Source organism: Argiope bruennichi, chromosome 7 (genome assembly GCF_947563725.1).
Source record: "Argiope bruennichi chromosome 7, qqArgBrue1.1, whole genome shotgun sequence".
Lineage (NCBI taxonomy): Eukaryota > Metazoa > Arthropoda > Arachnida > Araneae > Araneidae > Argiope > Argiope bruennichi.
In genome coordinates this window covers 129740842-129851862 of record NC_079157.1, presented here as the reverse complement: position 1 = coordinate 129851862, position 111021 = coordinate 129740842, and the positions used below count along the sequence as shown (strand labels likewise).

Here is a 111021-nt window from a genome sequence, read left to right as displayed (position 1 = left end):
CCAACCAAAAATTTCTTAGCAATTAATGGTTCTATTTTTATTACTTTAAAAAAACTATACTGGGTCTCTGAAAATAAAAATATTTGTGCTCTTGGCTTTCACAGCCTTGCCTAAGTTTCCTAGTTTTTATGCTAGAAGGAGTAGTGATAATATCTTAGGAAACATGCAATAAAGTATTGGAAAGATATTTTCAACTGGTTTCATGTGCAATGCAGAGCTTATTAAGCCATTTTTTCAAATGTATCAGAATTAAGACTTACTTTTGCTATTTATTTCTATATAAGTTTGTAAAACAATAATTGTGTTTTTTGTTTTGAAAGAAAATTTCATTGGTGAAATTATTTTTTCAGTAAATGGCTAATGCCATTTTAATTTTTCTAATGGTGAACAGTTGATAAAAGAGTATAGGTATAAGAGGGAACAAATTATTGCAAGACTTACACTTCAAAAGTAATATCCAATAAAGTTATATGCTTTTCAAGTCTGACTGTTCATAGCTTATTAAAACAAAGTGATGGAATAAATAAATTTCCAATAAATTTTGCATTAGTAAGAAATTATGTTTTGGTAGAAAAAAAGTAGGTGTGAAAAAAAGAAGCATATTCTGCATGGTATTTGCATCAGAAAGAATAAAAAGATATTTTCATGGAGTTTATGGATTTCTAGTCGAATCATCTCCATGGGATTTCAATAATTTTAATGTCGTGAAAATAAGATTGGATTAGCTATTTTTACTTGATTATTTTACTGTGATTTACTTATTTGCTTTAATTGAAGTGCAAAAAATTTTTAAAAACTGTGAAGAGTTTTCAAACACATTTTTCATTCTTTCTCATGAACAAGCATGTATTGGAAAAAAGATTCAGCATTAATAAAAATACTGAAGTGGGAAATTTGAATGAAAAATACCATGTTTCACAATATGTAGTCTGTAACCACATATAGCAGTCTGACAGAATCCACTCAGTAAGCATTATTAAAAGAAACTTTTAAAAATCTCATCCCATTCAAAATATTGCCTATTTTTGTAAAAACAGGTGGCAAAAGAAAGAGTTGTCTGCGGCATAAAGTTAGAATCCAATTTCTTGATCTACTTACGGGGGAAGGGGGGGGATTGTTCTTAGAAAAGGAAATATCTGAAATTGAAATAAGGCTAATACACTTGTTGCCAGAAACTTTTCACTGCTAACAAATAATCTAATGAGTAGGAAAATGTTATTTGTCAGAAAATTGAATGTATTAAAAGAGTTTAGAAAAATTACTAAATTATTTTTTATTTACATATTTAATAAAATTAGCATCATTTATATATTCGAGATTTGTTTACTTACGTTGTTTATTTTTTGTTATTGTTGAATTTTAATAAAGTAGAAATACAATCTTTTTCTTCTTATAATTGTAACTGCCGTGTAATTAAATAATTTCAACTATGCAGTGAGTCTTTTAATAAGATTTTTCAAATAAAACTTACATACACACAAAAAAAAAGTCATTAAAAAAATTTTTTTTCGATGTTGGTGAAAAATATTCAGTAATTCCTGATAGCATTTTATCTATCTATATCTATACTTATAATAAAGCTCAATGTGTGTGTGTGTGTGTTGGCGCTCTACAGGCCAGACCGTTTGACCTACAGCTACCAAATTTGGTACATGTATACCTTGGAGGTTGGGAATGTGCACCTGGGGTTCCTTTTTTCGAATTTTTAATTAGAATTTTAATTATTAATTAAAAACTAACTTTCCCGCCAAAAAAATCTTCCATTTTCCAATGAGAAAGGCTTCAATTTTTTTTTCTCCCAACAGTCATGAGGCTAGGGTTAAAATTTTTCAGCGGATTATTTCAATCGATTCTGTTTATTTTCTTAATGTATGATGCATTTAAAATTAAACATTGTTAATTAATCCGTGTTTCAGATTCATTCTGAAGTACTTTCGAATTAAAATAAAACAGAATAAAGGAAATTAAAAATTTCTAATCCGCATAGCGTTACCCCAACTGACGTAGAAAAAATCACGTATTTGCGTTACGTAACTGGGGAAGAAAATTCCCGCATGCGCATTCTGTTTTGATTGTTGCTATGGCAACCCTTATCAATGGATGATTTAAATTATTTTTGAGTTAGTCGCATGCTTTTGTAAGTAAATTGTATTTATGTTAGTTATATATTTTTTGTATATGCTTATAGTTTTAATTACATCGTTTTTTAAGTAGTTTTTTTTCACCTGTTTTCAACCGTTTATTTTAAACGATTCGTTTTATTTTCTTAGTGTTTGATGCATTTAAATTTAAACATTGTTAATTAATAATAATGAATCTAAGAAAATTTTGTTGACAAACACTTGAGATATTACATAAATTAAAAAAAAAGATATTCTTTAGTGTCCATAAAGTTTAAACGCTGTGTGACTATATTTTCAGTAATCAGATTATAAAAAAAATGCTTTCTTTCAGTAAAAAATAGTATTATATTAATTGAAGATTAATTCTTTCCACTTTAATTTAAAGCATAAATTCTACGGGTGCTAACAGAAAATTAGCGAGATACATATTACGTTATGACTGAAGGCCTTTATAATATTATGAGTGAATTATATGACAATCAAAATTTGAAGTTTTAATATATTTTGATGAAGAAGCTATTAAAGTAGGAATTGCATAAAATATTTAATTATTAAAATTTTAACGAACATTAAGATTGGCGAACCGGCTGGTCGCCAAAGGCGGCTAGTACTTATAATAAAGCTCAATGTGTGTGTGTGTGTGTGTTGGCGCTGTACAGGCCAGGTTATTTGACATACAGCTATCCAATTTGGTACATGTATACCTTAGAGGTCGGGAATGTGCACCTGGGGTCCCTTTTTTTGAAATTTTAATTAGAATTTTAATTATTAATTAAAAACTAACTTTCCCGCCAAAAAAATCTTCCATTTTCCCCACCGCCAAATGAGTAAGGCTTTCGTTGTTTTTTTCTCCCAACAGTAATGAGGCTAGGGTTAGTATTTTTCGGCGGATTATTTCAAACGATTCTGTTTATTTTCTTAATGTTTGATGCATTTAAAATTAAACATTGTTAATGAATCGATCCTTCAGATTCATTCTGAAGTACTTTTGAATTAAAATAAAACAGAATAAAAGAAATTAAAAATTTTTAATCCGCATAGCGTTACCCCAACTGGCGTAGAAAAAAAAATCACGTATTTGCGTTACGTAACTGGCGTTGAAAATTCACGCATGCGCTTTGTGTTCTGAATTCCGCATTGTGTTGACGAATTATTATCAACGGATGCGGACTGGATTAAAATTCTTTTTAGGTTCGTTGCATGCTTTTGTAATTAAAATGTATTCATGTTAGTTATATATTTTTTGTATATGCTTATAGTTTTAAGTGCATCGTTTTTTAAGTAGTTTTTTTAAAACCTGTTTTAAACCGTCTATTTTAAACGACTCGTTTCATTTTCTTAGTGTTTAATGCATTTAAAAGTAAACATTGTTAATGAATCGATCTGCTCATGATGAATCTAAGAAAATTTTGTTGACAAATTCTTGAGATAATACGTAAATTGAAAAAGATATTCTTTAGTGCCCATAAAGTTTAAACGCTGAGTGACTCTATTTTCATTAATCAGATTATAAAAAAATTCTTTGTTTCAGTAAAAAATATTATTATATTAATTGCAGATTAATTCTTTCCACTTTAATTAAAAGCATAAATTCTACGGGTGCTAACAGAAAATGAGAGAGATACATATTACGTTATGACTGAAGGCCTTTATAATATTATGAATGAATTATATGACTATCAAAATTTGAAGTTTTAAAATATTTTGATAAAGAAGCTATTAAAGTAGGAATTGCATGAAATATTTAAATATAAAAATTTTAACGAACATTAAGATTGGCGAACCGGCTGGTCGACAAATTCTTGAGATATTACATAAATTAAGATATTTTTTAGTTCCCATAAGGTTTAAATGCTCAGTGACTCTGTTTTCGTTAATCATGTTATTAAAAAAATTAACATTTATTGACGAACACGAACACACTGATATTCACCGTTACTCTGATTAGATGTTATAAAATCTGAATAGATAAACATAAACGAGTAAACAGCTGTGCGCCGGTTTCTATGGCAACACAGCTGGAAAGGTAAAAGAAGTTTCTAACACAGAACATCTGCTTTACACAATTTTATAGAATAACTTTTCCCCTTTTTCGTTTCATTTTTTTTAAAAATTACTTATTTAATAAGAACACCTGTTTTACCCAATTTTTTAGAATAGTTTTTTCCCCTCTTCGCTTGCTTTAAAAAAACATCTATACTTATATGTAAAGTTCAATGTGTGTGTGTGTTGGCGCTCCACAGAAAAGACCATTTGACCTACAGCTACCAAATTTGGTACATGTATCTTAGAGGTCGGGAATGTGCACCTGGGGTCCCTTTTTTTGAATTTTTAATTAGAATTTTAATTATTAATTAAAAGCTAACTTTCTCGACAAAAAATTATTCATTTTCCCTACCACCAAATGAGTAAGAGTTCAGTTTTTTTTCCCCAACAGTAATGAGGCTAGGCTTAAGATTTTTCGGCTGATTATTTTAAAGGATTCTGTTTATTTTCGTAATGTTTGATGCATTTAAAATTAAACATTGTTAATTAATCGATCTTTCAGATTAATTCTGAAATACTTTTGAATTAAAATAAAACAGAATAAAGGAAATAAAAATTTCTAATCTGCATAGCGTTACCCCAACTGGCTTAGAAAAACTCACGCATTTGCGTTACCGTAACTAGCGTTGTAAATTCACGCATGCGCATTGTGTTCTGATTGTTGACATGGCAACCAATATCAACGGACGATTTAAATTATTTTTAGATTAGTTGCATGCTTTTGTAATTAAAGTTTATTTATGTTAGTTATATATTTTTTGTGTATGCTTATAGTTTTAAGACCATCGTCTTTTAAGTAGTTTTTTTTAACCTGTTTTCAACCGATTATTTTAAACGATTCGTTTTATTATTATTATTTTTTTTTTTAGTGTTTGATGCATTTAAAATTAAACATTGTTAATGAATCAATCTGGTCATGATGAATCTGAGAAAATTTTGTTGACAAATTTTTGAAATATTACAGAAATTAAGAAATATATTCTTTAGTTCCCATAAATTTTAAACACTCAGTGACTGTTTTCAATAATCATATTACAAAAAAAAATATTTTGTTTCAGTAAAAAATATTATTATATTAATTGCAGATTAATCCTTTCCACTTTAATTTAAAGTATGAATTCTATGGGAGCCAACAGAAAATGAGAGAGATACATATTACGTTATGACTGAAGGCGTTTATAATATTATAAGTGAATTATATGCCTATCAAAATTTGAAGTTTTAAAATATTTTGATGAAGAAGCTATTAAAGTAGGAACTGCATAAAATATTTAATTATGAAAATTTTAACGAACATTAAGATTGGCGAACCGGCTGGTCGCCAAAGGCGGCTAGTATTTATATAAAGTTGAATACTGACTTAGTTAATACACTATTTAATTTATTTCTTTGAACTTATTGCTCCATAATATAGAAACTATTTTATAATTGGTTCTTACTTTTTCTCTAAAAATGTTTAAAACGTATTTATGAAGTGCTTTTTTTAATGATAAAATTAATATATGAACTCTGTCATTAATTACATTATTTGAGCAATTTTTTTTTAAATTACAACTACTACAAGTATATTTAACTGATTGATCAAATTGAATTAAGTATGCATAAATCTGAAAAGAAAAATTCTTTTACTCAGTAAAATCATTGATTCAGAAACTGCAGCTAAATGAGATTTATTTTGTATACAGAGCTGCTAATGTGCTAATACTTGCATATTTTTAAACAATTTACTAATTTTTTTTTAATATCAAGAATATTCATTTGAACTGTTAAAATATAGAAATTAATTTTTGAGTGATTAAATAATTATTTTTAGAACACGAATTAATTAAAAATAAAAATTTCACTCTATGCAAACAATTTTAAAACATAATTAGCCATTATATATGGCTTGTGCAATTATTTAATATGCAAAAATGTATGAATGTATAAAAATTCGATGCAATAGAATAAATGATATGGAAAAAAACACAACAAAAACAATTTCCATGAAATATTTTGATTTAAAGAATGATGATAATTGTATGATAAAATATAATATGTTACAAAAGGATGTTATTTTTTTAATTTAATTTATTTATTTTGAGTACTCAAAAAGAAAATGTGGCCACGTGGGGGCTGCCTCTAACTTGGCGGTCTGATTACGCGTAACTGGCGCATTCAAATTTGTGGGCAGTTTTTATTCCGATATCAGATTCGCGGTTTCGTTGCCTAACAGATAATTTCCACTGTCCAGTCTTGAGTCTATGATAGCGGCTTTTATGATGATGTGTCCAAAATCAGAGCTTTGAAGCTCTACTCTTGCAAGAGAAAGACAAGTAAAACATACATCTATATTCCTGTTCCGACAACCGTATGTGTTGGATACCAGGCCTTAACTGTAACCAGTTTTAACTGTGAAGAACTTTCCCTTCTCACCACCAGGGGTTTGTTGACTTCCTCTCGATTTGGCGGCAACCAACGAACGCGTTTTATACTCTTTTAACTTGTAAATATATTCTTAATCATGTAACATATAATCAAGTAACTATTAAAATAATATTCTTAAAGAGAAGTTCCCCATGTTAATGAGTCATACAGTCACTGAACCTGCCACTAATTAGATATTTGAGATTTTCAGCTGCAGATGGAGACAACAACACCAGTATGTAACCAAAAAGAGATTCCAACCAACAAAACAAAGGTAAAAGCGCATTTACTTGCCTTTAATTTAGAGATAGCTCGTGTTGGAATATTATTTGGCATCCCTGCCGGCATGATTGGTGTGGTTTATTCCAATTTAGAGCTGAAAAATATATATTAGAATTTTGAACTGATTTATTATTATTGAATTTATATATGATTGAATCTTACTGAATAGAAATTTCGAACTGTTAAATTCTAAAAATGGATGATAAAAGTGGCAGGTTAAGAAAGAAACGGGGAGTATTGAGAACATCTGTTACCAAAATTTGTAAAACTATTGAAACAGAGCTAACGAAAACAGATGTAAATGTCGATATGTTAGAAGAAATGTTAGAGCAGCTTGCGGTTGAGTCAAGTAAATTAAAGAATCTAGATTCACAAATTGAAGAATTCGTTTCCGAGGACAAATTAGAAAAAGAAGTATCGGAATACACCCAAAAAATTATAACTTGGAAATTTAGAACGACCAAAAAAATTCGCGAACGAACAAAAAATGTTGATTCTTTGAATGTTCCAAGTTCCTGTTATAAAGAATCATCGAACATTAAATTGCCAAAACTTGCGATATCTAAATTCTACGGGCAATCAAGTTTATGGCTTTCATTTTGGAACTCCTTTGAATCAGCCATACATGAAAATGATTCATTAAGTGAAGTCAGTAAATTTAATTACTTAAAAGCACACCTAGGTGGTTCTGCCCTTAGTACCATAGAAGGATTTGCATTAACGCCAGAAAATTACGAAATCGCCATAAAATTACTTAAAGAACGCTTCGGAAGATCAGATGTTCTCATTAATACCCATTTGAATAATTTACTGCGTATCTGCCCATTAAAGAACTCAGATGATATTGTATCATTCAGAAAAATGTTTGATAATATACAGACAGAAATCCGATCTCTTGAATCTCTTAATGTTTTGAAAGAAACCTACGAAAACCTATTTTGCCCAATCCTGTTAAAATGCCTTCCCCCCGATCTCGTTTTAGAATATAATAAAAACATGAAATCGGATAAATATGAAATAGATGAATTGCTAGCCTTCCTGTCTCTTCAGCTGAAAGCAAAAGAACGATCGTTAATGTATGCTTCTCCCGTGAGTTCGAAAAAAGAAAAGTATTCATTTCACCCGTTGCGTTATGACTCATCTAGCGGAAAAATAAATAATCCTAGATGTTCCACTGCAAAGAGATTTAGCAGTTCAGAATTGATTAGTTCTGAAGTAAAAATAAAAACACCGGAATGCTTATTCTGCAATAAATTTCATGATGTTGTTGATTGTGAATACGTACGTACTTTAAGTTTGGAAGAACGGAAACGTATACTGTCTAAAAAAGCTGCGTGTTTTATTTGTGCAAAGCAATTTCATGTTGCTAAATTTTGTAGGTCAAAAATAGTTTGTACTCTCTGTGGTAAAAAACATTTATCCATATTATGCAATCAAGATAATTCTGTTCCGAAAAATAATACCCATTTTAATGAAAGTAAGGATGAGAATAATCTTTTAAATGGAAATTTCGCTTTGGCGAATAATTTATGTTCCAGGGAGGTTTATCTGCAGACTTTAATTGTTAGCGTCGAAAATAATGATTTAAAACACTATGTTAGATCGATCATTGACCTCGGGAGCCAGAGGTCGTATGTCAGCAAATACGTAGCGGATGTAATGAAATTGAAGTGTCTTGGGGAACAAACGGTGACTCATGGACTTTTCGGAGGACTGAAAAGGCGGGAAAACCACAAGATGTATTCCATTAAATTGCGTAATACAGAAAATAATTTCTGTTGTAATGTAGAAGTAATGGATCAGAATAAAATTTGCACTTCTCTTCCCAAATTAGATTCTAAAAACATCGAAGAAGTAAAACAATTGGGTATATTTGTTAGTGATATTTGCTTAGATGAAAATCTTTGTTTGTATGAAAACGATCCCAAGGAGATTCACATATTATTAGGGGCAGATACGGCAGCCAGATTATTTACAGGAGAAATTAAAAAACTTTCGCCTGATCTAATTGAGATGAACACCAAGTTAGGGTGAACAGTTATTGGAAGATCAGGAATTAATAAAAATGATAGTTCCAGCACGCTAATGTCGCTACTTGTCAACGACGTAAATATATCCGATCTTTGGAGGCTTGATACATTGAATATCAATGACCCTGCGGAAACTCAAAGTAGAAAAGAACTAGAAGAAGCGGCTAAGGAACATTTTGAATGCAGTGTAACACGAGATAACGAGGGGCGCTACATTGTCAGTCTACCGTGGATACATGATCATCCACCTCTTCCTGATGGCAGAAAGATAGCTGAACGAAGACTTAACAGTTGTATTAAAGCCTTAGAACGTGCCGAAAAGTTGGCCGATTATGATGATGTTTTTCAGGATTGGCAGAATGAGGGTATTATTGAAGAAGTTGATCCTATGCAAGAAATCAAAGAAGGACAGCATTTCTTACCTCACCATCCTGACTTCAAGGAGAATTCGACGACCAAAGTTCGACCCGTTTTTGATGGTTCAGCCAAAGAAAAGAATACACCTTCTATTAATGACTGCCTCGAAAAGGGACCAAATCTTGTAGAACTCATTCCATCTCTCATAAATCGCTTTCGTGTTAAAAAATATGGAGTGATATCTGACATCAAGAAGGCCTTTCTGCAAATTGGATTACAAGAACGAGATAGACCATATCTCAGATTTTTATGGAAGGATAGAAGAAAAGACGGAAATATCAAGATCCTGCAGCACATAAGAGTTGTGTTCGGAATCTCATCCAGTCCTTTCCTTCTAGGAGCTACATTAGAACTTCATTTAAAAAACGCCCCAGATCATCTCAAGGAAACAGCCCAGCAACTTATGAGGTCCTTCTACGTTGATAATTGTGTTTTCAGCGTCAACAGAAAAGAAGAACTCGCTAGATTTATTTCGGAATCACAAGCACTATTATCTACTGCCAAATTTGAACTTCGAGGGTGGGAGCATTCTCCTACTGAAGACAAAACTGAAGAAAGGCAAGAAGACCGAAAGGTTCCAGTTCTTGGGCTTCTGTGGAATTTACCAAAGGACACTATATCTCTAGATTTGAAAAGTTTGATGAAAGAAGATAAAGGACCTATTACAAAAAGAAAAATCCTGTCAACCGTTCATCGAATCTTTGATCCGATAGGATTTTCTTGTCCAGTGACTCTAGAGCCCAAATCTTTGTTGCAGGAATGCTGGAAATTGGGGCTGTCCTGGGATGCTGAACTCCCTCTGCTGATAACTGAAAGATTCGAACGCTGGAAGATGAAGTTACCGAAATTGAATGATCTTGAAATACCAAGATGTGTACGTGAGGACTTTGCAGAAGATTCCAGATTTTCCATCCATGTTTTTTGTGACGCAAGTCAGAGTGCCTACGCTACATGTATCTTCTTGAGAGCTGAATCTGCTGATAGCACGTCGTGCCAGTTAATACAAGCTAGAAATAGAGTTGCTCCTTTGAAAAAGATCTCTATTCCACGCCTAGAAGTTTTGTCCTGTACTATTGGTGCTAGATTGGCAAAAGCAACCATATCCGAACTTGGACTTGAGAACATACCAATCTTCTACTGGTCTGACTCTATGAATGCTTTGTATTGGATCAAAAGAAATGAGAATTGGGCCACTTTCGTTTACAACAGGGTACTGGAAATCCGTAAACTCACTAATCCTGAAGACTGGAGGCATATAAGTGGAACATTAAACCCAGCTGACCTTCCATCACGAGGTTCCAATGCAGAGGAACTTGTGAAATCTCTTTGGTGGAAGGGTCCAAATTGGCTGAGAATGCCTATAGAAGATTGGCCTGTTTCGGAAACTATGCCAGATTTCGACGTTGTAAACTCCGAAAAAAGAAAATCTATTGTGTCTGTCACTAACACCACGACAGAGCAATTAGAGTACTTTTCTAAGGTATCTTCTTTCCGAAAAATGACCAGAATCACGGCTTGGATTTTTCGTTTTTATAAAAATGCTAAAACCCAGAAAAAAGAAAGAAAATTCGGTACCCTAGATTTTGAAGAAGTAGAGGCTGCAGAAAAGTACATTTTAAAACAAGTTCAAAGTCAATGTTTTTTGGGGAATGAAAAACTGAACTTACAGACATTCCTGGATTCAGATGGTTTATTAAGAGTAAAGACCAAAATTTCTCAAAGAAGTGATCTACCGACATTTAGATTTCCAATTTTGCTGCCTTCAAAGCATGATGTTATTGGAAAACTTATTTTTGAAAAGCATGTTGAACTTAGTGATGCTGGGATACAAATTTTGATGTCGAGTTTAAGAGAGAATTATTGGATCTTAAAAAGCAGAAAGACAATACGTCAAGTAATAAGGACTTGTGTAATATGCCAGCGTTTTTCATCTCGGCCATTAGAAGTAGCAAGTGCTCCACTACCCGAAGATCGCGTCAGAGATGCTTATGTTTTTGAAGTAGTAGGAGTTGACTTGTGCGGACCACTATATTTGAAAAACAAAACCAAATGTTGGGCTGTACTTTTTACATGCGCAGTTTATCGCGCAGTCCACATCGAGCTGGTAACTAGTTTATCAACAGATAGTTTTATTCTAGCTCTACGAAGGTTTATTTCTAGAAGAGGAAGACCAGCTACAATTTATTCAGATAATGGAACCAACTTAGTGGGTACTTCTAATGAGCTGAAATCTGTTGATTGGGTGAAAATACAAGAATATGCCTCAGTAAAGAAAATCCTATGGAAATTCAACCCCCCATCAGCCCCATGGTGGGGCGGATTTTGGGAAAGGCTTATAGGTATGTTGAAATCTATCTTAAGAAAAATTCTTGGAAAGGCCTCCTTACAATTTGAAGAATTGTACACTGTACTATGTGATGCTGAGGGCATTATAAATTCATAATACATACATACCTTTGACATACTTAAGTGAAGACAATGAGGACCTTATAGCATTAACACCTGCTATGTTTTTACAAGATGTAAAAGAAATAGGAGTTCCAGATATAGATCAAATAGATGCTAAGAGAATGAATAAAAGATTCTTCTACAGGCAAAAAGTGTGTCAAGATCTCAGAAAACGTTTCAGAATCGAATATCTTGGACATCTTAGAGAATTTTCAAAGATTCGTAATGAATCTAAAATTAAAGATGGAGACGTTGTTCTCATCGGTGATAGTAACGTCAAGCGAATAAATTGGCCTTTGGGAAGAGTCATCAAATTATATCTTGGAACAGACAAGAAAGTTCGTCTCGTGGAAGTCCAGACCAAATCTGGGTCTTTCCTACGTCCAATCCAGAGACTTTTTCCTCTTGAGGTCAGCCAAAGTGAAAAATCTTCTATCCCATGTCTCCCAAAGAGTGATTCTCCATCCACAATGATGATTCCTGATGGTACACCTACCTCTAGTGACTCTCATGCTGTTTCAGATGTGAGACAACCAAGAAGATCCCGTTATGGACGGCTTTTAAAGCCCAATGCTCTCCTAGACTCATTGGTTTGAGTTTCTAAAGTCTTTACGAAACTCAAAGGTGGGAGAGTGTTGGATACCAGGCCTTAACTGTAACCAGTTTTAACTGTGAAGAACTTTCCCTTCTCACCACCAGGGGTTTGTTGACTTCCTCTCGATTTGGCGGCAACCAACGAACGCGTTTTATACTCTTTTAACTTGTAAATATATTCTTAATCATGTAACATATAATCAAGTAACTATTAAAATAATATTCTTAAAGAGAAGTTCCCCATGTTAATGAGTCATACAGTCACTGAACCTGCCACTAATTAGATATTTGAGATTTTCAGCTGCAGATGGAGACAACAACACCAGTATGTAACCAAAAAGAGATTCCAACCAACAAAACAAAGGTAAGCGCATTTACTTGCCTTTAATTTAGAGATAGTTCGTGTTGGAATAGTATGCATCTTGAGACAAGCACATTTTGGCCTCTTTCCCCTCTCTTGTGGTTTTCCTGGGTTATTTGATGTCTGTTTATTTTACCAATAATGTGTGGGAAGCTCCAGACCGACGCTCACGGGATGGGCTGGTCCAACAATGGATCAGTTGGCACATTTATGATCAAATCCTTAAGGCCACAAGTTGTCAGATCGCGGCTTTACCCAGACGGTCCCTCCTGTAAAATCTTCGGTGCGAACATGGTTCCTACTGACAAGATGAATCTTTGCACCGGTATTCCTCAGAATCAACATCTCTACATTATTTATGAGAGAATGGACAGTGAAAACATTTGAACACAGGGTGACACTGTAATCTGTTGCTGAAAATTAGGCAAAGAAATACATTTTAAGAAAAGTGCTATAACTTTTGAAAAAAATTTGATGAATAATAAATTGATATCGTTGAAAAGATAATTTTTAAAATGTTATTATAATGTAATATTTTTTTTCTTGAAATTTTTTCAGAATATATGGTAGGAAACTTCAAATTCCACTTAGTTTTTAAGTAATTGCAAGGTCTAAAAAGTGTATAATCCAACATTATAAAGTATATGTTTGAGAAGTTAGGTTGATCTAGGTCAAATATTTGGCGCCACACACACACACTTTTTTTATTACTAGAGATGGATTGCAGTACTTATATTTTACACTCATTTACGCAATTTATATTTTTTTGCTTCCACTATTAATTTTGTTTGAAACAATTTGAATAACTGGATTCAAACATATGAGCAGACTATTTTTATAAATGAATACCAAATTATACGGGAGAAAGTCGGATCTGGCATTGCTGCGACTATAAAGAAATTTTACCGAAATTCTAATTTCGGATGTTGCTAAAAATTAGCAAGCTTTATTTGTTAGTACAAATTCAATCAAATCTTACTTGAAATATATATTTGATGATATGAGTTTTCTAGCTTTTAAAACCGATACCCTAAATGATGAAATATTTACATTTTTATTTAAAACAAATTAGTTTATTTTGTTACATAGAACACAGGTTACATGTAAATACATAGGAGGAAAAAAATGGTAAACGCTTTTCATTGAACATTTCAGAAATCATAAGAAGAAAAGAAAAAAAACTGATGGACAGTGCTGTCTTCCATTGCCTTCATTTCGTTCATAAGGATTTCATTCATAGCTATTCTAGCAGAAATGTTATTCAGATGAAATGTTTTCTATCGCCACATATTTTCTCCAATCCAGGAATGAATCGTTCTATAAAACGTGCAAAATTGCTCAAGGAAACAAATAAGTTTTGTACGACACAAAATAATAACAATAATAAAATTAAAAAAACATCATTGCCGAAAGTCCTTTCGTATGAATTAATTTGTGTGATGCATCTGCTTAAAGGCCACGGAATGATAACAAACAGAAATTGAAAATACGAGCAAAATTTTCATCAAAATTAAATCCATTTCTTATTAATCTATTGTATCAATATGAAATAGAATGGTATCCTTAAAAGAGAGTAAAAATATTAAAATTGCACTAAATAGATTTTATATTTGATAAATCTTAAAACAATATTTCCTGTTGTAACATCAATAAGATATGGATTATTTCCTGGCTTTTTTTTTTAATAAACAATCATTTTACTATTAAAATGTTGTTTCACTTGAAGGAAGACAAACATTTTCAGATGATTAAAAGTGATCGAAAATATTGGCTTCAAAACATAGAGCTGTTGAAAATCACTTATAACTTAATACTCGTTATTTTTTTACTCAGTTTCTTTTTCTCTAAATTCCTTAAACCTTAAGCTGAGTTTGATTGTGAAATAAATAATCGCCAAATCTTATGAGCAGCATCAACAGAATTTCAGTTTAAATAGTTTAAACTTTCTCTTCTGCTGTTGCTCCTCTTTCACCCGATTGACGGCATTTTGCACGACAGCAACTGCTTTGTGTTCCTCCTCTCTGGGCAAAGGGACAGAGAATGTGGCTAAATTCTGTTTCCTGGGCGACCACTTCAGAACTTTCCGAAGAGCATTCACAGTTTTGTCCTCGTCTTCCGGAGATAAAGGAATAGCCAGAGTTTCTTTCCTCCGCATTCCAGATCCTGCGCTCACTGGCACTAGCAGTTTGGAAGGCGACCCAGCACTTGGCAATCCAGAAGGCGTCAAGTCACGTGAAAGAGTTTTTGGATCATCAAAGAAATCAATGCTTTCGCTGGTGGCAAGTGGATGCTCACTGTCTGAAATCTTAAACGCCTTTCCTAGCTCGCATTTAGGGGTCTCCAATTGTTGAGAAGAGTTATGCATCTTTTTCCTGCAAGTTCGATTAGCCTCCAAGTCTTCCAGAAGAAAATTTAATCCACTGGAGGTAAAGAGATCTCTGAACGTAATTACAAGGGCAACAGCTTGTCGATGTCGCTCAGAAGTTTTACGTGATCTTCTGGAGGGAGGGGGCTCGTCATCCGCTAAGGCTCTGAGAGCGTAAAGCAGTCTGTGGACCAGCGGCATCGTTCTGAAATAATAATAAAAGGAATCGATGAAAACACAAATTAGCACTCTTGAGGACATTTAACAAATGTCCTTATTATTTATTATTACAAACTTATTTAAGTTTGTAAAAATACAAATAATATTTAACAGCAAATTAAGATTTTAAACAGGTAGCTTGTGGAGTTTTTTAATCAAGTATTTTTGTTGGAAATTTCTCGTTTATTATACTTATTAAATAATTTCTTTCAAAGCTCTATCTAAACTCATATTAAATGCTAATAGGCCAGCGTTCTGGCATAGGGGTAGAGCGTCTTCCCCGTGATCTGGGCGCCCTGGGTTCGACTCCCGGTTCGGGCATGGTTGTTCTTCATCTGTTCTATGTATATGTGAACGGGCCCCCTCCGCTGTAGAAAGGGCTTATGCGAGCGAATGTGAATGTAATGCGTGAGTAGCAAAATCGTACTCCTGGCCCTAGTTGGCGCTACTGAAAAAACAAGAGACGCTCTCTTTCGGCTAAAAATCGCAGACTTTATCAGCGGGCTTGTACGCGGCAAGTGCCATCAGAAACAACAACAAATGCTAATAGTCCAGTTGAATTGTAATTTCTTTTTCTAAAAAAAGACGCGCAACAGCAGTTTTATTGACTTAAGTTTCGAAGTGACCATTTAAAACCGGTCTCTTAAGTTTGCATCGATATATTACCGTGAAAGTGGGGTGAGGCGAAGTGGTCATTTTTTCACAAAAAAACCCTGCTTAACTGAAAGGAAAACTTTCATTAATCATATAATAGGCATTAATAACGCCTGTAAAATGAGCTATAAAATGTAACGTTAGATTAATAAAAACAAGAATAAATTTTTTTAAAGTACAAATTTTAAAATAATAATTTATATATATATTTTTTAATTTTGATTCAAAGTTTTGAAATTCCATTTCATTATGTGTTGTGTATAAGGGAATAACGGGAAATTGCAGGTTAATACCTGCATAATATTTTGAAAAAAAAAACTTTCATCGAAAAATGCCTATAAGCACGTGTATCCGTTGAAATTCACGAGGACAAAAAGAAACAAAATTTAAAGTATTATTTTACGATTTCAAGTTGTAACATGGTTGATTTTTAAAGGGCGGGGTGGTAGAAACAGAAAATAAAAAAATGCATATTTTTTTCGAAAATTAGTAAAATATTGACATTTTAATAAGAGCTGTATTCAGTATTGCTTTGCAGCTTTTATTCAATCCATATTAAATACTAGATGCCTTCGGGAGCTAGCTTATTTGCCCAGATTAGTGATTTGTTTAGGCTGTTAAATATTAATGTGGAAGACATATTTTTTAAAAATTGTGATTCATATAAACCTTTAGTAGTTACAAAAGCCAATTTATGTTTATCTTATTCATTTAAATATGCAATTCAAAATAAAATAAAAACAATACACAATACAAATCGTAAATTTCTGTAAAGAATAATAATATTATTGATGAATTCACTTATTATCTTTCAATTTTCAGGAATTTCCGATGGAGATTTTTTGAACACAATAATCACTTCTTGATCAATCACAGGAATGCAAAATTTTTAGCACTGGAATGTAGAGCAGCACTTTTAAACTTGGAGGAAGGTGATTATTATTATTGTGGTGAGAAAATGACATATCTGCATGGGTCGTTTGATAGTGGCAAGGCTGAATGGAACTTCTGTAAGATGAAAAAGAGCACAAAGGAATGAAGAAAGCCAACGAATGCAATGAGAAATGGGCACTTGTGTTACGGATGGCGAAAGGTACTCCATCGACGGTGTGAACCGGATCCGAAAGCAGTGAAGCCTCGGACACGAGACGGAACGAAGCCACCTGCCGAACCAAGTCTCAGGAACCACTGGCGAGCCGCGGAGCAGCACAACACGTCAAATTGCCTCTCCCGTTTATTTAATTCTTTTAATAATTTGAAATTTTGGCATGGATGACATTTTTTAGCAGATTCGTGACCGAGAAGCGAAGATACTTTTGAAAATTTCAAAACGTCGCTTTATTTCATCCCGGGAGGCATAATTTATATACAAGGAAGAAGTGAGGAGATATGTCTGCCCACGGCACAAGAGAAGAGAAAAAAAGCGGGAGGTCGAAATATTTTTCTCCAGTGATTTTATACTATGAGATTCTGATAGAGATTTCTTTGACACGTGCCGATTTCAGAAAGATGAATATAAGTATATTTAAAAAGAATTTAATAAACATTAAGGATTTTTATCTCTTCATTTGGAGCGTGAGAACCGCTGGTTTAACAGTTTCCTAGAGCTCGTGTAGCATTAATTAAATAAAGAAGAAGGAATTGGATCAGGAAATAAGAGACCATTTTAAATTTAAACCGAAGGGTGATTTTGGGTTCTAGGGACCATGATTAATGAATATCTGTAAAAATTTTCCTAAAGTCGTGTCATGAGAACCATTGCAATAGGTCGTCTTCCTGTAGGAATCTACGAAATATAAAAATTAATATTCAATATAGAATGCAATGATTTAAAAAGTTTAAAAACCTAAAAATTGATAACATATTTAGTACTGACCACTTGTAAGCTAGCTAGCTGAAAAAACAACAACAACAACAGAATTTAGTGCATACCCAGAACAATACAGAAGATAATCAATTTATTGACATTCCAGATTTCAAAATATAATATCATTCAGCAGTAGATGCTAAGGAATCATCTTCGCCGAATCAAAATATGAAATGGCGTTTTTTTTCTCTTTCCTTTTTTTACATATGTACAATGAATTTGGTATAAAGATTGTTAAACATGTTATTTATTTTCAATTTTTAAAACAATGCATAAATGAAATATAAAATTTGTATCAGTTTACAGAAAGTGATAGATTTTCATCTGCCCGTGTGAGTCATTGTTAGGGAGAAATAATGAGCTGTTGTTATGGAATTGCATTAAATGAGTTCAACTTTCCTTTTGATTTATTCATATCACAATCGATAATACAGGAATATTATTTATCTGAACACTAATTACCGATAACTGCTGTGGTTCAAAAGTGTTAAAACGTTACATACAGAAACATGTCTACATTTATCTCATATTACGTATTATTTTGATTTTAAGACAGAATTTGCTTGAAATTATTTGAATTTGAAATAATTTTCACTTATTGGATTGTTTAAAGAATAATAATCTTAATAAGATTTGAAATACTTCCATGCAAAATTTGAATAAATATGAACACTCACTTTATATAATGTAATATAAAATTTACGTTATATAAATAGCATTAATAGATTCTTAGTGCTTTCGAAGGTTATACTTAAGCACTTAGCTTATAATATTTGAATAATAATTTTTTAAAATACAAAACAAAGATTTATTATGCAAATATGATAGTCTGTAAATGAAGTCAGTATCCTCTAAAATTTTCTTATTGATCTATACATTTTAAATGACAACTTAAGATTTTGAATTTTTGATAAAAAAACAAATAAAACAGTATCTTTACTGTTATTTAAATTAGCAGTACAATGACAGAAAGCACTGGATAACCATCGAATTGGAAGAATGTGTCGCATTTATTATCGAATGTATTTGTGAAATTAGTAAATTTTGTATCTAATTTTCAATTTTTTTTATTTATTTATTTTTACTTTAACGGGTAATGCATAAAAATGTTTACAGTTTTGTCTCTTATATTTAGAACTTTGTGAGCTCTTGATTCATTTTAATATCAAATATTGCAGACTACGCTACTGATTCGCCAGTATTTTTGTTATTGCGCCATCTGCTCAGAGAAGGGCGTAACCGAACTGCCCAAATTATTAATTTTTAATTAATTATTTTTTTTATTCATCTTTGTTTATTATAATTATTTCTTATAATTCTATCTAAAAATAAGTTTTTTTTTCCCTTCAAATTCACAACCAGTTGAACGAAAAAACTAAAAACAAGTGCTTCAAATAAAATTGAACAAAATTTAAGAGCTTCAATACATTAGGGAGTGTCTATCATATCTTTGCAAAAGTGAAACAAGTCGAGTTAAATAAAAATGTGTTAACATAGAATGCCGCAAGTGCGTGGCATCAAGCAGATAAACAAGCACATTAATAATAATAATAAAAAAAAATATGCCAAAGCTGGTTTGGCTAGTTAATGGCAATGCGCAGGTCGAAAAAATTTCGTAGAAAAATTAAAATGTGCCTCTTTTTCTTTAACAGACTTCAAAATCCTAACGTTCATCGCATTCACAGAACGCACAAATTCTAAAATTTATGGTTGGTGCTCATTGGCTATTTGCAAGAGACAAAACTCACTTGGAATGGTCTACAGAAAATGATTACAAAACTCTGTGATTCGTAAAAAACTCAAAAGCGTCTAAGAAAGCAGCTAACTAATCAGGTAGCATGAGAACTGCTGTGAATCGGTTGGCTTCATCGAAGGGATACGAAATGGTCGGAAGCAAGGCTATATTTACGAATAATATCCACATATGCATTGTCGAATGAAAAAAAAAAAAAGATTTCTATATCCGATTGAAAATATATAAATTGATTCAAATTCCACTTACCGTTGTTCTATCGAAAAGCCGCTGCGTCCTTGTTTGACTAAAAATGTAACTAAATAACTGATGACTTTTTTTGACTAAAGATTTAAAATGAAACGAAGATTCTGCTTGCGCCCATTCAGAAAAGTAGTTGATCCGAGTGAAACCGCGGCTGCTCTGAAATAACGGTGTTTTGAGACGAGTCAACATCATTATCTCCAATCCCCAAACATTGGGTCGCTTATCATTCTCTTATCACCTATACCTGCGTTTCTCAGAAATAGAACTGTGCGGAAAAAAGTGAATAAAACACAACCCATTTAAGATTAGGAGGGCTTGTTTATAACTGACAATGGTCACGTCTAAATTTGAATGGTTGTTTATATACGGCGTGTAGAGCAACAACCAACAATACATTTCAATTGAAAACTAGTAGTGTCTTCTTATTCCGCGCCTTTTCACATAAAAACGGTGATTGATTTTGAAACTCAGAGGGTCGACGTTCGGAGAAAAAATGTTCTCTCATTTGCTTCCATTTCTGAAAGTCTTTTCCAAAATGAAAAATCCTTCTGTTAAAAGGAGAATAAGTATAATAAAATTTTACAAATGATTTGTCATTTGATGGAAATGTTGGCATGCAAATCGAACCATTTTTTTATTTCAATTATAAAGAAAGGTTTCAAGAAATAAACATCCATCTTTTATTTTTTTAGCTGTTCCAAAATTTTTCCATTTATGCTTGTTTTATCTAATATTAAAAATTAAACTTGTTTATTTCAAGAAGAATACAATTTAACTATTATTTATTAATTTATTTGTCATTAAACATAGAATTGCAAATTGAATGATTATTGAATTCTTATGAAATCAGGTTTCATCCCTATTAACCGAGCATTCATTTTTCTTTGAGAAAATATACAGCATTCACCATTGAAATGAAATCTTGAATAGGGAAAAGTACTGATAAAGTAATCCGTTTGGAATGCCCCCATACATTGAAACAGTTCTTATATTTTGTGTACCTCTTCTATTATTTTGAAGCAATTTGCTTTGCGCTGGCTTTGATGATTGCATATGGAAGAAGATGCAATTGTAAATATATAGATGTTCTCTCACGCGAATGGATGGTACATATTTTTAAAAACCTTACAAATGGAATGACATATTTTCCTTCTATACAATTCATTTTATATGGGCCTATAACATACATGTAGATATGCTATATACATGTAAGCACATGGAAAAATAGCTAAAAATGTGGGGAAATGACATTTTTTGGTTACCCATTTTGTGAAACTTTAATTATTTTGGAGAAACATATTACATTGCAACATGACACTTCATATACACATATTTAATGAACTTTGTAAAAGTTGCAATATTATTAAGGAAATAATAAAGATTTGAACCAAAAATGTTTAGTTCATCGTCTATTAAAAATTCTAAAAAATCTTGAATTTTTATCAGCTATCTTTTTTCTTTTTTTTTATGTCCCAGATAATATGAAATTTTACCAAATATAGGAGAAACAGAGAGTAACAAAAGGTATTTTACAACAAAGGTAATTTTGTAGAATTGGATGCCTAGATGGCGCCACGATCTATACATATTTCATAATTGTACTTTTCTCTACAGATACAATTGCAACATGCGCAGTTTACAATTTATAGGAATGGCAAAATACTATTTAAATATGTGAAAATTTTAACTTTGTATTTTATACAAAAATCTGCAGACATCCATTTGTCAACATTTTTATAGGCTTTTTTACGATTATGTTTTTAGATTAAGTTTTTCTGTCTGTAAATTGCACTATGCAAAAATCAATATGACAAAATGAAATGGTTGACGCAAGCAAGTTTAAACCATCATCATGCTGCCATGTTTCTGATTAGAGGCTAGAATTTAAATGTTCATCTTCACTGGCAGGCATTTTTTTTTTTTAAATATGAAGTAATTATGTAACTTTTACGAAATTCAAACATTTTAAATAACTCTCTATTCTATTTATGATAGTTATGAGTTGTCTTTCCTACGCATTGAAATCTGTTTAATTGCTAAGTGAGGTGCAAAATAGCGAGATTGTACCCTGACAGAAAAGAGCTTTACTTTCAGTCAAATGTGCTTTACGCTTTCTCAGAACACCTTTAATTTATTCTTCTCATGCGCACGAAAAAAAACGTTTAATATTAATACAACACAAGTGCATTAACTTAAACAATCAAAAGTTCGTTGCAAATATGCAAACAATATCTCGACTTACCCAGAAGCCATGCGGGAAACTTGATGGGGCAGCCGATGAGGAATCTAGCACGAAGGAACAAACAACATTTGATGACATCGGACATTTGCCAACAGCAAAGAACCCTCTAGAGAAAACGCATATTGGTACAGTAAAAAAGAATAGAAAAAAAAATAGTACATATTACATTACATATTAAATTTTAATACATTAAAAATGCATAAAATACATTAAATGTACATTAACTTTTTACTTTAGGAGAGAGCTAAAGTCAAGAGCTTTGGCAAAAATGTCCCAAATAGAAGACTTAATGACTGGAATTTTTATGAGCTCTTCGACGTCAAGAGACATCCCATTTCTTGGCCATCTGAGTCTGTGTTTTCGCTGGAGTGCACAGGATTTGCTCACGTGATTTACACATCCTTCTTCGGTGCCACACTGAGAAGTCGAACTTTGGTCAAAGAAACGATTTTGATGCACAGAAACTGCACCATGTCCAGTGTACACTTGTTTAAGATAAAAATCACCCTCCATTCAGTTAACAGAGATGTTTAAAATGTTGATAGGTAGTTCGCTCCTTGATGGAATTGTTTCATCTCTCCAGCCAATCCTTAATGATTAGTTTTTTTAGTCTCATTTCTGATTTGGATTTTGGACTCATGGAAAGATATTTTTTTGGGTTTCTGAGTTTAAATCTTCCTTGGCTAGTGTATTTACCTTTTCATTTCCAGTATACCCTTGATGAGCTCTGATCCAGATCATTTCAGATCTTGTTAGAACTGAGCAAAAATTATGCAGAAATAATATTAGCATAATGAAAGACAATTTTTGGAATTTTAAAGTGGGGCAAAAATGATTTTCCTATAGTCAAAATATATTAAAAGAAAAATGTTCAGATTTCGGTGTATTTTTAATTAAAAATTCTAATTGAACGTGAAAAGCCTTTTCTTAGCGATCTCTTACTCCTCAAGAATCAAATGCGTACCACATTCGGTAGCTCTTAGTTGAATTGCTAGACCTGAGGAGTCTTTCAAATGATTTTTGCATTGAATACGAAACAATCCACTCATTGAGCTTAGTTGTATCATCATGTGATACTCAGCGGATTGAGTGGCATGACCCATTCTGCAGCCGCAATCAATAGCTCTGTTCATAGCATTGAATACGAAACAATCCACTCATTGAGCTTAGTTGTATCATCATGTGATACTCAGCGGATTGAGTGGCATGACCCATTCTGCAGCCGCAATCAATAGCTCTGTTCATAGCATTGAATACGAAACAATCCACTCATTGAGCTTAGTTGTATCATCATGTGATACTCAGCGGATTGAGTGGCATGACCCATTCTGCAGCCGCAATCAATAGCTCTGTTCATAGCATTGAATACGAAACAATCCACTCATTGAGCTTAGTTGTATCATCATGTGATACTCAGCGGATTGAGTGGCATGACCCATTCTGCAGCCGCAATCAATAGCTCTGTTCATAGCATTGAATACGAAACAATCCACTCATTGAGCTTAGTTGTATCATCATGTGATACTCAGCGGATTGAGTGGCATGACCCATTCTGCAGCCGCAATCAATAGCTCTGTTCATAGCATTGAATACGAAACAATCCACTCATTGAGCTTAGTTGTATCATCATGTGATACTCAGCGGATTGAGTGGCATGACCCATTCTGCAGCCGCAATCAATAGCTCTGTTCATAGCATTGAATACGAAACAATCCACTCATTGAGCTTAGTTGTATCATCATGTGATACTCAGCGGATTGAGTGGCATGACCCATTCTGCAGCCGCAATCAATAGCTCTGTTCATAGCATTGAATACGAAACAATCCACTCATTGAGCTTAGTTGTATCATCATGTGATACTCAGCGGATTGAGTGGCATGACCCATTCTGCAGCCGCAATCAATAGCTCTGTTCATAGCATTGAATACGAAACAATCCACTCATTGAGCTTAGTTGTATCATCATGTGATACTCAGCGGATTGAGTGGCATGACCCATTCTGCAGCCGCAATCAATAGCTCTGTTCATAGCATTGAATACGAAACAATCCACTCATTGAGCTTAGTTGTATCATCATGTGATACTCAGCGGATTGAGTGGCATGACATTGTCGTAAACCCATTCTGCAGCCGCAATCAATAGCGAAATTTTCATTCGTATTACTCAAATTGCAATATTCTGCAATATATTAAATTCCAGATGATCTTGTAGATTGGGAGAAGTAGATTTCTATCGAAATTCAGCACTTGAGTATTAGATAATTCTGAATCAAAAATTTTTATTGGATTAATTTTATTTAAAATTACGCATTTTTAATTCTTAGGCAAGAAAGAATAAGACCCGTTCTGGTCTGTATAACATCGGGTATAAGTTTGCGGTGACGCGGTAGAACTGATGTTGATATCGAGCTATTTTTTTTTAATTTTTTTTTTATGTCACGAGCCTTGTTATTTATTATTATTTGTGTTTACCCGCTTAGATGCTGTGCGTGTCCACTCCATCAGCCCTTTGGTGGATCCTTTTAAATGGAAGAGAGGGAAAAAAAGATCTACTGGGTATAAATCAAAGATAAGCCTTGTAATATCTTGGCCATGGCCGAGCAAAAAATAGAGTAGTGTAACAATTTTTTTTTTTTATTTACACCCTTTTATATATATATACAAAACAACTTGTTCTCATCTAGGTTAATATTATTGACAGACATCAAATAACAGTTCAATCACGTAATAAATCCTCGATCAAATCGGAGAATAATTCACCCCCCCCCCAAAAAAAAACACCACTAACAGGCTGTTAGCTCTAAGGTTCTACTCTACTCTATGTTCGCTCCAGAAATTCACTGATCTTTAAGAGTGAATTTTAACACAGAGACCCAAATCACACAAAGCTTTAAAAAAAAAAAAAAAAAAAACAGGAACAACTTTTCCGGACACCGACGTCTCTCCGAATCTCAATTCGAAGCCTTTCTCTCCTATCCTCTAGGGAAAAAATACCGCATTTTACTTCCATCAGATATATACCTCTGGTTTCTCATTGGTGAAGTTGAATTCCCTATCACCCAATAGCTGTTCAGCAACGCTTCCTCAATGTCTCAACTCGATCGTGGGAATGTCTGTTACGGATCCATCTTTGTGGCCGACTCTCTTGAACACATGTCAATTACAATCAATTCGAAACTAATATCGACTGAAGTTCACTTGAGTTTGACACTTAATGACAGCGATTGCTGGTGATTGATCGTTTCTTGATGACTTGCGGAGTCTCTTCATAAGGGGAAAAAAGTTTAGCATCTGGATGTTTTTACATTATTCTCCTTGTAGACATGAGGAGACTACTTGAAACGAAGGGACACACATCTGTGTTCCCATACCTGGATAGCAACAAATGACCAGATACTATGACTCTCCTACTGAAAAGGATGCACATTTGGCGATCCGTATGCACTTAACTATGTGTGGGAACGGGTGGCTTTACATCTGGTCGGAATGCCAATTACCATGTGAGGGAAAACAGGAAGTGTTACAGCCTATATGAATTTCAGTCAATAGGCTCAAACCAGCTTCTGGTTTGATGGAGCCAACTGTCTCCATTTCTGCGAGTAAAGGCACTGCCTCTGTTCCGGCGAGAATTACTTTACCAGATAAAAGATGAGGAGTGCGTTTCCTCTTGCCTATTAAGTATTATTTCTCTGACTTGCGGGGCAGAGGGGGGGGGGGAAGAAACTGTGCCGTGAAGCTAGAACTGATTGTATCAAGCTATTTTCTTTTTTATACCTCCCGTGTTTTTATTTTTATATCTGGATTCATTGGTTTGACGAATCTGGTAATAGTTGAGTATATATTATTTTTAATTCCATATTAAATTCAGTTACTTTGTTTTTCCTTTTACATCAAGCTTCATTTAAATCGACGCTGAAGTCTTATTATTTTATGTGGTGAATAAAATTATATGGAATCAGAAACTCAACATTTTTTCCCCCACAGATATTTTAATAATCCTTTTGAGCTGTTATTTTTAATAGTCACAATGAATATGCATTAATAGTGAATTTTTGTCCATCCCCATAAATAATGGTAATGCTGCAACTGTCATTTATAAATTTCTCTATAACTATTTCTTTAAGAGTCTATTATGTAAATTCCGGTACTTTTCCGTTTCTGATTGCCATAAAAAAATCGCCAATCTGTTGGCAATTTTTTACGTTTTTTTTTTTGTTGTGATTGTGCAAAAAAAAAAAAAAAAAAAAAAATTAACTGTCGCCAATGGCCCCCGGAAACGGAAAAGTACCTAAATTTATCTAAGCAGAGGGTCGACGACACTACAAGATGTGAAACAAACCCTATGAGCACAAAGATACGATAAAGTATTTTCACAAAATTGTTTGATATTTCTGGGTTGAATTCTGATATCGTTTCAATCTTGCGTTATTTAGAAAAAAGCGCGGAAACGGGAATTTTAAATTTCCTATTTTAGGGAGAAGGACGGCCGGGATAGTCCGGTTGGTATAACGTTGTATTCGCTTCCCTTGGGTAGTGAATTCGAACCCCGCTGGCCGGTGCACATATAAATCTGTTGTAACCAGAAACTCCTCCAAGTGGAGACAATACCACTAGGGGTACTGGTTCAGAGATGATCGTTCTCTGATTCAGGTCTAAATTACGATCTGTGAATGAAGTCCGCCTCGTGAAAAGGGATGTGAATAATGATTACTAAGACGTACTATTGGCCCTAGATGGCGCTACTGTAACAAGAGACGTTAAACCTCGGCTTAAAGTCAGCGGGCTTGTCTATAACAAGAGCCGTAAGCAACAACAAGGGAAGGGAAAGAGATCAATGAACACTTGATTGGAGATATTTAAGAATTCCCTATTTGACACTCATTGTTAATTAATTCCTTACAGTACGACCTCATTCTTTCATGATTTTATTTTGATTTCCATATTTTTAATTTTTTTTTTTTTTTTTTTTTTGCACATATTAAAAGGAGAGGGGAAATTGCGTACGCGTGGGCGTTTTTATTTCCAGCATTTTGGATTTTAGAGCGTTTAATATATTTCGTAATTTATTTTAACAAATACTATTGAATATTGGGAGTAAATTCCCTTATTTTCGCTACTCGATAGCTTGTGTGATATTAAATTTCGGTATTCAATTAAATCAAAATTCAATTGAATTAACAAATCCCTGAACTTTGAAAACATAAAAGTAGTATGCGGTAATAAGGAAATAGATGTAAAAAATCTAAAAATTCTAGCAAGTAAAGAGAGTGAAAAATGGATTGTAAAGTTCATGAAACAAAACAAGTTACATAAAAGCTTGTAAAAAATAAGTATCTTAATTGAATAAATTCGTTTTGTCAGAGCTCTTCTCTCTTGCTTTGAATTTTATTTAGTTCAATTAAATTTATCTTCGCGAAATACTTTGGTACTGTTCTTATGGAACTGTAAGTAGAAAATGAAGCCTTTTCTTCGAAATACGATTCTTACTGAATGGCAAAACCTGTTATGCTATCTCATCGGAGAACAATTGTTACCGAGTCATCATTTTCAATAAACAACCGAAAAAAGCCTCTTGTGTGAGATTTCTGCCTGGCTGTTCATCTCTGTCGGAACGGCCGAAATAGGTTACTTTTTAATGATCGCTTGTTTTTTCAAGCTCTTGTGAACGGAGCTTCAATAAAAAAATTCACTAGAGCGATTCTAAGTGTTTAGAATGATGTCATTGTAAGAAGTTTAACCTATTAACACATTGTGTACGGGTCACGAGATTTCTCGTTTTTAGCAGGCCGAACGTTGTGGCCGGGTAACTCGATATCTCGTTTTCATATTTTTTCTGCTAAATCAATGCATAACCAATCAGAAGGACACATTAAGGACCGCAATGAAATCTTTAAGATATACGCCTGAGACAGCACGTTTTTGGGTAAACTTGTACGTTCTAAAATCATCATAACTTTGTTATTTATGAAGCAATAACAAATGGGACGCGAGACAAGAGAAAACTCGTGAGCAGTCCGTAACAGATAGGAAACGAAACAGGAGAAAATTCATGAGCGGTCCGTAACATACGGAACGCGAAACACGAGAAAATTCGCGAACGGTTCTTAATGTCTTAAAACAAGATACTGCTGCAAATCGTGATGAACACCATTGCACAAGGGAATATGCTTTACCAAACATCACACTCTAAAGCGTTATTCAAGTCTATGAAATAAATAATAGTTAAAATATCAGTTAAATCTTAAATAATAAATACACGCATAAAATATATAGTAATACTTAAGAATACTTTATGTAAATACTAGCCGCCTTTGGCGACCAGCCGGTTCGCCAATCTTAATGTTTGTTAAAATTTTAATAATTAAATATTTTATGCAATTCCAACTTTAATAGATTCTTCAGCAAAATATTTTAAAACTTCAAATTTTGATAGTCATATAATTCACTCATAATATTATAAAGGCCTTCTGTCATTACGTGATATGTATCTCTCTAATTTTCTGTTACACCTCGTAGAATTTATGCTTTAAATTAAAGTGTAAATGATTAATCTGCAATTAATATAATAATATTTTTTACTGAAACAAAGCATTTTTTTTTTAATAATATGATTACTGATAATAGAGTCACTGAGCGTTTAAACTTTATGGGCACTAAAGAATATCTTTCTTAATTTATGTAATATCTCAAGAATTTGTCAACAAAATTTCTCAGATTCATCATGAACAGATCGATTAATTAACAATGTTTAATTTTAAATGCATCAAACACTAAGAAAATAAAATGAATCGTTTAAAATAATCGGTCTAAAACAGGTTTAAAAAAACTACTTAAAAAACGATGTACTTAAAACTATAAGCATATACAAAAAATATATATAACTAACATAAATACAATTTAATTACAAAAGCATGCAACTAACCTAAAAATAATTTAAATCATTGAAAACAGGTTAAAAAAACTACTTAAAAAACGGTGTACTTAAAACTATAAGCATATACAAAAAATATATAACTAACATAAATACAATTTACTTACAAAAGCATGCAACTAACTTAAAAATAATTTAAATCATCCGTTGATAGTGGTTGTCATGACAACAATCAGAACAATGCGCATGCGTGAATTTTCTTCGCCAGTTAGGTAACGCAAATGCCTGAATTTTTCTACGCCAGTTGGGGTAACGCTATGCAGATTATACATTTTTAATTTCCTTTATTCTGTGTTATTTTAATTCAAAAGTACTTCAGAATGAATCTGAAACATGGATTAATTAACAATGTTTAATTTTAAATGCATCAAACATTAAGAAAATAAACAGAATCGTTTGAAATAATCCGCCGAAAAATATTAACCCTAGCCTCATTACTGTTGGGAGAAAAAAACAACTGAGCCTTACTCATTTGGCGGTGGGGAAAATGGAAGATTATTTTGGCGGAAAATTTGGCGGTGGGGAAAATGGAAGATTTTTTTAACGGGAAAGTTAGTTTTTAATTAATAATTAAAATTCTAATTAAAATTTCAAAAAAAGGGACCCCAGGTGCACATTCCCGACCTCTAAGGTATACATGTACCAAATTTGATAGCTGTATGCCAAATGACCTGGCCTGTAGAGCGCCAACACACACACACACACATTGAGCTTTATTATAAGTATAGATAATACCAAATGCAAATTAAGAATGTGCATATATGCATCCTATTGCTTGCCAAGCATGGTTCTAGAGCGTTCAAAATGTGCGGGTCCTGGGAGCGCATTGAGCTCGCAGAACGCCGTACGCAATGCGCTAACTGTCGTTTTTTTTTTTTTTTTTAAATTTTGGCCGAATAAGTTATATAAATGCACAAAAAGTTGCGTAACAGTATAATTATATTTAAATTATGTATTGATTTGAAAACATTTGATGTTTTCGAAAAAGAGTAACGTTATAAAATGATAAATAAGTGCAACAAAAAAGTGACGGAGTAAGAAATGAATCGTCACTATAAACTCTAAATTATATATTTATGTACCGTTTTTCATATAATATGGAAATCAAACCTAAAATATAATGCTTCAAATATGACAATTGTGCTCCGTTCAATTTACTGAAGAATTTCAGATTTGTTCGCTTGTTGTAAAGCACATAATACATACTTTCTGCTGCACGCAATATTCATTGAAATATATAGAATGAAAGTATACTGTCTCAAATATATTTTTGGCGCTGAGTGGTGCATGTAAAATTTCAAAATCCCCAAATGGAAATGGTGGCAGCTAATGGGTTAAAGTGCCAGTTTTGTTTTAAGATATTTACATACGTTTCGAGACTATTTTGAGAGAGAAATATCATGCAAATAAATACCTTAATTACATTTTATGATCATTATTGCATAAAAACTTTACTATAAAAGTAGACGTAAAAACTTTTTAAACAATCAAATTATTAAATATATCTATTTAACACTTTTAAAGAATGGCATTTTTTTTTTCGTGCGCAGTTTATTAAATTAAAAAAAAATTCAGTAGTAAATTTCAATTTAAGAAATATATAAAAAAAATTATCAAGTAACAGTTCATAAGGAAATTTCTGAATACTGTTTGAATGGTTCAATGAGAAATTCCCACGCCCTGTCTAAATCACGGACACCTTGTCTAAGAATAGCCACTTTACATTTAGTTGTAAAAGTGAACTCTTTATTTGGATGGCCAGTTTTTTGCTTCAGCTATTTTCTAAGTCTTAAAAATAAATAAATAAAAAAAAATGACATTTAATTTTTAAACACATTTCTTTTATAGAATAAATGTTTTTGGTATCCTAGATACATGATAATAGTTATTTTTTTCAGGTTTGTTAGAATTGAAAAAAGTTTCTAGAGAACTTTAGCTTTTTTCTATAGTACAAATGAAATTCTAAATTATCAAATGATATCTTACGATAATATTCAGTTGGATTCACAGAAAACTACTTACTAAATTCATTTTAGAAACCGTTAGGAATATACTCTCCTAGATTTTCTTATCGAAAAGTTGAGGGGATCGAACTTTCAAACTTTGCCTTTCTCTCTATGTAGGTCTTCCTTGATTTCCAATAAAAAAAATTAAAAAAAAAAAAAAAAAAACGGTCCACATATTGAATAAAATTTTTATAAATTGAAGGAAACTTTTCGTATGAGAAATTAAATATAGCTATAACAATTCAAATACAAACTACGGATTCCGTTCATAAGAAGGAATGTAAATTTTATAAGAAAAAAAATTTATTTCATTGATTTTTATAGCAAAAGAAATTCAGAAGAGATAAGAAGAAATAAAAGCAATAAAACTAATCAATAAATCCTACCTTTTATTCTATGAATCTCTTTCTTAACTTGGAGAAAAATTTCTACTTTAAATTCAGTTTGATGCCGAAATGAGTGTAGCCTCTGAGCATAAATCTTTTATAATAGGTATGGTCTCTAAGCATAAGAAAAAGAAAACAACTTAATAAATTTTAGTAACATTAACATCCCTTTCAAAGCAGCTCTAGGACTATTTGGGGACGGGCCTCGTCATTTTGAGCCACGGTCAGATGACGAGAGACACCTGAGCTGGCGCCCTATCTCTAAACTTCCACACCGCACAGGCGGGAGAGCGATCGGTCCAAACGGATTGAAGGTGCACCAAACTCGCTTACAAGTCCGTTCTTTGGTGGAAACGGGTCTCGAACCTGAAACCTGCTAGTTTCGCAGCCGAGACTTTACCACAAGCCCACCAATTTACTGAAACAGCTTACTAAAAGGCGCAGTAAGCGGAATAAAAAATAAAAGAATATGAAATTTCAATAAAGCAGCAACAACAATTTTGAAAAATTTGTTATTTTTTTCATTTTTTAAAAATATTAAGTAAGTACTTTTAAGTGTATTTTAATCTCACAAAGCAAGTATGCATTTTTAGTCAGAAAATGATTAAAAGGGTGTTCTTCATATTGATATTTCCCCCGTGAATCTTCAAGCTCTTCAATTTTATATTTAGCTTCATTGCAGAGCTGAATGAATCGCATAAGAATTTCGAACACCATCTTTTCCTCTTTTCCCCGGCATTTTTTTTTTTTTTTTTTTTTTTTTTTTGCTGTTGCGTTTATCGAAGAATCGGCAGTCATGAGATTACGCGCAAAAATTCATCTCTCGATCTTCTTTGCATTTTGTTTGTTTGTTTCTTATGGCACTGACAAGCCCGCTGTTACGAGGACAGCGATTTAAGCCTGAGGGGAACGTCTCTTATTTTTTATAGCAGCGCCAACTAGGGCCAAGAGTACGACTTTGCCACTCACGCATCATTCATTCGCTTGCACAACCCCTTTTTACAGGAGGGCACATTCACACATCTCACAGATAGAACAACAGAAGAACAACCATGCCCAAACCGGGACGCCCAGATCACGGGGAAGACGCGCTACCCCTATGCCAGGACGCCGGCTTGCATTTTCTTATTTATAGATAGAGTCCGAGTAAAAAAATTTAAGACCATCATTTTTGAGGATTAAAATATGAATTATTTGAGTAATAATTATTAACTTTTTTTGCTGCATTTGTAAATATTTATTATAAGAAAATATTGCAGATCATCTTAGCAACGATTTTAAGGTTAACATAGAAAATAGCTGATAAGAAAATAAAAATTTAGAAGTTTGCGTGGGAGCCATATCTTCTAATACTTTGTTTTCAAGGACGAAAGTTCGTAGATCTGTCTTTGACAGTAGATTTCAGTTCTACTGAGGGCCGCGGTAGCCTAATGGTAAGGTCTCGGCTTCGGAAGCTTCAGGTTCGAGACCCGATTCCACCGACGAAGCGTCGTGTAAGTGGGTCTGGTTCACGTGAAATCCATCGGGGCCAAATGTTCTCCCGCTGGTGTGGTGTGAAAGTTTAGAGGAAGCCAGCTTAGGTGTCGTCCTCGCCATCTGACTGCGGTTCAAATTTAAAAGGTCTGTCCCAAAATAGCCTTAGTATTGCTTTAAAACGGGACGTTAATATTACTAAACTAAACCAACCAATTCAAATATGTTTATGATGTGAAGTATCTTCCTTTTTGCATAAACTGTCCTTTTAAAGTCTTCTATCGGATAATCACCGGCAGATTTAGGTAGAATTTCAAAGTTTTAATATTCTTAACTTGAAAAATTTTTTTGTGCAATTACTGGAATGAATAGGTGCATTTTTTTTTGCTGATATTTCCAATTTTCTCTTTCATGAAATTCAGCATTCGGTGAAAGTGGGGACATTTTTGTACGATTGTGAGTTCATTTTACCTGAAATGAATGCAATTGAACCTACATCTTGCATGAAATCGAGCCTCGAACACGCAATCATTTGTCTTTGAAGTTGTAATTTTATCACAAAATCAAACTACCGAGGGTGATAACGATATATTGTAAGGTTGAAAGATTAAAAATATATATATATAAATGCTAGTCATTATAATCTGGCAACTAATCATATAATTTAAACAATTTTCAACAACGAAGGTAGTACAGAAAAAAAAATCTTGGCCCTTCTTTTGGCCTGGATGATTTATCTCTGATATCGGAGAGCCTCAGTGGTCTGGTGGCAAGTCTTGACTACGGAACCGGAGGGTTTCAGGTTAGAGACCCTATACTACAGCAGAATTGTCATGTACGCAATCTGCTGCATGTTAAATCCATCCGGTCCAAATGCCCTCCAGTTGGTGTGGTGTGGAAGTTTAGAGAAGGGGGAGTTCCAGCTCAGGTGTAGTATTCGTCATCTGACCGCAATACAAAATTACGAGTTCCGTCACAAAATAGCATTAGTGTTGCTTTAAAACGGGACGTTAACCTGTTAACTGGGTATGACGAAATATTTCAACGCAAAACGAAATGAATATGAGTTAATTATTCGGTTAATAGGTAATATAACTAAATTAAACTATCATCTTAGCCTGCTGATTTTTTTTTCTTCTCTCGACGCAAAGGAAAAGAGCTCTCGATGAGAAGCTGTCCTTGCTTCTCATAGACAGCCGATAAACCCCACGTCCCTATATGACAACAATTTAGACAGGTAGTGTTTTTTGTCGCCGTTGTATGAATCGACCAATGGCTAGTCATATGAGTGGTTAGTCTGAAGGGGGATGGGGTCACTTCTTGAGCTCGGTGTTATAGGTGGTCACCTTATCGCCGAGGGGCGGGGAGCTCTGAGCATATTGGTTTCCTCTAGAAATACGACAAATGCCGTGTTTGGAAACCAACACAGCTGGTGACCGCCTTCCCTTGTTGTACTCCATGGTGGGTGGTACCAATGAGCACGAATGGTCATGGGAAATTTTTTTTCTTCTTATGATAGGGAGTTGTTGACTATTGTGTCAGCCCACTAAAAGAAATCAGACCTCTCAGATCCGCAAACAAATTTGAAAACAAATTCTGGTTTTTAAATAAATTATATGAAAAATATTTTGAAATGTAAACGAAAGTTTATTTTAATTAGAATATATTTTACTACAGTAGTCTGATAAATCAAAATAAATAAGTAGATAAAAATTTTAGTGTTCAAAAAAGAAATAATAACTTCTTGCGGCATCTAGGCAGTTGCCTGTTTAATAAGGAGTGCGTTCCAGAAGAAACGCATTGTTGGATCATCATCTCAGAACGTGTGGATTGACTCCATATCTCTCTCCATTCATTTGAATCATATTACAATTTATTTAGAACAGCTGGTTTTGATATGTTTGGCTTTTTTTTTCAACTTTTCATAATTTTTATATTTTAGAAAGTTTCTGAATATCATCACCTCGGAATTATATGATTTTTTTTCTTTGCGTTTCTATTCAATTTTATTTCAACCTTCGTTTTGGACTCCTCTTTTCATTTTCATTTATTTTTATTCTTTCTTTATGTGTAAGAAAGGGGGGATGAGGGAATGTAAACAAATCTGTAATGTAAAGAGAAAAAAAAAAAAAAATCGCCGCGTTAGCACAGCAACGTTGAGTTTGAGTCGACTCCCCCCCCCCCCTCATTCAAATTTCCAGTCGCGGGACAACGCTTGCACGGAAAAGCGCTTACGTTTCCACCAACTATCCCGAAATCCAATCCACCTGTTTTGCGAAAATCCTCAGACAGCACACGTCCGAAGTCCAAAAGAGGTAAATCCAAAAGTAAAACGGAAATAGTCACCGATACGGATCCCCTCCGTAATGTCGTCATTAATTCGATTCTAATGAATGGCAATAAACCCCATCATAAGTGGAACGAAAAAGAGAAATCGTCTTCGTCAGTTCCGCCAGGTACTTCCCATAATGACGTCACTCACGTGTTATCGGTGCGTGAATGACCCCTCTCTCTCTGCCTTCCCACCTCCTTGTCCGTCGGTTCATCTGTTTCCATTCGAGTGGAGGCGAATGCAGGTGGTTGTTCAATCGGTAAAAGAGATTTCACGTTTCGCTAAAAGAAACATACTTCATTTCGTTTGTGATAGCAGAGGCGATTGAGTTCAATAGAGGCTTTAAAACAATAGAAATTTCCTCTCACCTGCTTTCGAAATTAAACACTTTTTATTGATTATAATTTAATTTTTATGTAGGCAGCTTTTAAATAACAATGATCGCGCCAAACTGAATGAACAAAGTATTTAACTGCAGGTTCTGAGCTGGAGAGTTGGCTTCAGTATGTATTGAATGAAAAGTAATCTAAAAGCAATTATTTGGACAGAAAATTCAAAACTTTCTTAATACAATCTAAGATATCTAAGACAAAGTTCACCTAAGTTATAATTTTAAGAGGCAAAAGAATTTAAAAACATGAAACAAATTTAATGAATATTGCTCTAAAATGAAAGCGATACTTTATTTTAATGAGAAGAACTGAAATACAAAATAAAATAATCTTGAAAATGCCATATAGAAATCTTCCCAAATTTTCACGATACCCGATGCAACTGCCAACATTGCTCATTTGATATTTCAGTCCTGGCAATTGGCATGGTACTGATATGCTGAATAATTTATGGTGCCAAACTTACACCAGAAACAAACCAAGACTTAAATATTTAAGTTTCTTTTTCGTATATCAAGCAGCATGTGCTGAAATCGCCTGAACTCGAGATATTCACGAATCTCCATTATTCAGACCTCAACTAAATTTTAGTTTGGCTTAGTTATGCTAGTTAACGTACCGTTTTCAAAACCACACTAGGGCTATTTTGGGACAGAACTCGTAATTCTGAACCGCGATTAGATGACGAGGACGATACCTGAGCTGTCACCCTTCTCTCCAAACTCTTCCACACCACAGCAGTGGGAAGACGTTTGGGCCCCAGATCCGTTTACGTGCCTCAGAGCCGTTTACACGATAGTTCTTTGGCGGAATCGGCTCTCGAACTTGAAGCCCTCCGGCTCTGAAGCTGAAACCTTACCATTACGAAGCCGAAGCTTAAACCTTTTACAGCGGGTCCAGTAAATCGATTCTATTTAAGATATTAAATCGTAAATGTATCTGGAGCATGACAGAAGGTTTCTAACTCGCATTTTAGGAATTAAAAAAGAAAAAGAAAGGGTGAGAAAGAGAAAAGTGAAAAATAACGTTCTCAGGCTTCTGTTATTTATCCTAAATTGCTAAAAAAAAAAAGAAAAAAAAAAAAAAAAGAAAAGAAAAAAGAATTGCAATTGCATTATTAATTTACTAAGAAAAAAAAATTGTTTTCTCAGGCGATCAAAGCGATCTCCATTAGACTATATTTAATCATTAAAAATCCAAACATATTTTTGCATCCTGCACAAACTTTCACTTGCGAAATCAAGCTCAAATAATGACGTAGGTTCTGTGCACAAAAAGGGGACCGCGGTGGCCTGGTGGTAAGGCCCCGACTTCGGAGCTTGAGGGCTTCAGGTTCGAGACCCGACTCCTACAAAGACCCGTCGTGTGAGACGCGCCTGGTATACCCCAAGCCCGATGGAGCCAAACGCCCACCCACTGGCGCGTTATGGAAGCCTGGAGTGAGGGGCACCAACCCAGGCGTTGTCCTCGTCGAATGACCGCTGTTTAAAATTGCTAGGTCCGTCCCAAAATAGTTCTAGTGTTGCTTTAAAAGGGAAAACTAATGTAACTAATTTAATTTACAGTAAAAAAAAAAAAAAAACCGGAAACTGAAATGTGAGAAGAAACATGAAATTCAGCTGCAGTACAGCACTGGTCAACCTATGATATAGTACGATTCTTGGAATTCATTAGCTTTTTTTCGTGTTTAATGGTTCGACCCATTATGAAGAGCAGTTGAGTGCTTTCTATAATTTGACGGTGTGAGGGCTAGAATTTTCTGGAAAGTTATCCCTGTCTCGAGAAACAAGCTTCAAGACCTCGCATTTTCGGAATAAGCGTTTAGTATCAAATTTGGCCACCAAATTGCCAAAAATTGTCGCCAAGTCAAAATCTTCCCTACACTGTTTTCTCCCCATTGCGAAGGTTGTTTCACTTCAGTCGTTTCAAAATGACGAAGCCCGAAAGTCCTGGGCTGTCAGTTAAGTTGTATAAATTCGAGCTTCACGATGGGTGATTTTTGTGCTTTTTATGACGATGTCACTCGCTTTCTTAATTATGGCATCCCAGTAAGTAACATGCACTTTTTTTTCTATTTATACATAAATTATTATTTCTGCGTAATAAACACGTGAACCATTCTTCTGATCCTTTTTTAAAGCATTATGTTTCGTTGCGTTAAAATTTTAAAATCACCGAGATACATAAAATGTAAATGAAAATGTTTGCGAAGCAAATACCCATTCACTGTAATCACAGTGATATTACACAGGACAATGCAAGTAATCGCCTTGTATTTAAATACTTTATGTTCCAGACAGGAATAATTACAGTATGAAGGAATGAAAGAGATCGGCGCGTATCGTTTCCTTCGAATCGGTTGATTTCTCAAGAACAAATGCTCTAAACTCGTCCTCATGAATTGAACTTAGTGGCGCGGAAAAGAAAATGGGCCGAGTGCTGTCTGGAGGTGACGCGAAAACCGCGGTCTGTAAAGCCTTTCATTTCACTTCACTTGTCTCATCCATTTCTCATATTTCTTGATGCGCTGACATTTGTAAGTTTGAACAACCGTGTGTTTTCTATGACAAAGGATCATTCCAACATTTTCAGAGTGATCAGTTCATCCATTCATCTAAATAAATCACAATTCCAGGCTAAGGGGCCAACGGATGATGAATCTGAGATAAAATTATTTTTGAGATTCCAAAATATTAACAGAAACGACACTATTTTCCCTGTAAAAGGGATGTTTATACGCAGACACACATGGATGCATGTCTATGATACTAATGCTTTATGCAGGCTGTCCTAAAAAAGTAGACACAAGCTTTTATTTCCCTAAACATTGCATCATGGTATATACTTCCAACTCTAAAGTTTCATGCTCATAAAATTAAAATTACATTTTTCGTAAAATTCCCTATCCCCTCAACTTTTTACATTTTTAAAAATGATTGGCATTTACTTTTTGATATGATTCTTAAACAACTTTTAGATTGTATTTTACCCCGCGACTACTTTTAGCAGATTTTACAAGATGACAGTTGGATGGTTTTTGCGCCAATAAACTCCATCAAACCAAACCAAACTGTCACTCAATAAGGTGGACAATGACATGAAAACACTTTGGCTTCTCTGGGGGTTAATAGTAAAAAAGTTTAAAAATTAAATTTTTACATGTCTTTTATAGTGTAAAAGTGTTAATGAGTAAAATGTTCATCTATCCATATACAAAATTTTTCTCTCCTACTTTTAAAATATGTAAAAATGGGCTTCTATTTAAATTGGAAACTAATTACAAATTTAGATTAAACCTTTTTTTTCAGAAATGCAGACTTATTCCACGCAGCTAAACTGTCATATCTACAATCGCCCCACGAAAAAAGAGGTACTCAGCTTTATTTTGGCACACAATCATGAAAAGAGTATTATTCTTTTATATCGTATCATTTAATTTTAAAAATCCGTAATGGGCCGTTTATATATTAAAATTAAAAATATATATATACAAAATTTCAGACGGAAATACCCATTTTCTCATCAAATTTCAAAGTTAAAACGAATTTTCTTCATGAAAATCAAATTTCATTCGTCTAGGTCTATTCTTCTCGAAAATATCAGCTAAGATTTTACCCCTCAAATGTTAAAATAAAATTTTGAAGTTTAATTCGTAACTTAAAAAGCAACAGTTATTGACCTAAACTCCTTTTATTATGTAAATATAAAGTATTTTTCACATTTTACATCTATATTTAGCATTAAAAAGCATTTTTAATATGCGATTTTTTTTCAAAATTAGAGTTTTAAAAATTTTTAAATGGTAAAATTAAGTATAAATCAAAGGACAAGGTCATTTTATGACGGTCTGCGAAATTTCAGCGCATTCTTACGAATAATTTTTCTTCTACCTTAAGTTTTGCCTCTAAAACGATGCATTTATGGGTGCATCCACACATTTCAAAACGTCAAAAGAAATTTCCGTTGCATTCGAATGGTGTAATGTAAAAATTTACAAAAAAGATGTTGTCAGAGGCTAGAATATGAAATCGAAATTTTAAAAAGTGCTCTTTCCATTTGCATAATATTTTATTGGTAGTCGCTGCCGTTAAATGTGGGCGGGCTAAGGTGCCTGATGGTAAGAGGATTTCAGATTCGAGATCCGATTCCACCGAAGAACCGTCGTGTAAGCGGGTCTAGTCCATGTTAAAACCGTCAGAACCAAACATTCTTCCTCTGGTGCGGTATGAAAATTCGGAGAGATGGTGCCAGCTCAGGTTTCGTCCTCGTCACCTGATCGTGGCTCGAAATTTCGACGTTTGTACCGAAATAGTCCTAGCATTGCTTTAAAACAGGACCTTAATGTAACTGAATTAATATAGACCTTTAAATGTGGATGATAGTCTCTGCTCTTTTAGCAAGATACAATTTTCATTCTTCCGCTCATATAATGTCATTTACAGAATATAATAAATTATTGAAAATTGGGATCGTAACTATTTCATTTTATAAACATAGTGACCAAATTATTTTTCTTTCTCATCAATGCAATTTATTGATGCTTATTTCTCTGCGTACAAAAGTCTCAAAGTTCATAAAATTATCAGTTATAATTGTAATTATTATAATATTACATATAATCATAAATGGAATTTAAAAAATTCACATATCAACACATTATTAGATAACATATTTAATATTAATTTTTTGGACTCACAACATCGCAGCTATTTTGGGATGGACTTCGTAATTCCGATTCACGTTCAGAGGATGAGGGCAACACCTCAGCTGGCCCCCCCTCTCCAGAATTCCACACCATACTAGCGGGAGGACGCTTGGTCCCATTTAGTGTGTTCCAGGCCCGCTTACACGACTGTTCTGCAATGAAATCTGAAACCCTCTGGTTATGAAGCCGAGACCTTACCACCGGGCCACCGCGGCCCAACATGCGAGTTAGAAGCGAATAGAATAAAATTTTAAAACAATAAATTTCAGTTTGCTTAAATGTCGAAATAGATAAACATCTTGGAAAATCAATTTTTTTTTCAAAAAATTTCTCTTGATAAATAAAAATAATTTGTAACTCAGAATTTTGAATGAAATTCATTTCTTTTAATGATTTGATAGAAAGAATTCAAGAGATTATAAGTGACTTTTTTATAAAATGTTTGCGGTAATTTTTTTATTTGACCTAAATTATATAAATAAGCAGGATTTGTTAAGTTTTATGAACAAATGCAAAAATTACACAAAAAATTACTAATTTAATTATAAATTTTCGATTCTTAAATTGAATATTTTTTAAAGATATCTTATAGAATAATTTTTCGAAAAAATTATTATAAATATAATGATTATTCTTGTAATTATGTAGATTATAATTACTTATACAATCATTTCTGGTTTTAAATTTCCTACGGCCGTGGTGGCCTGGTAGTAAGGTCAAGGTTGCGAAACCAGAGGGCTTTCGTTTCGAGACGTGCTTCCACCAAAGAACCGTCGTGTAGGGGGGGGGGTGCACACTAAATCCTTCGGGGCCAAACGTCCTCCAGCTGTTGCGATATGGAAGTTTGGAGAGGGAGTGTCAGCGCAGGTGTCGTCATCGTCATCTTACCGCGGCTCAAAATGACGAGGTCAATCCCAAAATAGCCCTAGTGTTGCTTAAAAACAGGAACTTTAATATAACTAAACTTCTCTTTATTGTTTGTGAAGGGAAGCTACTGTTGGAAACCAATTCCAACTTCTGTGCAGCAACAAAATGCATTCTTTCCACTTGTTCGTTCGTGAAGGGAGGAGCTCTTCCGAAATCAGTCCTTTTTTCGACCTCCAGAGATGGCGGAAGCTGGATTTTAATTGCTTCTTCTACTGCAGAAAAGTTTTCCTTGTGCTTGAAATTTGAATACAAATAAATTAATGAAAAAGGATCAACAAAAATTTTTCATACACAAAAATTAATTAAAAATATTGTATCACTGAATTGTTCCTGTATAAAAATACGAAAATAATCCACCCGATCTCCTATTGCATTTATTTTACCCTGATGTTTTGTGATTTTTTTTACTGTTCAGCAGTGGTTGAGAAAAAGCATTTTGTAAAAGTGAGGATTAATCAAAAACGCTTATTTAAAATTTTATTTTTATTTTTATTTATTTAAAAAAAATTCTTTTTTGGAACTTAAAGATATTGTTTTTACTTTTTTTATAGGCCATTAGTTAAAATGATTCAAAATTAAATAGAAGAAGCAAAATTTATGTTATCATGAAATATATTACATTTTTAGATAAGTACACACCACTGTTTATACCCGTAATAATGATCATTAAAATTCAGTCAGATTTTTTTAAAACTCCAAAATCTAAATCAAGCCTTATTTAAAAGCCCGTTTCTTCTAAATCACAAGCAGCAGCATCTTGTGAATTAAAATGATCTTGTCAGAATATTCAAATTCTTCCTTAAATGAATAGTGCGCTTAATCGCTTATTGGCGCCACCATCGCCCTTGAAAATGCGCATTAAATAACTTTTCCCTCCAATCGGGAAGAGAATCGCCCGATTCTCTTCTGCGTAACTGCTTCCAACCACCTTGTTATTCTACCTGTGACCAGATGGCGCGCGCGCTCGTCCACCCACCCTAAGGTAAGTGGGATGTGGGAAAAGGCCTTGGGCTCGGCAAAACTAGTTTCTAACTCTCGGAGTGAGATACGCTTCAACGCTCGCCGCGCATTCGATTGTCAGCCATAATGGCAGATTCATCTGCAACGATTTTCTGTTTCACCCGTTGACACCCAACATCCGAGCAGAATCCTCGAAAGTTGGAAATCCCACAACCGTTTGGAATACATTTTGATAATTTCTCTCCCGGTTTTGTTTTTTGATTTCTATATTTCATGGGTGTGACTACAACCGGAATTTAGAACATCTGTAGTTGTGCTCTGTTTTGCAGATTGCCTGAGTAGAATCAGCTGTGTGCATTTCAGAGCTTCCTCAGTGATTCATTCAGTGACTGAGTGTTCATTTTCCATCGTTCTGACGTGTGGATTCATTGCTTATATTAAAAGGTGCCTTTCTCGAAATATGAATGGTGCTTTTAAGTGAAACGCCAACCGGACAGTACCTGACCATGAATCGATACGAAAACAGCTGCCTGAGATGTGGACAGACTGTCTACCAAGTGGACAAGGTGGGCCCTTTGAAGGACTTTACCTTCTTCCATCAAGGGTGCTTCAAATGCCTCGTTTGCGGGACCAAACTGACTCTCAGAACCTACTATAACAACCAGCAGGACCAGGACGACAAGGAGGTCTATTGTCAGAGCCATATGCCCAAAACGGGACCAGGCCATTTGGATGGAATGTCTGTTGGTATCAAAGCAGCTCTGAGTGTCCCCAAAACAAACCATTTGGTGAACGATCAGATTCGAGGATTCGGGAAAGGCACGTTTGATGCTGATGCCCTGGGGATCAAGAGTGCCCTGTCTTCGCCCCGAACCCATGAGCCGGACATCAGGAACCGGGACCACATGGCCGGAAGATTCGATGCCAGTGCCTTACATATCACTCATGCTCTTAATGCAACGAAGGTCCAGAGAGGTTATCAGTATGAAAGGAGAATTGATGATTATCTGGTGAGTCAATGAAGGATGGATTTATAGCATTTATTGATAGCAAATAGATTTACTTTTCCCTAAAACAACAATTTATTTAGAATCAGATGCTGTAATCGTAGAGAAGGAAAGGAACGTGACTTGCTTGTTTAAATAATCTTGTATACAATTTCTAACGTCTTAAAAATATTTACCTGTTTTTGATTATTTTTTCTTTCAAAAAGGATTTGTAAAAACTATATTATTTTAAAATTTTCTTTTTATATAGAAATTGCACTAAAACTGATCTTTAAATAAACTAGTTTCTCTTATATTTAAAAAAAAATACTTACAGTGTAATGACAGTTTAATTTCTTTTTCTTTTTTTACTTTTAATAATTTTATTGACATAGTTTGCTATGTTTCTGAGAATTTCAATATTCAACCAACATTTTACTTAATTTATGGTCCAGATCAGCAGTTTGTAAATTCAAATATCTTTAACACGAATTCCAGAAATTTTAACCAATTTAAAATATTTATTGATTTGTTATTTTATATTTACATTAAAAATGATAAATCGGGCTTATTTTATTTTTATAGATGTAAAATACAAATTTTTAATCTTAAGAAAATTTTGCTCACTAAATCTGACTATTAAAAATTGTTTGAGGAATTTAACAACACATTTGCCCAATATTAATGGAAACAATTTGAAACATCTGTCTGAAATTTTCGAAAAAAATATTTATTTTATTACATATTTAACAATAATATTTATTTACAAACAAATAAATTATTATATTTTTGGACGAGTTTAATTAATAACATCAAGTTGTGTTTTATGAAATTATTTATGAATTTATTTTTTTTCTTTTGATAAATTTAATTGAATATTTCGGTTAAGTATAATTTAATTTTCGTACGATATCTGTATATGTTTGCGCTTTTGTGTGTAAAGAGTTTTCAATTTAATAGAAGGAAAGGAGGAAATATTTGTGTTTGCGATTCAAATTTCTTAATAGAATTTCATTTCTAAACTGGGCAAAGGCTTATTTCTTTCTATAAATAATTTTTTAAAAACCGATTGTTTCAATCCTAATGTTCTTGATATCCATTTTTTTTTTTAAAAAAATCTTAAGTTGTGTAAATTTTAATAAACCTATGTAAAGAATGGATGAAAAATATTTTAATTCCCCAACTAGTTTTTATATTTAAAATGCATGAATTGAAAATTTCAACCATGTATTTTCAGTTTCTTTAATAAAAATCTTTTCTTCTTACAATCAAATTTATAATCATTAAATAAATTTTTTGATCATTTATTAAGTTATTGAAAATCCGTTAGAAAAAGGAAATCATATACGAAATACTGAACCGTGAGTGTCGGCTTAAAATGCTTAAATTCATGTAATAGCTGTTTACTTATTAAATGTAAGAACAAAAAAATTAAATCATAGCTCAAATTATTATATAAATTGGATAAAAAAACACCCCATATTAATAAAAAAAGAAAGGTTATAGCTAGAGACATTCCGCCATGGAGGTTAATGCGAAATGTGACATCAAGCTTATAAATTATTTAACAGAGATAAAACCTCACCGAATGCATTCCATCGTATCTGTCTGACTTGTGACCGCAATCATCCTGTTTTACAATGGAGTCAAAAAAGAGATAAAGGTAACTGGTGACGTCAGAGTTTCGAAATTAGTTGTCTGTGCATTGTTTACTTGAATGAAAAAAAAGTCTCTTCTGCTGAAAATATATTGACTACAAAGGATGCAGTAAATTCAGGAACGGGTTTACAATTAGGCAAGACCTAGAGCAATCGGACTAAAGAGGGACGCAGCTGTTCGATTAAAAAATTATGATTAAAAGCAATTATATCAATTAAGAAGCTGTTAATTAAATAAATTTTTAAGAAATATATATAATTTTTTTATTACAAAATATCAGGAATACTAGTTGTGTACATACTGAATTATTAAAATCATCGTAGTATAATCTGTTTTTATAATATATTATAAATTTGAGTATTGTTTGTTAACTGGATATGTTATGTTTTATTTGATAGGTCCTATAAAATAATAACTTTTGATATTGTATTTGGTTTATGTATCATTGATTTGGGCAGATTTCACAAACGTATTTTCTTTTCCTTTTTGATTTTCTGAAGTTATTTAAATTTTTTTAGATGCAAGCATCAAGGTTCTGCATCAATTTTAAAATAAGCATTTTTCTTTTTTTATTTGTCTATAAACTGATTTTTAATGCATTCAATGATTTAGACGAATGTTTTTTCGGGGGAAAAGAAACGCTTCACCAGCTGACCGTACTGCATTAAAAAAAAAAAGAAAAGTATTTCATATACGATCAGCCATAAAGAGCAAGCTGAAAACAGAAATCATCTCATTAAATGCGATTTTATGCTAAGAAAATCAATGACTTTTGCAAAAATATCAATTTTAAGACACCATCGGGACTAGTGTATTTAGAGTTCACTTAGTCATTGCCGGACAGACTGCGCATTTGGTACACGTCGGGAAATTGGATGATGAGTCCTTCGCAGTTAGCGCTTTTGACTCATATTTTCCCCATGCGCATGCGTGTGACTCATTTTCCTTCGACGGATTTTGACCAAACTTTGGCAGAAAATAGCTTTATAAAAATGTTTATTAGATGGTAGATCATTCGATAGAAAATCAACAATTTTATTGTAAAGACCGGTTATCAAATTCTATTTTTGGAGCTGATTGTGTTTTTCAGTTATAGTATACTTTAAAAATCTTTTTCAAATTCAAGGAAGTCCAAAACGTGGAGTTTCATCAAAATTGAAATTTTGGATGTATGGAAGAGGATGTTTGCGGAAAACTGAAGGAAAATAGAATATTTGTATAATGAAAAGTTCTAAAATTGGTTTGCTGTTATGTCGCCTGATACGTTTTTTGAAAGTAAATATAGACTGTGTAATTATATCTAATGGCAAGTCATTATGAAATAAATTGATTATTAGGACTCGAATATGAAGTGAAACGCCGACCTATGTCGCACTTCAACTACAATTGCTTATATCTAAATTTAGGGCAAAAATATTATTGAAAAGACTCATTGAATTCTTTGTGGCTTTTATGTAATAAATTTTGACACTACCTGTGATTGTCAGAGTACGCTGAGTTAATAAAATAAATATATTTCTGAAACCTTATATAATATATTCGATGCTCTCTTATGATTCATAATTCACCCACGCAATAAAAGAATGCAATCATGTGACCTTCCAAAAAGCACATTTCTTTCTCACAGTTAGTTTTGTTGTCTGGGTTACATTGCTTTATTTTGATCGATTTCGCCACCGACGGATTGACATCACTCAGTTCCAGGCGACAAACGCTCTTCTCTTCACGTCTGCGTTTCATTTTTCAGAATAACAGGAGCACTTCATGCATGTTGGGGAGCTTGAGACAGCGAATTTTCGAACAAATTTATAGTAACTCTTTTTGTTGATATCTCTTGTTGATATCAAATGCCAGCCACTTTAAAATACAGATCCTTGAACTTGAGACATCATGGTATTATTGCATGCGAATTTTCGAACAAATTTATAGTAACTCTATTTGTTGATGTTGATATCAAATAGCTAGTAACCTGCCGTTACTAGTTGTTGCGGATTAAGTTTAGATGGCGCTTCCGCCTCTTGTTTACATAGTTTGACAACAGCCACCCCCCGAGAACGGGAATTTGCGTGGCAGGCACGGAATCCAACGGATGAACCTTGAACAACAACGTTAAGCTTTGTACAACTTTGAACGTTAAGCTTTATAAATAGTTCAGTTAGTATGTATATTCCCATGTTATCGCTAACAAATATCTGAAAAGGCACCAATTTCGAAATTCATTAAGCACTGCCACTGAACACAGATGCAATACTGACTATTTTATATCCGTGTATTTAAAAACCAAAGACTCAATCCTGTTTTTATAGGATGCATTTCATTAAAATTGGCCAGCGTGACTTATTGATTTATTTATATGGTCGCCTAAGACAGTTAGTACGAAGATTGAATTAATTACGTTAACCAATTTTGGTTGAGCTACATCTGACCGGCAGTAAAAGTATACGTACAATACTGTAAGCAAAAGTATATACAAGTATCATTTTAGATTATATTTGCACAATAACAATAAGCCATTTTAATTACTTTGCAATATTTCGAAGTTGTAAAATTGTTAAGTTGGTGATGAAAATGGCGAGTTGAGACTGAGGGACCTGTCAAAGTTTTCTTTTGCACCCTTATCTGAAATGCAGAGGAAGGGGTTGGATGGCCATTGATGGCCATTCATGTGAAAGGGGGGGTAGAAAAGAAACGGAATTGTAAAAATGGTTGTTGACTCTATTGAGATTTTACCTCCAGAAAGAATGTACAATATAAATAGTATTTTTTTCGGATTACTGACTAAAGTGGAAAACAATAGGTGGAAAGGAAGGTGGTTGTGAAACGTGTCTTGGCTCAATCGGCGTTCAGTTGGAGTAAATGGTTATTATATATAGTGAAATTATATTCTTTCGATTTCTATTGCAAGAAGAACATCCTTTGATAATGCAGAAAAAAATCGGAATTTAGGTGTTTTGAAATTTTATAGGAAATGAAGTTTTCCCAAATTAGAATGAACAGCGAAGTGGAGTTTTCTTTTTTCAATTTCTCTCAAGAATGGAAGATGATGGGAAATAGAGGACCGTTGCCAACATATCCGTAGGTTAAGAGTTTTCATATGAAACAAAAATCGGACCAGTAGTTGGGGTTGAAAGACTGATTCCTCTTATTATTTTAAATACGTATATTTAATCACATTAATAAAGCCGTAGCAATTAGAAAAATAATTTTAATTTTAACATGAAGGTGAATTTAAACGACAGAAATATGGAATACAAGCAACTGATTAATTAAAAAAATTATGTCAATAGGAATTATTATGAACTTATTGAGTCTTTAATTATGAACTTATTGAGTTACGCCCCAATTCCTAAAAATGAGTAGGGCCATTATTTTTACGCATTTCGCCGAATACGCGCCTGCACAAACCATTTTTATCTATTCCAATGGTTCCGTACTGAGAATATTTCTTTCTCAGATATTGGTGCCTTTATGGACATGCCTGTATGGACTATGTATGGCACGCTAAATTTCTCAATGAGGATTAGACCAGGACTGCGGGTTGTCCATTACTTAACTTTGATATACGCCAGCATTCATTTGGTGATTGGACTGCTGTGCTTATTCGAGCTATCATTGGTGAATAAGAGGAAAACTCAGACTCCAACTTTAATTGGCTAAAAATGCTTCTTGCCTTCCATTCAGAAAGAAAAGACCATCAGCCACCTCCACTAAAATTTCGGTTGAATATTTTCGGTTTTTGTCGGTTGATACCGTTGCAGTAAGCTATCTAAATTGTGTTTCCTTTTTCTTCGCTTCCATTTGATTAAACACCCTTTCTGTAGCATGTGTTGCTGTACAAACTCACGAGGTTCCACTTTTATTTTAACTTTCATTTCTTTTTTTAAGTTCATGTTTGGGAATTCTTGGTGACCCCATATTTAATTTTAACGAATTTACAATTTGATTAAAAGTCCCAGTAATGTAAATTTAAAAAGACAAATTTTTTGTTCATTTCGATTCAATATTGAATCGATTCTTTGGAAAATCTGAAATTGTCAAGGAAAACATATGCAAAAATACACTGTTCATGAATCCGTTGGATTCTTTAACTCGGCAAAGGATTGATACTCTGTAAAATGAGCGCATTCAGGAATTTTTTGTTAAGTCTTGAATTCTAGCCAGTTAGATGCATTTTCTTAAATCTCATCCTTATTTTGGCAAAATAAATAAATAATCGTCTCGCGATGCGTACTTCAATTAGCACTGAGAACTGCAAGTAGCCACAATGACTTTTATTTGTATTAAGAACGTCTGACATGACTACTCATGATGGAGATTAAAATGTTTTCACAAATTTTTAATTTTCAATTTTTTTTGCAATGCCTCTAGTATGGCGAATTTAATTTTCATTGACAATAATATGGTCCAATATAAGTATATAAATATCCTAAAAGAAAATTTTTAAATATCTGTCCCGAAATTTAGAATTCAAAACGCATTCAAGTTGTATCAAAATAATGATTTCAAAAATAGAGTCCTAAATGTTCGTTATGGCCACTGTATAACTGCTCCAAAGTGAGCCATATTCTTCAGATCTAAATCCAGTTTTAAATGTATCGTATGAACTGGAGGAAAGAACACGGAAATAAGATATTTCTGCGAAAGAAAAACTTGAAGCAGTATTGATAGAGCAATGAAACAAAATCGAGCATTCTCTCTCTCTCTCTGTCTTACACACACACACACACACAAATTACTTGAAACCATGCCAAAAAGCATTAAAATTATAAAGTATACCCAACAAAGTATTAAAATGTTTGATTATCCATAGATTTTTTGTTGAGATTTGTTGAATGGTCAAAGGGCCCAATTGCTTACGAGAGATTATTTTTAACACTTTCTAGATTGCTGTACGTGAAAGCGGGACAAAATTATTAACTGGAATGTATAAATGCAGGACTGTAATATTGTTTGTTCGAATAAGATTATCTGTTAATCAACAGCTCATGCTGCTTTAGTGACTATTATATTTTTTGATTATCAGAAAAAAATATCAAACGAAGACATACTAAAAATGATAAAGCATAAAATTCTTGAAAATTATGGTTTAAGTAGCACAAATGCACTAACGATTTTAAAAACGCGCCCAATCATTCTTGCCATTATTTATTATGATATGATTATTTGATAGATGATATGCTTTTTTTTTTCAGATATAAAATGAGTTAAAACTTTTTTAAAAAATGAAGTAAACGATCTTTCTCAAGCATTTTAATTTCAAACGATATCTTTTCATCTTTTCTTTTTTCTGGACTTTTTAACCAAAACATTTTATCTTCTTGCATTTAATTTGCATTTTAAATGATTAACATTTTTTTTTGTACATATGCTAATTATTTTATCGAGACACTACACATTCTTTCTTAATTTATTGGCATACCAAAAAAAGTTTAAATTACTTTGAAGTGTGGCCCCCTTAAGAAACTTTTAAATTTAAGAGCTGCTGAAGAAATCCGGTTAGTTATACTAGAGGAATCTTCGAAAGGAGTCTAAAAAATCAACTTGATTATGGGGTGGTGTGGGGGGATGAACATCGTTCGAAAATAACAAAGCGATATAAAAAAAAATATAGAATTCAAGACTTAACAAAAAATTCCTGAATGCGCTCATTTTACAGAGTATCACTCCTTTGCCGAGTTAAAGAATCCAACGGATTCATGAACAGTGTATTTTTGCATATGTTTTCCTTGACAATTTCAGATTTTCCAAAGAATCGATTCAATATTGAATCGAAATGAACAAAAAATTTGTCTTTTTAAATTTTGAACTACTCTACTAATAACTTTTCTGAATTTCATTTTTATTTTAATATATTTTTGGACTATGCTTTTATTAGTTTTAATGACTGAATCGCATAAAAGTAAGCGTAGACCCATTAGTCATGTGTTTGTGTGTGTAAAAAAAATTACAGTACTAATACAGCAAATATTAATCATTTCTAGAGAAAATTAATTATTGGGTTTTTTTTTTTTTTTTTCAAAATCGTATTCTAATTATAATTAAAAAACGTTTGAAATAAATGATAATAAAAGGACTTATAATATTTCATACAAAAGTAGTTTTTATGTTAAAAATAAAATATATGTAAAGAAATGATGCATGAAAGGAATTTAAACCCTATATATCAACTAGTGTTCAATAGACCTGCTTGATTTTATAAAGTTTCGTTTTGTTTACTGGATTTTTTTTTTTTTTTTTGAATTCTTATAACATCTGACCAGCTGATCACAGAAATAGTAAACATTTTTACCGTTTTTAAAATAAAAAGGTAAATTTCATAACTAGAAATTTCGATGTCACTATATGCCATTTCAATCAAATATGACATTTTCAAATCAGAGTCAGTTTTTATTTTTTTTTATTTTTGAAAAATATTTTTTTTTCCTTTTAACGTATTTCCAATGTGTGAAGATTGATTAGAATATATATATATATATATATATATATATATATATATATATATATATATATATATATATATATATATATATATATATATATATATATATTCTAAAGTAAGAAAAAGTTTGAAAACGAAACTAAAATGAAAACGAAACAAAACAGTTTCGAAATCGCAACTAAAATTTATTACCTATTTAAACTAAAACCAAAAAAGAACTTCATAGTATTTTATTGAATCACTCAATAGATGGCGCTGGGAGCCTACCTATGTTTACATAATTTACCGTTGATTTTTTTAAAAACAGGGAATCGCAATCGATAGTTTAAAGTTTCCTTGACTGTTGGATGGTATGTACTGGCCTTTTCGTTTTTAATTTTAATTTTAGTGCTAGTTTTTGTTTTTATTGTTATTTTTGTTATTGTATTTTTACTTTGTTGTGGCTATTTTCTTCTAATTTGTTATTTTGTATTTCCTTTCTGTTAAAATGGTATATCTCTTGAGCCTAATTTCAGGGGATTTTCGGGTCACGAGGAATCATTATTAGACAATGTCTGTATCACAGAAAAAATCCCTTTCTTTGAATCCCTGCCTGAGGGTGACCCTTGAAAAAGTCTTCAGGCCGGATTCTTTTTTTATATTTTTTTAATAATTTTTTTGGTTTAATTTTTATTTGATTTTGGTTTTTCTTATTAACTTGATTCTAATACTTTTGTATATATATATATATATATATATATATATATATATATATATATATATATACAGTCGCTACAAGCCAAACTCGGACACCACAGGAAAAAAACTTGTTTTGCCAAAATATTTTAGCTAAGATGAATTAGAAAAAAAAAAAAAAAAAAAAAAAAATAAAGATTTTTTTGACAGTGAATGTATTGTGCAACTGAAAACAAAGTCAAATAGCGCCAAGTCATAAAATTATAATTTGTGAAAAGAGTTCGTAAGCCAAACTCGGACATCTCACAATTAAGCACAAAATAATTGCAACTTATTGGGTAAAAATTACTTCCACTTTTACGATTAATGTTATAATTCTTCAGAGGAACTTTCCAATTGTGTTATTTTTATTTATTGTGGAATTAAATAATAAATTAATTAAAATATCAGGGCAAAGAGGCCAAACGAGCATTGAGTTAAGAAAATTGGTTATTAAGCATGCTGAAAATGGAAAGTAAGTGCCAGAAATATCAGAGATTGCCCACAGAAGTCATTCAACGTTTAATGACATCATAAAATGCTTTAAAACCAATAATCAGGTAGAAAATATGCCTAAGCCAGCCCACAATAAGATTTTCAAAGAAGCAGATGATCGATATTTAATCAGAAAAGTAAAAGCAAATCCATTACTTAGTGCACCATACCCATCTATTATTGCTAAAAAAAAAATTAGGAAAAAAATTTAGCCCATGAACAATATAAAAATGTGCACCATAAGACAGATCTCAATGGGGGTAAAATTAGATAAAAGCTTTTCATAAGAAAGCGAAATCAGACTAAGATTTAAATTCGCAAGGAACATGAAAACAAGGATTTTTCTTATTGGAAAAATGTCTTATTTACTGGTGAGAGCAAATTCGTCATTTTTGGATCCGATGGCAAGCCTTGCGTTTGGAGAAAATCGAAGGAGAAATTTCGCACAAAAAAATTTGTAAGCAACTGTGAAGCATGGTGGTGGATCAGTATTGGTCAGGGGCTCGAATTCAACTACTGGATGAGGAACCCTATATTTTATTGAAGGGAGAATGGATCAGAATGTATACCTCGACATTTTAAAGAAAATTTTTCGATAATGTGTGCTGAAACTTTCTCTTGCCAACAACTGGCGATTTTATCAGGATAATGATTCGAAACATAATGCTTATCGAGTGCGTTACTGGCTTCTATATAAGTGTTCTCTCGTCATGGACACTCCACCGCAAAGCCCCGATATAAATTCCAACGAAAATTTATTGAAATACCTGAAGAAAAAAGTCTGGAAACACGCCATTTCCTGTAAAGATGAATTGAAAAAAGTATTTTTGCAGGAATAAAAAAAATATTAAAATTAATTTTTGTGAAGAAATTAATTCATGCCTAAGTGTCTTAAAATGGTTATAAAAACAAGGACTTACATATAAAACAATTATTCATTTAAAATATTTACTAGTTTTTAAAATTTTCTTATTCGTCCGAGTTTGGCTTGTGCATTATTTTTTCTTTTATTTTGCTTTTTGCCATAATTTCTGGTTAAAATGAATTAATTTATAATTTTTGTTATTTGCTTTTATAATTGCAATAAATATGCTATTGAAAATTCATTTAATTAAATTTCTTATCATTTTTAGTTTACAAATTTTGATTGTATTAGTATCTTTTCTTTGATGTCCGAGTTTGGCTTGGAGTGACTTTATATATATATGTGTGTGTGTGTGTGTATCTTCTATTTATTTTGCCTATCCAAAAAAAATTAATTTATTCAAAAAAAAAACTTATTTGAATTCGATTTATTTCTTCATTGATGTATGATGCCTTGTAAAATCAGTACGGTAAATATCAGAAAAATCTTGAATTTGAATAACTTATGACAGAAGCAATACTTTAGGTTCAGTCTTATTTAAAAAATATTTTTGATCCTTTGTAAATATAATGGAAATTTTCATTCTTCAAGAAAGACTTGAATTTGCTAATCCAACCAGGAATAAAAAGTACCCCGAATTTTATACCGGCCTTTTTAGTGTGACCCGAAAAACACCTCTATCGATTTTATACACCGAACCTATTTTATAACATCGCTTAGGTCCCTCGTTCTATGAAAATGGATCGTCTGTCGCTCAGTTGCGTGCGCGATTAAAGGCTCAACGCCCTTCTCTTTTCAGTTCTGGTAACTGCCAGGAACTTTTTCCAGCAGCCGTTCGTTATTATCTGACCAAAAAAAATTCTGATGACAGACATTTATCAAAAAATAATGTTCGAAGGAAAAGTGGATTCCCAGGTATAGTTAAAATAGACGAGATTATATTTGGAAAAATGAAAGACCCGTTAAGTTCCTTTTCTAAGCGAATATTGAGTTGCACTATGAAATAAATACCATGCAGCTTTCAAAAGTTATCAGAATTAAGGATATTTTTTTTTTTTTAGTTTTATTTTACTGAAGAAATTTTCTTCGATTAGCTGATGTTCATAATGTAGTATCAAAGGTTTTTTGACTGTAGTAGGACCAAAATATTAGGGTGTCCCAAAAGTTTCTTTCTCATCGCGCTATGAATGGCCTCATCTGGCTCTGCTTGTGCAAACATGCAGACTTATCAATTTGAGATTGCATGTGTACGCACTTGGTGTAAGGACAATAGGCCTTCGACTGCCGCACAGCCGGGACTACATCCCAAAAAAGTTCTTTTGCCCATTTGGTGGGACTGGAAAGGCGTCATTTATTACGAGCTGTCATCAACTGGATCAATTGAAAGCTGCCATAGCAAAAAAAAAAAAAAAAAAAAAAAAACGGAATGAATGAACCGATGAGCACTCTTTTTCATCACGACAACACGAGACCACCTATTGCATGAGTCGTAAGAGAGAAGCTCTTACAGTTGGATTGGGATGTTTTACCACATCCTGCATACTCTCCAGATCTCGCTCCATCTGATCATTAGTTCTTTCTGTTCTTAAAATATTCTCTTCTCGATAAACGCTTTGAATCCATCGGCGAAATAAAAGCGCACCTCGGGGATTATTTCTTGTCCCAAATATAACAGTTTTGGAAAGGAGGTATAATGAGGCTTCCTGAGAGATGGGAGAAGGTAGCACACCCTGATATATAATCATTCATTTCAAATATTGGAATTTTTTCAATTTATAGATAAAATTCTTGTGAGCTTATTTCAAAGTTGAAAGCATTTTTCAAATATAAACAGATGTCCCATCTGTGTAGCCAGGTGATAAATAATATGCGTCTTCTATTCTGTCTACGTATTCACTGTACCGTATTCTGAGAAAATATTCCACAATGCAACATAATTTTAATATTATTAAAAGAATTAAAATGTACGTGAACCGATCTGTTGATTACTGCTAATGAACTGTGTTAACTTTATTTTCTTTTACTATTTAAAAATACAGTCTTGTTTTGATGAACTCGATGGAGTTAATAATATTTTCAACTGTATATATTATCATTCGTCGTTTTTATATTTACTACAAAAGCGATTGAACGATGTTTCTTTTGCAGTTCAGTTGAGCTAATAAAGCTTGTTTATTTTCAAATCATTTCAGCAAGCGCTATAGATAATGGTGAATTTATCTCTAATGTATATCATTAATGGTGTTTGCATTTACTACAATCAACCCATTTTTTTTAGCAGAGTAAAATATCTTCCTTTTTTTTTTTTTTTCTTTTTTTTAATCTTTATAAACAGAGTGACATGCATTGAAATTTTCTGCTCTGATACATTTATTTGGTTAAAATGCATAATAATATATTTTAATCCAAAATATATTTGCCCTTGTTTCCATATCTTTGACATCTGAAACATCCATAATCTGAACAGAGAATGTTTTCACCCAGCAATCACCCAGTCACATCTCAGTTGAACTCCATTGGCTACGACACTGCTTCTGAGCAAAGCTTAAAAGATCGAATGCTTTCGTAACATTAATAATACATAAAAAAATTCTTGCGACGTGTCCATCAGTTATAGTTCTGGAAAGAAATGATAAGAATTTTTTTGTACTGTTCATATTATTTATAATATCCGGACGTATTCCGCAAAAATAAAAAATAATACTAAAAAATGAACGTAAGTTTATATTGAGAACTGAAATACACATTAAAGAATTTCATTTAATATAACGCTGTTTTTTTCCAGTTTCAATAGAAACCACCAAATTATATTTGGAAGCAAAACGATACAGCAATGCATTTGAAATAAAAGTATACTGTTTTCAATCCATTTTAGACTTCCAACTACCACACAGAATCCTTTTGTAATGAAAGGCGGTTCGTATGACTTCATTTCCGTTCCCTGAATAAAAGAGAGGGGTCGCGGTGACCTGCTGGTAAAGTCTCGGCTTCGGAACCGAAGGGTATCCGTTTCGAGACCCTATTCCGCCGAAAAACCGTCGTGTAAGAGGGCCTGGTGCTCCTTAAATCCGCCGGGGCCAAACGTCCACCCGCTGGTGTGGTGTGGAAACATGGAGCGGATGGGATGTCAGTTCAGTTATCGTCCTCGTCGTTTGACCGTGTTTCAAAATGACAAATTCTTTCCCTAGTGTTGCTTTAAAACGGGACGTTAATATAACTAAACTAAACTCGAATTGAAAAGCTTCTTAATCACCTATTTTAAGAGCTCAAATTATGATGTTTCACTGTACGATCCTTCAGCAGATTTGCCCCTTCATAGCATACGTTCCTCGATCCACATCAGAAAAGAGCATACTTTGCATGAGATATACTAGATCTCGATGTAGTCACTAGAAATGTGATATCATTATCAGACATCAGAACGTGGTTAAATTTAATAATAAGTTTATATTCTTTTCATAATACAATCCAGAAAACACGTTGTTTTTTGTTTGTTTAAAACATTGTTAAAGCATGATTTAAAAAATGGTACCCATTTGAATGCTGATTTCAATCTCAAAAAGCTATAAGGAGTTCTTGGTGCTTTATTCCCCATTCGTCGATTGAATATATTTACAATAAACCGAATATCTGGAACCAAAATTTTATATAGATAAAGAAAAAATATCTGCAGTTTGTTCTGTCATTATTGTGCTGATTATTTTTATCAATCATTCTTGTTGATAATTTTAAACTTTTCTTCAGCATAGAATATTATTTTCAAAACTCTTCTGTTTCTGAACTTTCCTCTCTATTTTAATGCATTCACTATCAATGGACATCGAATTTTCAGTCATTGATATCAAGGTAGAATGTTCTTCAAGCCTATCAATGAATTTATTCACTTTTGGTAAACAATATGTTTCCTAATTTTTGTTGTTTGACCGATGTTTCAGTTGCGGAATCACAGTGTTTGAAGAATACGATACAGCTCATTCAATGGTGGCTTCTATTTTAATGCGCTTTGTAATGTGCTCTTCATGCAATCTGTGATAAAGGGTATGGTATAAAATTCCGGTGGCGAGATTTCATAAGCATGCTTGTTATTTCTATTGTTGAATAGGACCCGAAATTTAGACGCTCGAATTTGATAAGTGAGTAAAATATTTTCATAATGCCGCTTCCCACATTTAAGTTTGTCTTTCCCGTCACTTTGTATTTTAAAAAGCCGAAAGTAAATTTCTTCGTAATGAAAATGATGGATTATTTTTGTTTAGAGGATTTCTGTTATTTTTAGTTTAAGAAAAAGACTTTGCAAAATGTTTTCACTGAATCATTATTGTACTTAAATTTTCCTCTTCATTCAAACCAGACATAATTTTCGTTGTGGCTTTTCCATATCTGAAATGTATTAATCAAAAATAATGTGCTTTTTCATTTATTTGGCTTTTCTCAAATAATAACTGAAATCTGAATAAACTCAGTATCTCTTATTTGTTAGCAGCTCATCAATATTCGTTTCTTTTTTAAAACTGCAGAAGAAAAAGGAAGAAAAAATAAATAAATAAAAAATAAAAACCTCGTTAAGTGTGGACTCCCAACTCATGATCGCTTGTACTACCCGGACCGAGTTCGTATCACGTGATCTGAATGGAATGCATTTGTTCTATGCGGCGGAAGGAAAATGTATTCCACCCTTCCTATTCACGAGATGAAGACAAGACACACCTTAAGCAAATTCATTGGCGCCGCGACTTTTATGGGTTCATTTTGAGTTTTGATTCAAACTTTTGTTTTGTTTACAAATTAGGGTCAGGCATCTCAACTGAATATTTTTTAATAATAATCTTTTTATAAATAATTTTTTTTATAATAATCTTGGTAATTACAAAACTTTTTTTTTTTTTTTTTTAAATAGGATATAGATAAAGTAGAAAATATACGTCATTTTATTTTTAGAATACTATTTCTGAAAACTGAGATTTTGTTTTCAGATTTTGTATTTGTAAAATAAAGTATATTATTTTTACTTCTTTATTTTTTTATATTTAGAAGTTCTTTTATTTGCTGCTGTGTACTGACTACCTAAAACTTTTCAGATAGTTATTTTCTCCATTAGTGATCTTCGTTTTCATTGCCTTTACAATTTTTTAATATGTCAGTGAATTCTGATTGTGTACTACAATTGCTATTAGGTTTCTAGGAAAAAAAAAAAATAGAACTAGTGAGGCAAGGTTCCATAATAAATGCATTTTACTTTTGTAATGTAATCCCGTTATTTGTTTTAAATTATTGTAAGTTTAAAATATGTTTTCAACATTAAAAAATTATCGGCAAAGGTTATTTCTTGTATGTATATATATATTTTTTTCATATCTTTATTTAGGATGAGCGTGAACCAAGGGGAAAAAAATCCCTTCTAAAAATTAAGTTCCATATTTAAAGCACAAAAACGAATCACACATTTACTCATTTTTTAAAAAAATTTCTAAGATAAATAAAAATAGAATATTACGATCTTCAAATGGTAAATATAAATTTGTGCTCGTTCATATTATTATGTTTGTAATATTTGAAACCTCTTCATTTTGTACAGAAGATGAGGGAGTGATAACGTTTGACAATGCATGAAATGAACATATCAACATTTCCCAACTTACTTTTAATTTTCTTTCTTTTCATCTTTAACTGTATTGTCTTGTTTGCATTGCAACAAGCCAGAAACCCATTTAAATGTGTCTAAATCAAACGCAGTTCGTATGCTAACACAATGTGAACTAATCAGAGACGCTCCGAAGATTGCAGTAAAAAAAGTAAATTTTGTCCTCTTCTTTTAGAGAAATCATGCCTCTAGAATTTATGCCTAAATATCGTGGAAATTTTGCGGTAATGCATATTGATCTTGTTCGAAATTGATTTTTGTGTGTGTGTGTGTGTTAAATGTGTATTCTCATGTATACATCCACAAAAAGCTTAAGATAGCCCGCTTCTTGACTCAACCCTAGCTGAGCAAAGTCTGCCGTTTACTTATGAATAAAAGTATACTTCACGAGATTTAAAACAGAGGTTTGGCTCTTTTTTATAGTTCCATTCTATAATGAATAGAATCTTTGTTGCAAATCAACAGTTCCGATGCTTCATTCCGCACGAATGGCGGACTTGAGCTCAAATAGGGCGCTCATTCGCACATTCCACTCTTTTAACTCTTTTTACATTGTGATTTTTATTTTGCCATCGCGATATAAGACTGGTAGATTTCTTGTAGATAGATTTGATAGAAATCTAGTATTTGTTTTTGTGTGTGTGCGTGTACATGTGTAAAGTTCTCATGCCAAATTTCATCTCTTAAGTATGCAGATACTTTAACCGTACTTGCAAACAAATCCAAAATGAAGTGGGGTAAATGGTGCCATTTATCAACAGCTTGAGGGGGAAATTTTTGAAGATGACAATATTTTCTTTGGACGGAGACATGAACGGAACTGGTCACACTGCCGTGCACATTTCTGAGAAATCTAAACGTTGGAAGCTGATTCCAACTTTGTGACTACATGGTCACTATTAGGCTTGCAAATAGAAACTTCTCTTTTTTTGGTCAAATTCAACTTTATTGAAAGGATACTTGTTACGAGGATTAATAATAGAAATATTCGCCATTACCATCTATGGCTTTTTATCGTTTATAGAGTAGATTACGAATGCCTTCATGATAGGAATGTGAGGATTTCGAAGTAGATTGTCGTCGATCCATTTTCGAATATCTTCGAATTTCGAGAACTTCTGGTCTTTCAAATGTAACGACATCGATCTGAATAAGTGGTAATCGAAGGAGCCAAGTCTGGAAAAATCGCCGTATGCTGGACAGTTTTCTAGCTTAAAAAGAAGATGAGTTCCTGGGTTCATTTCACTGTATGTGCAAGAATATTGCTTCCCGCCTGGTCTAGTAAATGGTCTTTTTTCCCCCTTCAGAACGTCACTTAAATGAATCATTTGTATCTGTGGCAGTTTGACCAGATTCCAGAAACTTGTAGTAAATGACTTCTTTTCCCTCAGACACTTGATAAGAATATTTGTTTTTGCAATTGATGTTGATGGCTGGGTTGGATTAGCCCGTGCTTTACTGCGTTTAAGATGGTCGTATAAAATCTACTTTTCAAAACCCGTAATAATTTCATACAAAAAAAAAAAAAAAAATTCTTTTCTACCTAGAAAGCAAATTCATGCAAATGTCAACTCTTCAATGTTTGCTTTCTTTCGTCAATTTATCAGGAACCCATTTTCCTTTCTTTTGTATATTTCCCATTGCGTGGAATGGATGATATAGCTTGAAGAATAACATCTAATAGTTCTGCAAGTCCAGTAAAATTTAAAATTCTTAGTCTTTAGAAATGTCCACAAGAATAAAATTTCTACATAGTTTTACAAATAACTTTTTTATTGTTGAATGACTCACAAAATGTTCACTCAAAGTAGAATTAATCAGTTCTATAGCTTGAACTGCATTTTTTTTCCATTTGAAAGCAGAACCGATTATAACGGCATGAATATTACTTATCGACATTCATCTCTTATAAAATTGGTACTCACGAATTGATGGCTTGTAAATGATTGAAACTTATGTAAAAAAATCAAAAACAAAACGAGCAATAACTAAGCTTTATGTATCCGAAATGGTGTACGAAATGAACGCGTTTAAGTATGTTTTTAATATAAGAAATTTAAAGCCAAATTTCTACTTGCACGCCTATTACTATTAAATTTCCAAACCTTGTTCGAGAATTCTTCCCCCCCTCCTCCCGACTCTATATTGATTCTGATTACGATACATATCTAGAAAATACTTTTAATTTTGTGTGTCTTATTTTAAGCGATTTTTCAGGTGATAGCATGTTAAATTTTAATTGACTCTTTTTATGTTTGTAAAACCCCTTCAACTTAACGTAATTTGTCTTATTGATCATAAAAAAGTGAGGTGTTGAATAGCTTCGTTTGCATTATTAAGTGACGGTACAGATGCTCAACAGGTTGTTGAGGCGGGGCAATTTAACTCATCCCGTGGTTAATCTGCGGAATCAACACGAACATGCACCTAAACAATTTTTCTTTACATTCATGAAATTAAATTTTAAGAAAGTAAACTACAATTCAGTTTTTTAGTTTTAATTATATTAATGCTCCGTTTTAAAGTAACACTAAGACTATTTTGGAACGGTCATTTTGAACCACGGTTAGATGACGAGGACGACACCTGAGCTGGCAGTTCATTTCCAAACTTTCAGCCTACAACAGCTGGAGGACGTTTGGCCGTAGCGGATTTAACGTGCACCAGACTCACCTACACGACGGTTCTTCAGTAGAATCGAGTCTCGAACATGAAATCCTTCGGTTCCGAAGCTAAGACCTTGCCACCACGGCCCAAAGTAAATCACAGATTTATTTTTCACCAAACAAATACCCTCCTCCCCTCCCCCCCCTCAAAATTACACTTTTTTTAAATTTTGTAAAGGTAACTAGTAGCTTTTGGTATTGTCTGGTTCTCCGGAGATATTAGCTGTATTTAATTTTAATTAAATCGTTTTTATAACTTCATGCCCATGATTTCATCAAACTGTCAGACATTAAAGCCATATTTTACTCGGCTTATATTTGTCCCTTTCATCGCGTATATGAGTTTTTCTAATGGACTATTCATATTCTCGAGATCCATGATAACATAGCGCTCTTAAAAACATAAATGTGCATTTACTATATTTCTTCTTCATAAAAATTATCATTTCCTTATATAAATCTTTTATATTTCATGTTATTCTAACTTTACTTATTGAATCGTCTTGTACACGGCACAGATATTAAACAGTATCTTTCATCATTAGTTTTCAACACTGACTGAAAATCACGCAATAAAATATTTGATGAGTGTTTGAATTCCAGGACAAATAAAGAAAGATGTTTGAATTAAGAAAAAATATTTTTAAACTATTGTCAAAATTGAGGGAAAATTGCAAGTTTTAAATTGTTATCATTAAAATGACATTTCTTTTGCATTTTGAATTCATTTTTTGTGCAAAAATATTTTTTCAAAAGTTATCATGAGGAAACGCCAAAATTCGGCTTTGTTTTTAATTAATTAAAATTCTAATTAAAATATTAAAAATCGTTTCGAGACGCTCATTTCAACTATCTGCCAAATTTGGCAGCTCCATGTCAAACAATTTGTTTGTACAGCACCAACACATACAGATGCATTCATTTGTATATGGAGTTTGAAGACGGTACTTTTGGCCGCAAATAATCGAGAAATGACTCCCTTTTCTGAGATCGTCACAGCAATGTCAGTTGATTTCAAAACATCTAATAATTTAGAAAAACTAATTGAATAATTCGAAATTTACTTGCGTTTTATTACATGCTGGTTTTTAAAAAAATGTTACAGGTAAATTAATACTTTGCAATGAATTTAAAATTCTTTATTTCGTCTTTAGGTGTTCTCTAAAAATCAGATTCGCTCCATAACACTCAAATTATGCCACTTTTAGACTCTGATGCTTAATCTGTAATATCGCTATTTTATTAAGCTGATTCCCATTTAACAAATATGGATTTGCTCTGCATTTATACTTTAAGTTTTATTATTATTACTGATTATTACTGATATTATTATTTTTTATTATTATTACTGATATTATTTTACTTCAAACTTTTTAGATATACTTGCTTATGATGCAACCTATAAAAAGCGATCTAATGTCTAAATCTTTCACTGATCTCTCCTTCATCAATTGTCTATTCGATCTTTTCTTTTTAAAAAAAAAAAAAAAGAGGAAAGAGAAATGAAAGCCCTGGTTTCGCTCGAATTGTCGTGAAATCAGGTTCGCAGCTCTTCCACCCACTGCAGAGAAAAGCAAAATCGGTCTTTTTGGTGGATGTGACCTAGACAATCTATCATGAACGATTGGAGCGAGGAAGACTTATCTTTCTCTTCCTCTCGAAATCGTTTGTCGATTTTCCGAAAATCGTCTGCGCGACGTTTTCCATCGTGCATCGTGGTAAGTGAAGGGGAGGAATGCCGCAACTTGGTCACGGTTAAAGTGAAAATCGGGTCAAGAACCTGCAGTCCTCTGGCCATCCATGCGGTGTGCGGTGGGAGAGAAGTCGTTCGCCTTTTCCGTCAAGTGTTTCTCCATTTCAGCTCCTTTTGATGACCGCGACACGATCGGACTTTGAATACATTATTTCAGTATTTTCTGAATTCCATCCATTAATTTAATTGAATTTTGATTTCAAACCATTTGTATCATCTGACTGCGCCATCAATGGGAAAAAATGGATATCAGATTTCCTTAATACTTATAATAATGTATTGTAAAGTCAAGAACCAAATGATATTTTTTTCTCTTTTTAATTCTCTATTAAAAGTAATGTTTTCAAAATTGTTATAATTAAAATATAGTTTGATAATTGTAATGTTGGAATGGAAGAATAAAATTTAGTATAATTATTATTTGAATTTTTCCTTCTAGAACAAGTTATTGTTTGCATTTTACGCAATTTTTTGAGTTGGGGGGGGGGGGAACAGCAGCCTCGCTTTCTCATTTGACTTTTGTTATGAAACTTTTTGTGTGTATATTTGGTTCCAGACTTTGCCGCTTTTATACACTTAAAAAATTTCTCTCGGAATTTTAATTCTTAAATCTGTATTAAATATTTGAATATTTCTAGTAGTTATAACTCTTTAACAAATAAATAAGTTTGATTGTTATATGATTTGAACCTACTGAATGTCCCAAAAAGTGGGACAAGATTTTATTTCTTTAAATATTGCTCTAGACAGTTACAAAGTTTTATGTAATAGAGTAAGAGTAGATGATTCTTGTGAAGTTTTTATATGTTCCGCCCTAGCTTAAAAGTGTTAATTACTAAGTCGTTTCACCTAAGCTAATATAAAATTTTACATTTTGCGTAAGTTGATTTTGATTTAATGGCGCAAGAACCTAGGATGACCGAACTACACCAAAATTTTTTCAGATATATCATAATTGCCACACCACAAGGAGAACCTAGAAAACCAAGAAAATACAGTGAATTTAAAAATCAACAGAAAAAAAAAAGGGGGGGATGCTGGGAAATTTGAAATTTTTCATAAAAAATGCGAAAATACAGATAATTTTAAGTTTCTTAGTTCTTTTAACCACATCTAAAAAATGCCTATCTCTAAAGATTGCAAGAATAAAAGATCGCAGTCATAACTTTGAAAAACGAAACAATACCATTCGCGATGGTGTAATGCGGGAGCTCGTCCCTTTTCTACGCTCCTCCCCCCTTTTTTTGCATAGATCAGTCCAGTTTCGATTTGCTAGACTGTTGTTTTTTTTCCATGAGATTACCGAATTGCAGCTAATGAGCAAGCGCGAGATTTCTGTAACTGTGTGAAAAAAATAGAAAACGTTTTTCTGACGGTAATATTCAATACGCGGAAGCAGTGCGATGGTATTTCATCTACCTTACTTGAGTTTATTGATTAGTTTGTTTATTATTTGAGAAACTATCAGCTTGTTCAAAATAAATTTTAAAAAATATTTTTAAAACAATGAGCTGCTCAAAATCCGTATTTAATACGAATTGGACGGATAAAAAATATCAATCCTGCTTTTGCTGAATGAGTTCGACAAGTTCCACAAAATCCATTTGTTGCGTACTGCTCGCTCTGTTAGAAGATAATAAGCTTAAGTAAATGGGAAATGAGTTATGAAAAATGAAAATGAGTTATGGGAAAACAGGCGCTTACTAGTCATGCCAAAAGAGGAAAACATACAAGACTCTGTGCCTCTTCAAATGAGTCGTCATTAATGTTGAACTTAGTATCTAAATATCTAAAAGAATTACAAGAAAAGATGAGGCGTCAAATCCGAAAATCATCAAATTTATTGTCCGAAAATAATATGCTTTTCCTGAAAGTGAGATAGTTAAACAATGTACGTTAGGCTGTAGAAAAATGTCTTATCTTTTTTGTTAAGGATTAGCTTTCAAGGAACTAATGTCTGAAAAATCTGTAAAAGTTGCTGAAATCGATGCCCAAATACATAAATTTATCAAAAATGAATAAATAATGAAGAGTCATCTTACTTTGTAATGCTTTTTTGTTGAGTCACCATTAAGTGATCTGTATCATGATAACAAAAAAGTTTTGTGTTTTATTTCATCCGTGTTCTTTATGTTTATGTAATTAAGAACGCTTGAATTGGCTGCCGATTTCTTATATATGTCCACTTAATTGTAGAAGAATGCAAATCCAAATTCTTCTCAGTATCCTTCTAGGAAGTTTGTTTACAGAACGGCTTAGCGATTACTACAGAAATCTTATTTTCCAGTAGAGAAACATAGAGAACGATGCAAAAATCGACATTTTGGCTTTTTTCTCAAGTTATTTTCATACTAGTGTAAAAACAGTCAGTCCTGGACTCAGCATTCGCATTTTTCCAGAAATGCATTTTTTAAATTCAAATAGCAAAGTAAATTATTTTCTACACTATTCAGCGTATTTTACCAAGAAGTAACTCATTTCTACCATCTCTTAGAAACCGTCTCTTCGAACATTTCTTACCGTCTTATTGGGCCACATTTGGAGAAAACGTATGCTGGTTGAATAATCTAGAATATATTTGAGCTAGTAGTCGCAGACTTCAAAAAAGTATTTTAATATTTACTTTAGATTCTTGAACTGTACCATAAATATCTAATAATTTAAAATTCTGCAATATTAATTATTTTTGCTCTGAAAATTCCCATTTGAATCACTTTCATAGGAAATTCATTTAATTATCAATTAAATTAGTTTCAGAAATTGACACAAAGAAATTTTGGAGTTTTTACCTATATACTATAGTCAATAGAATTGCTCGTCTAATAATCATTATTCATTCTAATGGATCAATGTGATTCACTGATTATTGTAATTAATATGATTATTAATAATAACCATTCAGAATTTAATATTAGTATACATATTAATTGTTTTACAAATGAAAGAAAATGAGAAAAAGTAAATGTTATATAATAATTATTTCTTTCATTTAGCAATTCCAAAAAAATAATAATAATTTCTAATTTCATTTCCTAATTCTGAAACTTTGCTATAAAGTTATTAAAATATGCTTCACCATTTTTAAGTGACACATACTGGGTTCATAACATAGCAAGAATTTTCTTTTCCTCTTGCAAGTCTGTACCACACAATGTTACTATCTGTTCCAGCAAAATGTATGTTTATTATCAAATAGCTTCGGAAGTAACATGACGAAAAAATGAGGAAGTGGAGACGAGAATGTTATAAGAATTTATGTATTTGCGGAGGAAATATTGTATCAGAAATGGTCTGTGATGAATATAACTGACAACTACAAGTGTACTAACTAATAACTACAACCAGACAGTCATGAACGATACTTGAATGAATGCCGGGTTTACACACGGCCAGTTATAAGATGGCCAGTAGACAGCGCATGCGTAGAAAAGGACTGACTTATGTTTGCCACAGTTTGATAAAACAGATTCAGGTATTCCATGCTTGGCCATGAATTGCCATTTTGGCGTCCCAGAATTTTTCTTTTTCACTGTATATCGTATTAAAACGATAGATATTTACACAAAGAAACATGATAAAATAAAAAAAATGTAAACATACTTCAATATGGAAAATTATAGAAAAGAAATGACACATAAAATGAACACACACACACACAAACCCCGCATTAGAAAGAAGAAAGAGCAAAAAATGTCGAAATTGATCTAAAGAAAACCGCCAAATTCTACAAACATGCGCTGTAAGAAAAACAATACAATACAGCGGCATGCTGTTGTCCCGTCGCCACAATTATTTGCCATCTACCGAACAGCCTTCTACGCTTGCGCTGCCTGCTGGCCGTCTTATAACCAGCCTAGTATAAACCCGGCATTAATAAATGAATGAAATGTTAACATTTCCATGAATTCCATTGCCAGATGTAAAGATAATATGACTCTAATCTAAGGCGAAATGTAAAAGGATAAATTTTAGTTATTAATTGCTATTTTCTTGTGCGTATATTAGCCAGTTTCATTTTTAACTACTTTATGCTGGTCAAATATTACGGGACAATTACGTATAAAAGGTTTATTTTATATATAAAGGATCGCCGATTGACTATCGTTCAGTCTAGTGATACGATTAACATAAATAATAATAATATTTTTATTATTAGAGGCGAAAACTTTTACAGTTTTTCAATAATTTAAGTCGAGCTAAATATTTGAAATGAGTCTGAAGGGAAAAAAAAAAAAAAAAAAATCCTCTGAAATTTAATTTCTTGTTTGTCGTTTTTTTTTTTTTTTTCATTCCTTCTTTCTTTTCCTTTACTTTTCTTTCTTTTATTTAATGAAGTTTTACTTCGTCAAGGCTCCGAACACCCACCCAGTTTCATTAGGCCTCGTTTTTCTCGAAGCAGATAGAAATGTAACCGGTTGTTGGTGCCTCGTTATTTTGCATCGGATGAATAATTAGATAATTTTATTGTTTAACGTATCTAAATAGATTGATGAAATACAGTAGAATCCTCTTTCAGTAGGAAAATCGACAAGTGTCTATCCATATATATGTGAGAAATGATGACATACGTTAGTTTATTTCTCAATTTACGCTGTCGATTCATTCCGCCACAAGGCCGAGATGGCCTGGTGGTAAGGTCTCAGCTTCGGAGCTGAAGGGTTCGAGGCCCAATTCCACCTAAGAACCATCGTGTAAGCGGGACTGGTGCACGTTTAAATCCGTCGGGACAAAACGTCCTCCGCTGGTGTGGTGTGAAAGCTTGAAGAGGTCGGTGTTCATGTGTCGTCCTCGTCGTCTGACCGCGGTTCAAAATTACAAGGTCCGTCCCAAAACAGCCCAAGTGTTGCTTTAAAACGGGACCTTAATATAACTGTACATAAACAAACATCATTCCGCCTCAGTGCTGTGACGACTGATATCGTGCCGTTTGAATATATCATATGAAACTGTATTATGACACTTTGAATAGAGAAACTGTTAATTCGAACTAAATGATCATGCATTTCAAGTCTTTCATCTTTCAAAACGGCGAACGATGACATACGTATACGACATCATATTCAAAGTTATGTTTGTTAAATTTTTATAGGCATTATTCGAATGCTATATAAATTGCTACATCGAACATTTAGCTTTCTGATTTGCAAAAGAATCAATTTATAAAATAATCAAGAAATCAGTATGATTCGAATCAGTTCGGCTCAGTTTCTTTTCACATTTTAAAAGTAAAAAATTCGAAATAAGAAACCTATAGAAAGAACTAAAAATAAAAAAAAAATTACTTAAGGGGATTGTGGACTCGGACACTTTTGGGAATTGTTCCGTCAGGGTTATGAAATTTTTTATGTATATGTATTAAAATATAAATAAGTCAGATTTCTTTAAAAAGACATTTTTAAACGAAATATATTATTTTTTTTTAATTTAAAAAATCTATAATTTTCTAAAAATTTCAAAATATTCCAGGCAACTTAATTTTTCTTTTTTTTTTAATTATTTTTTTCTTACTACCCAATGTAAATTTATTTGAAAAAAAAAATACGTTTGATTTTGTAATTCCAATGAAATGCGAATTTTTTTTAGAAATATTTTTATACACTTACTGAATTTTCATAGGAATTTTTTGTTCTCTGAACTAAAACTGACTTCTAAAGAGCTAAAAAAAACTCGAAACATAGAATGCATGCACCGTTTTCTTTAAATGTTTGATAGAATTCTTTTATTATCAGTTTCATTTAATTTTTTCAAACATTAAAACGTCTGGAACGTTTCAAGGATATTTAAATCTAATTACAATATCATTTCAAGAAAAGTCATTGAGATGTACTTTTTTTCCCCTCTTAACTCTTCAAATATTTATTTTATTGAACAATACATTTTATAACACTATTTTAGTTGAATACAAGCATATATTGAGATGATGAAATTATAAAAATAAAATTTCATGTTTTCGTTCATTTTTGCTTATTTTAAAGTCCACTGTCCTCTTAAAAGCTTATTTTAATTAATAATATGAATTAGAGAATTGACCAGGATTATACACTTTGTATTTGAAATAAAAATCAATTATTGCAGAATTATTTATTTTATAAAAAAATAGATACTTTCCAACCTCCAAGTAAATACGATTAAAACATCATGCTTAAAAAGAATTATAATATCATTTTGAAATTTTTCTCCAGAAAAAAATATCATTTTTGTCTATTTTTCTTTAATTGAAATTTTATTTACGTATTATTAATGTGATATTAAACTAAATTTTTTTTCAATAATTTTTTCAGATTTATTAAGGTGCTTTTCTGGATTTATCAATTCATTTTCCAAACAATAAATTTTTTTGTGAAATTAATTTTTGAAAAATTGTTAAGCTTGAAAATTCTTTTTCGTTCACTTTGAAAAATGGTTATCATTTTTATTGGTGATTGTAAAAGTGAAGGCGTTATATGTGTTGCCAATTTTTCCTGTTATAATTAAAAAAATTATGTAAAAAATGTTCTTCTGACTTTTATATTTATCTTTAAAAGTTACTTTTTCAATAAATTACTTTGATACATATTACTTATTGAAAACGCTTCAGACAGCTAAAATAATCGATTGATATTCTTAGGGAAATGCCAGGTTTTATGGTACAGACTTAAGAATCATCCGTTTTTTTAAATTCTTTCTTTGTTAATGTTTATTTACATTAAACTAAATGTATCAACCGGAATATATTTATCTAGTTAATGATCCTTAACTAAATATATTAGATTTTGGAATTAAAATGAGAACAAACAAGGGCATAGAATGGAATAATTTATTACTAAACATTTTGTTAGTTGCTGTTTGTATCCTTTTTTTTTTCCCCTGTTAAAAAGAGAGTGAAAATATTTTTTACATTTTTCGATTTGAATCTAATAAAATCTGGGAGTAGCTTATATCTAAATATAACAGATTGAACTGTATTTGTATTCTCAGTTAATCACAGAAATTCATTTTTTTCGAACGATGGATGCATTGCTCGAAGGACTTTAATTTACGGAAATGTGTTGCGCCTGTCTTCCTACACTGAACTGATTTCGATTCCATTGTAAAAGAGTAAAATGTACAATTATTAAAAATTTTCATTTAAGTTTCTGAAACTCAATGGAATCAATCTTCAATCGAAATGGAGAATTTTTGAATGGTGCCATTTTCTTAAAAAATGAAATACACTGTTTCATAAAATGAAAGAGTAACATCAGACAATATCATTTTTATTTTTGAGCGGGAAAAATTTGAATTCTTGGAATGAAAATGAAACTCTTTATAAGGTGTGACTTCTTTTTTTCTCTTCTCTAATTCGAACAGTTTCATTCTAAATATTTGGATTAGTGTAGGTCGGGTTTCCTACGTTTTTACAAAACAAGGCCTACACAAACTTCTGACGTAAAAAGTAGAGGCGTATATGTGCTACGAATGCGACACTGTTGTTTTTCGTTTCTCCGACGTTGTGTTCCTACGCGCTGTTTTTCCTTTCTGCGTGCATCTGCAGTTGCAGCGGATGATGGATGATGCAGCTGCATATTCTACATAAGGTCATAAGAGAATGCACAATGGAAAAATTAATTCGCACTTTCCCATCTGGATAAGAAAGAATAGTAAAGAGTTATTAATTATAATTTCTGAGATTTCCCTGTTGACACATTAATGTAAAGAGCATCCCAAAACTGTATACACGCACTTTAAATACATCGCACATAAACTATGAATGTTAGAAGAATCTCATAAATAAAATTGGTAAATGCGAAGATGAAGTCTTAATAGATGTCAGAAGTTTCTGAGTCTAATAAGGATGATTTAATGATTACATTAATTATAATGTATTAATTAATCTTGTAATTATAAGAATTACAATGAATTTTCATTTTTTATAAATGCAATTTTTTTTTTTTGCATCAGAATTATTATTATTATTCATGAATACTGATTCTAACACTCGTCATGTTTCCTTGTTGACATCGATGATTCATGATTGGCAGTGGTTTCAATCTGCGTGAACCTTTCCTCTCTTCTTCAGGTCTGAACTTGCACCATGCATATATGAAACACTTTAGAATGAAGAAGATGGGTACTTTCAGCATTTTTGATTTAATATCGCCACGTGAAGAGTTATTTCAAAGGAAGTCAGTGATCACTCAGTCTTAAACCGATGAATCTTTTGTGAAGATTCGTTGAAACTTAATATTTTTTGCTTCAATTCGAGTTGTAAAATGTAAGCTGATATCACCCCCAATGGAGGTGCATAGTATCATTTTGAGTTCCGTCGTTCGGCTTTATTAACATTACCTGGATAATAACGGAGAACAATTCAAACACTTTAGGTGACAGAAAAAATTCTGCATTTTCATAAATTTGTGTTTAATTTTTAAAATAATTTATTGCGTAATAGCTATCCAAAGTGTTTTTTTTTTTTTTTTTTTTTTGGAAGTAAAGTTCTGCATAGGGCTGAGTTAAGAAGAGAAACTCTGTTAAATTTTGTTGAAGAAGTTAATTTTGTTTTCAGTATAGTTTTATGGTATTTGGAAGTACTATTTTCCCCCCAAAATTTACTAATTAGTTGAGTCTTTCATCTCAACAGCATTTTGAAGCAATCTTTATTTCTCATACACTGATTCCAAAATGGAGTTGTGCTAGATAAACGAAATTCGGTAGGCATATTTATACATTTAAAAGACGATGACTTTAAATTTCTCACTAGGCGCTTAAGTGTAGTGCTAGTATCGCCACTACGAACATGCAAATCAGGTTTACTTTAAATACTTGCTGTGAAATTTGTGAGCGTTATTTATCAATGAGGTTTGACATAGTGATGCCTTGAGTCACGAATGCCTTTAAGAAGACGAAGAAGCCATTATCAACAGTTCTCCAAGTTTGAACGAAGTTTCTATAGTAGGGCTACGAGGAAATGAATTTCTTCCCCCGATATTGCAAAAAGACTTGGCAGGAATGTATCCACTGTGCATGATAGTTGGCAACAGTGGTCAAAAGAAGATACTGCCTCAAAAATACCAGGTTCCGGGTGGTTACGTGGCACTACTGAGATCGAATACCGCCATGTCCGATATATGGCTGTAGACCCGTTCCAACGACATGTGCGCGTCTGGAGACAGGCACACTTTCCCCTCTCTTGTGGTTTTATTGGGTTCTTTGATGTCTGCAGTTTACCGACAATTTGCGGGAAATTCTGGACTGACGTCCACAGGCGAGGATGGTCATACAATAGGTCAGTTGGCAGATTTATGGCAGATTCATTATTATGAAATACGTAAGGCCACAAGTAGGAACGAGGCTTGTGAAGCATCATAAGGCGCCTATACTAGAAATGTGAACTGCAATTGGCACCTCAATGACACAGCGAACTGCTACAAATCGGTTACTTCTAAGACAGCTTCGAACAGACACCTTGTAGCGTGTATTCCTCTGAAACCAAACCACTGCCAGTTGCGACGTTAGTGATGTCAAGCTAGACCTCATTGGAGGACGGAATGGAGACCTGTTGTGTTTTCTGATGAAAGTCGAATCGGCCTTAGTACTTTTAATGGGCATGTGTTGGTTAGAAGAAGGCCAGGTGAGAACTTTTCTGTGGCCCAGACACACTAAACCTACACCTGTTATTATGGTATGGGGAGGAATTTCGTATGATAGCAGGAACATTCTCGTGGTTATACCACGTGTCCTGAATGGAAATTTGTACTTCATATCTGGTGATTCAACCTTTTGTTTCGCCATTCAAGAGCAGCATTCGAGAGGGTGTTTTCCAAAAGGATAACGCTCGCCCTCATACCGCTATACTAAGCGAACACGCTCTACAGAGTGTCGACATGTTGCCTTGGCTTGCTAGATTACCAGATCTTTCACCTATCGAGCATGTATGGGTATCATTGGATGACAACTTCAGCGTCATTTACAACCAGCATTAATCGTCCCTGTATAGACCGACCAAGTTCAGCAGGCATGAAACTCCGTCCCACAAGCTGACATCCGGTATCTTTACGACAGAATCCATTCATATTTGCCTGTTTGAATTCAACATTCTAGCTGTTACACCGGTTACTGATGTACCAACATTTCACATTTGAAATGACTCCTCTCGCGCTAGCATTAACTTGTGATCTTGAAATTTTAATCAATTAAATATATTACTTAGACAAATGTACTGCCGAAATTGCAATAATTTTTTCTTCGTGTTGGGATTTTTTTTCCGTCCTTGTATTCATTTGTGTACCGCTTGTTTGAATAATATTTCGTAACTTTTTTATATAAAAATCATAAAGATTGAAAATAATATTAGAAAACCATTTGTTTTGCACATTATACACAGCTGGAAACAGAAATAACATATCCAGTACACTTATATATTAGTATAAGCTGCGACATTGAATCAAAAATAAAAACTTCATGAAAATGAAAGATTATCATCTGTCGTAAAGAAGAGTTTAGCTATTTGAGGTCTGTCTCAATTTTTGCATCTTTTTTAAAAATCTTGCAATCAGAGAAATGAGTAGTTTGAGAGCTGTTTCAATTCTTGCCTTGAAATTAAATGAAAACTACGCTATTGCACAGCTGTCTCAATTTTTGCGCTCTGAGAATTATTGTTTCAAATTTCGATGTGTCATCATTATTTTTGTATCATATTATCAAAATATCCTATTATAGGAGAGTTATTTTTGTACCATTTTTAGCATAGAAATATCGTGTTGAGAAGGTTTAGCCGCAATTTTTTTTTTATTATTATTATTATTATAACGCTGTTTAGTTCTATTTGCTTAATTAGTTTTCTGATAAAAATTTAGGACTGTTCAGTTATATTAACAGCAACATTAGGCAATTTTGGGATGGACATCATAATTTTGAACTCCGATGACCTGACGCGGACGACAGCTGAGTTATGTCTTCCTGTCCAAACTTCAGCACCATACCAACGGGAGGACGTTCGGTTCATGGCATCAGATGTAGTGTTCACCAGGCCAACACACACAACAAATCTTCGTTGGATTCTATTTTTCAAGTCTGAAACCCCCGGTACCAGAGCTAATATTGTACCAGTAGGTCACCGCTGCCCTGGTGAAGGTTCAAATAAAATAGAGCAAATATATGACGTAAAACTATTCGTTTGGATTATATATATATATTTTTTAATTCGCCAAATTCAAGTTCAGGTAGACAATTATTGGCGAAACTGTTGAAATTTATTCCTGTGTTGTTCATTTTTACATACATTACATTTCCTTTTTATATACATTGTAGCATTCCTCCATCAATAAAGGATTTCTGATTTAACAAACAAAACTTGAAAAGCAAATTATTTTAATATAAACGGACTGGCAATTGCTTTGACTATGCTATTGTCTGTGTTAGGACTGGTACCTTGCATTTTTTCGTTCTTTTGAGCCATGAGAAAAATAATTATAACGCTTTTTTTGTGCTCGTCTTTAAATGAATTAATTTTAAGAAAATATATATGCAATTTCATATACTGTGCAAATAATATGAACTGACATATGACATAAATAATATGACAGTTATGTTATAATGTTTGGATCACACAAAATCTGCAAAAATCTTATGCCAAATTTTATCCACTAAATTCGTTGCAGTACACATAAATGTCAACAGACATACATTCACACAATTAAAGGCGGCTCTAAAAGTTAATTTTTCGAAGTCGATTTTTTTAGGGGAAGGTCAAAACCTAAGATAGCGATTATTAAATTATGGGTGTTTAAAACTCAGTAGGGGAAAAAAATGCACTCATTATTGTTTTACCGATATAGTGTCAGATCTTGGATATTTGTAAAATTAAAAATTCCAGCAGCAATAAAATTGGCTTTGCTGCTTGTCTCCATGCGGCCCGTGAAAGGAGGGAGAACGTTTTGACTAACATTTAATTGGCACTTTAAAGTGGACATATTGTTTCAGCAAGTACTTTTCATTTTTTAAAAACATTATTTACTATTTATCTTTTTCAAAAAAAGTTGTGTGAAAGGGGATTATGTCCACTCTTTTTTTGATTTTGTGATAATTTAAAATGGTTTTTGAACTATTTGGCCTATTTGAAGAATCCGTTTGCACTTCTGGGATTTTTTTCTAGATGTAAGGTAAATATATTGAATAAGCTTTCTAACTAAATATGAAACGAAAGGAGAAAGGTTGAAAAATATGCTTCAAATCGAGGGATTACAAAGAGTAAGCGTTGAATTAAATGTACAAACTGAGGGTACTAAAAAATATAGTAAAATGTCAGTTAAATATTAGTCAGATATAAAATAACTGAAATTGTATATAAAAAAAATATTCTAAACAGTGGATCGATGATCTAAAAAGTACATCAAGAAAAAATGGCTGTTTAAACTAAAAATGAAAGTAAAGTTTTATTTGTAGGATTTAGGGATTTTGATAAAGGATGCATCAATAATAGACGGTAAGTGACCTTAATAAATGGGGAATGGGGAAAGCTTTGATGTAATGATGTAAAGGAATGGGGAAAGTTTTTACGAAATTTTAAATTACAGGAAAAAGTTTACATTATTTGAGAACATCAGATGAATATAAAAGAAATATTTTGAACTCTAAAGGAAACTTGAAACAGAATTAGTTCTTAAAGATGTTCAAAATGATCCAAAATATGTTTGTGTACTGAAAATCCGGAATAAAGTAATAGTAATTATAATTAAAAATTAACATGTTAAAAATAAAAATTGAAAAGTACTTAAGCTAATTTAATAAATAAATAATTTATAGCACTAAAAATGCAACAATTTTGTAATAAAATCTCAAAATGATGCAATATGATTTCCATGTCAAAACTGAGATAATACTTTTTATTCAATGCATTATGCAACCTCGAGTAAATTGTAGGTCCTAATCGCGCGGACTTATTTAAGAAAACAATTTTTAATTTTTTAAATTTCGAATGAGTCAAAACAAATTCGAATTATAGCCGATATTTTATCCTTTTATTAAAATAAGCGAAAAGGGATTAGAGATTGAATTTGCCATATTTTTCTATCCAGCACAACTAAAAAATGTCACTCCTCAATATATATATATATATATATATATATATATATATATATATATATATATATATATATATATATATATATATATATATATATATATATATATATATATATATATATATATATATATATATATATATATATATATATATATATATAAAAGTCGGTCATTTCGAATTATAACTTAAGCAAGACTTGGCATGGAATAAAAAGTTCAACTGTTACAAATTTGAGAATAGATCTCTGAAATAAATAATCTTTTGTAAAAATCAATGTTAGAAACAGATTTCATTATGACGAGGCTTTTGACCTTTCCAAATTGGGCGTTGACTGGCTTTGGTCAGTGCTTTGTTTGACCTGGTGACCTACATACCGTTGAAAGTGTTTTCGTTTTTCAAACGTCACAGCTTTTTTTTTTTTTTTACTTTGTTAATCCGTAACTTTTTTTTTTTCATGCTGCTGATTTTTTTGTTGGATGGTTTTAATTATGATTTGGGTTTCACTAACGAAGTTATTATCTCTTGTGGTAAGATGCATTGACCCATAAGATATGGAATATTTCAAGTTTTATAGAGATCAACAAGATATTGAAAGGCTCAAAGATTACATCACTTATTAAACTTACAATGCGGTGTATGTCCACAGGTTGTATTTCATTTTTATAACAATTAAATTCTTGCTTTTGTTTAAGCTGGTACTTTAACCCTATCATTTCCGTTAACTGTTTCGGTGATGTACCTCTCATGACACATTATTGTGAAATAAAATATTTCACAAACTTAACATTTAATTTGTCTTTGATTGTATTTAATCTGATTTAAGTTTAGCAACACATTTTAAGACATCAGTTAAAACTGCATTGCTTTAATGCATTCGTGGTATTAGGCAGAGGTTTCACTTACTTTGATATTCCATTATAATTACTTTTAATATAGCTTTACATGCAGAGTTTATTCAAAATAATGGATAACCCATACAAAAAGAATTGTTTTGCACCTAATATGCTGCGGGGACACTTTTGGCTGTTAAAACCGCTTGAATCTTCCTTGAAATCCATATATACAAGTTCTGCACACTAAATGAGATGTTATAACATGTTTCATGCAGAAACTTCTCTAACTCACGGAGAGACGTAGGAAGAGGATAACGGGATTTCACTCTTTCTTCCAAAACAGATCACGGGGCTCTATGATGTTCAAGTCCTGTGATTGGGCAGATAACGGAAGGTGTGTAACCGAGTCCTATTGTTTCCAAAATCATGGTTGAACTATTCGACTTCGGTGAATCATCATCTTGTAGGTGCTATCTCCAGGGGGAAGCAATGTCGAATGCAGTCGGTTGGCCAGAAGAGTGACTTAGCGATTGCTACCTACCTGCCCATGTAAGGTGACATGGAGACCTATTGCAAGCCATGAGATGAGGCCCCAAACTATTACGGAACCACCCCCATGCTTCACTGTAAGAAAGAGGTAGTCTGGGTTGCAGGCTTCTACGGAGGTTCTCCACACGTAAATACATCCCATGTTGGGGAATAGGGAGAAACTGGATTAATCGGAAAACAAAACACGTTTCCATCGATCTGCAGTTCGGGTTTTATGGTCCTTGCACCACACTGTACTTGCCTTTTCCGATATATATCTGTCACAAGGGGTTTTGCAATCGCAGCTCTGTCCCAAATATTTTGTTTATGCAATTCCCTTCGAACTGTTTGGATGGATCTGTAGATGTTTGTTCAACTCAACAGTCGCCATCCTCCGCCTGCCTCTCGCAGTGAGTTTGGTTTTTCTTCCACAGTTCGTTCTATGCTCTCGTGACCTTCGACGTGGTGCCTATTGATACTCCCAGCAGCTGTGCTACTGTGGTTACCGATGCACCAACCAGACGGGTTCCTACTATCTGTCTTCTTTGGAACTAGGACAAATCTCCCATTTTAGCTTCAAGCGAAAAGAAATTAAGCGGACAATAATGCACAATACACTCGCATACACCCTTGGGACTGACTATAAGCAACAATGTAGTACAAAATATCTTGTAGTGGCGTATTTAATTTAGTCCTATACTATCACGTATGGAAGTCACTGTTTATAGTGAGGCTTTTCCATTATTTTGGACAACCCCTGTATGTGCAGATTATCTGGTTAAAACGTTATATATCTTTTTTTTAAATTAGTCATATATTTTTATATCGTATATAATTGTATCATTGTAACAAAAGACATACATTGTACCTTTCTCATTTCGAAATAGATGTTTTTTTTAGTTCTTTAATTAATCTCAAAGCCGAATAAGTGTTGAAGTGAAATACATTTCTGCGCTTAAATAAGCATATAAATATGTAAAAGAAGCTTTTGAAGGTTTCCTGTATTATGTTCATTACTTGAAAAAAAAGAACAAAATTTTATAATTGTATATAATACAATTATTCAGATTTTATTCTGCACTATTACATCACATCATTTACTCTCTAGTACAAGACATAATTGATTCTAAAATTAAATTGTTATGACTTATTTGACATTTCTTGTGAGCATGAATTAAATCAATTCTTTTCTGAAGGTTATTTTAAAGGTTTTTACGAAATTTTCAAGCTTATCCAACGAATATATCTTTCTCAGTGATTTTTCTGCATTACAAATACGTATACTTTGAAACAAGACTTAATTAACTCTTACTATAAGTTAACTTTTAAATTCATAGTAAGTGTAATATTTTAAATTCTTTCTTTAAACTTTGCGTTTTAGTGCTTTTCGAATTTCGCCAAAAATTTACAATAACCAATATTTTACCAAATTTTTATTTAACCAAAATTTCTGTAGATGTCTCCCATGTGAATATGTACTTGGAAAACCGAGTTGCATTTTTGGTAAGCATCTCCTACCTAAAAGAATCATGGAATGCTGGATGAGTTGTGTAACATCTCGTAAAAAAATAGGAACTAATTAAAAATGCTTTTCGAAATAAATGAAGCAAACGAAAAATGGACTTTCTGTTATGTAATTGTTATCAGCATTCCTGAGAATCCTTTGACCTCAGCGGTATATTTATTCCTGAAATTTTGTACTGAAGTCGATTACTAATTTGACCTCGAAGGAACTCAGCTGAAACTATTCAAAGTGATTCCGCTTTAAAGCATCTGCTCCGAAACGCAGCAGCAGAGAGGCAGCTCGCTTGCTATTCACTAATGTGCGCGCCTCGCTGTGCAGCTGCAGGAGACCTTCCGTTAGCTGCTGCTGAAGAACTGAATTATTTCCATGCTTCATTCTCGACTTGCTTGGGGGAGAAATGAGAAGAATGCAAGAGTCTATTGGAGGAAATCATTGCAATTAAAATTAAGGAATATAACCATTTCAACTATCCAATTTTATGCAACCATTTTGCAGTTCGTGCTTATGTATTTGACAGTCTTAAGACTATTGAAAGTCATTAAATAATAATCATAATTTAAATTTCCATCTTTAAAAAAAAAGAAATTGAAATGACACAAGGCACTGTAGATTTCGCTTTATAGAATCAGACTTGTGAATCAAAACTAATTAAACTGGAAGCAGTTTTGGAACAGTTTCAAGCATTAGTGTTTAGTAATTAGTGTAGTAATAGTAATTAGTGGTTTCCTTGAGGGTTATTGAAAAATTCTGCTGTTCCAACAGAGATTGTTCAGTTATGGTTTTGGGCAGCAAATATGTTTTGGTTGATTTTTTGCAGGAATTCCCAAAATTCAATGAAGATCTTTTTTTTTTTCTTTTTTATCACGAAGTCAAAATTTTTTGGCATCAGATGAATTTGTTTTTGCTGGAGCGATGTGCAGTGCTTCCGTCCTACATTTAGCAGCTCAGCTGTTAGACGGGAACTGGTAAATTTTCACTGTATTAGTCCGTGTTCCTCTTGTCTCAATCGAAACAGTGCTTAGGGCGGCGAGAAGGGCGGCTTCTTCTGAACGGAAAGCAATGCATTGAAAATCAGTTATTCAAACATCGCATCGACGACAATCTAATGACTTAAATTGTAAAATATGACGAATAGTTTTAAAAAATTTCAGTTTTCTTTTAAATGCGTTTTTTTTTTTTTTTTTCCTTTTCTTTTGCTAATTATTGGTTTAATCGTCTTCAAATTTCTCAATCCACAGCTGATTTTCAATATAAACATTATCTTTTTTGTAAATAATGATGTCATTAGAATTTGTGAATGTATTATTTATGCGCAGATCTCAGTTTCATTTTTGTTTATTTCATTTTGAGTAATGCGAATGATTAAGTAATTCGATTTATATATATATATATATAAATCGAATTACTGTGTGTGTATGTATATATATATATATATATATATATATATATATATATATACACACACACATAATATAATGTGTGTGTGTGTATTAAATGCCCATAAGCTCTAATAATCCTCTGTGTACTTTTTTGGTTTTTTTTCATAGCCAACGTTATATAAGAATTGAATTCATTTTTTTAAAGAACAGAAACGAACTTTGATCTCCTTGTGATATTCTAAGTTACCCTCTACTTCTTGTAGGAAAGAGACTCGTCGTGACCTGGCACATTTTTAGAATAGACCAGTTTAAAGGTCGAATAGGCTTCTTGGCCAAAGAGTTCAGATTTTAAATCGATTCCACTGACGTTCCAATGTGTGTAATGTCAATGTAAATCATGAAAACTAGTTAAATTATATAAAGAAAATATGGGATGAAGTAAACAGTAGTTTTTTTAACATTGCAGTGAAGATACTGTGAAATGTCTTTTAAAAGAGAAATTTAATTGCAAGTGAATCGATTGAAAATATTTACAAATCATCTGATTCACTAATGCATTTGCTAAGAGTACAAGAAAATGTTCTCATTTAGAAAGTTCCATTCGTGTGGAATCAAAAATTTAATTAAAATCTATCAATTAATTGATAATTAAGAATTCAAAACTCTAGCATGTTAAGAAATAAGTCAAAAGTCAATTGCGAAGTAAGTCCATTTTCTACAAGCACAAAACCAAGAGATGTTAAATAAAGTTGTTTAAAAGCTTGGAAAAAAATTTAACATAATTTTATTTCATTTCTTTTTTATTTATTAAGAATTTTTAAAATAAAATTACATGAATTTTATTCCGAAATTCATTTTTTATGCATTAATTATAAGTCATTACAAAATATTTTTTAACTTTTGGATTTCTTGTTGGATAAAAAATCAAGCTAAGGGAAAATCCGAATCTAAGAGACCTAGGAAGATGGAGTTGATCAAGCATAACTTACATTAAAACGTGAAATATACTAGCCAACTTAATTAAAATAAATGTGAAATTTATTATTATTGACAACTGTTAAAATTATTAATTACCCGGATAGTTAATTTTAATGATGATAAATTATTAAATAATACACTTAGCAAAGTAGTGTTATAATTGCATTTAATATTATTAATTGCAAAAAATTATAGTAATAATTTTTTTTCATGCACTCATTTAAAAGTATGTTTGTAACTTCATGTGACTTCTATTTTTTTGTACAAAAAAACTATACTTTCTTCAGTCACCTGTGGAAACTTTTAGTTTATACTGTGTGGTGTATTTTTTTCCAAAAAGTTTTAATTTACTTCCAGCTGACTGACAATAAAGCCAAAGCAAGTACTTAAAATTTTCGTTCACAGTAGACGCAAAGAAAAAAATGAATGGGGCAGTTTATTGTATGATATTTATGTTTTATAATAATTGAAGATATTTTTGCTGCTGCCATATAATAAAACAGAAATTTATTATAATTGATGCTCTTTGAAAAGAAAACCCGCTTGGCATTCATGATCATCTTTTACCTGTGCATTTTATTTGTAATTCTTTTAGAGTTATGCGTGAATATAGCTGAGTCAAATAAATGAATATATCATCCAGCCGCTTTTCAATATGAAATTTCTGTTTTATGCGTAACCTCTGCTTTATTTTATGCGTAACTGTGATTCGTAACATTATTTAAGCTGGTATCTCAATGTATCCGACCTCGTTCTCCCCATTCAAACGAAAGAGCTGTCAGCAATGATGCGCTTACATATGCATGGAATTCTTCTTGTTTCATTTAATTCGTTATCAATTAATCGGTTCTTTTTGGCTGTCTATATATTATTGAATCCCATAAAACATTTAAAAATAAGGAAATAAAATGATACATGAAGATTTAAAATTTTAAGGTAATAGTTATTGAGCTTTGTTTTTAACAGGACACGCTTTCGTTCCTATTGCCTTGCTCTCAATGGAACGAGTGCGTTGAATCCGAAACCTGGGCTGTGCATCACATGGCTTTTTTAAATCATCTGACGAATCAGTACACCGAAAAATAAGTTTCTTTCTTGTTGGAAGAAATAAGAATGAACCCGCTTGGCATTCATGATCATCTTTTACCTGTGCATTTTATTTGTAATTCTTTTAGAGTTATGCGTGAATATAGCTGAGTCAAATAAATGAATATATCATCCAGCCGCTTTTCAATATGAAATTTCTGTTTTATGCGTAACCGCTGCTTTATTTTATGCGTAACTGTGATTCGTAACATTATTTAAGCTGGTATCTCAATGTATCCGACCTCGTTCTCCCCATTCAAACGAAAGAGCTGTCAGCAATGATGCGCTTACATATGCATGGAATTCTTCTTGTTTCATTTAATTCGTTATCAATTAATCGGTTCTTTTTGGCTGTCTATATATTATTGAATCCCATAAAACATTTAAAAATAAGGAAATAAAATGATACATGAAGATTTAAAATTTTAAGGTAATAGTTATTGAGCTTTGTTTTTAACAGGACACGCTTTCGTTCCTATTGCCTTGCTCTCAATGGAACGAGTGCGTTGAATCCGAAACCTGGGCTGTGCATCACATGGCTTTTTTAAATCATCTGACGAATCAGTACACCGAAAAATAAGTTTCTTTCTTGTTGGAAGAAATAAGAATGAACCCGCTTGGCATTCATGATCATCTTTTACCTGTGCATTTTATTTGTAATTCTTTTAGAGTTATGCGTGAATATAGCTGAGTCAAATAAATGAATATATCATCCAGCCGCTTTTCAATATGAAATTTCTGTTTTATGCGTAACCGCTGCTTTATTTTATGCGTAACTGTGATTCATAACATTATTTAAGCTGGTATCTTAATGTATCCGACCTCGTTCTCCCCATTCAAACGAAAGAGCTGTCAGCAATGATGCGCTTACATATGCATGGAATTCTTCTTGTTTCATTTAATTCGTTATCAATTAATCGGTTCTTTTTGGCTGTCTATATATTATTGAATCCCATAAAACATTTAAAAATAAGGAAATAAAATGATACATGAAGATTTAAAATTTTAAGGTAATAGTTATTGAGCTTTGTTTTTAACAGGACACGCTTTCGTTCCTATTGCCTTGCTCTCAATGGAACGAGTGCGTTGAATCCGAAACCTGGGCTGTGCATCACATGGCTTTTTTAAATCATCTGACGAATCAGTACACCGAAAAATAAGTTTCTTTCTTGTTGGAAGAAATAAGAATGAACCCGCTTGGCATTCATGATCATCTTTTACCTGTGCATTTTATTTGTAATTCTTTTAGAGTTATGCGTGAATATAGCTGAGTCAAATAAATGAATATATCATCCAGCCGCTTTTCAATATGAAATTTCTGTTTTATGCGTAACCGCTGCTTTATTTTATGCGTAACTGTGATTCATAACATTATTTAAGCTGGTATCTTAATGTATCCGACCTCGTTCTCCCCATTCAAACGAAAGAGCTGTCAGCAATGATGCGCTTACATATGCATGGAATTCTTCTTGTTTCATTTAATTCGTTATCAATTAATCGGTTCTTTTTGGCTGTCTATATATTATTGAATCCCATAAAACATTTAAAAATAAGGAAATAAAATGATACATGAAGATTTAAAATTTTAAGGTAATAGTTATTGAGCTTTGTTTTTAACAGGACACGCTTTCGTTCCTATTGCCTTGCTCTCAATGGAACGAGTGCGTTGAATCCGAAACCTGGGCTGTGCATCACATGGCTTTTTTAAATCATCTGACGAATCAGTACACCGAAAAATAAGTTTCTTTCTTGTTGGAAGAAATAAGAATGAACCCGCTTGGCATTCATGATCATCTTTTACCTGTGCATTTTATTTGTAATTCTTTTAGAGTTATGCGTGAATATAGCTGAGTCAAATAAATGAATATATCATCCAGCCGCTTTTCAATATGAAATTTCTGTTTTATGCGTAACCGCTGCTTTATTTTATGCGTAACTGTGATTCATAACATTATTTAAGCTGGTATCTCAATGTATCCGACCTCGTTCTCCCCATTCAAACGAAAGAGCTGTCAGCAATGATGCGCTTACATATGCATGGAATTCTTCTTGTTTCATTTAATTCGTTATCAATTAATCGGTTCTTTTTGGCTGTCTATATATTATTGAATCCCATAAAACATTTAAAAATAAGGAAATAAAATGATACATGAAGATTTAAAATTTTAAGGTAATAGTTATTGAGCTTTGTTTTTAACAGGACACGCTTTCGTTCCTATTGCCTTGCTCTCAATGGAACGAGTGCGTTGAATCCGAAACCTGGGCTGTGCATCACATGGCTTTTTTAAATCATCTGACGAATCAGTACACCGAAAAATAAGTTTCTTTCTTGTTGGAAGAAATAAGAATGAACCATCATCAAACAGTAAAAATAAAAACTGTCTCATCATAATTTTTTCAGAAGAAATTGTAACTTCAAGCTGTTGAGAACGCTTTTTAGAATTGTTGAACATTACTAAATATAAATGAAATAGCTTTAGAATTCCATTATAGGAAATTATCTCATTAAAATTAGAATTATCCTTAGATTATATTCAAAAGCCAATTATTGTTTGTTTCGAAACTATAAATAGCCGTAAAGCTGAAATAGAAATTTCGTATTAAATTATCATACATCAAATTTTACTTGTTTTACAAAGCAGATGATAATTATCAATAAAAGCTGTTGAATTCTTTGTCAGTTCTAGGAAATGAGTTAAAATAAAATTCATTCTCAATGCAGTGGCTGTTTTATTATCGTATTCAAAATTGAAATTCCAATTCAATATACACTATAGTGTATATTATTATGTCATTGATTGCATTATTATAATACTCTTATATATTATAGTAGATTTTGTTTCTTTATTATTTCAAAAGTCCTTTCAATTCAAAATTCAATTCAATTTCAAAAGAAAGTCCTCATGACCCATTATTTTATTTAAAATGTGTATATGTTTCAGACTTGTTTCAAGTCAATGGAATGTTTCGCTTTTATATCTCTCTGCTTTTCTTTCATAAATGACTTCATTAATGAACATCCTCTTGTTTCTTCAAAATAGGACAAAGAAACGCAGACGAAATTGGAAATGAGACATCGTGCCGAGGAAGACGCCCTCTATCGTCAATTTGCGAAGAAGAGACAAGAAGAGGAAGTTCACATCACAGAGCAAATACAGGTGTGTGGAGAATTGTTGCCTTTTTTTGCTTCTTTGGAAGCAAAGACATATTCGAATCAATATTTACAGTATTTTATAAATATTTTTAAATTCAGGGGACAATACATTCAAGCATCCTTTTTCAATCCGAAAAGGCAACCTGAAAGTGCGTTCATTCATTTGTAATCCAGTTTTTTTTATTTTTACGAAATAATTATTATTCATTATTTCATAAAATAATGAATCAATTCGTCAAAAAGTGAAATAAATGAATCATTCTGTACTCATTTTTCTATGAGTTATCCCATTTTTTTCTATTGATTCATTAAAGTTAGAAACTTGCATTATGATAACATTTTTCTTTTCAGTAGGAGGTGACTGTGGATATCTCTCGCTGTGTCTTCTCTGCTTGTTTATTTTGGCAATGTTTCCCCCCAAAACATTGAAAATTTAATAAATTAATTAGATATCTTATTGCCATGCTATGCTTTCATAGTGCATTGCTAGTTAGTTTACGAAATACCTAATGAAACCGAAGTGCCTATTACGCTGTAATTTCATGGCATATGTTTTTTTAAATCGTTATTTGTAAAAAAATGTGCAGTTACGATTTAAGTGCTCCAACGATTTAAGTTCTAATTCAAATCATTATTCGTGCAATTGTTAAAGTTGTGTCTAACTGTCCAGATTAAACCTATCTGTTCAGGTAATGATTCGAAATGAATGATTTTTTTTTTATTCAGCCGTCGTTTTATGATATTAGAAATATTTTTTAAAAAATAATGTTTAGTCAGATTCCACTGTCTATAGAGGAATGGTGTTTTTTTCCGGCAGACTGAATAGGTAGTGAAATATGATTAGCAAATTTGTTGAAATTTTAAATTAAATTTACCATTCTAAATTAGGAGATTTAATTTTTATAATGGTTTTATGACTGCTTTTGTTTGCGCATTGAAAAACCACAGTATCTCTGATAATGCCTTTTTTTTTTCCTTTTAGCTTGACCACACATGTTCCAGAATTGGAACAATTTTAGCATTTATTACGCTTTCTTCGGTCGTGCAAATGAATAATGTCATTCTATAACGCAAATAGACATTTCATTCATGTACACAAAAAGATTTTCCATTCAAAGACACAAATCGTACTCTATATTGTCCACTTTGGAGAAACGAATCTGAATTTTTCATCAGCGAACAAACTAATATTTATAATTTTTCTAACGGCTATTATATTCTAGTGAAAGGCAAAATAAGCGCTCATTTCATCACTTTTTTTATTATATTTGATTCGGAAAAGAATTTTTGTACTTTGGGCAGGCATCATAACAATGCATTTTCCATAAACACAATTCCTCATCACAGCCGGGAACCGAAAGGGTCTAGTGTAAAGCTTCCACTTTGAAGTCTAAAATTCCAGAACATTAACAGAACACTTTGTCAGGGAATTTTGTGGAATGCCTTCTCTACTGTGATATATGAGCACTTGTGCCGATTTCACTTGCTTTATCTTCATCTGACTGCGACACGAAATGGCGATATTCATTTCTAAGTTGTCCTAGCATTGCTTCTAAACGGTCTAAATGAGCTAGAAGTGGCAAAAGTTAGTTCTTTAAATATAGTATGTAAAGTAATTATATTTCTGTGTTAATGGTGAGTAACCTATACGATTGAAAACCACGATTTGGAATGGAAGATTATTACATGCTAGTATTAGTTAGTTGCTAATATTTCAGAAATATGTTGCTCTTATTCAAATAGATGCTTTTTTTTTGTTCTAATGCTCGTGCATTCGACATTTGTTGCTCATCTGATCGGAATTCCATTTCTCACCCTACTCACACCTGTGACAATTCCATCTTGAAGGATTATGGATTGCTATTGGCAGTGAAATTTTAAAACTCTCTGTTTCCTCTACTTTTGTTACCTTGGTTTTTCGTCTCGCTCAGCATTTTCATCTGATGTACGAGATAGATGATTTTCCCCTTTGCACGTCCTACCGACCTTCTACGAGCTATAAATCTGTTTATGACGAGACGGTGGTTTTACTGTTCTTAACAATGGAATTCACTTTTTGCTTCCTGCAGCACAGGAAACAAGAGTTCTTTTCTCGGAATGATCCGAATAAATAATCTAAAACTTTGAAATCTCCAGTGACATGTCTCCATCCGTTGCCATTCATTAGAAATAAATGTTCTAAACTTATTCCTTATTTTTAATAGTCCTATATTTCAAAGGCTCAGTTTCTATTTGTGGGTGATCCCAGAAAGCTTTTGCAGTTTAATAATTTTAACAATTTTATATGTTATTGCGCGCCTGTACACCTGTTTGGCACAGCAAAGACAAATTTGGAACGAGAAAAACCAACTTTCCAATCTAATCTTGTACATGATTTTTTAGTCAACTAAAAATAAATTGTGTATTATTCAAATAAATAATCCTTCTTAGATATAATCCTGAAGTTGGAAACACTATTGTGTATTGATAACTTTTCTTATTACAGGATTAAAAGCTAATAATATACATTTTTATTCTAGTTATAAGTATCTTATTTTATGCAACAACTGTTGAACTTTTTTTTTTCACTATGGATAAATAGCTAGGTAGAAAGGGTTAATCTCAAATTATATTATACAAATTATTGTATGTAAAGTGGATCTTGATATAAGATTGCGCGCTTGGATCTGCACTGTTTCATCTTGATTCTGTATAGAGGCGATGTGGAGGAAAAGAGCCAAATTTCTATTGTGTGCTTCGGTAGAATTCACTTTTGTGGGGTTTTTTTTATGAATAATCTTGCAGCGTGCCTTCTCGTACATAATCTCTAACCTAAGTTCATCTTCGTTTGCCTTTTTCCATAAAATACTTTTCTCATTGATGTTCTTTCTGTTACTAGAAACTCAAACATTACCATTGATCCTTTTATTTTCTATTCTAATATATACTGAATTTGAATAACATATTTGTATTTTCTCTGTCCCAAACTTTTTAAAAGCTATCAGATACTGGCCTAAAGTTGAAAGATTTTAACGTAAGATACCTTACACGACTCTGTTAAAGAAATCAGACACTTGTCTAAGGTTGAAAGATATCTTACACGACTCTGCTAAAGAAATCAGACACTTGTCTAAGGTTGAAAGATATCTTACACGACTCTGCTAGAGAAACTTTCTCTTCTCCTCCGGAAAACACAGCTTTCTGTGCTTACTTATCACGATGATATTTACATGTCCCTTCCCCCCCCCCCCCTGAACCTTAACATCATATATTTAAGATCCATGTTACAAGTTGTGTTTGTGATCCATGGCAACAATTTACACGGTAAATTCTACATGTTATGTTCCAACTTACAGACAGCGTATAGTAGTTATTATTGTATAAATTGAAATACAAAGGAACAACTGAAACAATTTTGGAAAATCCTGAATAGATACAATTCGTCAAAAAAAAAAAACTTTTTAACTAAAAATTACCGTTGCGTTTATAAGCAAGATCTGGATGGTAAGCAATATTAAGTTTCTGCTGAGTACTAACGAATATTCGTGAGGCAGATCAGCTGTTCGCCGAATTACGTTCGTGTTAAGGATCTGCCTCTCCTATTTGAAAGATTAATTATGGTTCCGTGTCTCGGTAGATCAAACTAAGATAGTTGTATTTTTTAAGGCATTTTCTGCATTAGCACTTACCCAACTGTGAGGTGTGCGCTCCATACGATCATAATAGTAAATCCAAACTAAAAATTCAAACAAAAATAGTTCGATATTTTGAGCGGTTGTGCTTCATGTTTGAGTATATTATACCTTGTGTGTCTAATGGAGCAATAATTACTGTTCTTTTCTTTTCACGCTGCATAGCGTCTCGTTTCGGAAATAAAAGTAAGTATTCGATTTCTTTAGTTTCTTCGAAACTTTTTATCAGTTAATGTTTTAAAAGCAAATTTTACTTGCAGTGCATGTTTGCCCTTCTTATGAGATAAGCAACGAAAAACGCTTATTCGCTGAATTCCCGTCGTAATATTTCTGATCCTCTCGGTCAGGCACTGTGACATTTTCTCTCATACGAAGCGACCTTGGGTAGACTTTCCACCAGTGCATGGGGGAACTTTTAGGGTAAACCGCTCCATATTTGTGTTTCGCGTTGAAGGAAAATCCTTTCATCTAGACAGATCACAGCGCACTATTCGTTGGTTGGGAATCATATTTAGCGCACCATTGAAGGACAAAACTTTCTTTTCTCTGAATCGTGTCCATCGAGCATTTACGTGCTAACTTTGTTTTTTGAATGGTTTGATAATTATTTTCTAATGAATTTGCATTTCGAACTGTTCTGTAATGTTAATATAGAGAAAGTTAAATCTGATTTAATTATATTTAAAATGAAAGGTGATAGTATCATTTCTCGTAAATAGGAATAGGTGTAAATGGTTGCAAGCATAAAAAATAAGTACATTTTAAAAATGGGTCTTAATCCTTTTAAAAAAAAAAGAGTAGAAATTAGTTTTGCTTCGTGGCACATTGAAATAGCGAATATTTAATTACGATGTAAAAATTTTAATATAATTATATGTAATTTAATATAATTATATGTAATTATATGTATATGTAATTTGTAAAATTAATTATATGTAAAAATTTTTTTATGCCGAATGATCGGTTGAAACTCAATCGAGAAAGGAAAGGAAAAGATAAACTTTCTACTTGAGTAAGAGTTCGTGAAAGTTCCATCGAGATGGAGAGAATTCTCGGAAACAAAAACGAAATGTCCTGAAAAGTTTCTGAGTCAGTACAAAATTTTTTATGCCGATTTTTCGGTTGGAACTCTAAAAAGATAGTGATGGATTTGCTGTAGGATGTTATGCAGGGTGTCATTGCGGTTCTTTAGCTCATTTCTAAACGATCCACATATACACCCTATTGAAAAAAAATTCCGTAAATGACATAAAAAATTAAAATTTTATGTTCAACCAGTAAATGCTCTGTAACAAATGTAAATGTAACAAAATCACAAAATCTCTCGTCCTTTTAATGCATTTTTAATAATGGAGCATTAACATTTTTAACAAAAAGTGTTCTGTCATCTGAACTGTTCGAATGATGAGGCATTGAATTTCATTATTTGAGATCAACTAACAACACCTTCGGCTTCCATCGATTGTATGATATTTTTTGTGGCAGTCGTCGCAAAGAGATTAAATCATCCCAAATCGTGATATTCAAAGCTTCCTAATTCGGCCAGTTTTCACGTATAGAAGAAACATTTAAAATGTTTGTGTTCCATTATTAGATGCACTTAATAAGTCCGGAAAACCGTAAAAAATGTTAGATTCCTAATTTTTTTCGAGGTAATTTCATAAAACAACCCGAAGGATAATTTCTTACGTTATTTAAGACACATTTCCGATTTGAAGAATATGCCCACCTCTGTTTGCTTAGAAATTAGTTAATGGATCACTGTCTTCGCATGTTTCGCAAGAGCAGGTCATAATTGGCATGGCTTGGAATGGAATGTTAGATGTCGAAGTCATGCCATTTTAATTGATCGCTTTGTGAAAGCAGAGGAGGCGTATGAGGGTTGGGCTGTGGAATTCTCGTGACCGATCGCACCGAGTGATTTAGAGGTGCCATCACACAACTAGATTTCTGTTGACAGAAGCTACTCAGCAAGCTAAAGCTCTGGCGGTGCACAAATGCTTCATGTTAAAAGCCGGATATCTATAGTTGCCTCGTCGATGTCTATCGATAAGACAAACTGATAAGATAAGACATCATCGGCATTTATAAACCACTTAATTATTTAGAAACCTGTGAGGTTTTTACGCTTATATTGCAATTTTTAACTAAATCCATTTGTCATTAATCAACTTGAATAATAGGCGAACGTTTCATTCTGGTGACATTATTGCTTTCTTCAAAGTATGAAATTGCAAATTTTGAAACTAATTCGTAATTTAGAAGTTATCGTTGCGTTGTCTTTTCCTTGGCAAAATGTTGTTATTCATCAGTAATTATCAGAGTTATTTGATGGAGTGAATTCTTGGGAAGTAGTGAACATCTTTCATTTGAATGGCATTGAATAAAATGTTTCCCATTCTGGGGCATACTAATCTCATTCTGTGCTCTGTTCTTAACAAGAATGCTTTTTTTCCCCCAGGAAGAGTGGGAGAAGGAGTTAGAGAAACTGACATCTAAATTCAATTACGAAATCAAGATGAAGAAGCGACGGATCTCGTCCGATGAAGAGAAAGCGCTCACTTTCAGGTAGGGATTCACTTCATCTTTAAATCTGCGAAATCTATTTTATTTGGGTAAAATGACATTTTGAAATCCAAATGAAATTGTTTTTGATAAATACCAGTGAAATGTATGAATTTATTATGATAATAAAATAATTATTTAAAACTATCTTGATAAATAATCATTTGAAATATTACAGAAAATTTGATGAATTCCAAATAATTTCTTTTTATATGCTATTATGCGATTTTTCTAGAAATATATGCATATTACTTTCATTGAATGTCATAATGATCTTAAGCAGTAGGCATAGTTGAAAATATCAAATTTAGTGCTACATTTTTAATTATATGCAACTGAAATCCGTAGACCATTGATAGCATTAAAATGAACGTAGTCGGGGATCACCACCATTTTCCAGATTTCGGTTTCATTATTGTACGTTGTCCTCTGTTTTGCTGTTCAAAAGGGTCTCAATAAACAATACCCAATAGGTCTCAATAAATAGTGATTGATTTTTGAAAAACACAGCCTTCTTGTAATTTTTCTGTACAATGATTACATTCACTGCGCTTCATTTCAACACAAAAGCTTTTGAGACTTAAATTTCGAATCTGTTTCTATACATAAACATCTGCAAACTTTCGCAAACATCATACGGAATTGTGTTCCTTTGGTTCCAAAAACAGCGAATGACGTTTACGATAAGCGCATTTGGTTGACAACAAATCTAATATTATTTAGCCCATTTTATCAAAAATACAAAAAATTTCTGTATCTTTGATAGATTGGACTAGTTTAATAATCATGTGATTCTCAACAAAGTATATCCTGGTAGATAACTGACTTTTTTCCCCCAGACATCAGAGAGAGCGAGAAGACTTGGAGAAGAATATGACCATCAAACTAGACCGGAAGAAAGAATCCCTGACCAGGAAACTTTTGGAGCAAGAGAGGGCCGCCACGGCTGACCTCGTCGAGAAGCACTCCAAAGAAATGTTGAGCTTGATCAACGAAAAGAGAACAGAATTCGTAAGAGTGAGTTTCAAAAAGAATGCAGCAAATGAATTTTAAACTTTTCATGGCCTCTCGCAGGATCACGAAAAGTGCTTAAATTTGAAAACCATTTTTAAGCACCTTAAAAGTACTTACTTTTGAAAAATGGTCCTTAAAAAGTGCTTAAATTTGGAAACCATTTTTAAGCGCCTTAAAAGTGCTTAATTTTGAAAAATGGTCTTTAAAAAGTGCTTCATTTTGCGTTTTGTTTTCCCAAACGTAGAATAAGATAATTTGAAAGCATAATCGTAAAGGTTTGTTTATCAGATATATCAAGAAAGAAAACCAACAAAAGGGAAGAATTCGGACAAGGAATTCCGTCGGGGTGAAATAGATCCAGGGGTGCCAACACATGTTAAGATAACATTCATGAGACTTTTTTTCCTCTTCCTCTTTCTTCAGCAATGTGCATTGCCTTTTATTGAAATGCTGGAATATTTATCCGGAAGGGGCAGTACGAAATATGTACTGTGCCCAATTTATTATGATTCGGAAAACGTTCTATTCTCCCTCCCTAATTTCTCAAAAAAAAAAAAAAAAATCATTGCAATTTTGTCAGTCTTATGATGGTAGCCCTTCCGAAATGCTTTGCTCTTAGCTTTATAAGACTGCAACTAAAATGGCTAATTATAACAAGTTAATACAGGAGGAAATTCACACTTTTCATGCCAGCTGTGTCGAATCTTATTCGTTTTTGCACATATAAAAATCAAATACAAACTGTTTGGTCAAGCTATGCTTCTGCATCAATGTTGATATTTTCAGAAATAATCTATCCATCTAAATAAATTAGTAGTTTGTTAATTTTGAGAAATACTGAAAAAAAATGACACATTTTTGTTGTTAATCTTATAAAAGTTGACTTGATTTTTTGGTATTGATAGTTTTTCACATTTATAATCTTTTTTGTTATTTTTTTTTTTTTTGTCTAAAACCAAAAAGACACACAAACACACACACACACATATATATATATATTTTACAATAAAACATGTTGTGCAAATATTGCGCAAATATAGAATATTAAAATTTAAAAAATACGCATTTAAAATTAATTTTTTTAAAAAAAAATCAATAAAAATTATACAATATTATAAAATAGAAAATATCATATGCGTAGCAAATACGCAGGTTTACATATGTGTACATGTACAAAGGTGCTTCATTTTTTTGGTTAAGGTTCTTTAAAAATGCTTAAAAGTACTTAATTTTTTCAGCAGTTTCTCACTAAACACCTGGCCCCGATATCTAGTAGTATTTACCAAATACACATTTCGATATAAAAAATTCGTTTTTCCACAACATAATAAAAATTTTTTACTGCATATATAATAAACTTTATAAAATGTAATCTAAAATGGCGCATCATGGTCACTAACATCATGATCCCCCCCCCTTTCACGCGTCCATCTGGAAGAGCTGGTGAAAGAAACCGGAGAAACTGCGAAATTATATATGTTTGAACGAATAAACGTAGAATTTTGTTAATAATGTCTAATTCAGAAGATGACAGTTTATTTTTATAATCTGAGGATGATCGTAATGAAAATTATGGGAGGACAAAGATTTTATGGTAAAACTTGTGACAAGTAGCATTTTAAAAAAAATGCAAATACTAAAGTTAAATGAAAAAAAAAAAAAAAAAAACTTAGAGCATCATCGATGCATTATAAAAGGATCCTGTACGTATTACAGCTTCATTTCCTGCTGATTTAACTGGACTAGATTTGGAAGATAAATAAGTCTTTAAATGACAGATCTATGTAATGGTTACTGTAGTCTTGATACAACTGGAATTCCGAGGCCACATTTGCCAAAACACCTGAAAAAAATAATAAAAAGTATCAAGTAGCATAAAAAAGAATAAAAAGTATATCTGTATAAAGTCCCCATCACTCATTGGACTAAAGTAATTTTTAAAAAATCAGATGGTTAACTCAAAATATATTACGATACTTGGAAGGAAAATAATGAGAAAAAGTGTCATGAAACAAGAAATTTTCTTAATTAATTAAAAAAAAATTATATTACTTGCATTGTTGATAAAAAAAATGTGTAAATGAGCGTGTACGTACATCGAACAAACGTTTTAAACTGTATGAAATTGTGTCGAAACTTTCACTTATCCACGGTGTGCACACGCTCAGAGTCAATTCTGTTATGTTTCAGTTACTTATGCTTTTTTCTTTTTTCAGAGTCAAAACATGAATGATAGAGAAGAATATCTGAGTGAAGATCTGGTGCCTTATCCGACCCACCCGCCTCCCCCAAGTCCACCCCTCATTTCTAAAATAGAGATCTACAGCGACCCGAGTGTCTTCGCTGAACTCGATCAAATTGCTATCAGTGTAAGTGAGGCGCTTCTCTTTGCTTTCCGCGTCATGACGCAATGCACGAGGAGAAAGATCATTCAAAAGAGGCTTGAGAGCCGTTTCATTGTCCATTAAGAGTGGGGTTTTATAAGTTTACCTCAACATTAACCAAAATTTTAAATTTTCTTTCAATAACTTCAGAAACATTCTTTACTATTTTACGATAAAAATATAAAAATAGTCATTTTAAGCCTATTCCGAGGGCCTGTGGCCTTTACAGATAGGGTCGTAAATCTTCCAATTGACCTATTATTGTACCATCCCCGCCTGTGGACCTCAATCCTCAGCTTCCCGCAACTTGTCGGTAAAATGAATAGACATCAAAGAACCCTTAGAAACCACAAGAGAGCGGAAAGAAGGCAAAATGTGTCGGTTTCAACGTACGCACTGGTCGTCGGAACGCTTTATTGATACCATTTTATCTTCGCACAATCTCCCCCGTCACTTTAATTTTAGTAAATTTTAAGTATATTTTGCTGTAATATATATACATATATATTATCATTTTAGGTTATATTCATTCGGTTCGTGTAAAATAAAACCATTTCAAACTTTTAATTTCAAAAATGAACTCTAACTTCTTCAACATGATAACTACTCTAAAATGTCTTTCACTTTTTACAGGTAGCTCAAAATGACCAACAGACTTTCACCGATTTGGTGCGGCAGCTGATCGGCAGCTGCATAACAGATGTGGAGAAAGCGAGGTGAGCACTCGGTGTTTTTCTTTTAAATTTGGATGGCAAACTGTGTTTAGGAGCACACAGTCAAGAAAAGAAAATCCAGTTTTGTATATCTGTTTTGTGTGTGTGTAATGGTATCTCAAATCTAAATTAAATCCTAATTCATTTCCAAAGTTTTATCTTAATTCAGCCCATGTTAACTTCATTCTAAAATGTTCTCTCATTTCCTGATCCAGTTCCACCTTTTTTATATTTAATTAATACTATAGACGCTCTGTAAAAATACTTAAATCGACAAGTTCTCACACTCCGAGTGAATGGATAAAAATCTGTCGATCTAAATGAATTCTTTTTAAAGATCCCTATCATTCCCTTACCTAAATCGACACGTGTAATGAAATCCCTATCAGAACCTCACAGTATAAAATCATTGGGGATAAATATTTCTCTCTTTTCGCTTTCTTCTGCTCTTGTATCGCTTGTGAACGGACATCGTTTCTTGTACATAAATTATGCCTCCAGGATGGTATAAAAGTGAAGTTTAAAAATTCAAAGTGTCTTCTCGCTCTTCGACCATAAAACTGCTTAATAATATTGGTTTAAATTATATATATATACGAATGTATGTATGAATAGGGTGCTTATTTTGAAAAAATGTTTAAGTATTAATGGGTAGAATTGTTTTGTGATAACAACCATTGAGACTCACTAAACAAATACTTGGGTTCGACATTATGTCCGAAATTTTTATGACGAAAGCATTTGTTATGACGGAAATAAAATAACAGCCGTTGCATTTACGAAATGGGCCCTTTTGATGGCAGTATTCAAAAGAGGGAAATAAAAAATCATCGAAATTGCTTTGAAATTTTAGTTCTTAAAAGCAAGTTTCTTTGCGAGGTACAGTTCCCAGAGAATTTCAATAACATGATCAAATTTCTGTTTGAACGAAATTGCTTTACATTTTATGTTCATTGCTAGCCTACTAATCTAATATCAAATATCTGTTTGAACGAAATTGTTTTACATTTTATGTCCATTGCTAGTCTTCTTATCTAATATGACACCTGTGTTGGGTGTTTTTACGGATTTTTATACCATTGACTCTAGGCTGGACAAGCCATTGAAAGCCGAAGAAAGGCCCAACTTTATTAATCAAATTATTTTAGATTTCAGATTTTTATTTATTACAGTTTTGTGAATTTGTCTTAAGGATGCTTCATCAGTGGTTTAAACCTTTATTGAGAAAGAGCCCTTCATCTTTAAAAGGAAAGCATTTGTCGAGCTGAATGAATGCAGTAGCCTCTCTTGTGGATGAGGAATTCCGCATCTGCCTGCCTTCCAGAGTGGCCATTCTTATTTTGAATTCTTTCTACTTTCTGATATACAAAGTATAGAAAAGGAATTGTAATCATCAAAAAATGGAAGCTTGTCGAATTTCCACGTTTATCTTTGAGTTCAAAAAGCACATTTTTGCCATTATGGCTGTCTGTGACAAAGATAGCTAAAAAAATGCTTTGAGATAGACGGATAAAATTTGGTCTTTATGACAAATGTGTCATAAAGATCAAATTTTGGACAAACTCCGTTCTGAGGAAGTGTATCTGACCTGCTCTTCAAATAAACACGAGAAGTACAAAAGGAAGAGAGCTAGATGAATAAAATTCGGCGCACAGATTGAACATTTATAGTATAGACACCTAACAAATTTTGAGCCAAATCTAACAAAGAGTTGATCATCTGCTGGTCTTTACTAAATTGGGTGTGTGATTACAAGTGTAGTTTTGCATGAAAAGTTTCAGTCAGTTGAGAAAAATGCGTCTAAAACGCAAATTCGATTTTCGGATGCTATTAACCGCATGCCAAAGATGCCTAAAAATGCTTTGGCGCTCAACAGTTACTTAATATTAACCTTTGGTCTGAATTCAATGCAGATTATGCCAAGATTATTCGCAAAGATTCTGTAAAATTGTAATTCAGACCAAAGCTTAATATTTAGTAACTGTTGAGCGCCAAAGCATTCTTGGGATAATGTCTTTATGACGGAGTACTTGAGAGAATTTTGGGCCGATAGTTGGTTTCATATAATTATTGCAATGAAGTGGAAAGATTTTTAAAGTTCATCTAGAACATGCAATGAATTGTCTCAAAAGAGATTTCACTAGTTGATTTTAGAGGTTTCTGTATTCTTCAAAATCGTGGAGCTTTTGCTTATTTCTCTTTCTTAGCCAAAGTTTTAAAAATTTTCATAGAATTGAATTTTAGGCAATAGTCAGAAATATGATTTTTTAAAATTTGTTTTTATTTTTATTTCAACAATTTCAAATAGAGATAAATGATTTATTTTCATAAAGATAATGAAGGTGTGTCTTTTTATCATTTTTTTTTGTTTAATTGGATCAAAATTTATTTCAAATGGAATTATTGAGAAAACTCAAAAGTGCCCTCATTGCATTTCGCCTTTAGAAACGTGTTTCGCTCTCCATGTTCTAACTGTGTGTCCTTTTCCTCTAGAGCCATTTTTCGCTGGATAACGGTCAAGAATCTCAACACCATGACATTCGACGACAATGTGAATGCAGACACGCCCATGGGAATTCTGAGGGGAATCAAGCACGGCACCGAAAGCTATCACGTGCTCTTCAAGAGATTGTGCAGGTAACTGAGAATATATGTTAGATAATAGGCCTATTTATTTTGTGCCGTAAGTCTCTCAAAATATTTGTATATTGATAATCATAACGATCATTTGCAGGGCCCTTCTTATTGAAATCACATCTCAAATAGTAACTGCTGATTTTGCGGGTTCAAAATTGGATTCCGCCAGCGATCTTTCATGCAAGCCAGTTTGATGCTCTTTAAATCCTTTGCTGCATCTCACTTTTGTGGATATGGAAGTTTTGAGAGGGATATGTTTTTTCCGACGTTCGATTCGCCCCAAAATAGTTGTCATGTAGTTTATAAAGGAAATTAATATGAGTAAAATTGTTTCGCCTGGAACTTTGAAATATGCTCTTTAATAGAAACAGAGTTCGAGAAGTTTCAAGTCGACTGGTTTTTATTTTATTGGAGACCCAACATGCAACAGGCTGCAGTGCATTTACATTTTGGAAAAACCATATCTAAATGGAAACAACTAGGTGTTTGGATTTAAAAAAAAACAGTGTGAAATATAAACACCGAAATCAAAGTTCAGTCAACAACATAACGAACCAAATTATCAAATAGGTAAAGTAGAAAGTCCGTTAAGTCTACAGAACTGCAGCGCGCTTTGAACTTATTTTTAAAAGTTAAATTTTCTTTTTTAAATTAAATTTTCTACTTCTTCATTATTTTTTTTATTGCTTACTTTGTCACTCTAAAAATTTAAAAATAAATAAAAATGGAAAAAGCAAAATAAATAAATAAAGGGGGGACGCAATTATAAGACAGGTGGTGAAGTAACAAGCAAGGAGAAGTGTTGGGCCGATTCGTATCGCAATTCCCAAGAACCCTCTACACACAATTCATTGGTTAATTTGAAGAAAAGAGCAATATTTTTCTTTCTTTTGAATTTTGAGGTGCTAGAGCTGCAGTCAGAACATATCAGGCTTGAAACGCCGATTTTTCTTTTCATTCCTATCCAATATTTTCACTTTTTTTTTTTTTCTTTTTTTAAATTTTTTCCTTGGATGTTTATAAGTTTTTGCTTCGATTCTTGCTGCCTTGAAGTGAACGCATAAGCTTTTTCGCGTATTTCTTTCCTTTTGTTCGAGGCTATTCTTAAAAAAAAAACGTACATGTTTAATTTTTAAACCTTTATTCGTTATTCAAATGACAATTCTTAAAATCGATCAATTATTAATATTTAATACTCGTAAAAAATGATGAATGTAGCAGATCATTTATAGCGCATCTTATTTGTCATTTTAGGACGAATATTATCGAGTTGATTAGGTAAAAAGAGGAGCATATGGTGGTGTTGGGAGGTTGTAATACTTTTATCCGTGGAATTATTGCTTCACCATTCACATGACTTTCTATTGGCAAAACTACAAACAACATTGTATACTAGTTATTTAATATGTTTGAAATTCAACAAACTTAATGTGTGGATTTGAAAAATTGAACATTTTTGATTACTTAAAGGATATTTATGTATATTAGAATGTCCCAAAAGTTTCTTTCTCATCACGCTTTTTAAAGAGGCTTGCCACTGGAGACGAAACTTGGATTTTTTATGAAAATGCGCATAGAAAACGCACTTGGTGTATGGACAATAAGCCGGGACTACACCCCCCAAAAGTGCTTTTGTCCATTTGATGGGATTGGAAAGGCTTCATTTTCTACGAGCTCCTTCCTCAAGGTGAAACCATAAATTCTACGAAATACTGTCATCAACTGGATCAGTTGAAAGCTGCCATAGCATAAAAACAACCAGAATGAATGAATAGACGAGGCGTTGTTTTTCATTATGACAACACGAAACCACATATTGCATGAGTCGTAAGAGAAAAACTCTTACAGTTCGATTGGGATGTTTTCCCGTATCCTGCATACTTTCCAGATCTCGCTCCATCTGATTATTGCTTCTTTCTGTCCTTATTAAAAATCCATCGGCGAAATAAAAGCGCCCTTCGAGGATAATTTCGTGTCCAAAACACAACAATTTTGGAAAGAAGGCATAATGAGGCTTCCTGAGAGATGGAAGAAGGTAATAGAGCAAAAGGGTTTTTATATAACAAACTAAATAATATCTTAAGCAGTAAATACTGTGTATTCATTTCATATTAGAAATAATAAAGAAACTTATGGGGCACCCTAATATATACATAAATATATTGCAATCTCTTGATAATCTTTTTTTACAGCACTGCTACTTTCTAAACTGACGATCCATACTGATTTAGAGCCCATCTTCATTATGTCTTTATAATTATTCTCTTCGTAATTATTTCTTAGTCTCACATCACTAAAATACTCTGTCTCTTTCTTAGCTACGCTGGTCTCCACTGCGTTGTGATAAAAGGCTACTCGAAAAGCGCCGGCTATCAGCCTGGTGTGAAATTCGAAGACAGTCGCTTTAGAAACTCTTGGAACGCTGTCTACGTGGCCGGAGCTTGGAGATTCGTCCAGTGCAACTGGGGTGCCAGGCATCTCGTGAACGCTAAGGAAGTCCCTAAACCGGGCAGCAGAGGGAAGTCCGACAGTCTACGCTATGAATATGACGATCACTACTTCTTGACCGATCCAAAAGAATTTATTTATGAATTTTTTCCATTGCAACAGGAATGGCAACTGCTTAAAGTCCCTATTACTTTGCTGGAATTTGAAGAACTGCCTTTTGTCCGATCTCTTTTCTTCAGGTATACTATGAATTTGTTTATTTAGTTAAATGGAAAAAGGGATTATGCAATATTAAGATTTCAAAATCTTGTATGACTGTTATTCTGCAGTTGCTATTTTGCTGGTATTCCGATGTCGTGACTGAAAAAATTAAATTCCCCGAGCTTATCTCTCTAATTCTCATAAACAAAGTTCCTAAAGAAATTTACAAAGAATTCGATATGTTGATGAACGGTCCATTTTGCCTTCTTTCCTGTTATTTACAACATCTTGTGATGTCACGTTCCTGTAACATCGATTCCTTCTCATCCTTCACTGCAACCCCAGTCGATGGCATTACAGAAAGCTGAAGCTGCGAGATATTTCTTGATTGCCAGTTTAATAGATCTTGCAATAATTCATAAGTATGAACACTACATGTGGCTTTAAGCACGATGTAATGAATGTAATAAAAAGTTTATATTTATCAGTTATATTATATTGCTAAACGCCACGTAGAAAAACATGTTATGATAGACCGCTCGTAGATATCTTTTTGCCTTCAATTTATGTTGCTTTGGATTATCAAAGCTTTCTTTTTTATTCAGATTTCTTCAATCAGCTACAGTGATGTAAGAATGGCAAATGAGATCATACGAAATTTAATGGTGATACTGCATAAGTTACTAGCTTGAAACATTTATAACTTTTCGATATAGTTATTAATAGTGTGTACAATTCGTTACCAACGATGTGGAATGCCAGACACAATACCAGAGGAAGCGATTAAGAATCTCTAGAATAACGTATAGCTGATATTTTATTTCCGTCTTGGCAGTTAAGCCACAGTGATTGTGATTTTCCAGAGAACCACTAAAAGACATTTCTAGTATCCCCGTGTTTTGGTTGTGATTAATGGCCATTATCAAATTGTCAGTCTTTGTATTTTTTCTTCATATTTGAGTTTGAATAATTCAATATACATATCTAATTTTTCTGCCTCTTTCTAGGCTGCCGTCCACCCTGTTGCATTTTAAAAATTGCTTCCAAAATGAGGATTTGTTAATGTGCTTTGAGAGTAGCATGTATTAAATATTTCATCTAAAAGCAAACTGTTTCTTCGCAGAATTATAATTATTTTGATCAATTTTATACGCTCAAACATTGTCTTAATAAATGTTAATAAATTGTTAGAGTCACTTTAAATATTAAATATGCTCATTAAAAATAATTTAAAGTATCAGAAGTTATTACTGATTTCTTTTTTTCTGTTATCATATATATTTGGCTTTTGGGGGGGGGGAGGATATTTTGCACTTCAAGATTTAAACTATAGATTTTTAAATTAAAAGCTACAATAAATTGCATGAAGAACGCTTTAAATGTGGGTATGAAAAACTTGCTTCAAATATTAAATATGCTTCCGCCTTTCTATAGGGTACAGTAACACTAATTGTACAGTAAGGTACAATTTTAGGAGGCCCTCGGGAAGCAAAATCTTATCAAATTGCGGGTCAACCTAATTTCACTTGTTGCATTTCTCAGAATGTAATTTTTGATAAGAAGCATTTTTTGACGGATTTTGAGAAATTCCTGAACATTCAGACGATCTTATCCACAGTTTCGAAAAAATTATTAATTTACTATATTCAATGTATATAGCTTTGAAATGGACCATTCAAACAGAATTATGTATTAGGTTACGAGAGAAACTAATTCCTTGCCAAAAAAAGGATGTGAGATTATGGCGATCCATCCATCAAGTGAGCAGCTGTCAGTGAATGCTTGCAGCTGCGTAAAGAAAAGGATAATATTGTCTTCCTTTTCAATGTTTGCTAATTGAATGTTTAAGAGACACGAATTCTTCTGTAAGGGATCCCTTGACAGGAAAATAAATAAATAAATTTTGAATTTAGCAAAACATACACTCGAATGATATTAAATAACATTCATTTCAGGTACGGCTTGTACTTCCCAGACGAAGAAACAAAAGCAGTGCTGAACACCGACAGCACCGGAGCAGCCACCGTGCGCATTTCGATGCCGTCCCGTATGTCCTCCAGCCTCATATTCCATTACAACCTCAAGTTTTACGATACAGACGTGGACACGTACGAAGCCGTCAGCTTGAAAAGATTCGTCATGCAGTCTGTGGTTGGGAATGTCGTTGCCTTCAGAGTCCACGCTCCGTCCAGTGGGTCATTGCTTCTGGACATCTTTGCGAACGCCGTCACTCCTCGAGAATACCTCACCGGCGAACCGATGAAATTCAAAAGCGTCTGCAAATTCAAGATAGTTTGCGAAGATCTGCAGACAGTGATGGTTCCATTGCCTGATTGCGCCAGCGGGGAGTGGGGGCCCATGAAAGCAACAAGACTGTTTGGACTCGTTCCCATCACCCACGAAGATGCACTGATCTTCTCACCGAGGGAATTGGAAATCCAGTTTAGAATGTCCAGACCTCTTACTGACTTCATGGCAACGCTGCACAAGAATGGCGTCGAAGAGAAGCGGCTGTCCAAAAATGCCACTCAGTCCGTGGAAGGAGACTTGGTGACCTTCTACTTGAAGTTCATTGAAGATGGCCAATACGGCATGGATATTTATACGCGAGAAATGAATGGTGAATTGGAAAATGGTGATAAGCACCTCCTGACTCATTGCTGTAAATACCTTATCAATGTTTATTCTAACAAACCATTTCAAGAATTTCACTAGAACTTTGACATATTGAATTTATATATCACGAAACGAAGAAAATATATTCTTCATTGTTACTTTTACAGCAATCAAAATATGCTCATCAACATGACATAACCAAAATGCGCGTCCGTTTCGTCTGTTCGTGGCGTCGCGCAGGCATCATATGAAGAGAAGTGCTGTCATCCATAAATCGTGGCATTTGACTAATATCGATATTCACTATTCTTGTTCAAGATGTTGATATTTAAATTGCACATCTGAAATGTGTATAGCTGCACTAAAATCCCATCTATTGGATTAATCTATATTAAATGCTGTTTTGCGTCCTTGTTTATTTATATGCATTTAACCTTAAAACTATGTTTATAAACTTTGAGATCAATTCTGATATATATTTATTTATAATTACTAAGAAGTTATAGTTTTAATATTACAGACAGAAAACATTATGTTGGGTTTTTGTAAGGTAAGTTACAAGGACTGATACCCATAACTTGAAATGTGAATGTTTCAATAATTATCTGTCATAGCATATTTACGACAGTAAAAACACGATTAATGAAAAATAAGTTTCTTAAAGAGATTGAAAACAGCTGGAATTCAGAGCATAGTACTGACGTCAAGCTAGAATTTTTGTTTCCAGTGACATTTTGTCACATTTGACATTAGATTTAGCACGTTTAAGACTTATCTATTGGCAATGGGAGGATACCTTGTTTTGAAATCTACTATTTCATATGCAGCTGATATCCCACTAGGCATTTGCTAAGGTTGCTGGGCTAAAGGGCCCATAGCCAGTCAGTTAAAAAAAAATTTTTAATGTAGTTGCCAAATAAATAAAATTGTAAAAGTTACAAATTCTATGAATTATGAAGTAATAATGTATTGTTTGTCAGTATTTAAATCTTTACTAAATAAATCAAAGTTAAGTTATTAAAAATTTCTAATGTATTGGAATGTTAATTATTCATTTAATAGACTGTGTTTTATTCCATTTAACGGATTCATGTCAATGAATGTTTATTTTATATTTTGTTTGTTTGAAGTTTATTATTTTCCTATAATCTATGAAATACTCAAATGCTTTCATTTATAAATAGAGAAATAATTTTAGCAGATAATTTAATTTTCTATGAATTTTATTATTTTAACCATTTGGCCCATAAAATACTTATTAAAAATTAATAAAAACGTATGAATTTCCACATAGCTATTAAAAAGTTTAAATAAAATGATTATTTGTTGACTGTGTAGAAAAAGGAACTGAAATATAAAACCAATTGGGCCAGTTAATGAAAGGGGAGCTTCATAATGGGTGTTGCATCTTTCTTGACATGCGCCGTGAGTCAGCTTTTGAGCAGCATTCCATTCCTATTGCACTCAGGAAGAGCATTCAAACTGCTAGAATAAGGAGAGCTTTTATAATTAATAACTTATTTAGATGTTATTTCAATAAACTGATGCAGACAGATTTTTTTAAATATTTTTTAGCGTCAACTGAAGAAATGTCAACGTAACAACTATCATAATCTAAAAAAAGATTTATATATTTTTTTATTATATCTTATAGTGATTCACAAATAAAAAAATCATCATTTTGCAAATATTTTGAATTCGGTAACATAATATGTGTTTATATATATTTATATATATATATATATATATATATATAAAGAATAATGGATATTTTTCAATGTTTTTTTTTTCATGCAGTATCTTCAAAGTATTCTTCATAACTGCTGCTTGTAATTAAAGAAATTATAATAAAAAATGTTCCTTTTTTCTGATTCTATTTTAAACAACACACATTGATCAAAATAAATACAGTACACTCCAGAATATCCGCCTAATTTCGCGGAAAGGCAGGCCAGAGTTCTATGAATTCATTTCTTTGCCTACCAATACCAGAAGACAGAGTTATTATACCAAAATTCACTGATATAATACGTATTTTCTCACTTATTGAATACTAAGCCTTCCATTTAACTCACGGCAAGTAGAATGTGAACGCGGCCGCGGACCGGTGAATCATAAAAGCAGCTGCAGGTAAGCTGTCGAGTTAGAATGGGAGTCTCTGTACTGGTAGTTAATATACTGCCACGTTCAAAGAATTTTTTTTAAATAAAAATTAAGTTAAGTGGTATAAATTGTTCACATTTTAAGAAATTTGACTCAAACTTATTTTATTTTTCTCTGATAAATGATTACTCAAATATAATCGGTAACAGAGGCAGCCATTGAAGTCCGTTGCACACTGACGAAACAAAGAACAACGAGCAAAAAACTGCTCTTTGAAAAGAGATTATGAGCCCAAGTAGTAAAGGAAGCATCCAAGTATTTATTTTGCATTCTGAGCTGAGAATGATACCTTAGCTAGGCTATTCGAATATTGTCTTTTTACCTCTGGATTTGAATCGAATCTTCTCTCCAGATCACGGAAATGTGAAGGGAGACTCTCGGAAACTTGGGACGTTTTCAGGAGAAGTAATTGTATTGCGAATCAATTACTGACCTTCAAATATGTGTCTAAATATATTTTTTTTCCATCATCGACTGATGCGTGTTTTGTGAATGGAGTTTCTTCTATTTCCCGAAATAAATCTAATTGATCAGGACTATCTACAAAGGTATGCATTTGTGATTATTTCTATTGACATATTTTTTAGGGTTCAAATTGGACATTGCTGAACTTGCCATAATCAAACCAAACGTTGTTTCAGAAATCGTAGTGTTCCTTTGTTTCCTTAAATATTTATTAGGGCAGGAGAATATAAATCGACAAATAGATGAAGTCTTTTCTAAGGGGATCACTCAATGCAAATGAAGTAAAATCTTTCGCTTTTACCTAATTTCAGTCTTTCCAAAAAAGATTTATTTTAACAAAAAAGGGGTGGGGCATTTATTTACAAATTCTTCACCAGAACAGAACTTGCAATTTAATTTCGGAAATTGGCAATTTGACTTTGAAGGAACAAGCTTCATTACATATCGCATTTTTTCTATTATTGCATCTGGTTCCGGGCTTCGAATTGAAGAATAGCTGAAAAAGCAGGAAAAGTACCTTACTATTCAGTACGCCACACATCATTCGAGCCCCAGGGAGGTCTAAGATTCCAAATAAGATTAACGATTCCTAATTTGTGATACGATGGACCTCTATTCTAAAGGTACAATGTTAAGAATAGGAACAAATAATTATATATATAATTAAATGTATAAAAATAATTAAATATATAAAAGTTTAGAAGATACGAACTGAAGACCTGCAAAAAGAAGTAAAAATCCACATCCATTCTACCCATTAGGCCAAGCTTCAAATGACTGCCAACGGGTTCTAAAATTCTACATACGATTAACTATTCCAATTTTGAAATACGATGGACCTCTAGTATAGAAGCACAATGCTATGAAAAGGAACTATTTCTGCGCATGTGCAAGGTCCACCAAAAAATTTAATTCAATTATATATATATATATATTTAATGTTACATTTTATTTTATGAATAATAATTATTGGAAAAAATCGTATGAACTAAAGAATTAGTCCAGCCTATAATATTAAAAAAAAAGAATAAAAATTTAAAAATTATTCATCGTTCCGAGATTGGAAATAAAGGCCTGCAAATGCGATGAAAATACTTCGCCGTTCCGCCCAACATGAGACAAATTTCCTTCGAATGACCAGGCGGTTTTTGATTCTATATACGATTTACCATTTTTAGTTTGAAATAAGATGGGTCTCTGGTCTAAAAGCACAATTCTATGAATTGGAAAGATTTCCGCGCATTCGGAAGATATTGAATCTAGAGATTGTATTAATTTCATTGATATCTGGACATAAAATTTTATTTTATTAAATATATTCACTGGAATAATTCATAGTAACTTTAGAATTATTAAGAAGAATAAAATATCAAATAAATAAACGTAGTAGATTAAATAAGAAAATCTATTTAACTGCTCCGATATTTGAAATCAGGTCCTGCAAAATTGCTTGAAACACCGTGCCACTCATTCCATCAGTGGACGCATTATTCGATCGGCAAGAAGACGCAAGTTTCTAAATTCAGTTAAAGAATCATAGTTTCGGTTTCTCCTCTAAAAGCACAATGCTATTAATGGGACCGATTTCTGAGCAGACAATGGAATTTGAAAATTGTATTAATTCTATTGATAGTTTGAGATAAAATTTTATTTTTGGATAATCAATGTATTGGAGATTTATGCAGCGAATATTGCAAAACATCAAAAGCATTTATTTATATAGCACATACATGGATGCATTAAAGTAAATGCTTAACTAAGATCATGAAGGAAGGTTAGGAACAGCAGGATCTTCAATCATATAGAATACGAGACGTAAACACATAGAAGCTGGCGCAGGCCCAGCATTGGCAGCTTACATAATTGCAGATTCTACTTTGGGATAAAGGGGGTTAAGAAGGGGAAAATGAGCATTGATATCTAAGAGTCCCCCCTCAATGCTCATTTCACAAATGCACGTAATAATGGAAATGATATTCTAATGAACAATATATGCCTTATATAATTTAATTTAATAGTGATAGCTGTACAGTGATTATAAAAGCAAACATGAATATATATATTTATAGAAAAACTATTACTTACTGATATTGGTTAATCCAATTAAATTACAATATATTTTATACTTATTAAAATTTAAGGTTTTAGTTAAAATAGCAGCAGGCATTTCATTAGAAGATAAATATTTTAAATTAAATGAACCATTTTCATAAATTTCACGCACAAAATGATGAATATCTATGTGCTTTGAGCGCGAATGATAAACAGGATTTTTCACAAGTTTTAGTGAGGATTGATTGTCAGTAAGCGTAGCAATTTCTAGTGAAGTATTCTCTTGATGATAGAGTTCACACAGAAATCTTTGCAGGTGAATAGTCTCTCTCTTTCGTAGCTTCAAAGAGAGCCATATACTCAACTTCGGTGGTTGACAACGCGAAAATTCGTTGTTTTCTTGATTCCCAAGAAGTAGCACCTTCAGCATATTTGAAGACATATCATGTGAATGATTTTCTGTCATTGATATCTGAACCCGCAATCAGAATCCACATATCCTTTCAGTGACTTTTGCTGATTTCTTAAATAACAATCTTTGATTTTTAATTCCCTTTAGGCATCTCAAGATTCTTTTTTTGCTGCACGCCAGTGCCTTAGCTTAGAAAATTAGCAGCATGAGTAATGTCCGGTCTTGTGGAGACAGATAAATGCATCCGAGATCCAATTAAGTTTCGGAATGGAATATTTTGCATTTTCGAATTTTCTTTTTCATTCTTGGGAGACATCTGTTTGATATGTTTGAGGCTTGAATCCATGGGAGTTGCAACAGTCCTTGCGTCTTGCATTTTAAATTTATGCAATACATTATATGCATCAATATATTTAGATTGGGATATGGTTAAACTCATTTCATCTTGATGAAATTCAATTCCTAAGCAGTAATGCAATAATCCCAAATCTTTCATTTTGAAAGCTCTTGCTAACTTATCACGAATGTTTTCATAAACTGCCTCGCTGTTTGCAAATATCATTAAATCATCAAATGACAGATATGAGGGCTTCAGCTGCTGATGCTTTCATGTGATAAACACATTTGTCAGAATTTAATGATGTAAAACCAAGAAATTTTGATTTGGAATCCAGTTTGTTATATCACTGTCTCTCTGATTGTTTGAGACCATAAAGTGCACGATTTAGTAAACGAATGTGATCTTTTTCAGAGGACACACGAAACTCTTCTGGTTGTTCCCTTAAGATTTCTTTATCTCCATTTACGTATACCATAACAAAATCCAATTGATATCCAATAAGTTTATTTTCATCTGCGTAAGTAATTACAGTTTGTATGGAATTTAATCTTGCAACAAGAGGAAAATTCTCATTAAAAATGTATTCCAGGTTTTGGGGAACATCATTTTGCGACAATTCTCGCTTTTAATTTTTCAACAGTTCCATTTTCTGTGAACTTCGTTTTTAAATCCATTTTGATACAATTACTTTCTTATTATTTGGTCCTGTTTAATTACGCGTTTTTTTTCTCGTAGTTAAAGAATCATATATTTTTTTAATTACTTTCTTCCAAACATTGCTGTTAGAGTCTATTAACGTCTCTTCAATAGTATAATTTAAATATTTTGTAGCAAAAATATTTATTAGCAAAATAAAAGTATCTTCAAATAACCAGATTAAAATTTTAAAATTAATAGTGCTACATTTAAAAAAAAATGTCCATACATATTAATACATTTTTTTTCACAGATTGATATTGTGTATAAGTAAGGCAAGCAAAATGCAGTGTTTGTAGCCCTTAAAACTATATAATTTTAAGAATTAAAAGAGCTTAACATAAAGTTAATATGTTATTTCGATAATATAAATAATAACTATACATAATAATTTCTTATTTAAAAATAAATCTTTTATTTTCAAAATACTGTTTAACAAAATCATAAGAAGATTGAAAGATTGTAATTTGTAAAAGTTGCCTCCTCCCTTTATATATTTTATCCTTTAACAAGGTAATCCAGTTGAAGTCCAAATAAATCTCATTTTATGTACATAATTTTCAAAAAAAAAAAAAAGTCCTTTGTTGCTTAACTGTTTAAATATACAATTTACAAATAAAAACATATTATAGCCGTATTGGTAAAAATGATACTATCTATGGCTCGTTTATTCATTAAGAGTGTAAAAAATCAAACTAAGTTTATAAGATACATTTATATAACTCGCATAGCACAT

General features: G+C 32.6%; 3 protein-coding genes across 4 annotated transcripts; 2 read left to right on the top strand and 1 right to left on the bottom strand.

Annotated features, from left to right (window-relative positions):
• The first annotated feature begins 8942 nt into the window (after positions 1-8942).
• LOC129975577 (uncharacterized) lies at positions 8943-11747 on the top strand. Its single transcript, XM_056088640.1, has 2 exons — positions 8943-10784; positions 10974-11747. The coding sequence occupies exons 1-2, from the start codon at positions 8943-8945 to the stop codon at positions 11745-11747; spliced, it is 2616 nt and encodes an 871-aa protein (XP_055944615.1).
• A 2002-nt stretch (positions 11748-13749) lies between these two features.
• Positions 13750-22396, bottom strand: LOC129975889 (uncharacterized). Of its 2 annotated transcripts, XM_056089163.1 has the most exons (3): positions 22286-22396; positions 22054-22159; positions 13750-15277 (listed from the first exon to the last, which is right to left on the bottom strand). In XM_056089163.1, exons 2-3 carry the CDS (start codon positions 22062-22064, stop codon positions 14620-14622), a joined length of 669 nt encoding a protein of 222 aa, XP_055945138.1. In that variant the 5' UTR covers positions 22065-22159; positions 22286-22396; the 3' UTR covers positions 13750-14619. The 2 variants fall into 2 exon arrangements, with proteins under 2 accessions (XP_055945138.1, XP_055945139.1); XM_056089164.1 differs by lacking the exons at positions 22054-22159; positions 22286-22396 and adding an exon at positions 19815-19988 and having other exon boundaries at positions 13752-15277.
• Positions 22397-42208: 19812 nt separating this feature from the next.
• LOC129975086 (hillarin-like) lies at positions 42209-105867 on the top strand. Its single transcript, XM_056087993.1, has 9 exons — positions 42209-43175; positions 85796-85912; positions 92041-92147; positions 92984-93161; positions 95375-95527; positions 96176-96258; positions 98749-98892; positions 101211-101579; positions 103497-105867. The coding sequence occupies exons 1-9, from the start codon at positions 42630-42632 to the stop codon at positions 104254-104256; spliced, it is 2457 nt and encodes an 818-aa protein (XP_055943968.1). The 5' UTR covers positions 42209-42629; the 3' UTR covers positions 104257-105867.
• The last annotated feature ends 5154 nt before the right edge of the window (positions 105868-111021 follow it).

Bases quoted from the DNA above. Each gene is read 5' to 3' on its own strand.
- LOC129975577 (XM_056088640.1), top strand. From the start codon at position 8,943: ATGTCGCTACTTGTCAACGACGTAAATATATCCGATCTTTGGAGGCTT. The intron at 10,785-10,973 runs GTATCTTCTTTC...CTGAACTTACAG, and splicing joins AATTAGAGTACTTTTCTAAG to ACATTCCTGGATTCAGATGG.
- LOC129975086 (XM_056087993.1), top strand. From the start codon at position 42,630: ATGGTGCTTTTAAGTGAAACGCCAACCGGACAGTACCTGACCATGAAT. The intron at 85,913-92,040 runs GTGTGTGGAGAA...TTTTTCCCCCAG, and splicing joins ACATCACAGAGCAAATACAG to GAAGAGTGGGAGAAGGAGTT. The intron at 98,893-101,210 runs GTAACTGAGAAT...TCTCTTTCTTAG, and splicing joins CTCTTCAAGAGATTGTGCAG to CTACGCTGGTCTCCACTGCG.